Consider the following 144,179-nt stretch of genomic DNA (forward strand, 5'->3'; position numbering starts at 1 on the left):
GATGGCTTTTGCAGAGCGCAGCTGCTGGCGGTCCCCGCACCGCAGCGTGGAAGCACAGAGCCGCCCCATCAGCCCTTCGCTCTGGGGTCGTGCGGCTTTCTTGAGAAAGACCTCCCCAAACGTGACCGTGCCGAAGGGGAAGGCAGACGAACCGACGGTGCAAACGTGGCCTGACAGCCTGCGAGACCCAAGTTTCTTTCACGGAGGGAAAGCGAGTGTCGCCACGAGCACGCTTTAGGGATGCAACAGGGTGTGTGTCCCTGCCGCCCCCGCGCAGGGAGCAGCAGCCGCGGCCGCCCCTGCTCCTGCCCTTCCTGGGGCGGGTTCCCGGGAGCAGGCGGGGCGGCTCGGCCCCCGGAGGAGCCCCGGCCCCGGGCAGGCGCTGCGGGCGGTGCCCCAGGCGGGCGGATGGCGGCGGAACGGGGAGCGGGGCTGCGCATCTTCCGCGATGTGAGTACGCGGCACCCCGGCACGGAACGCGTGCTTCCGCACAGGGCACCTGCGAGCGTCCGGGGAGGGGGCGCGTGGTTTGTTATGTTTTGCCTTTTTCTCTTGTCTTTTTTTCTCTCCATCCTTCTTTTTTTTCCCCTTTTATTTCCTCTTTTCTTCTTCCTTTATTTTTTTTCTTGAGCTGTTATCTCCTCCCTCTGTGGAAGAGGCTGAAGCCCAGTGAGACTGTGGATCTTTCCCCTTTCCCCGTCCTTATCCCTTCCTTTTCCCCTTTCCCTTTTCCTTTCCCCTTCCCCTTTTGCTTCTAATGGCTGCTTGTTTGAGGGAAGCAGGTTAGTGTTTGGGGGTGGCTAGGAGAAGTTCTGGGTGAAAAGTCACCTTTCCAAATAAGTTGCTTCAAATTGTATCGTTTTAATTGGGATGGGGGAGGGGAGGCGCTTTTCACTGCAATTTCTCATCCTATAAAAGTTGTGGGGTTTTTTTTCACAAACCATGCAGGCTCTTCCGATCCCATTAGACCCTGAGGAATTTGAGGTGCCCGAGATCAATGTGCAGAGAATCCTGAGCCCCTCGGCCCTTTGAGGGTGAGCCCAGGGAGGTGCCTTGATGTGCATCTGGTCATGCAACTCCCCAGGGGTGCTGTGCTAGACTCTCACCAAGGGCTCAGCATCTTGCAGGATGCAGCTGTAAAGTTTTTTTGTCTAAACTTGCACAGCACAGAGCATTTCTTTATTCCAAGGCAAATCCTGGTAAAAGCCAAACTCCCACCCAAAGATTTTCAAAGAATCCCCTGACCTTGGTGAGACCTACAAATCTTGAGACCAGCTCTACTACCAACTCTGATCTGCTTCAGAGCAGCTCCTGTATTGGCATTATTCCACAATATCAGCTGGAAATGGTATATTCTGTGTTAAAGGACTCTTTATCTAGATGTTTTCTCTAATGTATCCACTTTAACTTCCCCAACCTTTCCCCAAATTATTTTGAGCAACCCTCATCTGCTCATCTCCTGATTGCTCTAGTTTCCATAAGAAATCATTTAAATAAGAATTTTTGTTGAATTCTATTCTATTTCAATTCAAGTGTATACTGAAAATGCAGATTTTTTTTTTTTGTCTCAGAGATACCACTTATAAGAGAAACAGGAGAATTACAGTCATAGATCACAAAAACAGAAGAGAAATCTAAGTTGCCAGGAAAGAACTAAAAAACATTAAATGGAGCCAACTCCCCAGTTTAACTCAGCACACTGGGTTAGGAAACTGCACATGGTCAGATTATCTGATAAACTGAAAATTTTTGATTTTACTAGAGTAAAAAAAAAATTCAAAATAAAATTGTTTCATTTTCAGCATTTTCTTAAACCAGCGTCAGATTCATATTTATAGGAACAAACCTGTGAATAGGAGGGAGGGAGGCTGTTTCTGTGTTTCTCCTCTTATATCTGGAGGAAAACCTTAGATTCAAACCATGTCTGCCTGCTTCAAAGCAGGGACTGCACCCTTGGGCCCTGCCTGCAGTGAGTACGTTCATCTCACAGATATTTTAGATATTTGGGGGTTGTAGGTGTGTGATTACCCCTCAGTGAAGTACCCCCACCTGTATAAAAACTTCCCTTTAAATTGCCAGACAGCAAGAGGTTTGTTGTAAGGCTGCACAGAAAGGGCAGGCACTGAGGTCCTGATCCCACTGGGGAATAGAATTTTAGAATCATAAAATGGCTTGGGTTGGACAGGACCTTAAAGATCATCTAGTTCAAACACCCTGCCATGGGCAGGGACACCTTCCACTAGAACATGTTGCTCAGAGCTTCCTCCAACCTGGCCTTGAACACTGCCATCCACAGCCTCCCTGGGCCACCTGTACCAGTGCCTCAGCACCCATACAGTAAAGATTTTTTTCCTAACATCTAATCTAAACCTACTCTCTTTCAGTTTGAAGCCATTCCCCATTGTCCTGTCACTACATGCTCTTACAAATAATCTCTCTCCAGAGAGGGAGACCTAATGAGAGTGATATATGATTGCTAAAGCAACCTCCTCCCTGGTCTTTTGTCAGAGTCCCTCTCAAGTGTCTAAAGGATTTTAATATTTCCTGGTTTGGGGAGCGGTGATGGTGTAATGAATTAAAACAAAGTAATACAAACTTTAAATAATAATTATAAAAATAATAAATACATAAAATAATTTTAAAATCAAAATTTTGAAACTACTTATGCAGAAACTTTTGCCACTCTTGACCCATATTTATGGGACATTTCAATTTGATTGAAACTCCACTGCCACAGCCCTTCAAAAATCCGATCCTTATACTGAAAATTTGGAGTATGATTTATTTAAATAGGGAGGGAAATTGTCATCTTGTTAAGTATATTTCACGCTTCATGTGCTGTAAACTTGGTCCAATGCAAAGTTCTGCTTAGACACCATCTGTGAAGTCCTGGATGTGGGTCACAACTCTGTTGGTTCCCTGCCAACCCCACCCTACAGAAAACAGTCATGAAGATGCTCCAACAGAACTTGGCACTCGGATCCATCTTATCTGGTTTCACTCCTAGGAGCAGAGCAGTTGTGGCATGTGCTGGAGAAGCTGTTTAAATGCTACTAACATTTTAATAAACCAGAGAATGTTTCCATTGCTGTCAGATCTCAAAAATGTATGTGCCCATTTCGTAACACTTTACTGGATATTCACAGCAGCAATAGAAAATGTATTTGGAAGATTTGCTTTCTTCCCTTTCCTACATTTGTTGCAGCATTGCCTGGATGACTCCCCATTGTTGAAGCAGCCTGTGACACCAAGTCTGATCCCTTCATGCCACCCAGCTCCTCTCCTGACTTACCCTTTGCTTCCTCCATCTACATAAACCATGAGTTTTTCTCACCATCTCAGATGCTCAGCACATTCTCCCAGCCATCACTCTTGCTCTGCTTCTCTAGGCCACTTCTCTCAACCCTGAATCCAGTACCATAGAAGCCATACAGTCTCAGGCTTTGGGCCTCAACATCATCCTTATAATCCATAAAAAAATCTAGAAAATAAAGCTGGTTCTTGTTATGGTCTTGGGTTTTAGTGCACACAGCAAAGGAGGAGCTCAAAAAAGCTCTGAGGGAAGGATGGAGACACATTAAGAACTTTAAAATTTTATGCAGCTTTGTGAAAATGTGATGTAAAGCTCAAACTATAAATGTGCACTATGAAGAGCATTGTTTGTTTTTAACCCATACAAGAAAAAATAAAAATTGATTATGTTCTTTCTGTCTCTCTTTTTATTTAGATATTAAGAAGAGCAGACAAGAATGGTAAGATTGCTCTCATGTCTTGTCCCCTCCCTTTGGAAAAAAGAATGCATCATTGATTCAGAATTTTAAGTCATGCTTTAAACATCCTGACAGAAAAACCAGCCATCCCTCATTTAATGTTTTTTGCAGGTTCAGTGCCATGTATTATGTTGTGCTCTGATCCTCCCTTTTTTAAGTACAGATCTTATGCTTTCAAAATTTGACATGTGTGTTTGATTTGCACTTTGGGTGCCTGTGGTTGTTTTCTTAGTGACACTGACTCAAGAAGGTTTGAAATACTTGTTAGTAGCTCCATCTTACTACTTTTAAAAAACACCTTAGACTACATCCAGAAATCAGACTTGTTTTTGTATTTGTTCAGTGTCAATGGGAATAATTAACCCTTGAATTCAACTCATATATTTATAGCACAGAAGTCATAAGTTTTTTATTAACAAGAGAAACATTGAACAGGGTCAAACACACAGATCAGACAGGTTTGACCCTGACAAGTGATTCCCAGTCCAGTAAATCCTCAGAAAATAGATATCGTGTGCATTCAATAAAGAGAAGGCAAATGGATGCCATTGAGAAAACCAGCGATAATAACTTACAAGAGAAGAACTCTTGGACAGCAAGTGGTTACTGCACAGTTTGGGGGTGTAACTGAGCACACTGAATAATTGTTTACTGTGGCTAAGAGAGAAATCTCACCTCCACAGTCCACTTCTGGTTGCTACTGCTGCCCCAGCTCACGTGCAGCAACTGGCACTTCCCACAAGACCATGGTAGGCTCCTTCTGAGAGCTCAGCAGCCACAGAATCCATCACTGTAAAAGTGTTCTGTTAATGTTTTCTTTGTTATCTCACTCAGTCAGCTTGCCAGTGGTTTGTATGGGCAGTGATGGTGCAAGCTGAATTCCAAGGTGGCATGGGGAGGAGAAGGACCTCCCCTTCAGTGGTGCATCTCTAGCTTAGTTAGCTGCCAACCACAGCCAAGCTCTGCTGGCATCCCTCTCAGAGCTTCTCATGGTGTTTGGGATAATGTGTGTATCTGCCCTGAAGACTGATGAGGGTCAGGGTGCAGGGTACCGAGAAGAACTCACCATCCCCCTGGCGTCTAAAAGGGACCCTACAGCTCTGTGTCCCTGCCCTGGACTTTGGGCTCAGGCTGTCCCTGGCCTGGTGGATCCACAGCACTTCAGTGGTTAGGAACACTTCCAGTCCTCATTTGGGTTTTCCCACAGCTCATGACTACACTGCTATGAAAATAGGGGGAACAGCTCACACAATCAGTGACAAACTTGCTTGTTCCAGAACAATCCAAAACCATATCTGCCCCAGAGACTTTGGTCACTGGTATTCTTACCTGTATATGGTTTCTTTACAACATATTATTGGCAGAAAAGTGGCTAAGTTCAGTCACTTCAGTTCTATTAATTTAAGTCCATGAACTTGAATTATTTCAGCTCTTAGGCCTTAATTGTGTTTGCTCAACCATCAATTGCCTATGGGACTTCTACTTTGCTAATCTAGCACTGCACATGCTTGTGCCACATTGATAGGGAGATTTATTTCAAGGCTGTAAAGTTAAGCACATTTTCAGAAAGGTTATTGGATATGTGAACACTTACTGAACATGTTTACACTGTTGTCAACATAGATTATTAGCTTTGGTTAATGACTGGTCTACTTACACTTTCAGTGTCAGCTTTCTGTGCTACAGGAAACCAAGTATTGGCTTTCAATAACAAATAGTACACTACTGTCCATGACATAGCCCTGTTAAATTCTCATATATACTTTTAATAGAACTTTCTCTGCTGTGTTCATTCCTTTTGTGAGATTAAAATACCTTCACAGAAAACGTCATCAAAAACTTTACCAGATTCTTGCTAGACAGCAAGGAAAAATTATATTTAAAAAAATGGATCAAGCTGATAAATAGGAGTATTGTATAAGGTAGCATTTTTACTATGAATTAGTGGACCGTGGGACTTCAGGTAAGCCTTCCACAGCAGCAGAAGACCACTATTCTTGCAAAGGCAATATAAAATGAGAGATCAAAAGAGCCAAGAAAAGCCACTGAACTGCTTGTACTAAAAGATGCTACAATAATTTATGACATCTGTGTTTAATTAAGACAGTTCTTTAGCAAACAGTCATGTGAAAGAAGTCATACAAATGGCTTCTTTCTTTGCCAGCCCAGGTATACAATTTGCCAGCCCACATACATCATTCTCTTACTGTCCTGTTTCTGGAAATATCAGCTGTGCAGAGATTCCATGAGAGGATCAGCTTCATAAACTCTGTAATTCTTATTTCATGGCTGTGCAGCTCTGCTTTTGGTGGAGTAGATCCATACTCCTCCCATAACTGAAAAGGTCATTTGATTTTTTTTAAAGGGAGAACAAGGCATAGAGAAGGATTTTTAAAAACTATATGGTTCATAATATTGAAAAAAACGAAAGAAAATCCTGAGGGGAAAAAAACAATTTCATAAAGGTGAGATGCTGCACATTGGCATTTTTGGAAAGGAGAAGTTTCATGTCTGTATGTCAAAATGAAATTTTGGTCAGGTTTATTTTATAAAACTCCATGTTCTCAAAGGAAAGCATGTGGATTTCACACAGAAGTAATTTGGAAAAGCTCCAGATAAAAAGAAAAATCTTCATTTGTTTAATTTCTGTTGCTATTTAAAACAAAATGAAATTCATTAAATTCCTCTTGAAAAGTAAAATCTTGTGCCTAGCCTGCAAGGGAGGGAGTGAAGAAAAATGGGAAACTGGAACTGCCAAATGAATTCTTTCCTAACCAAAAAAAATTGTTACTTCCCTCATCTCACAGGCAATAGTAGTTGCCTCACATATGTGCGAATGCAGCACCTGTATGTGCTTGTCTGCATGAGGTGTATCTTTTATCTCCTGATATGCCAGGAGGGACGTGGGGCACCCCATTAGCCTTGAAGTGGCCTGCAGTCAAGTGAAACGACATCAGTTGTTGGTGAATATCACCCAGGGACCTCTTCTGACCATGCAGCTGTGACATGTGCCCAGTTAGAATTGCCTCCTGCCAGAATCCCCTCCTCTTAGCACAGAAATGGAATTTCAAATACAAACTGCATTGCAGAAACCCAATCACAAAGAGTCTGACTGTCAAAATGGATGGGAAAAAAAAGTAATAATCTGAGAATGCAACTGTTGATCTTGCAAGAGTAACCGTCTTCCTTCAGCAGGGTGCCTCAACACCGATGGTTCAACACAGACAAAGACAAGGAGCACCACAATATAACTAGAGAACAGTGCCCTGCCTTTGCTGGCATTATGGTAGGGATCATTTCACTTCCCGTCCCTCTGGGGAAGACCACTGCCTTTGCCTTTTACCAGAGTCTGTCTATCATCTCCAGCTCTGGAAACATGGCATTTGAGACTCCCCTTGGCACTTTTCAGTGCGGAAACATCCATCCAGTCAGACCTGGAGGGAGTGACTCCTAGCCCTGTGCCCCAGGAGGAGGACCTCTCAGCTGTCTCTCTCCTCCACAGAATTCAAATTGGTATTTGATTATGGCCCTGTTCCAAACTTAACAGCTCCTGCCCCCAAGCTCTTGGATACCTCTAAGCCCTGAGGAGGGCAACTCTAATATGACAGGTTTAGAAAAGATGGTTTGTATATAGATGCTGTCATTGATTTGCAAATACAAGTCAGCTGTTGTGAAAAAGCACTGATTATAACATATGTCTTAAACATTCTTAAAGCTCCTAAGAGAAAGATATTTGAAAACATCATTGGTAATATCTGCTACAGAAGCAGACATTTTCAGAAAAACCTGAAAAGCCTGAACTGTAAGGAACACTGTAAACAGTATGCTGCAGGCAGTCAGGAATGACTGCAAACAAATGAGGGAAAATTTTAAAAACTGACTGAACAAAAGAAGACTAAAGCTCCATAGATTGACAAACCTGACTATCAAACAAGCAGCTGACTTGCAACAGAATCTTATTAATGTCAGAATCACTGCATTTATGTCTGGTTTAATTTTTTTTCTCTGGCATTTCAAACAAGCTCTCAGTGAAATCTCCCCCCCCCCCCCCCCCCCGCCACCTCCCCCCCATATATCTTTTTAAAAATGTATTTGAACAAGAATCTGTAAAATGAAAAATAGTCAGATGAGACTAATTTTGCATTCTGTCATATGCCTTCATGTACTACCCCTGATGTCCATGACACAGAGCAGGGACACCAGACTTTTAAATGTAGAATTCTGAAACTGTATAAAATACTGTGAAAATGCATGCAGTATGTTGATTACAATAATCTGAGGATTTCAGCCCAGCTCTAAAACCGTGCTAACATTGGCCCAACAAAAAACTGTGGGTCATAAATAAAGGATTCTTTAAAATAAGGCAAGTGCAGCAGTATCACCCTGTCCCTTTAACTGGTGTCAGTGACCAAAGGGATTGATTCACAGATCATATGCTTTTGAATGGCCCAACAAGATTTCCACAGAATAACCAAAAAAGCCACTAAACTGCACCTATATGGTCATCAGGAGGAAATCTTGCAATTCCTACTCCAGAGTCAGTTTTGCAGAGATCAGAACAGGTGTTTTCCTATTCATTATTTATTGTCAGTGCCATTGCTGGATAAACACTGACTTTGCAGGCAAGTCTTCTACCATCTGTATCAGCTCCTGTTTCTGTAGGTGAGCTCTGGAAGGTTGACAGCTGCTTCACTGCAGCAGTCCTCAGACTGTGACTTCTTAGTGGCTCTAGCTTGGATACCAGAGTGCTAGTTTGTACCATGCCAGAGGACTAAGGGAATATGCCTCTGAGATGCAGGGAAAGCACCTTGGGAAAGGGAGCTCTTGAATCTTCCCTAAAGAGAGCCATCAGAGTTGGCCTGCAGGCTCTCAAGATTGCCACGTAGTGATTAAACTTTTTTCCGTGAAAAATTCTGGAGTTGTACCAAAGCAAGGAATGCCAAGTCCCTGATTTCAGCATTTTTTATCTAGGCCAGTATCTCCTAACCTGGGGCTATAACATCCTGACATCTCATGAGGTCTTCATCTAGCCCAGAGACTGCCCCAGAAGCTCCGCTCAGTGGCAGCTGCATCAGTGCACGGGCTCTCCCCTCCATAGGGACTGGCCAGACAGGTCACAGCATGACAGGGTGACCTGGCTCTTGTGTGGCCTTCTGGAGAAAAACAGCAGTGTGCAGGAATCCCTTGGAGAAGCTCTATGCACTGTGATACCCAGGTCTGAGTGGTCCAAAGTGAGCATGTTTGAGCTGTAGATTTACTGAATGACTTTGCATAACATATTTTCTGAACAGAAGCCAGAGGACAGAAATTCTCTGAACTGTAGCATCCCTGATTTAAGCTCCCAAGTTCCTCAATAAATGGATTAGTAAGGCAAAACCCTTGCAGTGCATCCCATGAACTCTTACCACACTGCTGTTTGCTTCCTGACCATCTGGATCCACTGCAGACACCACCCTGACTCCTGTTTCAGAGCCCAGGCTCTGCCTGGGGTGGGATTCCCCATCCCACTCCCCTGGGTCCTTCAAGCACTGCAGTGCTGGACCCTGTACTCCAGATCCCCAAAAATATTTCTATAGAGATAACATAAACCCTTTCCCTGTTAGCCTTGGAATCACTTGGTTACTCGTGTGAAGCTTTTCCAGCATAACAGATGGAATAATGGCTCAAAATCCTTATTTCTGATTATATCAACATACAGTACAGATCAGAGTCAATAAAAGCTTAGTGCATTTGCCCGGACTTTAAATCTTCACCTATGTCTGTGCTTTTTCTGATGCAGCCCCTTACGACTGGGACCTAGTGGTTATTATCAGCATGCTTGCTTTGGCACACTGAAATTTGTTATTTTGGCAGATCTTTCTTGATCTGATTCCAGCCTATGTGCCATGTGCCAATAAGTCATGTGGGTTTCATCTTTTTGCATCTGGTTCAGTCCACCTATCTCTGTTGTGATGTGTCTATCCATTTTCTCCGTGTATGTGGCAGTGTCTTACAGGACTCAAGTAATCTGATCCAAACCTTTTACAGCAAGGGTGGACTGTCAGTTCCTTCCAAAGGACAAGTCCCACAGCAGGCCCCCAGGAGCTGGTGGGCTGGGAGGAGGACCCACGTTTGCACTGCCTTCCCACTGTCTTTGCCTCAGCCACGCAGGTGGCTGTGGCTCAAGTGAGGCACTTGAAGGCTTTAAGATCTTCAAAGGCAGATGGTTCTCAAAAAGCCATAAAGGGCTGTCACAACACCCATGAGAGATTTAGAAACTGAGCTCCCATCAAGAGTTGTGAGGGCCTGGATGGGTCTGTGTTTTGGCCCTTGGCTTTCCCATGGCTGTGGGCTTGGCTTTCCAAATCACATCCTTCTAAGGTGAAGCTCAGGATGAGCTTTAGCCAAGTGTGGTTTTCTCCTCTGATTGCCATAAACTCTTGCATGTGGCTCTTCCAAGTGCCCTAGGGCTGCCATATGAGCTCCATCTGCTGTGGCTCCTGCTATGAAAAGACTGCTTTTTAACTGCTAAGAATGGCTCACAATCCTAACAGGATTCCCAAAATAAGGGTCAGTGGAAGTTGTCCTCTAGCATTTGCTGGGATCTTTGTGAGACATCCTTCTTCTCTACATTGCTCTAACTTCCTTCACTGGCTGTAGTCTCACCATTTGCCATTGTCTTTGTGCATGCAGACTCCAAGTACGTCTGTGCCCTTGTCCATTATTCACTTGATACCTTTTGAAACCACCTTTCGACTCAGAGAGTGTGGGCTACTTTCCTCTGTCTGATATGCTGTTCTCTACTGAAGTAATCAGCTATCCAAAGCATGTCCTGGAGATTACTAGCGCTTCTGCAGCAGTCTGGCTGGGAGATATCACTTGGGCATTTTTTACACAGAAAAACATCTATTCAATAGACAGGTGAATTTTACTGAAATAAATGTGAGAATGCAATTGTAAACTGAAAGAAGACTCCTGTAAACCACTGTGTGAATCTATTTCTAAATTTGCAAGTGCAACGTGGGGAGATTCATTTTATTGTTTATATTTTTGTCTGCCAGCTGGGAGACAAAGGAGAGCAGTGCCTGTTTATGAAGCAACCCTTCTTTTGAAAAATGTCAGAGAAAATAGACAAAAGCAAGCAAGTCTTGCAAAACAGCTTCTTAAATAAAATTGCCAAGGCAGATACAGCTGAAGGCTGATTTCTCTGATGGATGCATAGCTTCAGAGAAGTTTGCCTTTCATGACTCATCCTTCCCCTGTCGCTTTGCCAGTGGAAGGATCTCTAATAGAGGTTTCTGCTCAGCTACTCTGTAGCACTTAAGCCAGATAGTGTTTATCTGGGCACTCCAAGGGCCTGAAAGTGTGCCCAGGGCAGTGGTGTAGAGGATACATGACACATCCTTTAAAATAAAAGCTATTCTTGACACTTGGGGAAAAAAGAAACTGGCTAGGCAAATGTGTCTTCAAGCTAACAGCACCGGGAGCACTTGTTCAATGTTGGGTCTGAGCTTCATCTGAGCACTGAGGAAGCACAAGGGTGGCCACCAGTGGCTGAGCCCTCACCAGCTGATGTGGCGAAACAGTTACACTCACACAAAATCAGATAAATGCCTTGGATAATCAGAGGTTTTCTTAGTAAAGGTAACTGTATGAAGTCTGTAAGTACCAAATGGATTCAAAAGTCCTTGTGTCTTGCCAGCAACAAGCTCAGTGATTCGTCACTCAATGTCAATAACATTCAGAATGTTACTGAGAATAAATAGCAATGAACCAAAAGGCAATGTCTTCTCTTGGATAATAAAAATTTAAAGAAAATAGCTAAAGTACCCAATCTGTTGTTGGATCAGGGATTTTCTGGATTGAGGGAAAGCCAGTAATCCTGAAGGACCGAAAAAGACTTGTTCCAGATTTTGTGTCTTATTCCAGGCTGTTCTGTGGGTAAACTCATATGTTTATCTCAGGAAAGTTGCCAAAAGTCACTAGTTTCTTTAGTATGTGTATAACTTGCATGCAAGTCACCCTTCCCAGCAAATGATAAAGCTGCAGAGGTGGTTTGATTAAGCAATTGATTGTATCTGTAAGAGGCAAAGGAAGCATAGCTGTGAGAACACACACCTCAACACACTCAGTATTTGATATCCCTTCTCTGTAACCACAGCCAAATGGCAAATGTATTTAGACCCTCAGCTAGGTAATCACTGCAGTTTTGTGCCATCTTGGTTTCTGGCTCTTGTAGATCTTGACATTTTATTTTGATTGTAATGATTATCCTCTCCAGCTACAATCTGTCTTTTCATATTAAACATTTCAAAATTGTTTTGTTGAAGCAGACATTTAATTTGTACAATTTTGAAACCTCTTCAAGATATCTGAGCCATCTATTCAAATAAAAAAAAAATATGAAATAGTAACAAATAAAAGAAGAAGGAAACTTCTCAGCTCTACTCTTCAAATCTGCCTGCTGTAGTACAGCATGTAGTCACAGGATTTAGATTCTGTGTTTATAATAGATTCTTCACCACTTTGAAATTAAGCCATAATACACTGTAGATTAGTCTGATGCTTAGGACATATTAGTCTTATCCTCTACAGTTGTTTAGTGCCCTATGAGGCATTCAGTACGTTACTGACGGAAGAGAAAGGAACATGTGAACTGAAATTAGTGCTACCCAAAAAAGAGTTATGAAGTGTTAGGCTATAAAAATATTCTTTATGCTTCATGCAAAGGCTCAATCAATTTAGATAAATTATACTTAAATGTACTTAAATATACTTAAATATACTTAAATACACTTAAATATACTTAAATACAATTTAATCTTTCAAATTTCTTCTAAATAACAGGAAAATGTGAATATTTGAATTTTTTTTCCTGATTATCACCCTTGCATTTAAAATGTAAAGTTTCTACATTTAAGCTGAAGACCTAGAGGTTTTTAATACTTTCCTCTGCTACTGCATGAAGTAAACAAGAAAAAACATGAATGACATTAAGGCAATTTCATTGTTTCAGATGATGGAAAACTGTCCTTTGATGAATTCAAAGCTTACTTTGCTGACGGAGTTCTGAGTGGAGAAGAACTGCATGACCTTTTTCACACCATTGATACACACAATACTGAGTAAGTGCCCCCTTCTAACAACTCCAGTGCCTCTCTCTGTATCTGAGAATGGAAAACAGACATCAGGCTGATTTTAGGAAACAAGTTTATGTAGGAAGCTGCTTGAGGGAAGCCAGGCTGTGTATGGCTATAAACTGTACAAGTGAAGTGTTTTGAAAGCTCATTGAAATATTTGCATGTTCCAATAAATGTGATTTGGGTACTGAGAACAAAGGGTGGAAATTGGATGCCTTCTGTATTCCCCCACCATGGAAAGAAAAGGAGCTGGGGCCTCCTTCAGGCTTAAAGATGAATTTCTCAATTCTCAATCCCACCGAGTCATACTGAGATGAATACTTGGAGCAGATGCTGAAAAAGGAAAAAAAATAAATGAAGCAACTATATATAGTAAAGAGCTGAAAAAGCCATCCTCTCTGGTGACATGGTACTTGTGCTGGGTGCTGTCCCTTGGGATATTCCTGTTATGGTCGGGTTTAACAATGCCACGGGGAAAATAAGCTGACATGATGTTCAGCAAGGAGAAGTGCAGAGTCCTGCTTCTGGGGAGGAACAACCCCAAACTTTTGTGGAAAATGGAATCAAGTTAAATATAGTTTCATAGTAGAATTCACAAGATTTTAGAGTGCCACAATAATGTCCTGAAGTAAGCAGAAGAAATGGCACTTAATCTGTTGGACTTGTGGGGAATGAAAAATATTACAGTCTTCATAAGACGATCACAGGATGGGGTGATGAAGATGGGGAGGTGGTGGAGTCACCACCCTGGAGGTATTTGGGGGATTTGGTAGTTTCGGATTAACAGTTGGACTTGATGGTTTTAGAGGTCTTTTCTAGCCCAAAAAATTGCATGATTCTATGGTTCCATGCACTAATATATCCTGGGGCCCACCCAGCTAGAAAGCAGCTTGGCAGAAAAAGATATTGGGTGAACACCAACTTGAACATGAGCTAACAGTGTGCCCCAGTCACCACGAAGGTCAATGAATGGTATGAATGACCCAGAGTAAAAAACCTCATTTCAGAGCCAGACTCTTTTGAACAGCTTTGGACTTCCTCCTATGTACCACATATCTGCATAAGTGGTTTTATTTTACCATAATTCCATTTGGTCTGCAAGCATCCTGAGAAAGGCAGAAATTCTTGATACTAAGCAAGATTTCTAAGAAAAAAGTCAGATGGTCTACATCTATTTTTCCTTTCTTTTTATTTGTAAAGCTTTTTAATTTGTAAAATATTTTGATTTTTATTATTAGTATTTGTACACCATTTTCTCTTGAACAGAGACTATATAGATCTGAAAAATATGTAGAAAAGTGAAGATAACATTATGTTTTTCCTCCTGGTAGAAAGGCACGCCTGAAGAATTGGTGTAATTGTTGAAGGCTTCTGCTATTAACTGAAAATAGGTAATTAAACTGTCCTAGCAGACATCTGAGAGATCATTCTCACTGTCCAGAAAAAGCCTGGCAAAAACCTGGGCACAAAACACGCAGAATACATACCAAAGGGTCCAGTTTTCATGTATTTCAAGGAATGGAGCAAGTGGAAAATTAAGACAAGCTACTAAATTACCTTTTTCAACTGGAAGAAAGGGTGTTGGTGGATTAGCATTTATTACAGGAGGAGGACCTAGATACAGACAAGAAAATGTATTTGAAACTTGGATTTAAAACAGCAAGAAAAAGCTTTTTGAGTGTTTTTTCATGAAGTCTTTAACTGATAAAATGCTTTAGGGTGACTTCGCAGCTGAAAAGTATTCTACAAGGCTTGATCTTTAGCAGAGGCAAATACATTTTAAAGGCTTTCCCTTAGCCCCTCTGTAAGCTTTTGAGGAACCTGTCAGCAAGATGTCATATGCCAAATATCAGATGGATATAGCAAAGAAAGACAGCTTGGACAGTATAATATGATTTCCTTGTTAGCATAGCTCTCAGAAAAAAATCACATGGAACAGATATAATGAGGCAAAACCTTTACTCACTGGCATTTCCTGAAAAGGGCAGGTTATGTAAAATGTCTCAAATTAATGAGCTAGCTAAGAAAAATAGCAAAATGTTCATTGAACCTTGGGAAGTGTTTTAATGTAAGCATTAGCAAAATCATGTACGTATCAAACAACCCCCGAACCATCTATTCTGAGATTTTTCACTTCCAAATTATCCGAGGGAATTAATGAAAATTATGCAAGTCAGAAGTAGTTTATGGCTGGTTTTTAGGAGGGGAGGGTGAAGAATTCTGGTCACTTTTGTAGCTAGTAGGAGGAGACTTGCACAGGTTGTCTCTCTTATCCAATTAAAATGTAGACACTGTCAAACTCTGGGCAAATCTTTTATCTTCTCTCTGCTTCACTATTTACAAATTGCAGACTGTAATTCCCTATCCCAGAAATATTTTTTAAGCATTGAGATTATGCAGTGATTTACATCACACGTAAATGCCTAGGACAGATGTCTAGAGAAGCATGTCATGATGCCTTAGTTCATTTCTTGGAGTATCTCAAGATTTCATAACCAGCTTGTCACAAGAGCAGACTTTGGGTTGTTTCCACCTGCATTAAATCTCTGCCAGCATTCAAAGCCTCACTGTCTGTGTGCACAAGTCTTTGTACTTTAAAGCCTGAAGATAAAAAAGGAGATGTGGCCTTGGGGTGATAGCCACGGACCACAAACTCAGGCGATTTGAATTCTTTCTCAGCTATGCTGCAGCAATCTTTCAATAAAATATTAAAAGCATGAAAGACTTACTCTGGTTTAACACTTTTGAGGGAACTAAATTAAACAGGTATTAAACTCTGCTATTACACATGCCCTAATGTCAGTCATGTTGAAGAGAGATTTAGATTATTAACTTTTAAAAGACCAATCCAAGCTAACGCAACGTGCTTGTCACAAAGCAGACAGGCTGTGGAAGGTTGCTAAAATGAGTAATTACCATTTCCAATGTGATAGCAGGGAAAATAACAGAGGGTTTCACTTCCCAGTAATTCAGGTTGTGTCTGCCTGACTACGATCTGCACCCTGGTATTTGAAGCAGTCAGGTGTTCTCTTTTTACGAAGCAAAAGAAGAGTCCATTAGTGCATAATCAGCAGGAAAAACAGATGAGTAAGAATCAGTTACTGCCACATAAAGTTTCCAAAACATAGGTTGAAGAGTTTGTTATGGCAGGATGTATTTAAATGCACAACTTGTCTAGACCCTAAAGAACATGTTATTCATTCAGGGCAGATCATTGCTTTTACTGAAAATTTGCATTGCTAAGGGTATTTCCTCAGGACATAATTTGGACATATATTTTGCAGTTTATGAAGGTACTTACATGTATACTATTTTTTCATTCTATTTTAAAAATCTATATTTCCTTTTTGTATCATTTGAAATATTTATATTAAATATTAATTTTCTCTGTTTCTGAATTTTGAGTTCTTTTACTCAGAGTTTGGATTGCAATGCAGGAGACGCCAGGCTTTTCTTTACTGATGTTTGTTATTTCTTATCTTTAGCACAGCTGCACAGGGTTTGCTTTCTAGTTGGCAGGGTGGAAAATGGCCCAAGTTCTAATGTCCAAGGCCATTTAAAGTCCAAATCAAGCAATTATGAAATACCAAGTAATACGTTTTTACTTACAATCCACTAACTAACCTTTCATGATCTGCACTGTGGGTTTTTTTGACCCAGTACAAGAACACTCAGATTTGTGAAGAAGAAGGAGAAAAGATGAAGTACAAATCCACACCCAAAATCCTCCATATTGTTACACTTATATATATAATTATATCCCAGAAACCTAAATTCTCTAAACCCAGGGTTCCAACAATTAAATAAATACCACTAAAGACACAGTGTACAAATTGATTGCCTAAATTTTTTAACTTATTTTCCCTTTTCCTTTGGGTACAGCCAGAAACAAATGCATAAGACAACCAAATTAGGTGAAGTAGTGTATCCATGCAAAAAGTAATTTATTTTTCCATCTTTTAGTAGTGTTGTGATGTTTTACCTTTCTCAAAGGTAAGCTTTGATTAGGCTATACAATGAGCATTCCTGACATGTTATTAGTATAAGGTGACTGCTTCAGGGGGGTAGCAGTTAACCATTCTTCTCTAAGTGAAGTTTCCAGTATCATCATTACTTCAGAGTGAAACTGAAAGCCAATTAGGCATTTGACTGCCACTGAGAGTCGCTTCTATTTGTGCTTTCCAGGATCTTGTGAAAAATTTGAGCAATCCTTATTCAAACACATACCATTAAATGGTATAAAGATGTAGTTGTGGGGGGCCCACACTCAGATGCCCTCACTCTGCCAGTGTAAGGAAAGGCTTTGCGTTGATGCAGCAATGATCAGGTCTGGGCTGTTAGGGCCACATCTCCAGGTTCTTGTTTCCTAGCATACATTTGCTTCTATTGCAAAGCAGTGTGTTGCATTTAAAGACTCTTAAAAAAACCCCAACCAAACAAGTGTAAGCAAGAAATCAAGAGCAGTGACTTAAGCTTCAACCTGGAGTTTGTACAGTGATTCTCCTCCCCTTATTCATAATGGTTTAAATGTTTTGCAGATAGCCCCAATGTAAACACACTATAAGCATCTGAGAAACATCTTAAGCTCTTTTTAAGTTATCAGGAGGCCAAAGTAGATGCCCACAGTTTCTTGAGTAGGAGCCAGGCCTCCAGAGTTAGTTAGACCAATGTACGTGCATGTCTGTGAGCAGGGGAGGGGCAAGGGGAAGAGCTTATCTTTGTGGGCTGATTTGACATGTGTTTGACATGACATCCATGTTATACTTCTGTACTGTCAGTTTGGACCTGGTCAGTACTTGTCCTAACACTTTAAAAACTCTCAAAGCACTCTATTTGAAATCTGAGTTAACCTTTTTGGAGGTTTGTGAGGGTGAAGGAAAGCCAGTGTGGTTCCTCACCCCTCTCTCCTCCCCCAGTCTCTGCTCCAAGCTATACAGTGCTCAGCAAAGCTCTGCAGGGCTGATGGGCACAATGGGAAGGGTGTTGGAGCAAATGCGAGTGCTGCAAAGGCACCAGAAGTCTTTCTTTGTGCTGACAAGGAGAGTCATGGAGGACATGGTCTGCAGGTTGCAGTAATTTTGGAGCTGAAGTAATTTTAGAGCTGAAGACCCACATACTCTGCTGTCTCAGAGCATTCTGTTTATTAACTGATAGCAAAACATCTCGCATGCAAAACAGTGTTGAAGCACAGTTGAGGTAGCTCTGCAGAAATACAGCTGTTTTGTTTACATGTGTTATTGCCTGAATAATTGTAATGAAAGTAGAGAAAGGTATAAGAAGCACAGCTCTTTTTATGCATGGAGAGAAATGTGCAGGAAAATTTTGAAATTAGTGGTTTAACGGGTGACGGCTGTTGCAACTCATTTCTTTGGTAAATTGTCTCCTATTTAATTTTAATGTCGACTCTGATGAGCTCGTGTTTCAGCAGAGCAAGAATCCTTGGCATGGTTAATGGTTTAGTGAATAAGTCTTAGCAAAAGTCATTGCAAATATAATAAACCTCCTTTTTACTCTTATCCTTTACCCTTCCCTCCCCCCAGTCATGACTTCCATGGAAATTGTTTTAGCATAATGGCATCCTCCGGGAAAAGGTGTCAGAAGATAATGAGAATATTTGGCAAAGTTACAACTAGGAGATATACAGAAGGTCTCAAGGGGATTTAGTCTGCAGCACTGCTGGAGAGTCTGCGATAAATGCTTCACTGATTACTGACTCACAGGAGTCTGTGGGGAATCAGACTTGTTTTTCTCACTTTACTCATTGGCAAAATGAAGTCCTCAGTCAGGACCCTTGTTACAAGGTAGGAGGGGTGCTAGAACTATTGAGGACCTGGGGCACAAGCAACCTCCCAAAGGTAGGGAGATCCCTTTCAACCTTTGTGTGTGGCATAAGTTAAACTGAGCACAAGCCAGAGATGAGCTTGGTGAGGAGCTGAGAGCCTCAGCCACCTGCAGCACTGAGCTTATGCTGGGCATTTGGGAGAGTGTGTCATGCTGCATGCACAGCAGATGTAGGGGTGGGATGTGACACTATGGAGACACATCTACACTTGCAAACGTGTGTGTCAGCAGGGTGTCTAAGGATCCCTCATGGCCAGGGAAGTCACTGGCACCTAAGACATGATACTGTTCACATGGGCTTCAGCTCAGTTGCCCAGGCATTAGGCATTTAAGATGCTCACACTTGAAAATCAGCCCAAGGTGGAAAGGAGAAGTAGTTGGGACATGGGTAGTGGAAGAAATGCTAGAGCATTTGAACCAACACTCGATGCCTGTGTTATATCAAATTCCTTCTCAGTCTCCTAGCTGGTCCATTAAACCCTCTGAGTTCCACTGAATACACTGGGACATTGCCTGGCATGGGAGGTTGGACACCCGGCACACACATGGACATCTATATTTAGGACTCACCCCAAAGCAAATGAACCTTCCTCCCACCTGCCCAGGTCTTCATTAGCAGAGCCCTAGTTCCTCCCGTGGGTCAAAAGAGAAGTGGTGAGATCATCTGCCCTAGCAGCAAATTCCAAAAGGTGACAGTTGGATGTTGAGAGTAAGAGGCTGGTTAGCAATCCTTGCAGTTGTGAGAACCCATGAGCCTGGAGCCCAGTACAGTGCACTGAATGTAAAATGAAAGGCATGTTTATATGGACCACAATGCTTCCTTCAAGGTTCTGCTTGTAAACATAATAATAAGTCCTCAGTAGTTTAAGGGTACTCTAAATGTACTAATTATCTCTGCCTTGGATGGTTTCCTTTTGTTTTAGTTGGAAGGCATATTTCAGTCTCATGTTATTGCTGATCTTTCACAGTTCAATACAAGTACACAGAAAAAACTAATTAACTTCTAAGTACAACAAGAAAAATAAAAAAATATTAAGAACAATATGAGACACAGACAGGATCTTTAGTTAGGTGAACTGCAGGTGAGTAAATTTTCTTTTTAAAAGGAATTTTTGAATGCAAAAAAGAGTAAAATAATATATTGGGGTTTGACCATTTTTAAAAAACTGGTTCTTTTAGATAAAATGAGAAGTTCAGGCACATGGTGCAGCATTGGCATCAGAAACGTGTGCTTGCTAAAATTTAAACATGCAATTGCAGCTATTGGCTTTAACTCTCAGATTTTTCAAGACCATAGCTATGGAAATCAGCGTGGAAATGAAGCACAGAGACAAAGGCAAGATACTGGTCAGAGTGAGATGATTACACATTTTAGTATTTCACAACTGATCAAAACGAATTCACAAAGAATGATTTACAAAATCCTGATGCTATCAGATCCTCTGGTCAGAGAGACAAGCTGAAAATAGAATTTTTCTTGGAAATTTTCCATATGAGTGGTTCTTTTTAATGGGAAATTCAGCTTTTTGCAGAAAAAAATGACAATCCCTCTCAGCAAAAAGATCAAACGGTAATGACTATTTTCATTTACATTTAACTTAATGGAGCTGATTTAAAGTGCTTCATTTCAGTTCTGCCGTAGATAATATCAGCTCCCCTGCAGTAAGCTTGTTGCTTAATGGTAGGTGTAGTTTGGAGGTCTAGTCACTTCCATAAGGTGAGTTTCCCAGAGAACCACAAGAGTTTTAGTACCACTCAAAAAACATCTAGAGAGGTTTTACCGTGACATCGGATAGCTCTGAGGGTTCTCAGATGAATCCCATCAGGCCCCACAGATTTGTAGGGATCCAGCTGAAGCAGCAGATCATGCACAATTTCAGGGTCGACCGGGAGTCAAATATTCTTGCAGCCATGGTCCTCCAGCTCAGGACACTGGGACCTTCTTAGTCCATCATCCATGTTGAAGACAGAGGCAAAGAATGCCTTAAAAACCTCTGCCTTGTCCAGGTCCCTGTTTGTGTAGTGCCCATCCTCATCCTGTAACAGGCTGTTGTTATTTCTGTGCTGCCTTTTGCCAATAATACATTTAAAGTACCTTTTAATTTTTCCACACATTTCTGGGCAGCTTCAACTCCAGTTAATCTTTGGCTGCGTGAGTTCTCTCCCTACGCTGGCAAGCTGCATCTCTCTATTCTTCCCATGTCCCTTGACCTTGCTAACACTAGGCATACATCTTCCTTTTCCAAAAGAAGATGCCTGCTCAGCAAAGCCAACCTTCTCCCTCATTTGCTTGATTTCTGACATTTTGGAATTGCCTGCTCCTGTGCATTTGCAAGGAGTGTAAGAAACCAAAGTAAACATTTTATTTTGTCTAAGAATAAATAATTTAATATCAGGTTTAAAAAAACCCCAACATTTTGTGACAAAACCAGAAATTGAAACATTATTGTCTCCTATGTGGTGAAAACTCTGAAATTTGCTCCCTGTGGCAGAAGAGCCACCATGATGCTGCATCTCATCGCCTCATTTGGGTTTATGTCATTCAGACTCTGCGAAAAATCATAGCTCTGCAGCCCTTGTATATTGCTCTACAAATTTTAGCGTACACAACAAGTTTTAATAGAAGTATTAAGCCTCTTTTAGAAACACAAAGGCTGTTATAGCTGGGATGATTAAAGTGACTTGTCAGCTATGTAGTCATCGCATCCCTGTGAATCACTGCTGAATGCAAAGGACTAGAGAGTTGTTTTTTCAGATGAGTTCTTAGTCAGGAAAAAAAAACCTTTTAGTCTCTCCTTCAGTCCTGCCACAGGCAGAGCAGTAAGTTATGATTCTGAAGTTATCATTTAGCCTGGAACTAACTAGATAATTATTTAGTGAAGCAAAATATGGGATATTAAAAGATCTGTAACCCCACTGCCCAAGTCAGAGCCCAGAGAGCCAAGCTGGCTGCTGCCTTTGAGAGCCTAGAGGGTGCACAGTCTAGGTGGATCTGGGATTGAAGAGCAGCAGTGTCCTTGGGGCAGCAGGAAGTTTTCCTCCCCAGGGACAGGAGCTTTGTCCCACTTCTTCTGCCTCTTCCTCCTCTCCCTGTTCTGTGACAAGAGGCCAACACCTGGGCCTCTTGCAGCACTGCATCCTAGTGGAAGAAGTTTTGCCTCCACTGGTAAGCAACCTTGAACAAACCTAAACAAAAAGGTGTTGTTTGCTGTTGCAAAGGAGCTGTGAGGCAGAAAATCCTTGAAATGGAAGTGCGCACATAGGACTCCGTTGCAAAACAGCCTCTGTACTGTTGGAGCACTTATCTTATTTCGGTGACTTACAGTGAGATGGTACACAGGCTTTCTTGTTGCAAAGAGCTTACAGCTTTTTGGCTGAGATTGTCCATGCATGCCTATTCAGTTACTCTTGCATAGTTTAAGTAACACCTAATTCCTTTTACTCACAAATTATATGCTTCTACTTAACAGTAGGCGATGTTAGCTTCAGACTTCCACCCCTAAAACCAAATTTAGCAAAAAGACATGCAAATGGGACTGAAAAGAGAGTTAGATCAAGCTTCTAAAATAAATCCTTCTCATATCTGAGAATGAAGAAAGATCTGAAGAAGAAAATGTTATCCTTGTCCAGCTGTAAGTCATGGCAATGATTTTCCTAAATTCAGTTAGTTCATAAAGTCTTTCTTATAGTATTGGATTCTTCAATAAAGTAACTGCTTTATATTCCAGATTTCATACTCTGTAAGATCTCATTTCCTCTTCTTATGGTCCAGGGAAAATACATAGACCTACTGGTTCCTTTGCCTAGAGGTGCCTTTTGTACTGTAGAACAGTATGTGCCAGTCAGTGGATGGATCCATGGATCCACAGCAGTGGATGAGTGGAATGGCTTTAACCTTCCCTCCTCCCTGGCTGGCCCCAGCCCACGGCTAACTGTAGTGGGCAGAACAAGAGCACAGCTGCTTTGTAATTCTACATTTTGGACCACTTCCAGAGGTACCACAAATAAGCACTTTTGCCACAGTTCATTCAAGTGAATGTGCTTATTTTCCTGTCACTGACCAATGCTTATGATCAACTTTTCAGTGATCAGGACTGCTCAGTGTAATAATCCTTTAAAAATAGCTCATGTTTTTAGGTAGAGAACATTTTAGACAAAGACAGGTAGAAGAACTGCATCTAGCAGTCAGAAAGCAAATTGAGAATTATCACACTGACATGATGTGAATGCATTTGCCTCACCCTATGCTTTGGTTGCTTATAGTTAGTTGAGGGCTGGTGCCTGGATGTGAGTCATCCAGCAAATATTGTTAATAACATGTTCAGTGTTGCCAGATTATGGGTCTAAGCAGAAGCATCCTGGGCATATGTACCCACTGAAATGTGAACAGGTGCCTGCTGTAAACCTGAGTACTGAGTTACGGATACAGCCCTCTGGTGTGCACCTCACTCCTGTACCAATAAATTCTTGCCAAACTTCTTTAATTATTTCTGTAGCATCTTGCAGGGAGCTCAGAAGTGTTTGTATGCAGCAAAAGAATTCCTAGGTTTATTCACAACTGTGTTTGAAGCCACATGTCATTATTTCCGGGAGAATGAAATAATCACTGACACAAAATTATAGCTTCCCTGCCTAGAACAGCATCCACTTCAAACAGGATGCCAAGAACAATGAGACCTCCAAGAGTATTTATAACAGAAGCAAATACTGAGTATGCTACACAGAAATCCATGTTCTTTATGTCTTTATGTTCTTTATGTCTTTTCTGTGTTTTTTCACAGGCTTGCTGCACAAAATGTTTCGGATAATATTTTCTGGTTATTCAGGTGTCCAATTCTAACTGAAAATGAATTCAGCAGCTGAATACTTTTCCATTTTCACTGGTAGTCCATTTTCAGCTGTGTCACTCCTGTCAATAGGACAAACAGCATGCTGAAAACAGGGATGCTGAAAGCCTCTGAGCCCCTCCCTATGTCACTAACATGGTGTTTAGGATGTTGCAAAAGAACAGGGACCAGAAGGGATTGAAATATAAAATTTGAAAAGAGAGCATGAATTTGACTGGTTAACAGTGTGAAAGGCTATTTTAAACACAGTTATCAAGCTGTGCATTAAATAATGCAGAAATGTATTTTACATTAAGTCATTAGGGCAGATGATGTGAAGGAGCAGAAAATGTAGGGACGATGAAAAAAGAGTAGGCATTATAACAGCAAACTCCTGCCATTTAACCTCATCATATTCTGTCAAGGCTCTTTGACTCAGGCAATTTTCCAGCTTTCAGGGTTTCAGATTGCATTTAAGAGATGAACATCTGGACTGTTCCAAAATTGACTGCTGAACGGCAGAAGTGTTGGTCAAACACACTTGACCATAGATGCCATAGTGATCTGTGGTAAACAGCATTAAGGAGCTGCAGACACTTTTTCCCACCACACACTTTGTTTACCTAAGAGTTAAGTTTCACAGCTTCAGCACCAGTTCATACAGACTCTGAATTCCTTTATACCTGCCACCAAAGTAATTGGAAAAGTCAGGTGCAAGTCTCATTTGCAGCCATCTAACTTGGCCTGTTTGAATGCAGGTAAGATCACCTTCAATTAATAAATGTTGTGTGAAAATCTCATTTACATTATCAATTAAAAGTGTTCAGAAGTTCTTATAGCCCTGAGTATGCAAGTCTGTGATACTCCAGGATCCTGCAATTTCTATCAGGTTCTCTCCCTTGTGAAATAAAAGCCAGATGTATGGAAGTTAGCAGTGAAGAAAGTGATTTTAAGATAGTACTGTGTCATCATTTTATTAAAAGGTCAGTTAAAAAATCCCATTAAAAAGATAAGTGAAAAAATACTCAGTGCAATCAGCCGTTCAATATTCACCCCTTAGCAAGATTCAAAGAGGACATTCATGCTTTTAAGTTTCTTTAATAATCTGTTTCTTTTCCTTCTCAGAAGAAAGGCAGTATGCTAACTTTCAGTAATGAGCTATAGGTCAAATTTTTTCCTCTTTTAAATATTAAGGCCTTGCTTATGAGAGAAAATATCACTCCAAAGTTGATCGAGATGAAATCTGCTTCCAGTGAACAGGTTTGACTGAATAGAGTACTTCCCTGCATTTATGAATTTATATAATGTTGACATGGGAATATGACAGTACATCTATACTTTTCACATCACTAATTTTGCCAAAGTTAGTAGTGGTGAAATGGTCTTACATGGCCAGAAAGTCTTAGGAATTATGTGTGCTGACAGGCTATGTCTGGTTCTATCCTCCTTCTGTGTTCTTTCCCATAGAACACTATGGCACAGCAAAGATTGCAGACAGGAGAAAGTTATTGGGTTTCTTCTTCTTTAGCAAGGAAGGTCAAGATCTCTGAGCCTTGCTGTCCAGCATGACAGCCACAGAAGAGGAATACAGGCAGAAAGGTGGAGAAAAAAACCCCAAAGCAAACATTTCTGGTGTTTAGATGGATTCCTGCCAGAACTGGGGCCAAATGTGTAAGGCCTGAGGAACAGTGACTGCATCATGATGCACAAAGGCTGAATTTCAAAGTGGGTTTGCAGTGAGCAGGAAGGTGCCAGTGGCAACATGACCAGGAAGGGAGGCTGCACCTACAGCCAGCTTTGGAAAGGCTGCAGCCTTCTGCCCTAAGGCAGCATAGCAAGGCCAGCAAGAGCCAGGCACTTGCATCTCCTGCTGCAGCCCAGGCAGGGGGGCTTCATATCCCAGTCAGTCTAATATTTGAGTTGCACTATTTACCAATGCAACAACAACAAAAAAAACATTACTAACCTCACTAACCTTCTATACTCTTATCTTTCCAGCAATCTTGACACAGAAGAGCTCTGTGGTAAGTTCTTTTTTGGGAAAGAACATAATCTATGCCTGCAGCAGCCCTGTACAAATAAACATGCCATGTGATTATTTTTTTCTGTTTAATCTTTGTAGCTCAAACAGAAAATAATTTCCACTCAGAGAACTCCTGGGAAAATGCAGATGGCTCATAATCTTTTCAGACTCTGTCATCCCCTATGTGCAGAATTTATTTCAAAAATATTTTTCCTAGTCAGTATTTCACACTCTCTGAGATTCAAGATCTGTTCTGACATAAAGATAGATAGATAGATAGATAGATAGATAGATGCTTGTATTTTATTTCCCTTTTGTGTGAGATATTTTTTCTAGTTAGTTTCTCCCTTTAACGCTTGTCATATACCCCACTAAAAGAAAATTCATTACTTTCCTCCTACTTGAGCCAGGGAGAACAGCAAGTTTGACAAGTTCTATGATCCTTTGTCACAATAAAACTCTTGCAAGGCCTAGATCTTGGCCCAATTACCTATTTCTGGACCTCATTCCAGGCTGTGAGTCATTGCCCCAACACCTTGTTTGCTCTCCAGCTTATCTTACAGCACCTGATTTAGGAGTGCTTCTTGCACCAGAAAACAATTTACAAAGAAAGGTTTCTGCAGGTTCTCACAAAAATGTCAGAAAAAAAAATCATACTTGTCAGCACCAGCCAGTTTCTGAGGGAAAGATGGTAGACTGATAAGTTTTCCAGTGGTCAACACTGCTGAAGAACTTTAAAAGCTGAAAATACCGTCAAGTTGAATACCTGCTCAATTTCTCACCCACAGGGTGACATGGCCAAGAACCCATTAAAATACAGCTCACCCTGTGGCTCATCTGAAGTGAACTGGGCTGTGACAACTTCTGCTGGTTGAGCATCTGGCCAAAATTGTATAAACCTGGCTGAGGAAGAGAGGTGGTTTTGTTCCACAAGGGATTTACTGCAGATGATGTTGCACTGGAGGCATACAGGCTTGCTGGGCTGAGGGGGGTGTCCACCTGTTTACTGACTCTGTTTACTGCCTGTTTTGATTGAATACAGGCTGTTTCAAGTGCCTTTTAAATCTTTTAAATGTTGCCACTAGGGTGTTTCTCATCTGTGAATCTGATACTGAGTCTACTCAATGTATGTTTAAGCTTGTGATTATACAGCTCTTTCTGAGTTATATCAGTTCATCTCAGAAATTAAGCTAAAAACCATCCAGGGTACTAATTCACAATACGTTTTCATTCTAAATAATTTCATTCAACCTCTCAGCAATATCAGGTCATGTTGCAGTGTTCCTGGTAACTTACATTTTCATGATTCCCCTGAGAAGCTCATGCTGACCTTTTAAAAGCCCCAAAGTGTTGGTATTCATTATTTCAAAAAGCTCCTATGTAATCTTGTTCTTCCTGTCTGCCATTTAGATGTTGATTTTCGTGCTCTTCCAGGTGATCTGATGTCTAAATGCCTTGTCTAACACAGTGTCTAAGCTTTACCATAATTTTATTTAGTTATTTTTCACACTTTTTCCTTCCTGTGCTTCCCTCTACTGTACTTCACCACATCAACCAAATGGGAACTTGGGTCATGATTTCCCAGGTTTGCTTCCTCCTCTTGCTGTAATCCCTTGGCCTTTACATCAGTTCTTTCTGTTAAAAAGTCCTCTGCTTTGAGAAGCTACACAAGGACATCCTGCAATTTGTTATCTCCACGATTTTCATTAAAATTTCATTTGCATGCATCATATTTGTTGAAAATATCACAGCGCCTGAGACTAGAAGCTTATCTGGCCAACTCATGGTCTCTTCATTTTTCAGAAACAACTGGCCTCAACCAACCCCACCTCACAACAGCCCCCACTTGCTATTATCTCCTCTAAGGGCTTTACCAGAATTATTAATTTTTGTATCAATATAATCAAATTCACCACACACATATGAAAACTTCATTTCCTGCTTATAATTGTAGACTATTAGACTGAAAATTTAGTTTACAAAGAAGATGTAGATATTTTGGAAATAAGTTTGCATCAGCTGTCAAATTGATATTTCACATTTTTTGTGAATTTGGCGGCTCATTTATTGAAAGAAAACGTTTTGAAATACTGATTTTGGTATTTTAAGTATGCCAGGAATTATTTTGTGGAGAAAGAATACAAAATTTAAAAAGAAAATTATCCTTTTCATTGTAACTCCTTTTCATTTTGTATTTAGATACCTAATAATGCTGTAACTGAGTTCAGACTTGATAAAGCTGATATTTGATGAAATATTGATTTTCAGGTCATTTGTAGGTGATGTGGGGTTTTGTCTTCTTTTAGATTATTTTTCAAAGCACCTAGGAGAATATGAAAATGTTCTAGCTGTCTTGGAAGACTTAAACATAACCATACTGAAGGCAATGGACAAAACAAAGAAAGTAAGTAAAAACTGTGAAATTTTCTTTACATTGTATATTTTGTTTGTTTGAAGTATTTCCAGTAGTTTTCTTATCTGAATTTACTAATTCATATTTAAGTTCTTCCAAATATACATGTTTGTAGCAAAATCCAGTAAGAAAAGGCTTGTCAAAATGATTGTATATGAAATCTTTAAAGACCTATCTGCAAACTATTAGTTTGGATACAGCCAAATTTGTCTTTGTGAATGGTCTGAAGAATGCTCTTTGCATTGTTGTACGAAGAGGGTTCTATGTCCCCTGCCAAGTCTGGGTAAGTATTAGCACCAACATTTGGAAATAGACCAAATCTGAAAAAATAATGTTGTGGGTTGAGTGAAACCTCCTGACCAAAGAAGAAGGTTTCGTTTGCCATTGAGGCATTTTAAACAAAAGCAGTGGTCACACAGCCTGCCAAGAGGAAGGGTTGGGGCTGTTTTCCACCAGCACAGCTAGGGGACCTTTACCTGGAGGGAAAGAAGATCAGTTTCTCCATCACATATCTGACCGGGAATGTAGCTGTGCTGCAGGACATGCTAGGCAGCCGATCCACCTGGCTCTCCATTCATTGTGGTCATAGCTGCTCCTGTGGTCAGACCACACCCCAGCTACCTGTCTGACTAAAAGCGTATCAATACATTGGGTGATTCGCTCCTCTTCCTTGGGTGAACAGTTAAATATCCCGTGCAAGGTGGAACAGCTTCAAAAGGTGAGGGAAAGCACAAACCGGGGAAATGAACCCAGATCCTCCAAACCCAGCCATAGATCCACACCAGGCTAGTCATCAAAAACAGAAATTTCAGCCAAAATTATTCTGTGAGATCCCGTGGGGTCAAAAAACCCTGGGTGTTTTTTTCAGTCGATCAATGGAGAGATCAATGTGGCGAAAGCTGTGCTTCTTTAGTGAAGCTGTTATCTTTGGTATTTGTGTGTTTGAAGGAGTAAAGCACTCATACATCTTACATAAACTGCCAAAATAAAAACTCAGAAGTGTAGCTTATTTATTTAGAGCTTGAGCCAGGAAGCTGAATGTCTCCTCATTCATGCTGTGCATCTTCCACTCCTAATGAAGTGAATGGGCACCGACTCACTGTCTTCTTTACCTGGATATTAAAAAGCAACAGATTGGTTAATTTTAGCTATGCATAATTTTAAAAAATAGCCATGTGTATAAAATACTGCTGGTAAAGGGCAGGTCATCTCATAACAACTGGAAGTAAATAAACCTCATAACAACTGGAAGTAAATAAAAGACAGCATTTAAGAATTACTTCAGAAGTTAATTACAAGGAGGAGTTCCAGCAGACTAATGAGATTATAAAATGTGTATTCTGGCCTGCCACAATTTCTTTGAATTTTGTTTTCTTAACTGAAGATTCAAGCCTAATGGGTTTTCTGTCTTTCAGGGATACTTCAGCTGACTATTTGTTAGAGATGGCAGAAATAGAGCAAGGCTAACACTGGAAAAACTCTTTTAATTCCATTTGGTAGAAACTGTGTGTGAACACAGTCAAACAAAAAAATGTGTAATCAAATATTCTAAAATAGAGCTTTCTGCCAAGGATATGCTCAACCACTACATCTTTGTATGGAAACTAAATTTTCAATTCAAGATTTGGATTATGTTCAACAGGAATTCAGTTCTCAGGAAATAGATAGGTTATGTGAACTCACTACCTGATAAATCATTGGAGTGTAAATCTTAAAATTTCTGTGTTAAATAGTTCAAGTTTACTGAAGTTCTTGTCTAAAATCTGGGCTGCAGCCATCTAAAATCAGAGCTGGAGGTGCAGCAAAAGTTAGTTAGCACATTGAGATAGCATAGATAACTGATGCTCATCGCCAGTGACACACAAGATGTGAGGCAGCTCCAAGCTCGAGTTGACTCATGCAGACAGGTGCTCAGAAACGGTTGGTCTGGTTTTAAATGGCCATTGACATGCATCCCAGGCAAGACTTGGGTTTCCTCTCCTAGTGCAGCATAAAACTTTGTCACCATTCTGCCACTGCAGCCACTGAGTCCCTTGAACAGTCACTGAGTAGTAACAGCATTTATTACTCTCTTCTAAGTGATGACCTAGTTGGAAAATTCACATATAGGAAAAAAGTCTGGAATTGAAGACCTACACTGTGAGACCCACCAGGAAATGGTGTATCTACAGTGGCTGAGTCAGTTTCCAATGACCTGGACCACATTTCCAAGGACTAAATTGTCCTATTAAAAACCAAGAGTAGACTGCTGAGATTTAATCTGAACTCCACCCTGCAAAGCATGGGACTGATTACAGTCCCAGTCCTCAGAGTTGCCATGAGATTTCCATCCCCTCTGACTTTATGGATTGAAGAAAACTTGGCACCTCTATCAGTCTCTGCTAAACCTTTCCAGAGTGTGTGCCGCTTCAGATGGAGAGATCGTTCATTCTTAAATATTTAGTGGGGAAAGGAGCAACTTGGTACTTTATTGATTTATTGACATTAGAATCAGACAAAAAAACACCACTCAGTCCTTCCTATAGAAACTTCCTATCAGTTAAGGCTGCCCATACTCAGTAGTACTTTGCTCAAAAGGCAGCTGCAGAACTGGAGCCCTAGAAAAATTCTTCAGGTCCAGTTTCCAAGGAAACCCTTGAGAAGGAAGATGTGTCAGTCTTCAATGAAAAGCATGGATTGGTATGTCTGAAAAATATAAATCCCTAATCTAATCCCAGGGTGCAATCCTTCAGGAATAGGCTACTTCAGCGTGGCTCCACTTCAGGGTCATAAGTTCTGCCAGCAAACCTGCTCCAGCATGGGCTGCTCTCTCCAGGGGGCCACAGGTCTGCCCTGTGCAGACTTCCCACAGGATCACACCATCCTTTGGGCATCCCCCTGCTCTGGTGTGAGTCTCCTCTAGGGGCTGCAGGTGAATCTCTGCTCCATTGTGGACCTCCATGGACTGCAGGGGCACAGCTGCCTCACCATGCTCTGCACCAGGGGTTTCAGGGGGATTCAGCTCCAGTGCCTGGAGCACCCTTGCCCCTCCTTCTGCACTGACCCTGGTGTCTGCATAGTTCTTTCACATATTCACACTCCTCTCTTCTCTGGCTGCAATTCACTTCTCTGCAGTAACTTTTTCCCTCTTCTTATATCTGTTATCCCAGAGGCAATACCAGCAGCCCTGATGGGCTCAGCCTTGGTCAGTGGCAGGTCCGACTTGGAACTGGCTGGCATTGTCTCTATCAATCATGGGGGAAGCTTCTGGCAGCTCCTCACAGAAAACATCCCTGTAGTCAGTCCCTTCCCCCCTCCCCAAACCTTGCCAAACAAACTGAATACAATATCCCACCAACAGCGACTGGAACTTGGCTTGGCTACGGACTCCTGGATATCAATCAAGATCAACCAAATTGTCCCCATCACTGAGAATGATTTCCATATGTAGATATTTTTCTCCAACAGATTAGCAGGAGCCTTGCCCCTGCAAGGCAATTTCAGCACGATTTCTATGTACTTCATTGCCCTCTGTAGTTTGAAAGAGCTGTCAGCACAGCTTTCTTGAATTGAGGTTTTCACCAGTCTTCCAGTCCTCTGCTATCTGAAAGTAAAACCATCATCACCTGTGGCAGAAAACGTTCCAGTGTGTTAGCAGGTTCAAGAAGCTTTGAGTTCCTTTCACTGCTCTGGGGCCAGATCCCTCCCACCAAGGCAAATTAAACAGCACCTGGGAAGAAAAACAGGAAGCCCTCAGGAGCGTAGGAACTGTTCATGCTCCATTGCTTGATGGGAGGGTGCTCAGCTAAAAATGCAGGGAAATGGATTTCTGCAGGAACATCTTTCAGCAGGGAAAAGACTGAGTTGTATTTGCAAGCAGTATATTTCAATACAAACCCCATCTAACCACAAGATGGTAGGGGAGCTACAGTCTTTCTGGTTTTGTACTGCTCCCTGTATTTTATCCTTACAGCAGGAAGGAAAAACATCTGAGGAGTTTTAGAGGGATTTGTGGCATTTGATATTTGATCATTTCTCCCCTTAGGCTGGAGAGTCTGCCTGAGTTGCTTATACTGGAGTGGTGAGGACAGATTGATCTTTGGTGCCCCTTGGTTTTCTTGTGCTTGCCAAGTTAATATTTTCTGGATCAAAGTACTATCTGGATAGTTCTTTTTATTGCATTTCTTCTTCATCTTACATACAGGAAGCATTAAAAATTAAACACTCAGCAAAACTTTACAAATGCATTCTTTAGGCCTTTTTTTCTGACATCTTTATAAAGCATATTTAGTTAAATACTTAATCTTTTTTATTACGCACGTGAACGTAACACGTTCAGCAAGCTGCATTTTTATTACATTCTCTAGCTTGCAGTCACATATAAATATAATTAAGAAATATTTTGCAACCCACAGCTCTGAAAATAAAATCTGTCACTGAGTAATAATGTAGATAGGCAAGAATAGACCATTTGTTTAATGTGCTCGACAGCTCAGTTCTATTGCCTTGTGAATATTGAAAATCAGAAATTTAGAGATTAAAGAACATGTCTTCCCTAAGTTACCAAGCTGTAAGATTGTTGTTGTTTGTCAGCTATTTGGTAAGAACAAGTTTTGCTCTATCATTTTGATTTCTGGTATTGCTATAGTTTGTTGCAAATGCAACCTTCTGCTGGCGGTGAGCTATTCTGTACTCAATAACCTCAATAACCTCTCATTTAATCACCAAAAATCTGATTTCCATATGAAATTAAAATGGCAATATAAAAGTATTCAGGGATTTAAACAGTTATCTAAAGATATTTTAGAAGATCTGGGATAGTCAAGGATGTCCGAGATGTCTCCACAGGCCTGACAAATAGCACTCAGGACTCTAGGAGACCCAGGGGCAAGATGAGACCCCCTCCTGGGGCAGCAGCTGGAAACTAGGTGGGTCTCCGTAGGACACCAACTCCAGTTTAGATACGTGAATAGCTCTGAGGTCTCTGAAGGGCTTTTTTCCCAGAGGAACTGTCTCTCTGGGGAAGAGCTAGCTGGTGATGCTTACCTTGATCCGACAGTATCTTTTATCACTCATCACACCCATTTGAAGTTCAGTTTTTCATTGGCTGAAGAGAACCCCCCTCTCTTCCTGACTCCTGCCTTCAATTTCAGTGTTGGTAAAAGTCTAACCACAGTGGGCTCGTGGCCAAGTGACTGTGCCAGGGGGATTTCAGGATGGGACACACTTCCTGCTCCATGATTTCAGTGCCTGTTGGCTTTAGCCTAACCTACTAGTCTGCTGTGGAATTGACAATGGTCTTGACATAGAGAGTATCAGCTCTTAACGTACTGGAGCAACGACTGGAATTGAGACTGTTTGCAGTGGCACAATGGCAAAGTGGTGGGGACTGGGAGTCATCGAGAGTAACTGAATGTGGTAGAGCTGCTTCCTCAGGAGAGCAGCACTAAGTGCCCTTGCACTTGTTTCTTTTCCTTGCAAGTGTAGGGTCTGTTTAGCACTCACACTCAGCCTGTGAGCTGTCTCAAAAGTTTCTTATGGGCACCACAGCTGTTGTAAATGTGATCCAGTCTCCAGCAACAAAAGGCTTCATATCTGAGCTGCTACTTAGATTATATTGGTTATACTTATTGGAGAGTGTATTCTCATTTCAAAAGGAAATAGTGCTATAGATTCTAAGAAAAGAAACCAAACAAACCTGAAACTGGTTTTTACAGTTAACAGTGCTAATAAAAGTGAAACTTTGATCCAGTAAGAGTGTAGCTTGACCTGATATAAAGTTGTATCTGAAGTGCAAATCCAGTGACTACAATGCAGCAGCAATCTCCTGGATAGACTTGGGCAGGACTTTTGAACAGCCAATGGAAAACATTTCTTTCTTCCACAGATGAAAGCCAGAAAGTGCTTTGGCTACAGCAGTTAACACACACTTTTTCAAAGTGATGACCTCTGAGTGCACACTACTCCTGTAAATACTGAGGTACAGTTCTTCTTTTGGAGACAAAAGCACTGCAGGCTTCCATGGAAAGAAATGGCAGACAATGCAGGAAAAGAGGGATGGGACACTGCAAATTTTCTCCTTTTCAGACTCCCTAGAAGTCTGATTGTTTGCTTTGGAGGGACTTCCCTCCTTTGCAGCTCTTTTATGAAAGACACCTAATGATCTATCTATGACAGCAGGGGACCAGACTCAGTGAACTAGCAAAATGCATTTGAGCAGTAGTTATCAAAACTGGTTTATTTAAGACAGGTTTCCACCCAGGATTTACATACACAAAACAGAAACATTAATTTTAGGATGACAACAAGACAATTTTTCAGTGGAGCTACTAAGTTCTTGAAAAGCCTCCAAGTATTTGGGGGGAAAAAAACCCTAACTGCTTTTTACATGTTGTTTGCAAAAACATAGAAAGGGAGGTGTGTGGTGTGCAACAGCAAGGTGCTGGATTCAGTGAACAACACAGTATGGCTAATTATCTGCCTCTGTGAAATAATTAATCTTTCTGCTTTGCTCAAAAAACCCCAAAGCTAAGCAAAGTCAGTGCAGCCTTATTATTACTTGAAAATTTCTTGAATAGTCTAAAAATAGGAGCCAGTAAAGTAAAAGAGAAGATTATAGGAGCTGAGAGAGTAACACAAGGTTTGAAATTTAGTTACTGATGGTGCATTTATGGTAATTATATAAATCACTGAACTCTTGAGGGTTGATACCTATTATAAACCAGAATACTTAGATTTTTTTTTAAATTGCGTATTTGAGTAACAGTAACAGTAGCATTTATGTAAATTATATCTCAAAACAAATTAACTGGGAAGAAAGATAGGTAAGGATATGTTGACAATAATGTTCCACAACTAACATTCTGTTTGAGCAAAAATGAAATTTCAAATTGGTTTTTTGTTTTCACAAAAACTTTGTTAAATTAGCTGGCACCCATTTTTATGTGCGGTCAGAATTTATTAACATTTTTCAAAGAATTTAGTCTTGTTCTCTATGAAATCACACTTTTTACAAGTGTACCTTTCACAGAATTAATGCAATGAATAGCTGCTGCACAAGAATAACAAGTATTTCTCAGTTTATCCTGAGTACTAATTTTCATGCACTGGCTTTGAAAATAGTTCATTTGTTCCTTTAGATTTATCGCTAATTTTTTTTTCATGTCAATCAAAAATCACAGAATCATTAAGGTTTAGAATCATTCAAATTAGAAAAAATCCTTAAATTCATCAAGTCCAACCATTAACCTCCTGACACTGCCAAATCCACTACTAAACCATGTCCCCAGGTGCCACATCTACATATCTTTTAAATACCTTCAAGGATGATGACTCCACCACTTCCCTGAGAAGCCTGTTCCAGTCAGTAACTGAATTGAGTGTCTCTCAGCTGAAGAGAGGAATGCTGGTGATAATGCTAAACATATCACCAGTTCCACCAGTTCTGCTACAAGGCAGAGAGGAACCTACAAATAAAAGCTATTTTCATCTGGGGACATTCTTAAATTATGTTTTGGAATTTTTATTTAATTTTAATTTTAAGATTGTGACTATTAGTGCAAGTCAAAACAAACTAAGATAAATTCAAAAAGCTGCAAGCAATTAATTCTGAGCAGTCATGCAAGGACTTTCCAGAGATTCACACTTTTCCTCTTCTAGCTCCTTATCAGAGTAATGAAAACTCTTGGGAACTTCTTTGATCTTTTTTTGTGGAAGATTTATACCTATTGGGTCAGGAAGAGACAATGCTTAAATTTTTGCCAGTAGCAGAGAAGATGTGTTTAGTCAGAAATAAAGATAAAACAAAATGAAAACCCCCTTAATTTAGTATTCATACCTCTAAATAGAAATTACTTCCCAGCAGAAAAATAAACATTTAACTAACCATTCTCCTCTTGATACCTATCAAAACCACCAGCAGCTTTGATGTTTTCTATGTATTGTTGCAACCTTCTCCCTGGAGCAATGGCATTACACATTTCCCTGCTACCTGCTAAAATCAAACACATCCAAAACAGTTTATTGTCTCTAAGCTTTGTGATGCACCTAATAGCAGTTAAATAGGAGTTACTTTTTATCCATGCATGGATTCTGTGCATACTATTATTGCAACACCAGTGTATTACTCCTTCAGTGGTCCCAGTACAGGAGAATGATAGACTGTTCTGACGCTATTACAAATGTGTGATGGTATTCTTTCTAATCAGCCATGGCTGCCTATTTTATTTCATTGCTGTTACATCAGCACTGCAGATGGTTAGTAGAAATTGTCACTGTTCCAATTCTCTAGGTAGAATTTAAACACATAATTTATGCTAAATGTAATACTTGGATAAAATTGTAAAACTTGTTCCATATTCGAAGTTGAATCTAATAATTGGGCACATCCTGCCTTTGATCGTTCTTAAGGGGAGGATTTTGTAAAGGTTAAATTTGTGTGGAGTCAGTACACTGAGCATGTCTCCATATGGCTTCTGGTGAAATTATGACTTTATTCTGATGCTGTTTTGATTTCTTCCTAAGGTCTAAAGAATTAGATCTTAGGGATTTCATTTTAGTGAAGTTATTCTGACTAATTTTATATCCTCAATTTAAAGTTGTAACACAGGGCATTGTCCCACTAATTTGGGATCTGAACATACAGGGCAGGAGACATTCCATGATAAAGGGAAATTTAAATCGATTATTCCTTACTGAGTTCTACTCAGTGATAAATGTTTTTCAGTTGACTTGAAGATATTTTCTGTAAAAATAAGCATAAATATTTTTATGAAATTATGTTTAATATGACATATAAATAGGAAACAGAAAATTGCTAAGTAATACATCAGTAAGAAGTGTCCCACTCCTTCTGCATCTCAAGGAGCTGCTATTCTGATAAATGGAGCAGCATGGTCAAGTCACCCAGGGAAGAGGGCTGAGGCTGGCACCAGAGACTGAGAGGATCAAGAGTTGCTGAACCTGTGGTAACCTTGTGATGGAGACTGCACTAGGAGATTCCTAAACCCTGCCTCCTCTGCCTTTATTAAAGGAGAACCTCTTCTGCACTTTTTAAGATAGCCTTTAGACACCTTTAAAGACCACAGTGACCTTTTCCACAGTGAAATCACTAATTATGTGTATTTTCAGTTGTATTAAACGAAATGCAAATCTTTGCTGCTCACAAAGGTCACAGTTGCCTCTTGATGAGGAAGATGTGGAAAATTACCCTCATTTATTCACAATCAGTAAAACTAACAAGCAGAACAATATGTTAACACAGACTTATTTCATCTGGACTGCCCAAACTGTGGTGCAGTGTAATGTGTACGCTAATGAACAGTAACTTACAGCTGATGAAATTCAAGAAATGGGCCATTTTTCTAGTTTATGTACAGACACCATCCATGGGTCCCATTACTGATTGATGGCACGATACACTGACAATACAAATGCTGGGCATGCCAGTCAAGCTGATTCTGTCATAATATAAACTTAATAAATTGATACAGAAGTGTTTTACCAGTGTGCCTTTAGTAAAATGCAAAATAAGGTACTTTTCAAAGGAAATACAGTGGTGAAACAATACCACAGCATGGCTACTAATTCCTCAGTGCTGAGAGCTGGGCTTGAGGTTTAAATTGAATTGTAATGCACAATCTTTTTCCCTCCATGACTTAGATTATAATTATTCAGATCATTTGTATATGCTGAATACCTTCTTCTGTGATCTTTGAAGAACTTTAGAAGGACAGGTAGGAGTAGTTATCTTTCACTAGGCAGGAGTTGAAGCTGCTCAACATTGCTGTGAGCTCAGATTTGCTGGACTCAGCAATTTTTTAAAGGAAAGAGTAATAATCGTAATTATTTGCTCAACTACGTGCATTAAGAGAGTTGAGTAATTCCACATAGAATAGTTGTAAGCACTAATATTTGGGTAAAATATCCATAAGGAAAGATCTCTGATAACTCTAGACTCCCACAGATTATGTTAGCATCCTGCCTACCTTTCCCATCTTTACAAAAGTAGCTCTGTATATTCTGATAATGTAACTCTAAGACATATCTAAATATCACAAGGATCTTTCCTGTAGGGAAGCCTTTAAATATAGAAGTTATGGGACAGAAATATAAAGAAAAAAAGACTAAATTCCAGTGCAATGCACAAACTTGGAGTAGTTCTAATGAAAAAATCTTTCAGATGCAGGAAAGCTTTTCTAGGTAACTTCTTTTCTGAAGGAGTTGGAAAGCAGCAGCCTCAGACAGCAGCAAGTATTACACAGCTAATGTTTATATGATCCCCCTATCTGTGAGAGCCCACCTGAAGAGTTTTCAAAATGAAACAATGTTGATGTACATTTAAGTTGTAATTCAGCATGCCTGTATCAGATTTACCATGAGTATCAGCAGGAAGCAATATGGAGATATTTGCAATATTTTCTTTCTGGATGCCCAGAATTTTAAAACACAATTCAAAAACTTACAAGAAATGGTCAGTTCTGCAATGATTTGTTTACTTATTTCCAAGAGTAATGTCAAAATCTGAAAAAAAATTTAAAATATACCATGATTTTTTACTGAAGGGTTTCATTTGCCTGTCCATGCTGCACAGATTCATACATGCTGTTCTAACATGCTAGAGAATAAAAATTTTTGGTAGTGAAATGATCTCTGTCAGGTCCACTGAAGTTTTAAATAAATTACACTGGAGACAGTTTAGAAGAAGAATAAAAAATCAGCTTTCCTATTGACAAAAAGATTAAATAATCATAAAAAGGTTGCCATAAACATTATTTATAGACTGGTGTGAGTCCCTCAGGTACACAGACAATCTCTCATGAGCATCTATTTTAAAATTGTATCAATGAAAAATTATTTGTTGGAAAGTGACTCACAGCTGATTAATGTGAAGATAGAAGAAGTAAATGTAGAAGACACGAAGCTTCTGGCTACATAAGTAACTTCTGATGATTCATGAGTGGTTTAACACCTGAAATTTCTGTAGCAGAAGTCTTCTAACAAGACTCAATAACATATATTGTGAAAAGATTGTGCTCATTTGAGAGCAAAATGCTTTTAAAGCTATTATCTGACAATCTTTCATTTTACATTCAAATTTCGAAACATCTTGTATTTGTGCTCTGATTGCAAACACATACATGGAGAAATTCTAAGAGAAGTCTAGAAATCAGAAAGGCATTTCAGCGGCAATTCACATTGGAAAGAACACGGAAGAGCTTAAAAATGCCAAAACTACTCACATGGGTTCTCAGATAGTGTAGGAGGCAATGCCATTGAAGTGACAGGTCTTTTTTAAAGCTTGGACATAGGGGACTATCATCCCTCTTCAGGTGTGGAGATTAAAGAAATCTTTCATTGAAGGCACCTTATATTTATGAAACTATTTCAGATGGAATTGTACCCAAACGTTTTCAAGATCAGCTGAGTGAGGAGCCAACAAATTCATTGTTTAAGAGATGTAAATCTGTTTTCTTTCTCTGTTCCTGATGTGACCTCAACACAGTAAGCAGAGGCTCTAGGGGTCTGCTCTATCCTCCCTATTACATTTATTAATGAGAAAACAAGAAAGAAGGTGTTTATATTATTGTAAAGGTGACCCCCTCACAAAGCATTACCTACTGCAGAACTACTGAATCACAGAATCACATAATGGGTGTGGAAGGGACCACAGTGGGTTTTTTGCAGATCTGGGCTTGCCAGAAACATCAAATTTGACTCCAGCCATGGAAATATGATTTATTTGGCCAGGGAGACAACAGGCATAAAAATGTATTCCTGAAATTATCTACACAAAAAAAGCATAAATATTTTTGGATACATACAATACATTGGGAATGTCATTATTCAAAGAACCACTACAAATTGCTAAGTATAGGTGCAAACTTTTATAATAACCAAACTTCTAGCTCAAATAACATTTAGATGCATTTCATGAAATTGTGAAATAGACAGAAATATGGTTTCAAAAATAATTAAACAAATTAAAGGAACAAAAATCAGTCAAAGACTGTTAAATTCAGAAGGCAACCTCTCTTGCACAAACATCCCTTCAGCCAACTGCGAGTGGGGTTTTTCAGGGAAGTATCCTGAGCATGTGCCCTGCTCAAAGACTATTCCCATAATCACTGTCTGAGACAGGCCAGTGGGCTTGATAGACATCTTTTCACAAGAGTGCATCTGAATTAAAACTTTAAATTCAATTCTGCAGCTGTCAATCTTATTTTGGCTTTTCCACACTTCAGAAGTAATGTGGTGCTGCCATCAACTGGACTTAAAGATGTAAAGAAAAGGGTCTTTTTGAATAGAAACTGTGTTGTGTCAGTGTGTACTTGGGAGTCGTGTCTACACCTGGAAATTCAGAGGTCTTTTTGTCCATAAACAAAGGTTGCTTGTGTGGTTTACATGTGTAAACATGGAGACATCCAACCTGCTTCCTTTTTTCATGTAATTCTTAGGACTATCAGGAAGCTTCCAATTTGGAGCAGTTTGTGACTCGCTTTCTTTTGAAGGAGACACTGAACCAGTTGCAATCCCTCCAGAGCTCCCTGGAATGTGCCATGGAAACCACAGAGGAGCAGACCCGGCAGGAGAGGTGAGCAAACCCCTCTTCAGACGCAGGGAAGGGAGTGAGGAGTGAGGTCACTGAGAACCTTCAAGACCACTTTACATTTCACCCAGAAATCTGATATAGGGAATAACAGGAGAAATAAGGGTACACTTTTTATTCCATATAGGAACCCACTAAAAGGAATTTTCCTGAAATTTAATGCATATGATCCTGTGGTGGGCTGCATGTAGGACAATCATTTTGGTACACACTAGGCTCTGCTGACTTCTTTTTAAATCCCTGGAGAGTTTAATATCAAATGTAGAAACCAGACCACTGCAATATAAAGAGCTCTGAAATTACTATAATGACTGTCTGTTTTGTTTGGTTTTTCCAGCTTTATGGTTTTGTTTTCATTCCTGGTTGCACAATGGTCTTCATGTTAAAAGAAGAAATAGCCAGGCTTTTGTTTGTCACAGCTTCTTCCTAGAATATTGGGCCACAGTCTTGGTTAACAGCTAGCCCTATAAACTCTCAGTCACCTGGGTAGCCTTTATCCATCCAAGAGGTTTAGCTGAATTTAGTACAATGATCTCAGTGATGAGGATTTGTAGATTCAAGGACCAAAATATTTTTGAAAAGTAACTTGGCTATATGTATTTTTTTCCTCAGTATGCTATTGTTAAAGATTATAGGGAAAGCAAAATACAAACTGTTGTGTTTCATGGACAAAGAAGATCTTAAGACCTTTCTGTTGGAAATGCCATTTTCTTGTTTTTCTTTTGGAAATGTCATTTTCTTGTTTGTTTTGCTGTTGGGTTTGAGATCTCTGAAGTACAGGAGTAATACCCTGTGGTTTTGTGCCAGCATCTTGACTGTAGGAATCAAGCAGGTTTTGAAAGCCTGAGGGTGCACTGACCATGCACAGTATTTTTGTACCTCTTGACAGTTCCTTTGCAGTCATGCTACGAAACTCCTGTGAATGAAGAAACTGTGAATGAAGAATGATTACTTAGGTCAGGTCACAACCATATCATGGACACTGATCTTGAGATTTGTCTCCCTAAAGGATTTACATTTTTGCCAGCTTAAGCCTCTTCTTTTTTTCTATTAACTTCTTTAGTGACCTAACCAAATGTTCTGGTTTGGTCAAATTTAGAAATATATCCTCTGAGAGAAGGCACAACCACCGCCCACCCCCCTTACCCCCCCACCAGGTTCGGGAAAAATAAATTTTCCTCGAAGGAAAGAGATAAAAACTATTTATTTAACAAACACCCGGGAAAAGGATAATAATGCTAAATAATAAAATCTCTCACTGTGGAGAAAAAGCCTGGGAAAGTGTTCGAGTCCTCCCTTTGGTCTCCTCGGAGCTGGGGCTTGTCCCAGACCCCGGCCCTCTGTGCCCGGTGGAAAGTCCACCCGATGTGCTCTGATATTGAAGCAGTCCAGTAGAAAAGGGAGAAAATCCAAAATTCCCATGAAGGAAAAAAGTTCAACTCTCAGTCTGTCTCTGGAGAAAAAGAAACTGAAAAACTGCCCAAAATCTGACTGGAAAAAAACCTGCAACCTGGGTGCTTCCTCACTCCCCTGCTGCAGCTGGAAAAAAAAGTTGCTATCTCTGTGTGACCTTGAACAAGCTGCAAACTGCTTTGAATAAGTTTTGCTCAGTTTTTCCTTCCTCCTCTCAGACTCAGTTTAAAGGCATAGAAAGGCACAAGAATTAATTTCTGGGCATAGGGCAGCGATATGGGATACACATCATAAAGTCACCCCAAGACACCAAATAAGAGTGAAAATCCAGAAAATAATCCAGTGCTCTCAATAAGTATTTCTTTTTTATTGAATTCAAAAGGGAACATAGAAGCACATTTTTTGAGAACAGAGAGATAAGAGCTCTCCTACATATTTTTCCTTAAGAGTCTCCTGTGTTTCTGTGCAGAAAAGATCCAACAAAACCAGAAGTGCTCTCAATTCAGTGGCCAGGAAAACGCTTAGCTCGAAGGCTTCAGAGGAACAACAGCCTGTCATCAAATAATCCTCATTCTAGCGCAGGTATGGTATTTCACATTTTAAAGATATTTAAAATGTGCTTACACTCATGCACACAAAAAGATGCACATATCTTACAAAAATTTAAACATCTAACATCTAACTAAATCAGATACTTTATTGGCAGAAGACAATTTCAATTTAATACAGAAGATATTAACTCAAAACTGAGGAAACTGAGGAAAATCAATGCATACCCATAGATCTGAAATTATAAAATATAAAAACATAATTGTAGGCCAAACTGTGTGTTTTGTATTGATCCAATATTTTTTAGGCAATCTTTATTGCCTGCAGATTTGAATGAAAAGGTGAAGGCTATAACTTATATACAACCCTGAGTCTCTGCCATGACTCACATCCCAGCTGAGGGGAATAAATAAGAAACAGAAAGAGAAAATACAAAACCTGAAAGAAAAGAATATTTCATTTAAGATAACACAAAAAAAGTCTGAAGCAGAATTGTGCTTTGGAAAATGATAGAAAATTATTTGCTTTGGTAAATGGGATTCTTTGGAAGCAGTGACATTAAGCACGAGGCTGCAGTGAAGACATCTCCATGCTTAGTGCTGTGTCCCAGAATCAAGGCATGAAGATGACTGAAATAACAAAACATGATGGGTCTAGCTTACTTCTTGACTAGTCACTGCTTGCAGCCACGTGCTGACCTCTTCCTTTTAAACCCTCTCCTGAGGACCTTTCTGTCACTCACATTCATGACTCACTCCCTTTCATTCACCAAATGATGCTGCTCATTGAGAGCAGTGATGCAGGATGATGGTCAGTCTCTTGTGAGTTGATGTTGTTCCTAACAAGGAAGGTCACAGAGCCTTGTAGCTGCACTCCTAATTCAGAAGGAACCCAAGCAAATGCAAGCTCTACCAAATCCATTTACTGCATTGGTGTAATCTCAAAGAGCTAACATTTACTTCCACAGCTCTACTAATAGCTGACAGCTGTCCACTTTGCTGCACAAGATTTGTGTTTGTCTTGGCACTTGGTCTTCCTGCTTACCTCCTGCTGCCCACATGCATAGTAACACTGTGGTGTGTGTATGCACTCGAGGCTCAGGCCAGCATTTCTTCAGCCTGTGTACTTGTTCAGGTATAACCACATCCTGCCTCCTCTAGAGATCACAGCTGTGGAATGTTCTCAGCATTAGGATTTCTTTGTTTGGTCAAAACACATGCAAGTGCCACAAGAACTCTCAGCTGGAAAATGAGCAGGTTAATGAATGTGCATAACGAGCATTTATTGAAAAATCTCCAGTTTCTGATAAACAACCCTTCTCTCTCCTTAGAGCCATCACTTATGTACACATTTACATGGTGGGTGATGTCAGGAACTGCTTTATTAGTGCACGTTTTTTTCCTAGAGTATTGTGCTTTTCATTTGGCAGACAATTTTCAGGAGACTTTAGCAAAGCAAAACTTTCCAGAGACTTTAGAGGGACTCACAGAATCACAGAACATCCTGAGTTGGAAGGCACTCATAAGGATCATCAAAGTCCAGCTCCTGGCCCTGTACAGCGCCGTTCCCAAGACTTACACCATGTGCCTGAGAGCATTGCCCAAATGCTTCTTGAAATCCTGGTGCTGTGACCACTTCTCTGAGGAGCCTGTTTCAGTGCCCAACCATCCTCTGGGTGAAGAATTTTTTCCTAATATCCAACTTAATCCTCCCCTGACACAGCTTGATGTCATTCCCTTGGGTCCTGTCACTCGTCACTCTCACTGGAGAGAAGAGACGGATTCCTGTCCCTCCTCTTCCCCTTGATGCCTTAAGAGGCCTCCTAGACACAGAGACTAGACAGGAGTAAGGGAATAAAAGCAGATATTTATTTGAAAGGCCTTCAAAGGTACCCCCTGGGGGCCAGAGGCTATTGCCAAAATAGATAACAGGTCAGGAATTCTTCACACTTTTATAGGTTTGGTTCATTTGCACATCAGGGTTAATTCTCCAATTAAAGCTTCAGTTTAATGGTGTAATTCCCCTCAGCTTGCCCCCCTTTAGAGGCTCTTCGGTTTATACTTTTTGGGCCTAGGATGGTCTGGGTGTCCTTGAAGAGCAGGCCCGGAGAGGCTTTGTTGTGTCTACCTATCATGAGAGAGCAGAAGTTAACAGGCTACAGGAAACTTCAGAATTACACACTAAGAAGTACAGGATTTGAAAAATATAGAAGTTAAAACCTAATGCATCACCCTCACAAGGAAGTTGCAGACTACAATGAGGTCTCCCCTCAGTTTCCTCTTCTCCACGCTGAACAAACCAAGTGACCTCAGCCACTCCTCATACGACTTCCCCTCAAGGCCCTTCACCATCTTCATAGCCCAGATGCTTGTGCCTTTCTAGTGATGTCTTATCCTTGGTCCTAAAATTAAGAGCCAGACGTGGTTAAGGGATAAAGGGTTTTTACCTTGGGATTTAATAAGAATCCTTATGGTGCAACAATTCGTCAAGATGGAATGCACACACACGGTGGATTGCGTGTACAATTGTATAGACCTTGTGAATTAGCATATCTAACAGAGATGCCCCCCCAGTGAGAGGCTTGAATGGAGTGACATCTCACTATGCTAAATTATTCCCCCCAGATGGGCCTAATTCTAGTTTACAGGATATGTTCTAGAGGGGCCTTAGTTTCTTAAGATAGCATAAGGCTTTCCAGCCTCCAACTGTGAGGCCTTTAGGATGTTTGGTCTTCTGCTCTAGAAGAATACCGGGACTATGCTAAGATGTCAGACCTAAAGAATTACAAGTATGCATGCTAAGGGTACTGAGAATACATAAAAGGTATATAAAAAGAAAAGGCAAAAAATCATCATGGCATCACTGGAACACGATCTTCTAGCTCCACCCTTGCTATATGACATCAGATCGGGTTGGATGGGGCCTGAGCAACCTGATCTAGTGGAAGGTTCCCTGCCCATGGCAGGGGAGTTGAAACTAGATAATCTTTATGGTCCCTTCCAACCCAAACCATTCTAAGATTCTATGATCAGGTCACTACACAGGCAGGAATATACCTGCAGTAGAGATGAAGATTTTTCTTCGGTTATCAGTATGATTTCAAAAGCACTGGCATTAATCTAGAATGTAGTTTTCATTCTGTATGAATTTCTATTGTATCTTAAACAGAAAGAAAATCATTCATAGAGTCAGATCATGCTTTCCTTTAGTTTCACCTAAATGAACATTGAACTAGTTGCAGCACAATCTTTGAGAAGCAAAATAAATTGCATGCTAAACCTTTTTTTAATATAAAATACAGGATTACACTATGGATGAGCAATTTAGTAACATTTTATAAATGTTTATCATTTATCTTTTCCAAAGGTTGGATTGAGGAAGATAGCCAATGGGTGATCCAGATAAACAGACTCCAGAAGCTAATTGATAGACTGGAAAAAAAGGTGTGTGGGGTTTTTCACCTGTTTCTTCTTTCACTTTCAGCAAAGCAATCCTTAAAACACAAATGTTTTCAATGCCCCAGCTGCAACAATACCTAAGAGAGCTAACACTCATTAAATTACTACATTTTTCTTCCACCTTCCTTTTTCCTATTCATGACATGGCTTTTCCATGCTTCCCTTTCCCTCTCCCATCACCACAGATTAAACTTTTCATAAAGATACGAAAAGTTGCATTGTTCTATGACTGGAGGATGTTAATGTATTTAATTATGCTTGTTCAGGGGAACATGCTACAACCTTCCCCTTTTAGCATCTGGTATTTTCCTCTTCCTCTCCAAACATTCCCGTGAAAGCTTGACAGAAAGTTTTGTTTCCTCCTTTCCCATCAGAGAATACTCATTTATAAAGATTAAACCACTTTCCTTGTCAGTACAGTTCAACCAAAATCTGATGCAAATCCTACCTGGGAGCTGGCTGTACCACCTCCCAGAACCCAGAAACCACCCGTGGTTTGCACACCAAAGCAGAGCCCTCCAGGAGTCTGACATATGACCCATCTGATGCAACAATGCCAGGGCTTCCCAGTACTTGTAAAATCCTGAGCCACATCTGTCAGTACAGAAAATATCTATTCCTCTTAATTATTCAGACCTGATTGCTACCCTGGTGTTCAAAAGTTGTCTTATAATCTGTGTGTGATGACTTCGTTTTTTTTGGAGAAGAAAGAACAGGAGGGGAAAAAGCAAGGTTATAAATTCCTGGGCTGTTCTCTGCATTAAGTTTCCCTATAGAAGGACAAACAGACAATTTCAGGTAGGCGCTCGGGGAGTGGCTGAATTCAGTGGATTTTGTGACCCAGGGTATTTCTTCCTCCTTGTCTACTAGAGGTGAGGTTTTAGGCTGAAGTGCTCTCCGACTCAGGAGCAGCTCCCATCCCAGTGCAGCTGATGTTGTTCCTCCCCACAGGTCAGTGCTCACCAGCAGCGAGACTGTACCTGTACTCCAAAGACACTGGCATGGGTCTCTTCACCAGCACTCACAGGGACATGAAACAACCTGATCCCGTTCTTTCTTTCTAGCTGATTTGGATATTCCCCCATGAATATTATCATCTAGTATTTGTGCCTGGACCCATACCCTTTACCCAGGCACTGGCTCAAACCTTGGCTCATGGCAGAAAAATGTCTTCTGTTACTCCACCACTAGTCCAACTTGAGTTCAGTAGCAAGTTACACACATAGAAAATAGTCAAGTAAGGGATTTAACAAAAAAAAAACCAAACCAATAAATGGTGGTGACTTGGCACAGGGCTCAGCAAGAGAAGCATACTGACCTTTCCCTGCTGTTGCTCCCTCCCAAATGAAAAAACTGCCCTTAATTACTTTTCCCGTTTGGTCTCAGTTTGGTATTTCTGTTATCTCAGCTTTATTACTGATTAGCTGCGTATGGTCACGTGACCCCAGCACGATTGGCTTTGCTCCAAAAGGAGCCCAGTATTCCCTTAGGTTATCCCTGCAGCCTGACAGTCTCTTGCATCACTTCTCCTTCACCAGCTGTGAAATTCAGCCATTCCTTGTGGCACTGTCCATGACTTCTGTCAGCTTCTTACTCTGTTCCTTGCCATGCTCTGCAGCTCCTCATGCTCTGCTCAGTCCAGCAAGCTCTGGCCAGGGAATACCCACGAGCCTCTATCCAGCTGCTTCCTCCCGGAGGTCATTTCTTCATGGGAAAGGCAATTACACAGCAGTTGCCACATTAATGACATTTTAGTAGCAGCTTGATTTTTTCTAAATAGATATAAATTGGATTTTGAAATGTCAAAGTCTATCACAAATGGTTAGTCTGGCTTTACTCCCCACCCTGCTTTGGAAACAGCAGCTCACTGCCCTGCCACAGTTGCCACCTGACATGGACTGATGCCAAAAGAAAACATTTAAAAGAATGTTACTTAAAAAAGAAATATACCTGGCATACAGCAATAATGCAGTGTAAATGTTACAGAAAGCAGCCAAACATTTTGTGGTAAATAAACTAACAACAAGGATGTTATAAAATGATCGAATCTTCTACACATAAACAACAGAGAACCTCAGCCTGAAAAGTGCCAAAGGGATACAGTGGCAGGGCATATACCTCCCATAATTACCTCCTTGTCAATATAAAACTTGATTAATAAACCATAGCAATTAGATAAGTCCAATTTTTCCAGTAGACAACCTATTTATATCCACCTTTGCCTAACTTTGCAGCTGCTTGATTTTGTATCTCACAGCCACATCTGACTGTGAGAGGCGTTAAATACCAGCTGCCTTTCAGCAGCTACGAACAGCCCCTCTTTCTGACTTTGCCCTGAAACAGATTAGAAAGGATTGCATAATCATGCTAAAGGGAAATTTCCAGAAGCCACCTCTTCTCAGCTGAGGTGGGGTAGGATTGCAGAGGCATTTTAAAGCCCCATCTCTGAGCTGCATAAGTTTTTATTTCCAGGCTGCACGGTACTGGGCTGGCAGGACCTCTGTTCTGCACACCAGGCTACTTCCATCAGGCTCAAAAGCCAAGCCACCCAGTGCAGGAGCCCTCTTTCCTCACAGATGGGGACCATGTGCCAGTGCTCACATGCTCCAAGGCCACACAGGCTGGCTGTGCAGACTCACCCCATCTGTGCAGGCACGCTCTGCCTAATGACATAACACAACTGAAGAACTACTAGAGATTATTTTTAACTCCTAGAGGGGGCTAGCAAGTTATGAGTCAGTGTTCCTACTGGAATACTACCTGGTGAAGGGTAGATTTAGCATTGTCTAAGTCTTCTGCTGTGTTCTGTCAAAGGGGAATTTGACCATGAATCAGTCCTGTAATTTGTCTATTTTCACTCAAATTCTAAATTTACATATACTGGCAAAGAAAAGAATTATTTTCTTGTTACCTGTAGAGAAACTTTGCAGTACAATTTGAGTCATTACTTTCCTCTCTTTTTCCATATGTTTCCCAAGAAAAAAATAGCAGGGAAAGTATAGAACTACAGGAATACACATTTTTCCCTCAGTTTTTTTATCTGAAGTGTCTGCACTGACAATAAAGCTGGCTGCCTTTCCCTTCATACATACCTTTCATGCCTTTCTATCCACATTCTGCAGAAGATGTACAACTACACAGAAGTTTCTGAATACTTCACTCCTGCCTTGCTCTGCCACCTGCTGCTGGTGGAGGTCCTCTGTTCATTTGAACTCTACCTGCACATCTCTTGCTGGCTTTTCAGCGAGTACAGCATCTGTGCTGGCAGAACAGCTGCTACCTGAGGTTAATCAATCCTTACCCATGCTGGGAGCGGAAGAAAATTTTTCTCTTTGCTACACAAGAACTGTGTTCAGTGAGAAGTGAAGCACCACTAACAAAGAGTGTGTTTTGCTTCAGCTGCTTATTGCAAATCAATCTGCTTTTCTTTTCAGGCATACGGATGTTTTTCAGAATATCATAATGACACAGGGTTAGGAGGCACTGCATGTGCCTGGAGAGTAAAGAATGATTTTTTGCGCTCTGATGGTTGGTGTTTGCGTGAATCACTGATTCCTGATATGCACATCCAGTTTGTGTACCAGGTGTACTCACAGACACATCTCTTTGCTGCTGCCCAGCCTGTCCTCACAGCAAGGGCAGCAGTTCAGAAACCTGACTTGGACCATCATGCACATCTCTTTCAGTGCTAGAAAACAGCCCCCTGCAACCATAGAGTCCCTGTAGGGGAATTTCTTCTGTGTAAAGTTTTATGATTGCACAATAGTAGCTGATAGTTCATTTCAAATTACCCTTCTTGCTCTCCACAGTCTGTGTGACAATTTGAGAGGATGTCTGTCTTTTCTTAATTAAATCCAACATACATTTGGGAACAAGCAGATTTGTTAAAATGAAAAATCACCTGCCAAGCACTATAAATAAAACTTTACAAGTCAGCCTGGGCTGGAATTAACCACTGAGGCATGCAAGATCTTGTAAGCAACATTTCTGTTTGACTTAGAACTAATAAAGAAGGGATTTAACTTCTTGAGATAGAACAGAATCTAGTTATTGGAATAGTTTGTTAAAAATGTAAGAGCAGAACACAGCTGTAGTATTGACTCCTACAATTTCTATTTTCTTTTTAATTGCCTCAAAGGATCTAAAGCTTGAGCCACTTGAAGAAGAAGTTTTGGAAGAAAATGCAAGATCTGTAAGTACTTTTCAAGATAATGATTTTGACATTGGATTTGAAACACTAGGCATTGAGACCGCACCTGGTCTCTTCTGTTAAAAAATAATTTTAAAAATCTTTATCCTCACTTTTTCCAGTGATCACAGTTAGCAGAATACACTGTGCAAAAGGCAACAGAACAAAACTTAGAATATGTGGGCAAAACTTTTATACTAATTTTTTGCATTGCTTTCAAAGGATAGAGTGAGCCAAAACTTTAACACATATAAGGAGAAAAATGTGTCATTAATAAGATTTATCCAATGTTTATGGGGTGGTGGCTTCTCTGCTCCAAATGCTGCATGCATACTTTAAACCCTTGTTGTACAGCCTCCTTCCCTCCAAAAACTGCTGTAGGAAATTTTATGAGGAAAAATGAAAGAGTATCTAGTGCTAACCAGTAATCAACATTACAACCTACAAAACCAAAACTGTGACCAGAAATAAACTTACTGTTAAACAAGTTTATGTCCCAAGATTGATACACTAGCATTCCTAAATTCACGGCTTTGAACCTAACAAAATGCAAATCAAATGCAAGTGAAAATATTATTTCATAACAGGAATTGCATTAGATTTTTTTTTAATGAGATTATGCATTATTGCCACACAGACTGCTTATAATCCATGATATAACAGTACTCATAATCAAAGCAGAAACAAGTCAAAAACCTGTATAAGACATTAAGTTGTACTCATTAAGAAGAACATAGTGTTCCTTTAAACATTCCATTAGTGAAGTTGACAAGCTTCAGTAGATGAATAAATAAATTAACTATTTGAAAGAGCTAAATGATAATTATATTAATTCAGGATAAATAGGTCTTCTGTACTACTGACTGTTTCCATGGTCCTGTTTATAAAGACTTTTCATTTTCCTGAAGAATTGTGGAGGGAAGACCCCCTCTCTATCCATCACTTAACATGGGCTATCTTAGGCCTCTCACTCAGCTGAGGGTCAGGGCTCTAAAAGGTAAAAAACTATGAAAGCACCTCAATTAAAGCAAAATGCATCCAGTGCAGATTTTGGGGATATGCTCTTATCCCAAGCCTCACACCTGCTGGCATACATTCATCCAAGGAAACTCACTGACTTTATTACTGAACATCTTAAAGATCAACCTTTGTTTTGCCCTCTTCTGAGAAGACTCTCATCCTGAGTTTGGACAGCTCTTCTTCTCTGAACTGGACACTCATGCCTAGACATAAAACCCATGCTTTCTAACAATGCATTTCTAATTCTCCACTCCAGACAGGGACTTCAAACTTCAAGGGAACTTTTGTGGGTTTTCTTTGATGATTGTGGTTTGTATTGTTTCATGATAGACTTTTCTGAGTTTAAAGTACAAGGAACTCAGAGGAAGATATGGCAGTAATAGTGTAATGGTTTTGTATCAGCACATAATGATCGTTCAGCATCAAATGTCTGTGATAGAAGAAAAAGTGGAGGAATTCCGTCTTGCCCTGAAGCAGTATGTGGAATCTGCTTCTGCTCAAGGTGGCTGCTTGCAGTAAGTACAATGTTATTGTCCCTGGGCTGAAGGAAGGAATGCAGTCTTTTTTCTTTAATAAGATAATAATAATAATTCTTGGATTATTTATGAAGAGAACCTACAACTCCTTTCTTGGTGGGTTATGTGTGTGTAAGAGCTTTTCAAAGACAGCTAGAACTAGAAAGAGATGTCAGAATGTGCAGATTTTAGGTACTATCACAAAATGACAGTACAGGCTATCCCAAAGATGCTAAACAAACTTTTCAGGCTTGTTAGCTCTGCAGGTCATCAAGTCATGACTTCTGGAAGCTCCTAGGCTGAGACTCTTTGTTGGAAAACTCATTTGCCATCCTTCATTTGTGCTCATGTGGCAATGGAGCAATTTATCAACTTGTTTGCCAGTTCTCTGCTTGGAAGCTTTCAGAATCTTCCCTTTAGGCTGTCATTGTAGCATTTTAATTCATAAGAAAGAATTGGAAAAATTAAAAAGCAAATTTGTCAATGAAACTGTGTTTCTGCTTTGCTCCTTTTAGAATTAAATAAAACATTAGAGCTGGGTTAAGAATAAATTTTAGCGGCTTACCACTGTACTTAATTTCTGAATTTAACACAGTGGAGAGATCTACTATCATACATCCTACAGACCATTATGAAAAAGATATTTTTGTAATGTGTACACAATACTGCATCTTTCTTTATATTCAAGGGCTTCAAGGACTGCCTATCACATCCCTAATTTATGAGTCTTGTTACTATGAGATTATCACATTTAGGATTTTATCAGTAGTGTTCACATAGACCAGAAAAATTAAGTTAAGCTGGAAGAAGAGTGATCTTTCTGCAGTGGTAAAGGCAGACTGATGAGGAAAATAAAATTTTCTTGTTGGCCAAGAGATGGGAAAAAAACCCCATGAGAAGCCCTCCCAGCCCCCTCCCAGAAATGAACATCCAGCAAAACACTGTAGTGACTGCAGACTTGTCAAGGAAGAGAGATTACATGACTTCAGAATGCAACTCAACAAATGGTGGCACAAAGTTCCTTTCTCGCCCAAGTTTACAGGCGTTTGCTAAGTCTGTAATGCCACCTAACGGATGGGTTTTGCTGTAGCTATAATTGACAGTGACTTGTTTATTCCAACAGCTTTTGATATTTTTGCTATTTTACTGTGCACTTTCACATACAGCAGGAGAAAACCAATAAATCATAAAACATTGCTGGCCACATTATGAAGCATAAGCTGAGACCAGTTTTCAAGCGCATCCTTAGTGAGATCAGCAATCTCACATGTGGGCACACTGACAAATCTGTATACATACTTTCTGTGCCATTTATTGAAACACCAATTTGAGTACCCAAGTGCATAAGTGCCCTACATGCTATAAAGCTTTTATGCTCAGGATCATAAGCAGGATGATTCTGTGTAGAGGATCAAAAGATATTCTGTGGGTCATTTTTCACCCTTGAGAAACTGTTCCTTGAATAACTTACGAAAAGTAACTAGTACCCAAAATATTACTTTAAAGGTGTATCTGCAGCAGATATCAGCCTATCTGGCAATGCTAACTAATAAAAATAAATACACAAGGATTTATTTTTTAAAAGCTCACATAATTTGCAGTATATGATCACTATAATAATATAACTTTGTTAAGTTTATTACTTGGGTTGTTTTTTGGGTTTGGTTTTGTTGTTTTGTTCTGTGGGTTTTTTTTTTCAAAAATCACTGCATTTATTCTTAATCAAAAGCAGTTAGGAATAAAATGTATATGTCAAATAACTTTATTGCATTTCATTAAATTAGTTCTACTGTGAAATTTTTAGTGTTTCCATACAGAAGTTTCCAACTAATTTCCGCTTCATTGTTTATGAGTTCTGGGAAAACAGCAATGCCTGGAATAGGTAAGTTTTGGTGGCATTTTCAGGGTTTTGGTGGCGGGTATTTTGGGGGGGGGGTTTTTTGGGTTTTTTTGGGTTTTTTTTTTTGTTGTTGTTTTTTTGGTTGTTTTTTTTTTTTTTTTTGGTAATACATGAAGTTTTGAAGTTTAGAAATCAATTGTGTAGAAAGACTGAGTACAAATTACTTTAAATACTGCTAACTGATCTTTTGATAAATATATCACAATTAATACTTCAGAACAATACTTCAGTTGCTAAAGACTTGAATATACTGAAACATAAATAAAAATGCCAGAAAGAAAAAGGTGATTCAAAACAGAAAAAGTCTGAAAGTGAGTACATAAAGATATAGCATCAGACAGATGTTAGTTCATCGCCGACAGAAAACCAGGAAGACAGCAATATTAACAGAGTTTCATGGTAAAGAAGAAACAAAAAGACCCAATTATTGAAACAGGAGATGTGCCACCCCACAGCACACTTCAGCATGCAAGTAGTTATGGGGAACTCTCCCAAAACTTCCCAATCCACATCACAGGAACTCATCTGACAGACTCCCAGTGTCTCTTTTTGGGTCCAAAATAGAAGTTATAGTGACTAAATATCCTACCAGATGAATTTTAGTCTCTGGCAGGCAGATGACTAAGAAATTGAGACAAAAAGATAATCTACATTTAGTTAAAAAAAACTCAGACAAACCAACCCTATGATCCTAAATCTGTAGACAGAACTCGTTCTTAGGGAGATGGAGAAGTCTCTTGAAGCTTTGTTGCTTTCCTTTCAAACCAAAGCCCAGTTTTACTGGGTTTCCTATCACAAAGACTCAAGAACACTGGTAACACACGTCAGCATCGTACTGGGTCACAACCAAGAGATGAGCATCAGAGTGACAGCGAGCTGCACAGAAAAAAACTGTGTTTAATATAACATGCAAGAACTTCATAGCTTATCTGGTCTCCTCTCCCACAATAACATAGGTTTTGAAGCACAGAATCTCTGTTACAGCATTAACTGTAATTAATTAACTTAGCAGTAACTTCTAATGCTCATTTAAAAAATTGAGCTCCTTTAAAAAACCTGTTACATTTTTATTTTTTACAATTATTTAGCCACCTTCAAATGAATTACAGCAAGGCATTCCAAAGAAGTAATGTGGATTTCTTGGAAGCTCCAGAGCTCATCACAACAATGCTAGTCCCTGGTAAATATCAACTTCTCACATTTTTTTGTTTGTTCCATATGAAAGGTTTTATTATATTAGTGTGTTCCATATGCAAGACCATTGCATAATATCACCCTTAGTCAGATCTGCTTTGGTAAAGTATAGAGGAGAAAGGGACTCAAAATGTTTTTATTTTAACTACAGAAATATAAAATGCATCAGCAAGGAGAAGACCCACAGTGCTTTATTTTACATACTGTGAAGTTACACTAACATACACTATTTGAGAAAATATCTAGAATAAACAATACTATTTGTGAATGGTAAAATAGACCCTGTTTAAGCTTTTCAAGGAAAAAAAATGCTTTCTGATTAAGACTTCAACTTATTCCTACTTACATTGACTGAAGGGAGCCTTAATTACCAATAACTGATATTTACTAACCAACTTGTAGTACATACTTCCTGCTGTGTTAAAAAAAGCAAGGTGGTAAAGATTCAGATTATTATTCCTAATACAAACCAATGAGCATGTAACATCTTTCTCCCAGAAAAAAAGAGTTAAAAGGCACAGTGCAAGATGAAGCAAAGAAAGCATCAGTCCCATATTTACAGAGAGAGGAGAGCAATTTTGGTGGTTTTTTTTTATTTTAAGGAACACAAATCTATTACAACGAAGTCCTAATTTCCTGTATGTCTGGGTACAGACTATATTTAAAATAATAAAACCCCACTTAGTAGAAAAATAAATGTAGTCCTGTACCCAGGGTTTCTCCTTAAAAGAAACTGGCCAAGACATCTTCAGACCTCATGAGCCTGATCTGGACACAAAATTACATGCCAGGGATCCCTGCAGAATCAGATTGCAGTTAATGAACCAAGAATCTCTGTAAATCTTGTATCTTACTGGGATATTGCTGGATTTAAGACAAACTTGACTGTAGCAAACAATGAAGCCTTTTCCCAAAATTCTTTGTGTCCAAGAGACTGCACATGATCCACCACTGTTCCAGGGTAGTTTTCTCAGGGGTAAAGTACAGTTAACATAAAATAAAATGTAAACGTAACTTTTAAATGCCTAAATATGGAAGCGTCTGAAATTGGATTCCAGCTACACATTAAAGCATTTACTCTGCCTGCTAAGAAAGATTTCAGTCTGCAGCACTCTATCTGGCAGACAGTTGCCATAGAAACAGCATTTCTCACTATGCACTCCTTGCTGGGGTGGGGAGACCAATGGGAATTAATGCACTCACAGCTCTTTGTACAATTTTATACATTACCTGTAATTTAGAAATCTGTGCACTGATTTGAACTCTGTTTCATGGCAATATGATTTGTATAGATCATCCCACAACTGATCTATATAAATCATCTATGTCTTTGAAAGACAGTAAATGTTCTTGAAGTATAAAATGATGGCTGCAATACACTGCAGTACACTTTACAAAAGAATTTTAGACACCGTAAAGTGACATCACTGTAAAATCAGAAGAAAAAAAACCCCAAACCTGTCTGCAATTAGAACACAAGATAGGCTCTATTTTAAGAGCAAATTTACCTTGGATGAGAAACTTTCAAACTTCCTCTACACATCTGGGTAGCTAAGAACTGAATCAATTGCAAATTGCAATCTGAATCTGATTCGATCAAAGTTTACAACCCAAAAGTCTTTAGCAATTAATTAAAATTAATAAGGATACACTTATGTGGCCAAGAATGATTCAGGAAGACAAGTTTTCAAGACTGTTTGATCCAGTATTATCCTAAAGAGAATTAATTTCCCGTCAGTTAATAAGAACCACAACCTATTACAACCACTCATACACCTGTTAACTCACCCAGTTGCTTCAGCCAATCTACCAGGGTGGCATGAATCACTCAGTCCACCTTCAGTGAATATCTCATTTTTACACAAGATCTGGACTTGAGGACTCCTGAGAACCTTTGAGCAAAGAAAACATAAGCTAAGGGGAAACCATTGAACAATTATAACACTATAACCCATGAGAAATAAATAGTTAAATTTGCATTTTTGGGGGCTGAAATTCATTAATCCACTGATGTTTCAGAGACTACTAGGCTCATAGCCTGAATTCAGGTAAGACTCTTGAGTATTTTCTCATCACATTTCTTCATGAATAACAATTTTCATTAAAATAGCATTAATGGCAGCATTTATGGATACATACACAAGAAACAAGTTCTGTAATGAATTTCTGTAGTGTGAAACCTATGGAGCCGAGAGCACCCATCTCCCATCTCTGGCATCTCAGATCCAGTCACAATTCCTTTCCTTCCTTCCCATCTCTCTCCATAAATCTTGTGGTTCCTCTCTGCATAAGGCTCCATTTCAAAAGGCCAAAGGCGAACAAACACAAATTGGTTTCACCCCAGCACTGTCTATAATCTGGTGATTACAGAACTTTTTATGGGAATGACATTTTACAAGTTCATCAATTCTCTTACTTTCGAGGACAAAATGCTATTAATTCCTAGTGTTATGTTAAAAAACCACCAGATCTGAATAATGTCACCAGGAAAGCAAGTCAATAAAGGTAACACAACCAGGGAACATAGTGCTCAGCTTAAAAACTGACACAGCATCACATGACTGAGGATTTATGTGGTTTGCACTTGGGTATCTGGGTGCTTAATTCTATGCAACCGCACCTATGACACGTTAATGCTTCTTTTGATGTTATCAAAAGGAGATATAATGCTTGTGATAAAGCCACCTTCCCACCACTTATACTCATCTCTCCCTGTATTCTGAGCATTTTTTCTCACCAGTATTAGCTGCATATATTAAACTAATCTTTCTTTATATATATTATAGGTATTTTATTTAGGATTTTTACCAGAGGTCAAAGAAGAAATGCCGTTTATGTTAACAAATAAATAAATTCTGCTCTCTTTCAGCATCGTGGTGGGTCCTCAATAACGACTAGAAGCTGTGGTTCCAAGTAATGTTAATGTACTGTCTTTTGTTACACTATCATTCATATTGCAGTGTACAGGTGCATTTATGATGTGATAATGTTCGTTATTATGGATAGGATCTTTTCCACTCGATCCATTTTAAAATCTGGAAAACTGCGTATTCATTACCTTCTCCTCTTGTGACTAGTTCAGTGAAATGAAGCATTCTAAAAACTGAAATAAGACAACATGATAAACTATTTATTTTGTATATACAGTCCAAACTGTCACAGAAAAGTATGTCTTGACTGTATGACTAAATATTTGTGAAAAGTTTTATTATTGCATTAATAAATAATCATTACTTAATGCTGCTGTGGTCTCCTTTTACAAAACTAGTATGAATCTGAACACACATTTTCATACATGTCTGCAGAGAAGCTAAGTCCTTAATGAAAAGAATAAACATAGGGACAACTCTTTGTGCTAATACAGAACTTCGTCCAGGATATTTTCTGCTCAAAACAAGACAAGGCAGTACTATCTTCTCTTAATGGACTCTAGCCTTTACCCTCACAAGAGGAAACATATCTGCCTATCTGTTGTCATTATAGATCCCCAGACTTGACATTTCACAACCTCTATGGCCTGACCACTCAGAAAATACTTTCTTTACATCTCTGGCAGGTTCCTGTAGAGAAACTGCTGTTACAGCATAAATAGCCATAAACCTTGAGCTTGTTTGGAGGTTCTAGCAGGGAAGCAGGGCTACTGTATACCCTTGACTGATGAACAACACCATCTCTGTGGGGGAGATCACCCTTTTCTACCAGTGTGCAGCTTTGGTAGGGACGTGCATGGCGCCTTGAGGGGAGACACCCACCTAGTCAGCCAGGTCACCTCAATCAATCTGGCCATTATAGGGTGACAGATGTTGTGGCCAGACTGCCCTCATGTCCAGGGGCCTGTGGGTCCTGGTCCATGGCAAGATGAATATGAGTCAGCAGTGCCCTGGCAGGCAGGAGGGCCAACCGTGTCCTGGGGTACATCAGGCACAGCATCACCAGCTGGGCAAGGGAGGGGATTGTCCTGCTCTGCTCTGCACTGGGGCGGCCTCACCTCAAGTGCTGGGGACAGTTTGGGGCACAACAATATAAAAGAGATATAAAGCTGTTAGAGAGTGTCCCAAAGGAGGGCCATGAGGATGATGAAGGGCCTACAGGGGAAGCTGTACAAGGAGCGGCTGAGGTCACTTGGTCTGTTCAGCCTGGAGGAGACTGAGGGGAGACCTCACTGCAGTCTGCAACTTCCTCATGAGGGTTAGAGGAGAGGCAGACGCTGATCTCTTCTCTCTGGTGACCAGTGACAAGACCCAAGGAAATGGCATCAAGCTGTATGAGGGGAGACTGAGGTTAGGCATTAAGAAAAGGTTCTTCACCTGGAGGGTGTTGAACACTGGAACAGGGAAATGGTCATAGCACCAGCTTGACAGAGTTCAAGCAGTGTTTGGACAATGGTCTCAGGCACACGGTGTTAGTCTTAACATATCCTGTGCAGGGCCAGGAGTTGGACATTGATGACCTTTGTGGGTCCCTTCTAACTCAGGATATCCTATGATTCTGTAGACCTGGAAGTAGCAATACTTGCTTCCCCAAAAAGTCATGATGCTCCCCCCGGCATCTGAGGTGTGTACTCCAGCCCAAGAATGGGCAAGCAACCACTGTAACCTCACACCTTCACAGCAGGTTGACAAGCTCTACATGCTACATGACCACTCTCTCCATTCACTTAGCAGTCTAAGGTTACAAACAGTACCCAAAAGTAACTTAAAAGTCATGTTCAATGAAACACCTTCTTGTAGTATTATTTCTAGTATTATGTCTTCTCAAAAAAATTACCATATGTAATTGAAAGGGGGCAGTTTAGACTACAAACAAGCAGAATTCACTGCAGTTAAGGTCCTGTATTCCAGAAATCATGACAAGATCTGAATTCAAGATTAAGAAAGGCATCACATTTATGTTCCTGCATGCAACCAAGGCAATCTGGCTCTTATTTATCAGTAGAGTTCTGAGGCAAGTTAGTTGCCTAAACAAAGGCACCTAGCACATGAGGTACTGTAGAGGACACCAACTGGTCTCCAGCTCCCAGCTGAGGATGACATGTGTTACAGGTAGTTAGTCATTTATGCCAGACCCATGCAGCATGTGGACTGGAATTCCAGATGAGCCCCGGATGAGACAGGTGCCTACCTTTAAGCAACTGAATCAAGCCCTTTGCCAATAAAGTTCATGAGGCCTCACTTCTCCACACAAATGTGGATGTCAGAGAGGGATACATGCCCATCTAAATTTATGTGCCCATGTTAGAGACAAATCTCACGTTTATATCTCTCACAGTAACTCAGTGAAAGTGAATGCTTTTAATATTGAAGTCCACGGGTTTCCTGTATTGACATGATCCAGCTACCAATCTGTCCATTTTTAAAAGGACACTGAAATTACCCTCACAAATGACATCAGTATAAGTTTAAAGGTTTCTTTTCTTTATCAGAGTAAATCTACTTATACTCCTGAACAACTGGCTGCTGTTTTTCGTATGCCAAGATGTCAGTCTAGTGTAAAGCATGAGGTTTTTTTGTCACTACTGACCTACCAACAAAGGAAATCCAGCCACATGTGACAAGATTCAGGGAAAATCCTTAAGCGAAAAATGACACACTAACTAAGGTTTGTAACACTTTTCCTTTTCACAAAAAAAACAAAAAATTCTTAAAATAACCTGCTTTAGAACTTCATGTCAGTTGGGTGCTGGAAGGGTGAAAAAAGTTGTAGCAGGTCATATGTCCTTATAAGACTTACTAATCTTTGTATATTTACCAGTTTACTGGTTTATTTATAAATGCTTTTATGAATCACACAGAAAGAAGTTTGAGAAGTTTCACGTAGGAGTTTTGAGAGCTACACACAGAAACTGTCTTGGACACATACTGGGAAAAAAGATCCATATGACCCACTCTAAGAAACTCCCACTGATTAAAACCTAACTAACGAAAAGATTTATTTGCATCATTCAGGAAAAGAAACCTAGCGCCTATCAAATGCAACTTGACAGGTGTTTGCATCACTGCAAACATGTCATTTAGCACATTCCCATTTAGCTTTCATTACCATTTGTGACAGAGGGTAAAAATTGCCCGCAGTACCCAAATTATATTATTATAGGTCTAAATACACATTTAGAAGCTAATTATATTCATACAAAATACTTATTATTGATGCCTGTCAACTGACAGATGCTTGCAGGAAATGAACATGTCTTGGTTTGAAAGACAGGTGTCTGCTAAGGAAGGCAGGAGCCTCCCTTGGAATAGCAGATGCAACCCCCTTCCCTCCGAGTTATTATAATTTTGAAATCAAAGGGCTTTTAGGCAAAGATGTGGGAAATAGGAATAACAGGTCTTTACTATTATATATCTGTATGTGTATAACCAGTCAAACAAACAGCAATAACTGTGGCAGTACCAGCAAACAATCCCAAACCCAGTGCCAGCCTTCTCGGCTGTCGGGCCCTTTCCCCTCGGGTGCAGTTCCGCTCGCAGCCGGCAGGGGCGCTGGCGGCTCCCGGTGAGCAGGGCAGGTGCGATGGTTCCCCCGCGGCTGCAGGGGGCGCTCCGGAGCGAGCTCGGGGAGCACGCGGCAATGGCGCCCTGGAATCCCGGGAAGGGATGGGACAAAGGCTTCACAAACCCCTGGGCAGCCGATCCCAGTGTCCGGCCGGACCCTCGGGAACAGCAGGCTGGAACGGCAGGGACGAGCACAAATCCCGGGTGGCAGACGAGATGTATCCACATGGGGAACCCCTGGAGTTCTGGGCAGGCAGGGTGAGCAGGGCTACAATGCAGCGAAGGCTCGAAGCAGTGGCGGGGGCAGGGCGGCCACATCCCAGCTCCCAGCGGGGCGGGGAAGGTGGGCTGGGGATCCCGGGGTTTCTCTGGCAGAAGGAAAAGCAGCCAAAGAAAGCAGCCTCCCTCTCTGTCCAAATGCCGGAGACCACTGCTCACACACCCAGGTGAAGCAAAGAGTAGCCAGCTCTTTTGTTTTTCTGAAGTACCCAGCCATTTGTCCCCCTAGCAACATGTATGGGCAAAATTCCTTTAACAAAAAAAACCCCCAGAAGAGCTCCTAAAACCCCAACAGAACCACTACTTTCCACTTCCCTATTGGATACCATACTCATTTAAGGGAAAAAGAGAATTAACTGTGCATTGGTACACCCATTTACCTGTATAAGACATATGATTGAAATCTCTCTTGTTCCTCAGTTTTTCCCCATTACTTTCACTTTTCACATTCAAGAACACAAGACAATTATTTCCAAAGAACTTTAAGGAATGCAATGCATAGGCAGGTCTCCTGTTTTGATCCATGATGAGAAAAGATTTCTCGTGTTAGTGGAACTATTACTAACAAGAGACTTCATACCTTTAAAGAAGGTATGTGTATCCACAAAACATTAAGGAATATCTTGTGTCAAGATGAAGATTTCAAATTAAGAAGAAACAAGTCAAGTTTTGACAAAAAAACCCCAAAAACTAGAGGAGTAGATACCCTAAGACATCTGTTATTTGACACAGCCAGTATTTGTTGTTCCATCTTTACTTCTAAGGAAGGGAGTTGAGAGAAAGCAAGAAGTCCCAGTCAAGTATTGTTTTAGAATTTATGGTCAGGCAAAATATATGGCTACATAACACAAACAATTCAATGACAAAAATCTGCCACACCAATATGTGAAATTTATTTATTTTCACTTCAATCATATTACCATTTCAGGCTTTACAAATGAAAGGTTTGTCTCTTAAAGCATTCAGGCAATTACAGCAAGAAACAGGCATTTTCATAGGTTTCCCAGGGTCATCCTTCCATCTGCAGGCACCCAAGTACCCAAATCTTGAAGACCTACATCAAATGTAGCTCTCTCATTGATGGATTTCTGATCTTCCAAACAACATGTCACTTCTTGCAGATGTCAATGAAAGGTTTATTCTTCACCTGTAAGAGAAACCAAACCTCAAATTACTTCAGTTATAACAGAGCACCTAAAGTTTTCATTTGGGTCTGCTTGCAACTCTTTTCTACTCCATGTACATTTCACAATTTGTTTTGGGGTTTTTTTTATGGCAAACAGTGCTATTTTCATTAATCATAGAGACTTAATCTAAAATTTTCCTAGAAGACTGTGTCAACACAGTAACTGTTCAAATGCTGAGCTATGTATTGGTAGCCCTGATCCCCACATCTAAAAAAAAACCCCAGTATCCTTCGGGACAAAAGTCCACAACAGTCCACAGTCCACCAACTGTAACAACTGCATCTGCCTTGTACAAATCCCTCTAGGAAGTTTTCTTAATCTGAAAATACAACTTTTACTCATAAATGGGCACATAGTTCAGCAGCGGCTTCAAATATTCAGAACTTGGGAAGTCTTAAGATAGGCATGAACTGTCTGAATACTCAATTCAGTGGCAAACTGTTGAAAACCACCTGCTCCAAAATACAAGCTCACTGACACTGTAGGATTGTCTGTTTGTCATTAGAAATTTATTCACAGGCCACCTTCTGCCACTTTTAAGCATCATTCATTTAATTTACATCTCATGCATCTCATCAATCCCTCTGGTTTCTGTGCAGAAAAATGGATGATGAGTCAACACATTGGAATTTTGGCTGAATTAGCCAAAATTCAGCAGGGATTTCTGCAGGGACCCTCCTTTTTCCTAGGAATGCAAACATGTGAAAGCATACAGATTATCAAAATCTGTCCCCCTTAGAAACACAGGTGGTGGGAGAGGGGGGTAAATTAGGAAATTAAAGAGCTGAAACTTCCCAATCTGAAAGCAGGTTTTCAAATAAATAAAGCTTTCATCTTGAGGACAAATAGAAAGACATAAAATGTCAGAACCAGGGAAAGCTGATTATGGTCATGTATTACTTAATTTTTGTTTTTTCGAAGGACAGAAATTCTAAAAGCTTAAAAATGCCTCCAAATGTGGCCAACACAGTAATCATGTGGACATACTTTTCCATAAGAGGAATCCTATTTCTAGCAGAACTATATCCCAATGGTCTCAAAAGCAACCTAGTATGCAGCCTAACTTGATAATGTTTACACGGAAGATTTTCCCACACTTGGGGTTTGGAATGTGATCCAGTAGATGTTTTCTCCTAGCATATGAAATATTTGAGGATTATTTCATCACAAACATTAAGGTAGTACACATGGATATCCTTCACATTCATCATTCATTTCTATTAATTTCTCCCCAAAATCAGAGATAATGATAATACAAACTGCATTGAGCTCATTAATGGCTTCGTAGTGGACACTGATGCATGGACAACTAAAACATTCGATTAAGACTTTTACCAAGATGTAAATGTATCAAGATTGTTCTCTTTAATTTTGAAAACATGGAAAGATAACTGATATTTTTCCTGAAAACAAATTAAAACCCCTTTCCCTTTAAGTGGTACTAACCAGGGTAAGATGTCAAATACCAAGTGGAGAAGTTACATACAGAAGTTGTGCTGAACTGCACAATCTGTTCTTTGAAATTTTTACCAAGTTGGCAGGCTAGTTTGAAGGAAAATGTTCCCTCTCAAATGGCTTATCAAAACCTCCATGGATGATTTTATAACTTCACTTAATACAAAAAAATTGTACTTACTGGTTTTTCAAGTACGATTGGATGATCAGGAAGAAACTCTGGCTTCTTCTGAGAGAGAGAAACATTTGAAAGCTTCAGAAGGAAATCTCTGCTGTATTGGATTCTTTCTGTGAATATACAAAATCACTAAGTTCAACATCTTGTTTAAGGGATTAAGATTGGGAATTCAGAAAAATTATTTGGTTACTAATAGAATAGTAGAAATGCTACATGTGGTATATAAAAATCAGTTTTAAAAAAAGGAGTAATTTAAGTCTTATCTTGCATCAGGAAAATTTGAAGTAAATTACAGAGCATTTCACTTTGTTTCAAACCGACACAGTAAATCAAGAGAAAAGAAGAAAAAAAGTGAATCCAACCTTATACCAGACAGACTCCCGTATCTTCTTCTAATTAACAGAAACACCACAAACTAGTCTTGAAACCCACAAGAAAATCTGTTTATAACTCACTCCAAAGTGGCATATATTTCTAGGGGAGAGATAACAAAAACCGTGTGCCTCTTTTCTTGGAGTTAATAAGTTAAATGTCTTTTAACACCTAAAAGTAATTACGAGATCTGCTGCACGTAAAATGGCAAACATACTAATAGCAGTGAAATAGTTATGAGGGGTTATGCTGAACAAACAAGAGCCAGGGCTTTTGCTTAGAACATGCAGGCTTCTCATTCAAGTTTACAGCACTATCTCTACTGTGGCATAGCTTTGGATACAGTATCTCTAGCAATGCCTGTATTTTAAAGTATTTAAAATATTGATATTCTCAAACAAGAGCAGAAACAAGAAGAAAGGAATTAGGCAAAGAAAGAACAAACTTCATCTCTGGTCCTTGATGACAAAGAAGTTTATTCCTTTAGGAATTACGGGCTTCCTGCAAGATTGTTACACTGTCACCTGATGGACAACAGTTTTTGTTTCTCAGACTGTAGGATGTTGACAAGAAAGAAGCTGATGTCAACTATGAGACTTATTTTTTCCTGCCTTTGAACACAAACAACTGCAGTAACTGGTGAACCTATGGCAGGGCTTGTGGGTAACTTTGAAAAGAACAGTTTAAAGAATATGAGCATACTTGAAAACTTAACGGCTTGTTTTTTCCTCCCCTTGATTAAAAACCTATGAAGATGATGACTTCTGTAGGGCCTTTGACACGGTCCCCCACAAAAGCCTTCTCTCCAAATTGGAGAGATGGATTAGATGTTCATTGGATGAGGAACGGGTTGGACAGTTGCATCTGATCTCATGTTGGAACAAGTCCAGAGGAGAGTCCCTAAGTTGTTCACAGGGTTGGAACACTACTCCTATGAAGACAGGCTTAGATAGTTGGGGTTGTTCAGCCTGGAGAAGAAAAGGCTCTTGGGAGACTTTTGGGTAGCCTTCCAGTACTTAGTGGTGGCCTACAAGAAGGCTAGAGAGGGATTTTTCAGAGGCATGTAGTGATAGGAAAAGGGGGAATGGCCTTAAGCTGAGGGACAGTAGGCTTAGGTTAGATATGAAGAAAAAATTCTTTACTATGAGGATGCTGAGGCACTGGAAAAAGCTGCACAGAGAAGCTATGGATGCCCCCTCCCTGGGAGTGTTCATCATCATGCTGGGTGGGGCTTTGAGTAACATGGTCTAGTGCAGGTGTCCCCATGGCAGGGGGTTAGAACGTGATGACCTTTTAATCCTCTACTACCCAAACCATCCTAAGATCCAAAGAGTAGTGGTCGTGTCTGGATGTAGATAAGTGAGTGATGAGTCGTGTCCCTCAGCATTTCACATTTGGACCAGTACTGTTGAATATCTTTATCAATGACAGACAGTAGGATCAACGGCACCCTCAGCAAATTTACAGATGACACCAACCTGAGTGGTGCAGTTGACACACCTGAAGGACAGGATGCCATCCAGAGACACCTGGAAAAGCTCAAGAAGTGGGGCCATGGGAACCCCATGCTGCACTTAAGAACTGCTGAGACAGATAACTGAAAGCACAGTATGACTGAAGAGATATCAAATAGAAATTATTATCTAGAGCTTTAAGTACAGCTGAACATAAAGAGAGTTCTAGAAGAATTTTTACCATGCAAGGAAAAAAAAGAAGAAAACAAAAGACTTATTTATAAGCAGTAGCTGAATAGAAGGACCTCTAAAGTTGTGTTACGCTGAAGGAAAAGATTACAACAATCAGCAAACCAACAAAAGCCCTTTGAAAACAAATGTGAGAAAAAGTTTGACATTGTGGAGAATTGTGGAGTAGACTCAGGGAGGCATCACAGAGAAATTAACCACTGAAAAAGATCCAAAGTGATGGCTTATACAAGAGATGAGGATCTGATGAGAAGCCATTTAAGGTCTTGTAGAAGAAAACAATCTCTACCCACCACACGCAGAAACAATAAGAAAGTATCAGAAAGCCACCACCAAACACATAGAACTTGACATGTCTGACATCTAACGAGATCCAAAGAACAGAACTCTATTATATTTATCAAGATAAAGAACAAATGAACCTGAACCTGAAAGGGAATACATAAAAGACTTATTTTCAAGTCAGTAACACATGACAGAACAGAACTACTGCTCAAGAACCTGAGAGATGGCAATCTCAGACTGACAAAAATACAAAAAACTCAATAAAACTTAATATAATTCTTTCAATTTTTGAGTACTAAGAGCAACAGAACAAAGCACATCTTCAGAGATTACTTAAGGATTGGAGATTACAGATGGATGCCACAGACAAAAGATGGAAGACACAGACAAAAGAAATTGTCTCAATAACCTGCGTCACTGATGCAGTTTCTGGGACATGTTTAAGAATGAAGAATCAGGTAGGAAGCAGGGCAGAGAAGTACCGTGAGAATTTGTTTGAAATCTGAGATTATCCCTTAATGAAAAAAAAAAAGGAGTAAAATTTGGACTTGGTTAAACTAGCAATACTCTATGAGTACAGTGGCAGTCAGTACAGAGAAAAAAGCGTAAGGAGCAAACCTTAAGGACAGTACTGACACAAAAATAAACCAGGATTAATCATAAAAAAAATTAATTCATATCTAACCACCCAAATACTGTTATTTTAGAACCACCATAGAAGAGCAGGACAAGGAAGCCAAAATGCTGAGCTCTTAACCTGATTACATTCAATAGTCTGTATGCCACAACTAAGCCCTGCAGCAGGCTAAGGGACGCAACTCAAATCTGTACTTCTACACACAAAGGCATCTATACAAACCCAGGATTTTGTGTGAAAAAATTTTTATGTTTGGGGTCTTTTTTTGGGGGGGGGTTGGTTGGGGTTTTTTGTTTGTTTTGTTGGGTTTCTTTGGGTTTTTTTAAGACAGTTACATCCCTATATGCAAGCAATTCTACCAGTGGAAATTTTCCACCTCAGTTATAGTCAACTTTTACATCTTCTCTAGAGTGTTATGTGAAAACCAGAAAAATTTCATATTGCTCTGCAAACTCAATGCACTGGCTGATAAGAAGAAATAAAATACATCCCACATCGCTTCAAAGTTCAGGTGTCCTCCATCTAGAAAGTACAAACCTGACACAGCTCCCCATGCAATATTTTACCTTTTTTTGCTCCTGATTCATGTTGTTTTGGTTGACAGAGCATCACAGTTTGAGTTAAGATCTTCACTTCTGTCATTTCAGATGACTACAACAGGAAGGAAAGTTATGAAGCTAATCACCTTTAAGTGTATTAAAAAAAGGATACATGTTTCTTAGTTAAAAATAACAGTTGTAGCACAGTTTAATTTGAACCTGTAGAATGTTACTCTTGATTACATACAGTAAAGGAATAGTTCAATAAAACAATACAGGTGAACATATTTGAGAGACATTTTTTACACAGAATTTTACAGTGCTATTGCTAGTTTTTAGAAAGAACACAGTTCTCCCCTCCTTTTCCATTATCCCACCTAGAACACAGCCATAAGCTGCTACATTCGGGAATACAAAAAGCAGGAAGGACTCTCCTTAAGACCAAAGGATGGACTTGGATTCTCCCACTTAGCGAAAACATTTGCTTCATAAGCATCAAGACCCAATATCCAGAGTATAATGCCAAGTTTTTTCCAGCTGCCAAAACCTTGAAGAGTGTTTTGGAAAGTCGGAAAGCAGTTTATCCTCATCAGTTTGTCTTAGCTCTGAAAAAGCTCTACAGGTTTAGTTGAGGTATCTTAACATCACTCTGAGTCAGATGGGAAGGGGGCAAGAACTGAAAACTGCTCATCAAGCAGGGGTGGATAGGGCACTACTCAGATGGCATTTGGGGTACCCATGAAACAGTTCATGGTCAAAAGTATTATTAAAAAGTCTTTTCCATATACTATGTTAAAGAAAAAGTTTTAAGAAATATAAAAAATACAGCTATACCTATATCAAACAAATGCAATATGCAGCTACATGTAGCTAAATACTGATGAAACTGAGTGTTACAACACTGATGACCAGAGGCTTATTTAAAAGGAAGTAGTTTGTTCTTCTGAGTAATTACTGCTCAAGAGACAAGTGTAAGTGTTAATTTCCCTATGATGGATCAAAGATAGGCTCCCAGGAACTTGAGTTGTTTTGTTTTTTTTTTAAAGTCAAAGGCATCTTGCAGAAGCTTAACACAATAAAGAAGGACTACTGGATTACTAAAACTCTTAAAAAAAAAAAAAGTAAAAATTTAGGAGCCGGCATTTGTTCTAACAAAACTTCTATCAACGCTCTGAAAAAACATTCAAATCAGAATCAACAGAAAATCAAGCTCAGGCTATGAAACATGAAGCATTCCAATTAGAAGACTTCAAACTTCATTTTCCAGCAAACAGCTACAACCAATTTCAAGTCTGAAGGACATATCCATACCATGTACAAACCCAAGCACTTCTAGCAATAAAGTTTTATGTTTGCTGTCTGAAATGAATTTGTACATGTGGTAGCAACAAAAAAATCCTGATGTTATTATTTACACATAATAAGCAAAGACAGAATAAATGCATTCTAAGTTTAAAAGAGCTGACTTAAATTCAGTGAAGACTAAAGAAATGCCACATAGACTTTCGTAAGAATCGTAAATTCCTAAGCTGCATTTTTCAGCTATTAGTGCATGCAAATACCAGGGAAAGGCATTCCTGAAACTCCCTGAAACTCATCACTCTTTTCAACAGTTCTGACACTGCTGGTTTAGAACATTCAGCGTCAAGGACACTCCTAGCTGGAAATAGTTTTAATTTGGTTACATAGCGGATCAGCTGACCTCCAATTTATAAATAATTATATATTCACTCAATACTCACCCAGTTAACCTTACTCTGTAAACATACTTCAGTGCTGCTGGGTAATTCAGTCCGAATGTTTAATGCAATGGGTGATGCTGGTGAACATAAAACATTAAGAAAAAATAATTTCAATAGACTCCACAGTATTATTTTGTGATACTTGCCCCAAGAACATTCCTTGGTGCACAGAGATTTTATAGGCATTTATTCACAACTTAAAAGCTCTACATCACCACATGACCCCTTTTCCATTTTTCCATAAATTTTATACAAAGTAAAAACTTCTGATGTCACTTAGCTTCAGTCCACATCAGCACAGCTGATGATTCTCTGGTCACCAGAAATTTCTAACTTAACCATAAGAACAACTATAATACTGCAATATCTAGGATTTTGATCAATAGGGATTTAAAATTAAAACCAAAATATTCACACCTGACATAAATACTGAATGATTTTTTTTATAAAAGTTTTTTGTGTTTTTTGTTTTGAACTTGTATGAAAGCTAGATAAGAACAATGCAGTGTAGTGTACTGTACTTGCAATAAAACCTAAATAATCTATTTGTTAAATTATGTATATTTTATGTTTTCAATAGAGTTAACTACCCCAAGAAACCCAAATTTAACAGAGAAGCCTGATCCAGCTTTCTGAAGCCAGATTTCAGATGCCAAGCTAGAAGAGCAGTACCCAAGAGTTCTGCACAAACCTAATACAGTTTAAATTCAGATTTTATCACAGAGATAATGTACTAAGTTCAACACACAGCAAGATATTTATCCACTGTAGTATAACAAAGTAACTTCAAAACAAAACAAAACAAAACAAAACAAGACACGCATCCTTGTTACTTCCCTAAAAACAACCCAAACTTTGGTAAAGTGAACTGCACCTTAGCCATGCTACTCACCTTGTTTAGAAGACAGTTGATGCACAGGTCGTGCTGGCTGAAGGGATTTACCAATAAACTTTTTTGCTTCTGTAACATTTTGAAACATCGCACTTCAAAAAAGCAGCTGAAATCATTAGCATTCAGTTTCACATATGGATGTTAAGCAGGAACAATCTACCTACTCCCTGTTAGTTGCATTTGACAAGGCAATATTATATCTGGGCAGGAAAAAGCAGAAAGGTCTGATGCATACTTTTTTTTTAGATGATTGAATATGCTGGATAAAATTTGCATGAAGACAGAATCAGACACCTCTCTCATTTTTTCCTTCCAATTGAGCTACCCTAGCTCCTTCTCAAGATTTTTTCCCTGTATGTCTATGTATATATTTGGAGAAAGGAGATGGGGATGTGATGGAAACAAGGGGGTTCCTAACATTTTGGTTCAATGGGTTTGTATTTAATTAACATCAGCATACCCCTTATCAATCTGTTGTCTGCACAGGAGTTCCTTACATATCTACATAAACTTACAGGACTGTTTTTTAATACCTACTTTAGTTAAATTTAAACATTTTTGTATCTTCCCACTCAGTTTAGCCACTATAGAAGCAACAAAAACTGCTAAGGTGGTGCTGTGATGGAAAATCTCACACTTTAAGTAAGCAATCAGTTGGAAAATGTTGATTTGTAATATTTGTATCTTAATGTATCTCCTTCCCATTCCCATCTCTTTTGTAAACTGGGAGATTTTATGATTTGAAGGAATTTCATCTTCTTTCATAGAAAAAGAATACCAGAAAGAACAACCAACACAATAAAAATTATACTGAATTTTTTTTCTCTAAGAAAGTTTACAAGAAAATAATTGTTATAGCAAAAAAATTCAAGAAATAATCATGACTGTAAGAGTTACAATTACATTGTCCATTTTCAGCATGAAACAGGAAAAGAGAAGCTAGGCTATTAGACCCAGTATCACACCCCACTTTAGTTGGCCTTTGTGTCATAGGAAGAAAACTTACAATCATCTGAGAATTTACTACACTATAATTTTTTGAACACTTGGTCAAGTAACAATTTCCCAACATACGAAGTCTGAGCCCACTCAGGTCTAGAAACCAACTGTTTAATGATCTGAATTAGAACAACTTAACTAAGCTAGGAAAAAAAAAATTCTGGTTTGATTCTTTGATTTTCCTACCCGCTTATCTTAAAAAAAGGAATACTTCAAAGCTGTAGTCAAAAGCAGCAATGAAAATTCCTGTAGCTGAATTAAGTAAGACTACAGATGTGGATGACGTATTTAATTTTACCCAGATTAGGAATGCTTGTATAAATCACACATCCTAGATACTGAATATCCACAGAAAGCGATGCAGTAATAATACATATTTGCATCAGAAGAGTGAAAAAAACCGCCAACAAACAGTCAAGTTTTCTTTCATGTCCTGACTAGAAATGATATGCATGCTTTTTAGGCTGGCTAGCTTCCAGAATGCAGCACACCTGGATTTTTTTGTAGTGTTCTGACAATAAAAACAAGTTGTGTGGTGACAGCAAAACAACACATTTTGCCCCTCTTCCCTCGCCCTCCCCCAGGAGGAAGCTAGAAAAGATCTCAACAAGTTGTCTAGCCCAACCTCCTCAATTAATAGAGTATTCTTTCTGATCAGTATCAAGGAAAGTGGAGAAAGATTAGTTTTAATACCTAAGAAATAAACTGCTTCCATGAGAGACTACTGCAGTAGGGGCAGCATCCCAAGAATTCCCCCTTACAAGGCCACACTTCTTCTTTGGGGTCATTCCCGTGGGAGACCTGCCCAGCAGAAGGGAAGCTTTCTGGCTCCAGCAAACAGGCCTAGCAGCAGTTCTGTAGATCTGCTTTAGTGTCTTAACAAGCTGGACATTGACAGCAACCATCTTACGAGAGCCCATCTGAAGTGTTTGGAAGGCTTTTTCCTAAATGTGTGAAGGGGATTTGATGCTATTTTCGTGAAAAATCCCCACGAGTAACGGGAAACTGACCGGCCTCTCGCCCGAAATAGCCCCGCACTTGGAACCCCACAACCCCCAGGAAACAAAACCTCCCTCCGCCGCCCGGCCCCTCGCCCCCTCCACAGCCTCCGTGCCCTCCTTTGGGCCGGGGGATGCCCAGCCCACCTCCAGCCGCCGGCAGCGCCCCTGCCCCGCGATCCCGCTGCCCGTGGGTCCCGGTCCGTCCCTCAGCGCCGGTCGGGCGGGGCGGTCTTCGCGCGGCGGCTCGGCCGCGGCCGCGTGCCGGGCGGGGCCGTTCAACGTCGCGCCGCGGGCCGGGCACGGCCGGGCGGCTCCGCGGGGCTGCCCCGCTGCTTCCCGCCGCTTCCCGCGGTCCCTCGGGATTCAGGGAAGCGGTGCACGCCTGAGAGGTGCCCTACGAGGCCCTGCCAAGGAGCAGGAGAGGCGAGATGAGGTGCTGCTGCTCAGCTCCCTCTCGGGTTAGACCTGAGAGGGACTGGAAACAGATGAAGATGGTGTCCTCTGTCCCACAAGGGGAGTCATGTTCTGTCAGGGCCTTACAGTGCAAACTGGGAGAAATAAGCGACTTTTGAACACAACTGTGAGGCCTCTACAGCTAACCTCATCCAGAAAGAAAAGGGCAATCCACAGGCCTTGGAAAGCTGTCAGTGAATTGGAAAACTGCCCTTGCCAATCTGCCCCATGGCACCAGGCAGGAGGGACCAGAGAACGGCCTCTGGCTTCTCAGTTACAGAAGTGATGGCATCCTTCATGGTTTGGAAATACAAATTTTTTCTCATTTTTTTTCACAACATGTAATCAACAAAAACAATGGGCATGCCCTGCTAACTCCCAGAGGAGCAGACTAAAGTTCCTTCATGTTAGTTTGCTGGACTTCACCTTACTTAAAAGTATGCAACGTTAATTAAAAGTCCTTAAGTTTTTGTTGATTTTTTTTAACATATATATTTCATATCACCTACTAAGAACTCCAGAGGTTCCGAATAGGAAGGTAACACTAAGTACATAATTACATAAATCTCAAGTACTGAATTATTAATATCCACTGTTAGGATTTATACTCCTGGCTAGATGATAAAGACTGTTTTATTTTATCCATCATGCAGCTTGGCTCTTCTTTGCTGCAGTCTATGATTTTTATTAACTTAGGTATTTAGAGAAGAATACTGTCCCAGAAATAGCAGCTATTATATAGAGATGTCACCCTCCTACAGTCTTCTCTCCTAACTCATCATGTTCCACTTGGTTTCCTGAACTGTTCACGCATGATGAGCTATCAACCTTCTCTTTGCAGGCACTGATGCAGCACATCTGCATACTCACTAACCCATTTGCTGCTGTTTAAGGTCTGATTTAAAGTAATTTCTCCCACGTGAATTAGTTTATACTCAGACATGTCCTGTTTCTTCTGACCCACCATCTATTCTCACGAGATTGTCATGTGAAACAGTTGCTCTCCTATTCTTACCAACCATTCCCTTAGCTACTTCACAACTAATTATCAATTATTAATATGTAAGTGCACATAAATACTAAATGTCTCTGGCTGTTACTCCAGAACTGTTACTGATGGGAAAGTCAATGGGGCAACTAAGATAAGGGTATGGTTTTTCATGGAGCTGTTGTGCTTTTTGAAAGAAGTGTGCCAGGTGCAAACCAGATTCACACAAGATCAACACTACCCTTCTTGACATATTTAAATGGTATCACATACAGATGTAGAAGTACATGTTCTTCCAGTATTCTTACAGATTTAAATATGCTAAGGATGAACTAAACAGTAAAACCCTCACTTGTGTTTTCACAGGTGCTGTAAACTGGGCTGCTGCTTTTAATCTGTAAGGCAAGGAGAAGGGGCAAGAACAGAAATAGGGAAAAAAAAAAAAAGAGAGTGTGCCAGGTATTTTGAAAGCTTGTTGCTTCTGGGCCTGCTGTGAAGATGGGAATATTTGGGCTGGTAATGGCTGTTTTCTGAGGCGCTGACCATCCCAGCAGGAACAGTTATCACCTCACACGCTGCTGCCCATGAGTTGGCAATGCCAGCATAGCACGAGGCCGCTGCCCAGTGCCTGGCGTAAGGAGCGCTGGACTGCAGCCATTTCACAGATCCCAGCAACCTGCTCTCCTAAGCAACTTTGCCTGTGCCTACAGAGAATTGTGCTCCTGACTGGGAAATGAAAACATAAAGCAGAAAAAACAATTCGCTTATCAATTGTCTCCCAGTTTTCTGGTGCTGGCAATTACACTGCTAGAAATTTCTACTTCATTTGGTGGGTATTGTTTATGTTCTTACATTAAATGATGATAATCTAGTGTTCTCTCAAATACCTTCTATATACAATAATTAATTTGAAGGGCCAATGACAGGTCTAGCCAAGAGAGATTTACTATATGTTGCCAAATATAAATATTAAAGGATTTTGTGGCTGTGTGAACAAAATGCTTATATGTAGGAAAAAAACATCCCAAAACCGACTGGTTTTTCTATTGGGTGAACTAATCAGGGAAATTATTTCTTTTTAACATACTGATTGTGCTCCACAAGGCTGCAGATTGCAGGAATTGACACAGTCGCACTTGCTCCCTGTACTAGATACGATTCAGGAAAGCAGAAGACATTTAATAAAGACAGTATCAACATTGCACGTGTAAAAATGAGCAATTGCACATCTAAATGAGCGTGTAATTGTAATTGCACGTGCTTTTAGTTTTGTAATGGATGGCACTTAACAGCAAAGTAATGGCTTTGTGCTAAAATGAAGGGACTCTTGGGTCAGCCTGAGGGCAGACTTGTAGCTGCAAGTTTAAAAAGCCATTTTCAGTGTAATTTTATATTCAGTTGTGCAGCCAAATGTAAGCTGTCTGTTTGCATATATAATTGTGATTTATTTAGCAGTACTTTTTTGGGAGACACTTTTTTTTTTTCTTAAAGCCACATTCAAAGTAATTTCATCACAAAGCAATTAAAAAAAAAAAAGGCATTATTTCCAATGTTGTGTCCCTTATTAAGTCAGTCAACAGAAAAAACACCATAAATGTACATGTAAATATATTGTGCACACACAGAATGTTATTGTTTTATTTTTGTGACGTGGCTACTTTCAGCTGAACTAGTAACTTGCCCTGGGGGGGCAGCCTAGGGAAAGAACATAAAAGCTCTTTCACCTGCTGACTGTTCCTGAAATTGAGCTACTTAATATATTGAGGTTCATCTTTCAGTAGAGTTAAGAATTCAGAATATTAATCATGAGTATTAATCTTGTTCTTTCTGACTACAGAAACTGTTGAATTAGAAGTGGGAAGCTATTGCTGTATTTAGTGCTTACCATCTGTAACCAGAGGAATGTTTATGATCAGCATATAATACTATATAAAATAATACATCAAATATATTTTCTACACATACAAAAATTCTTTCAAGTCTGTCAACTGTCACACTTCTCAAATTAGGATTTTGTATTTTCCTTTAAAATTAATTTTCTGGTAACATTAATTGTAACAGATTCTCAATCTTTTTCTTTAAATTTCTGATTTATTTAAATGTGGAGAAAAAAATCTCAACAACATGGATCAAAAGCACTGGGTAAGTATGAAAAAATCCCTAAATGACAGATAAAATTATTTTATAAATAAAATGTATATCAAAACTAAACATTCATTATTTTGGGGGAGGTCTGCCTTGTTCATCTCTATCGCTGAGGGATGGCAGTACTGAATTGCAGAGGTTAATTACTGCACCTGAACTGAAGGTGCATTCAGGAGGCACTGAATATTCTCAGTAAGTGCAGACACTGAACATCAGCATTTCAAGTGACCTTATTTTGCAGGCTCTGAAACAACAGCTGCATATCCTGCTTCTTGACAGGGATCCCAGAAGCCACAGGCAGGAGGATTAAAAGGCAGAAAGGCCTATGAAACCTGTGGGCTCTGCTGTGTAGCGTACAGAGTAGCTGGGCAGCAGGGTGTGTGCTTACTGCCTGGTCCAGCACTGGCACTGCACATTTCTCAGTGTTGCTCTTTTGTTTTGATACACAAACTGATGTCTCTGTTGAAGAATTAGCCTGTGGGGAGCACAGCTCAGATGCAGAGCTTGAGTTTGCTACATGATTCATTGGATACTGGAAGAAGATGCCATGGGACAGTTGATGCCTAGAGACTGAAAACTGATAGACTGCAGCTAATAGCTGATGAACTAACTTTGTATCTAAAGGAGGGTATCAGAAAGTATAAAGGTATCTGCTGTTTGCTTTTTTTTTTTTTTTACATTAAAAAAAGCATAAGGTAAAGAAGTTAGGAAAAATTTGTGGTTCTGCTTAGAATCAATCAATAAAAATTCATCTATCATTATTTGTGACAAACTCATAATCTGTACACACACACTTAGTAGTAGATAGATTAAACAACAAAACAAAAGACAAACCCCCCCCACACACATACAGTTCTCTTGTGTGGTTTTAGATATTCACAGGGAAAGAGACTCACACATTTAATAAGTAATAACAGTCCCGTAAGAGTTCATTTTGCTTTGGGAGAACTGAAATTCTGAAATCAAGGCTTAATAGATTTAATGACAGTTTGCACTTCTTTTTTTCTGGGCCAGAATTTCACCTGTTATTTGTATAGATTCCTTTACTCTGAATTCTTACGTCTGATGCATTTATCATAGCTGAATTACAAGACCTTTATATATGCTGGAGTTAGTTTCTGAATCTGAAAAAAAAGCTTCAAGAGAAATCAGTTCATGCTTCAATGCAATGAAGAATTCTGCCTTCCAGTATTTCAGTCATGAGAGTTGGGTTTAGTTCTTAGGCTGATTAAGATTGTTGTCATAGCTTTTAATACCATGAGTATATATAGAGTTGTATTACTAAGACACTGCTACCTTTAGACTCAGACTCAATCAGCATGATCCAGCAAATGGCACCAAAACCTGAACTGATAAATAAAGATGCAGTAGCATGTGGACAGAATAGTCAGGACCAAGAGCATTAACAGCCATAAAAAAGAGATCAAAGTTTGGAATGTGAGATAAGAAAACATGTATCAACTGTGCAAAAGAGTAGTGATTATAAAAAATACACACATTAAAACTATGCATTCATGCTTCTTTGGATTGAGATAATTGTTTGTGTCATAGCTGTGACACAGTCATCCAAATTGTTGACAATTTTAGTTTACATGCCAAATAGGAAATATAATTTTAAGCTAATACAGCTGTAGTATGTTCAGATGTATATATATGCATGAGATTAAGAATGACCTAATTGAAAATCAATCCTTCGTAAATTAATCCATTTTTATGCACCCTGGGAAATAAGATTTGCTTTTCACCTTGAAATATATTGTAAAATTACTAAATGCATATTGCTAACTATTGGAATGGAATAATTATGACCTTATTTAGCTTTTGCTAGATGTGAGGTATGGCTGATTTATAAGGAATCAGAATAAAGTTCCTTACTTATATTGCTATTTAAATTTTTATTTATTTACATGAGAGAGAATAATATTTCTATAGCTTTTAAGTTAGTACCTGTCTTACATCAATTCACTGTTCTTCTAGGTAGTGAATACCTAGTAGCTTGCAAAGATGAACTAAGAAGATAGCAGTCAGTGCAACTTTAGTGCCTATTTGATCTTTCTGCATTACAAAATACATCATCTCCATTTCAGAAGAGGCAGGGGATAAGCCTTAGTCTTGTCCTAAAACAGAGTTTGGAGCATACACCTACCCCCTGTACAGAGATAATCTGGCTGCTGTGTGTGCTGTTGAAGACAGTGAGAATGCAAGAATGAACAAAATTCTGTGCTTCACTGTGTGGAACTGATCTCTTGCCATGTGAACTAGCATGAGAGAACCAAGATAGTGCATTGAAGCAATCTGAGAAATAGCAGTTCAGAGGAGTGCAGAACAAAGGTAGCAAGTTTTGTCTGTCTGCTTAGCAGCTGCTTTTTCTCTGCCAGAAACAGCAGTTTCATAGACTTAGGGAAGTAACTCCTGCCTGTGCAGGGACTCCTTGTGATAGAAACTAATTGCCAGAAGCAGGAGAGCTGTGGCAAGAGAACACTTGCACTGGGGTGCACTGAGGGAAAATGAATGCATTGTATGTCTTGGCTTGGTATTGCCTACTGCAGATCATCCTGCTAAAAGAAGCCAGAAACTGTACAGTTCATGCTCCAATTCACCCATTGTTTACTTACTCTCAGCTATCTAAGCTTGCCACTTCATTGTGGCAGTGGACCCATCAAATTTTGGCTGGTTTGTATCTCAGGTTGTTCTGGCCAGGAAGGCTTTTTCTCACCCAAATGCTCTTGATCAGTTACTGTGTGTCTCATAAAGGCAGGGAAAAAGCAAAGGTCATCAAACAGCAAATGAAAAGAAGTAACAGCAGCAAGTCAGAAACAAAAGAATTGTTGCTGTCATTAATCAAACATAGGAATAATTAAAAAACCCCAAGCACCCAAACAAAAATACACACAAAAAAGCAAAAATAATACCTAAAAATTCTATTTTGGAACTGAACCCCTATAACTACACCAGGAATAAACATTAATTTGATTTTCTGAATATGCAAAAGTTTTTTTTTCCTGTAAGAATTGAGAAAAGTAATTCAACGGCTTGTAAAATGAACAGTTGAAGTGTTTGATGTTTGTGAGAATAAGTACACATCATGGCCCCCTAAATGCTAAAAAACTAAAGGATTTTAACTTCATCTTACTAAAAATAAAAAAGAAACATCAAAAAATCAGATCGAGTTCTCATTTCCGTGTAGGAAATACTGTTTGTTGGTTTGTCTCTGAGCATAAGGCTGCAGAGACATTTCGCCCCATAAGGCAGGTACAGGTGTTCCTTTGTTTTAATTAATAAATCTTACTTTCTGGGGCTTTAGAAATATTACATTAATAATATGTCTTGGTCTGGATTAAATTTATACCAGTACATCATATTTATCTATTTTTTATACCACAGCTTATAGTAGAAGTTTTTTTAAAATGTATTTTTATGGAGCTTTAATCTGGATTTAGTGTTTATCATATGAGTGTAGTGAAAAAAATGTGCAAAAAAATTGTCTGTTTATATAAACTGTGTAATAAAAAGACATTTTCCCTCAAAGTTTGTAAATATAAAAAAATATTTTTAAACAAGTATTTAACTTTTCATGCTTTTAACTGCCACTGCCAATCAAACCCAGCATTTATGAAAAAACTGTACTTTTCTGGAGTAATCTTTTAAATAACATATTAATTGCAGTTTAATCAACAAATTTAACCCATTTTGAGATTTATTTAGTTTTCAATCCAAAGGTTTTAATTAAGCACAAGAGCATTGAGGAAGTTGAGATTTTGAGGGAGTCTTCTCAGTCATTCTTCAGACAAGTCTATCACTAGGATACCAGTTTCAATGAGGAATCATCATGTGAGCTGCTGTGACCCTCTCCACCTGTCCCACCTTCTCCAGCCAGGAAAGTTAAACAGGGCTGTCAGTATCCCACTGAACACTAGGCATGTGCTGCCCTGGATCAGGAATTTGTTCACTCTTACCTCACCCCTGGAAAGTGACTTCAGGGACTCCACAGTGGTATCCATCACTTTATCAGCAATACCATTTTTAGCAGGAGACGTAATCTGAACTTGATGTCCTGAATCCAAGCAAGGTTAGCATTGTTGAAACTACATTATATAGTTGTACTAAACAGAAAATGTTCTATCACTCTAGTCAGTGTCAGAAAAAGAAATTGTTATATTCATTGAAGCATATATTCCTCATCAATTTAGAAAATATTGTGAACTTAAAGAATGACAGAGATTCCATAAATAATAATGGAATAGGAAACTTAGGGTTCAGTCAGCTCACATAAATATCTCATTAAATCAACTCATGCCAAGGGTTTCCTTCAAGCCAAGACTAGGATCTCCTGTTACTTGAAAATTCCATTCAAGTTTTCCAGCTCAGCCAGCCTGTGTGCTTACAAGTATGAGACCAAAAGCAGTTAATCCTAGTAGGGAAGTAAATTAAATTTCACAAATAAAAACATAGGAATTGTAAAATTTCTCATTATCTTCTTTCTCTGCCTACTCTCAGAAATCAAATCAGTATTACCAACACTTAATGCTGTATTAAAATACATGAGCTGCCGTGGGCATAACAACATTCTGCATTGTGTGATGGTACTGCTGTCCTGCTCCTGTCACTGTAGTAAGGGCTGGCTGCTGTGACAGCCAGGCTGCCTCTCTCCAGTAGGGAAGGGCAGTGTCCCACCCCAGCAGTGCCTCGCCGCCTGTGTGTGACAAACACTGCTGTCCCCATGTGCAGCCACGCATCACAGTGAGCTCTCCACACTCTTGCCCTTCTCTGTCTTCTTAATGCTAAAGCATGGGAAAAATCAATAGTTTTCAAGCTTTCACTTTGGATTTCGAAAAAATAAATAATTTTTTTTTTCAATTCAATTGCACTATTTTTTTTAGTTTTAAACTAAATTGAAACAGAAGGGCTGCAGAGTGGTTGTGTTCTGTATTAATGACAGTTTAAAATCACTATGTTTAACAGATTTCATTTTCTGCTTTCTACTTTAAAAGAAAGATGAAGAAGAAAGGTTTATTCTCACTAATTATTACTTTGTTAAACTGGAAAAAAGCATTCTTGTTAAGCTTTCTGCTACAGATTTAATATCAGATCTAGATAGTATCTTATTGATACTATCTAGAAGGCTGATATGATACTATCTAGAAATGGCCATTTCTGCCTTTGTAAAATAAATTATGTTTGTACATCAGGGGTCTTATTATCAATAATAGCTGCTACATTATGTTTTCCAGATTTTGAAAGAAAAACACATATTTAAGGTTGTGTCTTCTTTTCACTGTTAACACAAACAAAAGGTCTTATTTGCTGCAAGCCTCCCAGTCCATGGAGTCCATTCCCTCTGATATTGGTGACAGGGCATTTTAAACAAAACTGGATGAGGACTAGAAATGCGGATTTGAATGATTTTTCAGGAAACCTACAGCCTCTGTCCAGTTCAGCAATATGCAAATGAGACTACTTTAGTGTTTTTCTAATCAGCATAAAATCTGTGAATTTGGGGTCAATTTGGTTTTCCTGTTAAAACTGTATAAGACAGTAGATGCTTACAGTGACAAGTGTCCCATCACCTTTTTGGGGATTGTAAAGAAAGCTGACTGCAAACCAGCTTAGAAAGAGATTAATGCATAACAATGATGAGAAACTTTTGTGTGTGTGCATCTGTATGAGAGCTGGATCTCTGAGGAAAAACTAAGCCATTTCATAGCAGGCTCTGATTTGGTTTTCTGAGGTTTTTTTTTATACTGTGCATGCATTTTTAACCATTCCTCTTAGCTCCTTTAGCTCCCTAGTGTCCAGTTTAGACAATCTAAATTTAGCATTAAATACAGCAGCTTTGTGACATTTACTCATTTATAATTTAAAAACCTACAAAAAATAAGATCGCCCTTGTAGTTCTTGTTTTAGTCCACATGGGGTGATTTAACCCACATATGATTTATGTGGGCTCCCACTTTTCCTGGAACACAGAGGCTCTCTCTGGATGCTGTCAAGCTCATGACATTTCTGCCAGAGTCCCTCAGTCACACAGGACAGTGCTGATGGAGGGAACTTGTGGGGAAGTGTGCTCTTAACCACAAAGAGGAATAATGTCTTAATCACAAAAAGGAATGCTTTGCTCTACAGGTCTTCCAGCTTCCATGATCTGATACAAGGTAGGCTGAAGCAGACAGCATTGGTGTCAAAGAGGAAGACCAGAAGACCAGCTCATAACCCAGGTTCTCTCCATCCTCATCCTATTGCTGCCAAGTCAGGTGGATAATGGTCCATTAGACAAGGGAGTACTGAAAGCATCTTCACAAGGGTGCTGCAATCCTTCATGGACTAGATACTGTGCCAAAAGGCATACCATGCCACACATGCACAAACAAATGTAGCAGTCTGCATAAAGGTTGGTTTAAGCAGAATTTAGTGTCATTAATAAATTATTAGGTGTTTCCTAATAGTGTTTTCCTCTGTGTGATTCCATAGTGTGATTTCCTCTGTTTCGATTCCTTGGTTTGATTCTCATGGATTGTGTTTCTTGCTTCAGTTTTGTTACCACTCACTATTCCCCTCTATGCTCCTTCTTCATCCTGACACTCCCTGTTACTTTATTTTCCTCCTTCATGTTGCCCAATTGCCAACAAAATAGCCTGCAATACTGGGGGAGGTGGTCCTTTCTTCTTTCAGATATGATAGAAGGAGGAATTACAGGAAAGTCATGTGTATTTCCTGTACCTCCAGAATAAAGGCACCAATTTAACCAGTTCAGAGGAAACAGATATACAGTACAAAACAGATATTCTGAAGTTTTTAGCTGACTACTTCTAACAAATGTCTACTGAGAGCACACATTTTTCCTAAGTCTTGTAACTCAGCCATATTTCAGATCACTTTGCAGGGGAGTTAAAAACAGCAGCTTGATCCTACCAAACTGCTCCAAAGCAGAGTGCAGGGATAGCTGAAATTGTATAGAGCTATATGGTTTTATATAAGCATAAACAGTTTTTCTCTGTTCTCATTCCTGGCAAAACAGTACTATTTGAACTGGAACTGCACAGAAAATACACGAGATTTTTGGGATGGAAAATTTTGATCTAAAAGATTAATATCTAACATTATAAGCATCAAAGCAAAATAAGAGACAACTAAAGCTCAGAGAATGGAAATATTAGGCAAGTTAAATATTTTTTAAAGCATGCTTTCTAGTTCATTGACCTGTCCATCAAAATAACAATAGTGTGCATTTATGTTGAAAGGAATGCAAAGTATTGTTTTCTTACTCCTAAATAAGAAAGGTGCACAAACTACAAACAGCACTAGACTTTTTTAGCCCTTTTCCACACTGATTAGAGACAAGTATTTTTGATTGGGGGGAAAAAACCCAAAACCCAGCGAATGCCAGTTTGTCAGACGCAGATTTCTGAAGGAAGACTCCTTGGGTGACTGCATTTTCACTGAAGAACTGAAGCCAGAGAACTCTTGTGAAAATTTCTTGTGTCTGCTGGTTCATCTGGCTGGTGGCTGTTTGGGGTTCCTTGCCATACAACCTGCTCAGGGCATAGGCTCCAAGCTTGTAGAGCTTCTTGGGAGATGTGTTACACCTTTTAAATTACTGGTGAACAGAAATTCTGTATTAAAGATTCATATCTTCAAGACACTCTATGTTTTATCTCTCTGATATAGTTAGAAATTATGTTCAGCATGTTGTAAAAGCATTCCTTAAATAGGCAAGGATTTGGTATACTTCATAAGTTTAACTTGAGAAACTGGCAGATACAACACACAGTGGTATCAGTTACAGATATAAAATTTAAAAATATGCAAAGAAAAATATGAAAATCACATTACAAAATTAAAGAAGACCCAATATACTTCAATAACGCTACATAGACAAGCCATATTAAAATAAAATTCTCTACCTATTTCCTATCTAGGCAACTTTGCTAATTTTTTAACAAATTGAAAGCAAGACAAGAAGGATATTATACATGCGTAAGAGACTTCATTAATGGACAATGAAGTTTTAAAGATTGCTTTGGAAATACTAAAAATTTACTCTGATCCTTCTATGAGGGTAATGTGCTGTATGTTATTCAGCCTGTCAGCAAATCCTCACACAATTTAACTCAAATCAGTCCTGAAATTCTGTCAGCCAAATCATTTTCCCGAGGAAATATTGCAAAAAAAAATAAGCAGCATGCCCTCAGAGGTGTTTTCTAACCTCAGTCTCTTATTCCCTTCCAATTGTTTGGGGTGGTTTTAGACATTAAGTAATGCACATAAATCTAAGTAAGCTGGACCTGTAACCATGTCATTACAAGTTCATATAAATTCATGCCAAAGAGCTACTTGTTCATTATTTACTTTGAAATTGTTGTTTCTCCATTACACGATATGCTGTAATTGGATGAAATGCTAATATGCAACTGTCCATATGACCCTATGCATCTCATCGAGCTTTATTGTTTAGCCAAGTGTTCCTTGACCCACTCGATAATCATTTTACTAAGTCATTGCAATGACATACATCTTGTCATCTGGATTAATTTCCAGTCCATAGTCCTCTTGTTACTTTTGTCCACAAGATTTAGCTGAACACACTTCTTTCAAATGAACTCTTAAGAAGAACCATAAACCCCAGGTTTTAAACAGGTTATACAGGTCCAGATCCAAAGTCTGTTACAGTCACGTCCTTTTTTTTTTTTTTTCCCCAAAACCAGACAACATTAATGCCTACAACTGAATATAAAAGCAGAGAAAGTGGTACAAGGATACCTTCCTGGTAGACTCCCCCAGATTCCAGTGAAGTGTAACATGATGAGTTGCTAGCTAATCAGGCTAACAAGTAGCTTTAGTGTTCTAAAATAGAAGCCCTTTTGTGATTAAAGCTGTAGTAAACTGAGCCTAGATATTCTTTTCTTGTTGGCTTAAATATCCATAACAAAAATCTTGCAAATAACTTAAATCGGATTAAGTTCCTCTCTCCCCTCTCCTTCATAACCTCCATCCAGCCTTTTGCTCCTTCACATTCATGCAATCTGCTGCAGGTCGCCAGTACCCATAAAATCACGGAAAGAAATCTGAATTAAGGAGGCACTTTCAAAATTATTTTCAAGCAGGGTATTGCCCTGCAGTGATGTGTGTACAGTGCAGTTGCTCACACTCCTTCAGTGTAACTCTGCTGCTGAGTCCTGGGATAGGTACAGTTGGAAGGTTGAGGAAGGGGGACAATTTAATCTGGCTACTGAGACAAACATGGTTTGTAACGCCCCTGTAAAGCAACTAATTTTTAGTATGAAGGGGGATTTAATATAGTAAGAGGCCAGCTTTCAAATACTACACATTATACTAAATATTACACATAGAATTTTCTATTCCAAGTAATTTAGTGATACTCATTTCTCCAACACTGATCTATTTTTCCACAACAGATTTTTTGAAAGGTAAAGCTCAGTCCCTGGTACTGTTAATCCAAATGACACATAAAGAATTAAGTAGGAAAACAGGATGAATCAAATTAATGCAGTCACCCAACTTGCTTTCAGTTTTTAACAGCTGGAATTATAATAGATAAACAGCATACTAACTTGACAAACTAAGTATTTCCAAAAAGGTGGTATGCATGGCTTGGCACATCTTCCCAGTTTGATAATCAGTATATTTGAGTAATTTTACTGATGTGTTTCTCAAGCGTGCTTAGAAGGACATTTCAAAGATATTTTTGGAGTGCATACTTCATTCAGTATGGAATTTTTGCTGTTGGAAAAGGCAGTGGGATAGATCGAACATGGCAAATAGTCTTGCTGCTTCTCACCTATTTATTATTCAAGTCCTTAAAGTTAGTTACAAAGATTTTCTAGCACTTCATCTGAAGCTGCTGCTCCAGCATTCCCTCTGTTTATAAAAGCATACACTGAAAGACAACATCCATTTCTCAGCAATAACCACTAATGACTCTACAGCTGCTCCAGCATCTTCTCCAAGCACTTCATGCTGAATTTCTTATCAGGCTGATTTGAAAGATCTAGCTTCTTTCAACATGCTGCTTGTGACTAAGATCTTCTGATAACCTAATATTCAGAAACACTACCCTCTTGGCCCCATAAGACAACATATCAACAAATAAAATCAGTAAATGACTTCTTCATCAGTAGGTTTATACTTATAAAATTAAACACAGTTTAAGGTCTGAAGTGTTTCCTAGTCAAGGACACACAGTTTGCATAAAAGCTCTTTGGTGGAATGGAGTGGAAGGAGAGCAGGGAAGGGGGGAACTAAAACCTCAAAGTGCAAAGGTCCTCAATCGTGAATTTGAATAACTCCTTCCCATACCGAACACAAAAATAATACCTTAAGGAAAAAGGGCCATGAAAGTCACCAAAAACAATGGGTGATTATAAAACCTGAAAGTTGTTCTTGTGGTCCATATGCACAGGACAGGATTTTTTTTTTTTAAATTTAAAGTTCAGAGAAGTTTATTGGATTGATATGGAGTTCAGAAGAGAGTATGTCGACTGTCTGCAAACAAGCCTGCTTCATAAATGGCCCCATCCATTTGAGTCTCTTGTAAAGACCCATCAGATTCTACCATTCAATTTCTTCGCTGGGGAAAAGATCACAATTCTATGTACCCAGCAATGGTTGAAATGTAATAATATTTTACAGAAATAACTACCGTGTTTTACTTTGCAAAAGGAAGTAGTAGCAAACATTGTGCTAGTACTCTGTTCCAGAAAAAATAAGTTACTTTGTCCATGTAGCATCCTTTCTGCTGGACACGATTGAGATGAAAAAGGAGAAACACAAGACAGGAAATAAAGTACAGTTTAATGCAGGGGAGAAAAGTACTAATTCCTCTGATTCATTAAAATAACATTATACCCAGCCCCCTCCCACTGACACCCTCACTAAAGTTACAAAAGCAGTGGATGATTTTCTGTACAGCCCCAGCCTACTTCATTTCACAATGTGGAGCGCAGGCAATACTTTGAAACACAAAGTAGCAGGAAAGAGTATTCATAGGTTCAAATGAAAAGTGAGTACAGCAAATTCCAACAGTGAAGGAATGTAAAAAGCACTAGGAAAAGAAGGGAGTATATTAATTAATCAATAAGCCATTGACTAAAGAATATATAATCCCAACAGTGATTTCATCCCTTATTTACTTCCTCATTCTTCCTGAAACATCAAGCTAATAGCAACTTATTATTGCCCTCTTACATTCCTGAGGCTGCCATTTGGTAGAAATGCAGAGCTCACCTTTGGTGTACAATACCTTTGTGTTTGCTGTATCATACTAGGAAATTCATTCACTTATGCTTTTTTTTTTACATATAAGTAACAAAATATATTTAAGTTTGAATAATAATCTTTATTTCTTTATTAGTTTATTTGTAAAAGGTACATTGTAATCCTGAGCTACTGCTTTTATACATTTAGCATCATACAAAGACAGATCATTTACAGTTTGATCATTTACATTTATTGTGCTCCAAAATCCTTATCCGAATATCATTTTGACTTAGCAGGAACATAGATAATTTAAATTACATGTATCCCTGAAACATCCATATTAATTTACCCATCTGACCCCAATATCTAAATTACTACAGTTGTCTAAATCACTCAGGACATTCCTTCTGAATTTAGCAAAAACTTGTTTAAAATTATAAAGATGGGCAGTGCAAGAACTGGTCCCTCAATCCTTTGTGAATACATCATTAGAAAAAACTTTCTGTTTCCGTATTCTCTTGGCAAGTCAGTGCTAAATTGACAAGATGTACTTTGATGGAATGGTCCAAGTAATAGTTTACTCATTTCCTTATTACAGCAGTTAATGAGAATTTACAGTGTCTCCCTTTGCAGTGACCAGTGTCATAACTCTCCCAAGCAGGGAAAATCTGATGCCATCAGAGGAAAGTAAGAGGCAACCCATCACCATCTTATTGTCATCTACATGACACTGAAGTATTACAAACCAAGTCATATGAAATGCTTCCCTTAGACCCTGTAAAGGAACTTGTACGAATAACCAGAGTTAAGTTCCATAATCCGAGCATGGCTTTTAGGATTTGCCAGTTTTAAAAAAAAAAAAAAAAAACGAAACAACAAAAAAACAGAACAAACCAAAACCTCAGTCCCAGGATCCTTGAGGAGAAAGCATTTATCCTAACTGAAATCCAATCCTGGATAAATGGAAATTTAACTATACTATCAAAATAGCATCTCTCTACTTGAAAATCTCCAAGCATACAGTGTTTACAAATGTCTCTCTAGCAACAGTGTCAGTCTTTTAAACACGCACGACTTTCATTTCCTGAATAAGGTCACTATGATCTTAGGCAAAAGATGCAGTAAAGCAGTTCAAGCAAAATGCTTATTGCTTAGGTTTTAAAGCAAGCCACTTGAATATAGTTTTAGTTAAAATGTTAAGTACAAATGTGAAGCTACTGTAGAAACACTTATAAACACTCTTGCTTTTGAATTCTTACGATCATCTAGAAAAATGGCAGACAGATTTTAACATAACAAAAGAAATGTAAAACTTAATACTGTCTGTTGAAATAAAATTCAACGCCTATAAAGACAGAGTTATGAACATGTAAACACAGCTTTAGTATTCAGAGCTAGGGAATCTAGCAGCAAAACAAACTATTTGCATATTATGTAGTGCAATGAACATTTGTTCTTAGAGACCCCCAGTCTTTAAACTACTTTGAACAGAATGGAATCCTTACAGGAAAGGTTTAAAAGTGTCCAAGATGTAATATCCAGAACTACTAGATGTTCATCTACAACCTAACAATTTCTCTATGCAAAACTGTGCTCTGGATAGCTGACTTTAATGGCTCCCCAGTAGCAGGCTCGAATGAGGCAGATTAAACCTAAGAGATAAGCAACAGCCCAAGAAACATATGTTGCGTGAAATCGCCTGGCGAAATCTTGTGTACCGACCTAAAAAGAGAAAAGAGTAGTGTCAAACATACAGCACTATCTGTTTTTCAGGGAAGAACAAGTTATATTAAGGAGAAGCATTTCAGCACCTTTTCAACTCTGATAAGGGTAAACTGGGTATTTTATTGGCTTAATTTTACATAACCACAGGATAATTGAGCTTGAAAGGGAGATCAGGAGACCTTCTAGTGCCAACTCCCCAGTCAAAGCAGGGTCAACTCTAGGGTGGATTTTAACCCAGTTAGACCCCAAGTAACTCCAAGGATGGAGGCTACACAAGCCTCTGGACAAACCTCATGGAGAAATGTTTTCAAATCATTTTCAAATTCAGTAAGGTCATTAAAAAAAGGAAAATAAATCTGTCTCTCACTGTTTTTATTTCTGGCTGGTTTTTTTCTATTAGAGAACCTGGAAAATCCTTCATAACTCATTTAGGCTCACACATAAACAATTATTCAAGTTAAAATGCAAGTTAGAGGCATAATGAGAATTACACCTATGAATTCACTGGACGTATTTCCTTGCATGAACTTTTCTGGGATTCCCAGGCAGAAAGTTGGCTCTAGTAACCCATATGAGATACTGGTAAACCAGATAGCTTTCCACATAACAGAGTAACTACAAGGTGAGCCTTTTAATTTGTAAATAGCTTATTAACTGGTTTTACTCCTTACAGCTTGTACAAATTACAAAGACACACATATTTTAGCACTTGGAATCCCATTCACTGCAGTGGAACTTATATTTCTGGCTATACAGCAACATGTATTTCTGGAAACCTGGAAGTTTTGAGAGCTCTAGCAAGAGCAAGATGTTCCAGTATTTCTACAGTGAAGTGAACCATTTTTCATAAAACTGCAGTTTTTAGAGATGAAGAGTCAAATTTAACATCAGAAAGAAGAGATTCTCGAAGTGTCAGAATACCTTTTTTTTACAAAAAAAATTACATTTTTCTGGCTAACTCAGATGATTAAGTCCACAGTTTTAATAGATATGACAAAAACCACATCAATTTAGGAAGTTTTACGCAAATGCTGGGGAAAGAATAGCTGGTCAACTAAGAGAGCTCCTTTGAACATGGACACCCCTGCACACAGTTGCAAGTTTATCATGGGACATCACTCACAGTTAATCCAACACCAATGAAGATGCATATCATTCCAATTGTGATATATGCACAGCAGCGCCTCCGTGGCAGCGCACTTCCAACAGAAGAACTGTTAGAAAATAAATGGTATTGTAAATTAAAAACAAACAAAAAATCCCAAACCAAACAGATAACAAACACCACAAAAACCACCCCTACCATCAACAGTAGCTATTTTAAAGGGGAACTATCAGTGATTATCTAGTACCTAAAAATCTAGGTGCTTACAAGAAAGAGAATGGTGCCACACCCACAGTTTGAGTGCCTACCTTCTGTACCCACAGTGCGCCCCAGTAATTGTCTTGGATAGCCTTTGGATGGCAAAGCTCAAGTTTGCTTTTCAGCTTCCATGTTGGTTGAAAAACAAGCTTTTGACTTTTAGTACATCAGCATATGGCTTCAATACTTCACCGCATCTAAGAAACTGAAAATAACTTCTACCACCCCTACATGTCATTAATAACAACTTTCACTATCCATTTCCTGGATATTCAGTACTGTTCAGTGGCTAAACTGCTCTGAAGATAAATACAAATCATTTTAGTCACAGACATGTAATTTTTTTCCATGTTCAACATCTCCAAATACTGAAATTCTTCATGCCGTTAAGTCAGTATTAGCAACTTGAAGAACATGACAAGTTCTTCTTACTTTCCAATTTTTTTCTGAGTTCTACCACAATTTACATGAGCTGCACAAATCACTTCTGACAACCAAGGTAAATAAATCCCCTGGAAGTTCTGTCACTCATCATCTAGGCTTTGAACTCCAGGACAGACAGCTCTGTCTCTACCTGCTGCATCAAGCTATTACAATGCTTCACTCAAACAGAATATAAAATGCAAATAAAACATTACATTATTTACTACAGGTTAGGAAAATTATTCCAGAAGCTCAGCATTGTTTAGCAAATACATCTTCAGTCACACATTTGCAATCACATACAGCTTACTAATGAAGGAAATAGGAACATGATTTAAGTCCACTGAAACACAGTTAAAAGGACTAGAGAGGCAGAAGTGCTTTTATAAACCATGTATTACCTATCTTAGAGGTGCTTTGAAGCATTCTATCATTAGTTAAGTACTTCATCCCTTTCTGGGAGATCAACACACCTTTGGAAATAGTGTAATGCTTTTACTCTGTGTTTAAGGATGCAAGAGAAAGTTGTTTTCATCTCAAGATAGTTCAACATATTCAAGATAAATGCATAATAGAAGAAAGTATGGCTAAATTATTGAAGTAGTACATGTGTCATATGACTGACCAAATTTCTGGCTCCAGTTAATTAACCACATAGCAAGGCCTCATATGCTTAGCATGTGACTAAAATTTTTTAAGCATTTGTCTTAGAAAGCCTTCAAATAGATTGCTTTAAGCAGCTTTACTTCAACATTATTTCTTTACAAGGAATTTCTAAAATGTTCCAAGAAAAAAAAAAAAAAACAACAAACAAACACCACCACAGTCCTCAAGCTAACACACAGAGCTTCATCTTTCAAGGCAAGAGTTGAATAAAGTGACTACTCACAAGCCATTTTCAGAGGAGCTGGAAAAGTCCCCAAAACAGTACTGCTCATTAGCTTCCACGGGGAAATGACTTCCTTAGCAAAACCTCACAATACACAGTGAAATGGGACACTAGAGGGTGCTTGGGGTATGATTAGGGTAAGAGAATTCCCACTTGGGCAAATAATGGTATCTTACCCTCTCACACCTCCACACACTCCCTCAAAAGCCACTCTACAGCCATTCCAGAAAAGGGATATGTTGTTCAATTCCAAGTTACAGGAGTTAAAAATAATAGTTTTATAAAAGGGGAAAAGGGAAGAGACTGAGCTTGCCAGAGTGACCTTAGGTTACTCCTCTGCAGGATTTCGTGGCTATGTACTCAAAGTTAATTCTATTACAGAGCTGGATACCCATAAGATAAGCTGGTAAAAGTGTCGTGTTCAATACACCTAAAACATACATGATATTTACTGTGCTGTGTATTGCACGCAGAGACAAAACTCATTCTGGGAAAGAGACTTTCAGTTTCAGATCTGACTTACAGTTTTGTTTTTGTAATCATGACATTGCAGGTGATATGTGTATTTTCAATCCATATTTCTCTCAAGCTGTGTCTCCTCCTAGCCAGTAAAAAAAGGCTGGGGGAGAAACCATCCACTCAAATACCACAAAATGGAAATGTTAAGAATGTCTCAATTTAGCTGCCTTTCTCTTTCCACAGAAAACAATGATTAAATAAAGATATTAAAGTTTATACAGTCACATAACAGACCTAGGAGTTCCAATAAATCATAATTCATTTTTCCATCACCTCCCAACAGTGATACTAGCCACTGGCCCACTCTAGATAGTGAAGCTTCCCTCTACCCACCCCAAATTACAAATAAAAACCCCAAACTAACTTAGAATAAAGAAAGCTGAAACTCTACCCCAAAAACCTACCAACTGTGACAACTTTGACAAGCACATCTGGCAATATTAAAAATGGGATCAAAAGAACTTTTTCATATCACAGAAGCAACCAATTAGTTCCATTGTGGGAATATGAGGGAACTCTCTACAGAGCTATCTAGAAAGCAGCAGTTCCTTCTTCCTGAGCTGCTGCTGAGGAAGCAAAGGCACCTGCCAGACCTTTGGGCAGCAGCAGATATAAAAGATGCCACATCCAATAAAGCATTGGATAGTAATTAGAAGAGGGGAAGATCGCCACATGGGACAAAGGCTACAAAAGAAGTAGCACAGGAAGGAATGCTGGGTCTCTTGTGCTCCAAATAATAGGAATTATGACCAGGATTTCAGACATGCTTTTAAGAAGGTTTTTAAGAGGAAAATTAAAATGCTAATATTTTGAAGCTGAATGGCACTGTTGAAATTAGCCTCCACAGTATTGATGGGGTTCCAACATCTCTCTCTTTCCTAAAAGTCCTTTATGGGGGCAAAGGTGTTATAAATTCATTCAGGTTAATAGTTTTAGAAGACCTTAAAAAGTAAAAGAGATAGGTTCTAAAAGAAAAAAATATGTATTTTTGACATTCTGAAATAATAACTTGTACCATTCAATTCTCTTTCTAGTAACTGAATTCATGATCCTGAATTTTCTAGATGATTTAATATACATCTTGAGAAAGAGAACAGCAAACAAAAAAACACTTCCTGCTTCTTCTCCACCATTAAATGAGAAAAATACCGGAAGCTTTCTCTAAATCTCTCACTCTTGGAAAACAAGCTGATAAACATCTGGTATTTCAAAATACAGAAGAACACTAAATCAGCAAAAAGAAACAGTTTCTCCCCCATTCCCAGGTGTCACTATAAAATAAAACTGTATCATGACAATTTCCTCATTAGCTACATTTGGTTTCCCAATGCAGTGGTTAACATGCAAGGAAGGGCCTGTGTCAGGCAGAGCCACTATGCATCAGTCAGGCTTCTACAAACAATTTACCTATACAGACATGACAGGTTTATAGACCACTTCCAAAGAGATTTGGCCATTTACCAAATAAGGACTTAATTCTCTACATCTCTACATCTACAATTAATTTCCTACATTTCCCAAGTTATTTTGCAAGACAAAACAAGTGTGTCACAAAACAAAGTTGTATCAAAATGGTAGCACATAGATGGGATTAAAAACAAACAAGATCCTATTTCCCCCTACATTCAGATATGAGAGGTTTAAGTACTATGAGGCATGATGGCTTTATTTCTCCCTGAACACCGTTCCATTATTAACCTTTTCATGTAAAAACTTCTGATCTCTCCTGCAGTTTTAGAAGGCATTTTTAATATAAAGATCTAGTACCCATCAACCAAACGGAAGGTCGTAAACAATCTGCAGAGATTCACTGCACTTTTAAAAACATTTGAAACAAAATTATGAAAAATACTTGAGAATCTACAAGTCTCCGCCGATGTCTCCTTGAAAAGCTTGCTGTTGCAGTGATTCAAGGTGCCCTTTGCCTTAATCTACACTATCCTTTTTTCAGTGACAATCATCAACTGAACCAACAGAAGGAATGAACAGTTCTACATTTGGCTACTCAGCTACTCATGAAAGAAGTTTTGCATTAATAAGACAAAACCCTACATTCCCTTCTAACTACTTGGCTATGATGACCTCTGACAAAGTCCTGATAGAAAGCAGGTCACCGCAGTTATTTATTCCATCATCATAACTCAAAGTTCTGTCTCACCTATGCTGTGCCCTAAATCCATGTATTAGAAATGTCTATGCTGCTGGAAGTGCAGAACTCCCAGCCATCACATATCAAGTGTGGGAAAGCACCAAGCAACTCATTCAAAGCTAAATTACAATATTCCACAGTTTGCATCCTCAGCCCAAGGACAGACTTGCCCACTTGTTAAAATTTGTTTTGCCTTCTGCAATACAGCTGCCATGCAAGCTGTAATTATCACAAATTGCACTGCAGAGAGGCTCCCGCTTTCCTACATACAGATAGCATGCTTTGCACTCTATGGAAGAAAATACCATGAAAACCTTTAAGTTTGGCTGGAATTTAAATCAGAAGCAACATTAATCAACAGCAGACACACCAAAAGATCACATGCTGTGACTTTTGACTGTTGCTTGGAGCATGGTTTATTTTGCTGCTGCTATTGTTGGGGTTGATTTCTTTTGTTTGGTTTTTACTGTTTGTTTTGGTGTTTAAGGTTAAACAACAAATAATACTGACCTAAGGAGAGTCAAGAGAAAAGCCAAGGTCAGCCAACAAGGCTGACATAAAATGTAAAACACAGTTGCAATTAGCTTTAAACCAAACAGCAAAACTCCAACCCCTCCCCAAGGACTGAACCGACTTAATGTGCCAGTACAAACACCCCTGCAAAGCAGCATCTCCTCAAGACTGAGTTTATTTACCCTAAGCAAATTAGAACATATCCACAACTCCACACCGGGTTGGTTACACCCCTGAGGTTAAACACGGCACTAGACTGACTTCTCTATCAAATACTCCAACAAAAAGACTTCAACCAGTGTTGAAGGCCAGGCCATGCCCACACCTACAGTACATTTATCCTAAGCCTTCTGCTTCCTAAGGGACCTACTAGTTTTCCTACAACATGCAACGCAGCTGAGGTTCTCCATTCCCAGTGGAAAACACATTTGCGCCTTTAACTGGAAGTCACACTTGACTGTCAAAGGAAGACAAATATTTAAATAAATCAGCAGGACATGAAAGTCTCTGAAGTAGTATTTATGTCTTATTTCACATCCTGTGGCTGAGATTCCATACAAATTTAAAGTATGTTAGTAGTGCAACAATTCAAATTAAGAATTCCTGAGCTCAGATAAGAGAGGTCAAACAAATACGCAAAAGGAGAAAAAAAAACAACCAAAACCAAAAAAACTCTTATAGATCTTGTATTCTAATTTTTCTTGTTCTTGTTGAAGTAATAACAAATGAATAGACCAGTTATTCCACAGTAATTCATAAACATTAAACAAGCTAATGCATTAAGATGTTCAATACAAGTTAGTTGTTGAGTTTATAGTATCAGTAAACCCTCTTTCAAATTAAGACAAGATTACTTCCTTTCCTCCTTTTACAATAAAACAATTCAAGTTCTACCTTTAAAGATGACATCTGGTTACTGCTGTATGAAGAGGTAAAATTTCAAGGACATAAAATGTTAATTTTAGCAACCCATTCTTGTCTATAGTTAGCTACTTATATTTGCTGCTGTCAATTCAATCAGAGCATTTTCATAAATGCAGGTTGGATTTGTCAGAGTTATTGATTTCTACACAAAGAATGGAGAATTCACGTGCACACAAGATCTGCTTTAGCCTTGAACTTCAGATAAACATGAAAAAACAATCAGCACAGCCAATGCATTTTACTCCAAAGACCTTTACAGAAGAAACACTGGCTGCTTCACAGTAATTTGTATAACCTTGCCTTCAGAGAACTTACATTTTTTTGCAGTGTGGGCATTTTGCTAGTGTGTTAAACCTCAGTTCCATCCACTGTAAAAAGAAAAAAAGAAAAAGGTTGAAAAAACTGACGTGAGAAAACGGTTGTGCACTTAATGTCAAATGTCACTATGAAAATATTTTGCTTCTCAGACTTTCTTTGACTTGTTTCTTGTTTTATTCTATAAATAGGATGCCCTTTCATCAGTGGCAACATCAGATTGGTATTCCCATGTGAACATTTCCCATGACTTGCCTTAGTATTATAGAATTTTCTTGATGTAATGTGGTTGCATCCACAGGCATAGTATGGGCAACATTATAATATTAATAGGTTTTCTTATCTTATTTAAAGACTATGAATATACCCTGAATCAAAATAAGTGTGTTTTCTTTGGCACAATTACAGGCAGAAGTATTTTCCAATCTTTTCCCAACCCTTGCATCATTTATGAAAACTAAGTTATGGGTGCACAGAAAGATTAGTTAAAGAATATTTTAGAAAGCAGGTATCACGTATTATATCAAGGAAATAGCACTATTGGCTACTTTACACAACTGCTCAAAAGGTGATATGTAAAATTGTCCATGGTCACCACCTTCCATGCTCAGACTAAAACCTATGTGGGAAACAGCCTTAGTGAAAGCAATGCCTGGAACTAAACCAGAGGATACACAGTGATATACTCACTTAAAAACAACAGGTTCTGTTAAATTTCATTCTGTGATAACCTTCGTATTAAACAAGCATTTTAAACACGCTTGTCTTGATCAAATGAATAAGGTTCTTTTTCTTCTCCTTGTAAGCAGTTATTTTGTAACTGCAGCTCTCTTCTGTTGCCTTTCTCAACTGGAGGTTAGTTGGAAGTTTTTTTGGTGAACTACAGTTTTTGTCTCCTCTCCCTTCTGGATTTATGCAGAAGTCACACTGCAAGTTAATAGCAGGGGAAGAAGCCACAGTGCAGATCACCAATGCCTCCATTAGGACCTGTCTTATCTCCGTGAGAAATCTAAAAGCTGGCCTGCTGAAGTGAACAGTGTTATAACTGCTACAACCACAAATCAAAATCAGAGCCCATCCTTGCATGGAAGGAAAGCAGCACCAACCTACAGCAAGCACCACTTAGAAGCTGAGAAGAAAGTTATGATTTTATGAGTAAAGAAAGATGTGTCTTCTCATGCCTTGTCAGTATGAAGAGATTTTGCTGTGAGCAAGGTTTCAAACCGTGGTATTCATAGAGCATTTTCCTACCTCTTGAACATCTCCCTCAGTTTTATTTACTTGGGGATAAATCTCCACTAAAAAGAAATCCATCTTTTTTTTCCTTGTTCTGAAATATCCATTTACACATTTACAGAACAGCTATGTAACTGGTATTATTTGCTTACAAAACTTGACCAAACTGATTTAGCAGAGTTTTATTTTATTCCTTAATAAAACTTCTGTAATACTCCCCATCCAAGCAAAGCATTTTAAGAGCATTAATTCTACTTCCACATTCCTGGCAGAGGAGCAAGTTAAGTATTTTTCTGCATCCCTTTCAAAAACCTACTCAATTTCCCTTAGTTCTACACAGTGAAAGTGGGATAAGATGCAGTTGTCAGTACTGGGGATGGAGAGAGGCCTCGCCAGAGCAGTTATTTCAGCTTTTTAAACTGCAGTTCCAGAAATAAAAGGGAGTCTAATTCCAGGATCTACATTTTATCTATTTGTAATTCAACTTCACTTCCATACACCAGTTTCACTTCTATATCACAGTGTAGGCAACTGCATTTCTTTAGTTACTCATTAACAATCTTTCCAGGGTTTTAAAATTTCTAATAATTAGACTAAATTATTAATGGCTACTCAAAGGTATTTGGGCTGTAAATACTGATGGAAAAAAGAGGCAGCAATAGTCTGTTTTCATTGAGAGTTACATGGAAATAACAGAAGCAGTAACTGTTATGATGCCTTTTACACAGACCAGATGTGTAGAAAAAGAGCAAAATTGTGACAAGACATTCAAACTACACTAATTCAAATCATATTAGCACGGTGAGGAAAGGTTATGTGCATGTACACTCTAAATCATGCTTAAGCTGGCATTTTTTACCCATATTCCAAAGTGCTTTAAAGTACCCAGTATTGACTCATGTTGTTAAGAAGTTACAGTTACATGAAATTTAGCTCTCTGCTGAGAATACAATGATTTTTTAAATTGAAGCAATAATACAGCCCAAATTCCTGGTTAGATATACTGAAACACAGGTGAACAGATGAGGAATCCAGAGCTCTTCAGTGTTTCAACTGTGGACAAAAGTAGACATCCATCAAAGGAATTACTAGAAGAACAGTCAAATATTTTCCTTCTGAGACTAAAATAGTTCTCAGTGCATTCAACACAAGACAGTGAAAAAAAAACCAACCAAAAAAAAGACATATGCACATAAATACATACACAGTCCCACATACAGCTGCTTCTGCAAAACAAGCTTCCCCTCCACTCCCCTCTGGTCTTTTGGGAAAGCAAAATACTTCTGCAAACTAAAACATGTCTAAGTTTTCTGAAAAAAATGGGTTTTCTATTCAATTATTTCATAAGAAATAATTTTCGTATTTGATTAGTTAAAAAAAAAAAACAACCAACAAAATTGACAAAGCACAAGTGACAAGGCACAGTGCTCAGCCTACAGCCTGTGGCTTTCATAGCTTGCTCCTAGCTTCTAGTCCTTGAGGTCCCTCTGAAAACAGGAGAGTAGCAAAAAGATGGCAGAGAGGGGGAGGACACAGGGACAGCCCTTCCTTGTCCCCCATTTCCAAAGGCAACTCAGCCTCTGACAGCCACAGACCACTGCAGGCAGAGGCCCCTCAGGGAGGGACAGCAGGGAATGACCTGCTGCTGGCAGAAACAGTAACTTCACAGCCCAAGTCCAGAAGCTCTCAAAACAGCCCAAACCAGATCAAACTCATATTTAGCAACACAGTTAAACCCTCCTCCTGCCCTCCTTTTCTATTCTACCCCTTTTTCCACTTGTCAAGTATAAATCTGCCAGAAACAGTAGAAACCTTAACACAGAAAGAACTTCTAGCAGGTTACCAAGGGACAAAAAAAATCTGATTAAAAAGATGTGAAGTACTGATAGTTTGGCTACAATTTCACATCAGTACTAAGCCATTCTTCCAGCTAAGACAGAGAAACTTTAAGGCACTCCATAGCAAGGAGTATGCTTTTCATAATTTGTGAAAAACATCCCCCCACATGCAGAGGCAAGCAAAGCACAGCCCCCACAGTTACGTTTTCAAATGGAAAAAAAAAACCAAACCAAAACAAACCCAACTTGGAAAGGTGGTGAACAAGCTGATACTCTTAAAAGAACACAGAACATGACAATTTGACTTTTCCATCCCAGGGATTCTAGCTTTGCTTATTTTTTTTATTTTTTTAACTGCTGAGTAAAGTAAAAGGGATAGCCTACTGAGTTGCTGAGAGATGCATCCAGCACTACGTATTTTCTTCACACAAGGAGATATCGAAAGGCAGAAATACTTACTCAGAAACTGAGTTTCCAGGCTGGCTAAAATGCTTTTTTGTTGCTTCTCTGCTCATTCTCAAATCCAAGCAATTTCCTGATTTTTCTTAACTAAAAATTTTATTTTCAGAATCTCAGACCTAATTACAGAAAAAGTGGAAGCAAAAGATTGGTGGGAAAGCTGTGTAACATGAGGAAAAAAGAGTTTGTTTCTTGATAACTCAGCATAAAAAAATAGCAAGCTTCCAATTTCTAATGGTTCAGAGAGTTTCTTATGAAGGGACAAATTGGTCTTATCCTGGCAGATAGGACTACAAAGTTCTAAATGTTGCAGTTCCCTAAAGCAACCAGAAGATATGAAGTCACATGCACAAATCCCAAACTAGAAAACTTAGCCTTTTAAGGCATAATCTAGTAGTTATGGGCAAAATCAGCTTTTATGAATTTGGTTTTACTCCCTTATGTTCACCTGAAGTAGTTCATAGCTTAAACTACAAAGTTAATTTGGACTGTACTTATACAAATAAATAGAGGATAAAGACAAGTAAAACTCCCATGCTTGTGAAAGTCCCTAAAGATCAGCCAAAAAAAAGGCAAACAGAAAACCCGCTTCAGCTATCATCAGTTTCAGACTACTGTTCTTCAGCAAGGGTTTTAAGAAATAATGTATTTTTTAATATATAAGCAGAATTAGTAGATAGAATGTTTCTTGAGCATCTCTCTAACTGCTTTCCTGTTAGCACACTACTTGTAAATTCACCATCATAGTTTCTCTTCGGAAAAAATAAAGAAGAAAGAAGCGTAAGGGCCATCTCCTGCTCCCTGCACTCATCACCTACTACAACAGTTAAGACATCACAGCACACCTGTCCTGGATTCAGCTGGGAGTACTAATTTTCTTCTTAATATCTGGTACAGTGCTCTGTTTTGGATTCAGTAACAATGTTGGTAACAAGCTAAAGTTTTAGTTGTTGCTAAGTAGTGTTTACCCTGAGTCAAGGACTTTTCAGTTTCCCATGCTCTGCCAGCAAAGAGCTGCACAAGAAGCTGAGAGAGAGCACTGCCAAGACAGCTCAGCTGAGCTGGCCAAAGGGATATTCTATACCATACCAGAGAACATTATGTTTGGTACACAAACTGGGGGGAGTTGGCTGGGAGATGCTGATTGCCAGCTGGGCCAGCAGGTAGTGAGCAACTGTACTGAGCACCACTTCTTTCCCATGGGTTTTATTTCTCTCTCTCTGTTTTCATTACTATTATTATTGTTATTAGCACCATTAGCAGTATTTTTCTTTTTGTTTCAGTCACTAAATTGTTTTTATCTCAATGCAGAAGTTGTACCTTTTTTCCAGTTCTCCCCACTGCCGGGGCAGGGGGACTGGGTGGTGTTTGCAGTGAGCAAGCAGCTGCGTGGTACTGAGGTGCTGGCTGGGGTTAAGCCATGGAAGCACCTCACTGATCCATAAACCTGAAGACTTGAAGGCACAAGCCTATTTCATTGTAGAGCCTATCACAAGCGAACCCTTCTCTCTCTGCTGGTAGAAGCCAACATGGAGTGGCATCCCCTAAGCTTCCTTTTTCCTTGCACAACATGCACTTGAGTATTCTCTGATCTTTATGAGTCTTATAACCCTTTGTTTCAGGAATGTGCCACCTCTCTTGTGACTGTTACCTTTAACTGTACCCCTTACCTAGCCATTTCCTGCAACTCACAAACCTGACAGATTCAAGCACAGCTGGATGATGAAGCCAAAGCTAGCTTACTTGTGTACTGCAATCAAAATTCAAGTGTGGCAGCACCTTGCCCATTTAGAAGGCTACAGTGAGTTCAACAGCAGAAGAGTATTCGTGCATCCTTCCACTTCAAAAATGGGATAAACTGTCACTCTCGCATTTAAACCAAAATCCCCAGTTCTCCAACAACCTACAGATATGCCAATGGCAAGTGCCATAACCAACAGCTTTCAGGGGCTCATACAGCAATGACAGAACTGCTCTCTCGGCCCCTGCAGAACACAGCCACCACTACAAGCTGCAACAGAACCTGCAAGCCCAGCTTCCTTTTCCAGCACTGTCCACTCTCACATCACTAACCAGTAAGACAGACTTTGGGCTTTATCTATCCATGCACAGAAAGACTGTTAAAGGTTTTCTTGAAACATATAAAGATAACGAAATGCAGCCATACACCCATAACAATGAGTACAGAAGAAGTTTTGGTTCCTCAATAATGCCAGACAGTGAGGCAATATACTCTTAAAACTGCTTACAACAAACAGCTTGAGGGATAGCACGGTGAGGCAAGAAGGAGAATCTGATGCTTTACTTACAAGGAATGTATTTCCACAGTGCCCACACACCACTCTAGTTCCATCTGGTTGAACTGGCAAGGCAGGTTGAGCTGGCTGCTCTTCTGGAATCAGCATTACTGGACCAAGAGTAATGATGCGTCTACTGTGTTGAGAACATTAGATACACATGTAATTAAGCTACCAAAAGAGAAGGACGATGCGTTTAAGCAATTAGCTCAGTCACTACCAAATATTCTTACACTTTTAAACTATAATCTACTTGTTGAACAGCTGATGCACCCCATTTTGGTCTCTCTCCAAAGTGTTTTCAGTTTTAAAAATACCCTTTCCCTCTAAGATCAGCCATACAAGCCTAAACCCTACAGAGATCAAAGACTTGCAAGCATGTGACAGACAAATGAAAACTTAATACCCAGGCTGAGCAAGCCCGAGAACTGAAATGTACACACCCATGTGAAACATGTAGAAAGAGTAAGGATCTTCCATAACCTAGTTCTCCTTCCCACACTACTAACAACCACGTCAATATAGGAGGCATATCCACATTTTGCACAGTAAAAATTCCTTTCAAATTGAGTAAACTAAAAAAGAAAACCACCCTAGGCTGACTAAATGCAATCAATTTACTTTAAAAGTTTCTAAGTATTTGCTTTTATGTTCAATGGGTTTCCAATTTAATGATACAATTTGTGAGTCCAAAATGACAGTACCCAAATTAACCAACTAGAAACAGAATGAGGATGAGACTTCTTAGAACGAAAAAAGTGAAGGGGAAAATTAAAGCAACATTTAATTTTTAATCTCTCTCCACCTACAACCAAAATTTTATTCAGAATGGCTTTCCTTCGATCCAGAGTCTTCCATTTAGGGCATGCTCCCAACTCTCTCCTTCAAAGTACACCAATTTTGTTCAGTTTCTAGCAAGACAAATACATAGACTATCTTAGGGAAACAGCTTGGATGTATGCTTTTGAGATTATTTTAATAAAATTAAGGAGCTTCTGATTTAGTTTAGTTACCAGCCATGTAATACTATAACTGAACTATCCCATGAACATTTTTTCACTCTGAGAAAATGTTTTGAACGTTTTGAAGTCCTCCCCAACAGAGCATTAGTGAAAAAGAGTAATTGCCACAAGTCTCAAACTATGTTGCAAAACCAGAGCAGCCAACAGACTGGTGATTTGGGTACTTGGTGGGGTAGAGCTCCCACTCACACATCTGCAGGCTCAGCCTTCCTCTCCACTTCTCTTAGAGCTGCACCACTTACAATCAAACTCCTCCTACCTCTGGAGTCTATAACACCTTAAGCCCAATGGTAAGAACAACCACTATGGCAATCACAATTGCTTCTTTTATAAGCAGTGTGTACATTAAAGTTGAGAGGAGAATGAAAACAGCATAACTAAGAAGGAGACCAGGACTGAAGACAACCTACTGCTCCGTTTCCCATTTTGCTCTGAATCCCTACTCTGAACTTAGCAAAGTGAGTATCCTGTGTGTTTACAATAACTAAATCTCCAAGAAATTATGAATGTTAAGTCCCAGAAACAAGAAGTGGATTTTCTTCTGTTGTTCTTTACATTAGTTTTGACTTACAAAGTAGCTAAAATGGGACACACACATCTGAGACTAAAAGAAGAAACTTTTTTCCTCTTTAAAGTTAATCTTAAAAAAAAAATATTCAAAATGGACATTGGCACTACCTGTTTCTGTAGCAGTTCAGTAATACTCTGTAAGAGTCCATGTAAAGAGACCAAGGCTTGAACTTCTTTTAGTTTTCTTTAAAGCAACTGTTGTCTTTGTGTTGAGTATTTAAAACTATCTCAAGGCACTGAGAGTATTTTATTCTTACCAGTTTGGTCTTGGACAGCCTATTTTCCGAGATGTATCCTTACAGATAAGGAGACAGTTACATTGACATCTAACATACTTCTTCCCTGAAGGAGGGTTTTTGATTGGCTAAACAAAAGAAAAAACAAAGAACCACAACCACCAGATAACACACATCAGAAGTCATAGCAATTCACTTTTTTCCACATAACAGGATGACAAAGCAGAACAACTTCAGTGAAAAGTTCCTGCTAACAGAGAAATACACTTCCTCTTACAGAGGAAACTTCAGAGTCAACAGAAAAAACTTCTAGTTTTGTTTCTTAAGAAGTGAAAATTTCCTTATTAAAACAATCAAATTCTGCAAACTCACAGAAAAAAAACATTTGTATTTTAGCAATGACAATTCAAGGCTTCAGTTCAGTTATTTTTTTAAATGTGAGCTTAAATAGTGATATATTTAAAAAAAAAATTAAAAAAAAAAAACCCAAACCACAACCACCCAAAACCAGTCAAAACACCAAACAACCTCTCTTGCCTGGTACAATGGCTTTATTCAACAGTGAAAGGATCACAGTCTGTTTCTTGGTCACTAAGAGAATACGTAGGCATCACTGAACTACAATCTTATTTTAAACTGTACTGAAATTATCTTTCTCCAATCTGGGAGTCAAATTTCAATGTCCCTTTCATACAGCAAATCAAAAGGTGCACAATGCTTTGTTTGGCTTGAAACATTATATATGGGACAGGAAAGTGACTATCACTGGCAGGTTCTCTACTCTCACTTTTAAGTGGAAAAAAAATTTCCTGCAGTTTTAAGGTTTCTTGTTTTCTGGACATTATTTACAGTTCTTTTCATATAATAAATATATAATAAATCCATATAATAAAACTAATCCAGTGTTTTTCATACAAATGCTTGCAGTAGCTGTGGAGCACTGCAGTATCACATCCCAAAACTAAAACTGACAGGAGGAAAAAAAAAAAAAATAGAAGCAGGAGGCCAAAGAGTGAAGACTTCCATTAAGAGGAAAACAAACAAATAGGTCTGTGTTCACTGGAAAAGAACCTAGGACTTAAACATTTCAAAGTTGTTTTATTGTGGTCTGTTACAAGCTAACCAAGTGACTGAATAGTAGTTCAGGAGAAAGGCATTCATCCAGGCAGAGGTGCAGGTTAGTTACTTTGCTTCTCCCACTCTCAGAATAACTCAATTCTGCATTTCTCTTCATCCCATCAAAACCAATTTCATCCTTCTTTACAGAAGAGTAATTACTGAAATGACATCTTTGCTTTTGGTCCTCCTTGGAAGGAGACATCCTGCACAGCCAGCTCGACTGCGTGAACATTTATTCTAACTGCTTATGACCATCCTTGTGCCAATATGCCTCGAGCTTGCATGCCAGCCACACTGGCAGTCAGCTGGGCTGACTGTTCTTTTCCCTAGGGATGGCAGGAAGGGACCCGCCCTGTCCAGCTGAGGACATGCATTCTACCCCCACAAAAAGAAAAATGCTAAAAATCCATTTTACCGTAGCTTCATTGCAGACCGTGCACTTAACCACATGTTGGTGCAGCTTGCCATCCAAATTGATCAGTGACTGGCACACACGGCAGTTTATCACAGGTACACCGCTGGCATCTGGGCTTGCAATGGCAGTGTACGGAGGAGGAAGCTCTGCTGCAAGAGACAAGGAAATCTCAGCTGAAAAACCAGAGGATCCTAAAACACTTCCAGCAAATATCGTCTCTAGCAGTCACAGCCTCAAAAAAGGAAAAACCCACACACCCCAAAATTGAGTGTTTATACTAAACACAGAACAAACCTAAGTTTGCTTGCCCCTTCTCCACAACTTCTGTGTAGCCAAGCACCATCCACAGCTGTAGGTAAAGCAAACCAGCAACATAAACACACAGTAAATCACCCCAGAAATGTGGATCCAACAACACTTATCTGTGTAGCTTTATTTTCACATCAACTTTTTGCAGTCTTTAGAGAATACACAGAGAAAAAACACTAAAAACCCCCAAACCTACTACCGATTAGTAGCAACCAGAGACTGGCTTTTGAAGAAAAAGACCCCAGAAAATAAAACAAGACACAGGTAGGCAGAGTCATGAACAGTGTTCACAAATATCTAAAAAGACTGAAATACAAACAAGTGTTTATTGTATCTTAGCAAATACAACAGGTAAAAACACAGAAAAGTTCTGTTAAGAAAACAGGTGTTGGATAGGAAGTGGCATGAAATGCTTCCTTTTTGAGTACAACAACAGCAAATTTATGCTGCCTTGAGAAAAAAACCCAAAGTCTCCAAGTTTCTGCTTTTAAGGGTTTCAGATATCAGGAGCCAAAGTACCAATGCACAAGAAGGTCTTTAGTTACTTTGGAGAGGCTAACACAAGGAATGCTTTAGTGGCCTCAGGCCTCCATGGAAGAGCAGACTTCAGGCTCCAGCTTTGTCAGTCTTGAGCCCACAAAAAAACAGGGAGCAAACACTGAAGGTCCTCTGAGGCTTAAGAAGCCATGGAATGAAAAATCAACACAGTGATATCTCACAAGCTTATCACCACAATTCTTTGGCATATAATAGCACTGACTTTTATTTCATCAAGAAGTTCAGGGCTTTTCAGGTAAGCGAATAAAGAACAGGCATATTCAGTAGTTCATATTTACCCTTTTAAATACTAGTAGTTTGAAATGCTCTGCAGCCTTGGGCTTCAATAAGTTTTTTAAAAATTACATCCAAGCAGCTAACAAATTCTTCAGAGAAGCAGTGAGAGATCAGCCTACTCCCCGTTTACCAACAGCATTGAGCAGAGCAGTATCTGCTGGAGGGTGGTGAGGGAAATCACAGGCTGTTATCAAAGCTGACAAGCCCGAGTATTAAATTTAAGCCTGTAAGAAAGCACTCATCCACTCCTTCACTCTGTCTGGAAGTGAATGTCATAAGCTGGAGGGATACAAGAAACCCTGTCTGCCCTTCAGATCCAAAAGTCATCACACACCTTTGAAGCAGCATTGCTGTCCAGCGTGCTCTATCTCTCTTTGCTACTTGGTCTACCTATGACCCAGACCTGTGCTTGATTTTAACTCATAGAGGCAGCAGGAAAAAGATGGATACCTTGAGAGTCTCAGAATCACATCCAATATACTTGAATTATTTCAGATCAGAAACAAAATTAACTTATATGCAGCAATGCAGTTCTGAATTCATGACACAAACTGATGCTCCATTTCTTGAGCAAGTCAACTTCACACGTCAGCTCTGATACACTGGTTACAGTTTCAAAGCAAATTATCAGGTAGCAGTACTGTTATTTCTTCTGAGGAAATACATTCTGAAAAAATGCAGCATCCAGAAAAAAAAAAATTAAGTAACAGTATTTTGCAGTACTGTGATACCCTATTTTAAGTAAGGCTGCCACATGCAGGACATGGGACATTACAAGACATTAAAAAACAAATGCACACAAGACAAAATCCCAACCCACACATTTTGGTAGAAACAAGCTCAAGCCTACTAGAGCACTCCAGAAACCAGGTTAGAGACTTGGATGATGGGGACGTCTTAACCACAATGGCAAAGTCAAGGCTGCTGCAAGGGGGTTTTGGCAGTCAGCAGGCTGCTTAACTGCTCCTGCAGTGAGCAGCTGACGCTCTCTGGCTAGGGGAACAGGCAGCCAGAAAACAAAAGGCATGTTCAAAAGGCTAAATACCAAACTCTCTGTCAAGACACCTCTACAGTTCGCTCCCAGCTTGAAGGTTGCTTTTCTGAAAAGCAACAATTGTTTTACAAAAGTTCTTGACTTTGTCCTCTCCATATAAAGTGTGACTTCCTCAATTCTGTGAGCTGGGAACAGGGTAGCTGTACTAAGGCAAACAGTATTTTTAAGGGTACCAGAAAGTGAAGAAACACACAGCCGCCAGCATTTCAGCTTTCCATGATCCTGGAACACTTCAAAAATTGACAACCATACCTTCTAGACATTTGTAATTTTCTATACCCTATTTCCGAGTGATAACTCCTAGGAGTTTGAAAGCTGGTGCGTGAGCCCCTACACACAGTGCCAGCCACTTCTCCAGCCTCATACTGGAGCTGCTTGGCTTCCAGGTAAGCAGCCTCGCTGTTCCTGTCCTGCTGGCTCAGCAAATATCAGATAGCAAGCGAATAATGGCTGCTTTTCAGAGCCGTGCTGCAGCAAATAACATTTGCTATGGAGCAGAAAAGCATGAGGTATCTTGGCACTGCAACCTTCATGCTTAAAGAAAACATGCATTTTGAAGAGCTCCAAAAAACAAACCAGCAAAAGCCACCAAAATTAAATGTAAAGAAGAGTATATTGGGGGAGGGTGAGGGGTGGGGGATGGCGAAAAGGAAAATAAAGACATTGTGTCAGAGTTAGCTGGTCATTACCCCTTAATAAAAAGGTTTCAAAGCACATTAGCATACCTTGTTTTTAGTGTGACCTTTTTTTTTTTTTTTTTTGGACAGCTTGAATTTCAGGCTAACTATAATATCTAAAACCAGTTCACAAAGGTCTGTCATGCTGGACATGACTGGGTGGTAGGCAAGCTTCACATACACACCAGGAGACATTTAATGAGATACTGAATTCCCATCTGCTGACACACCAGTGTACAGCTGTATTGTCAATTTTTCTTAAAAAAACAACAACAAAAAAATCCAAACAAAAAAAACCCCACAAAAACAACAATGGGAAAAAACCCAACAAAACAACAACAAAAAAAACAAACCAAAAAAACCTAACAGCAATTAGTTCAGCAAGATTAGCAAAGTGCCCTACCATGCAGTACATCTGACTTCCTCCTCACCCCCACAGGATAGCGATGCAAAGGCAGATATCCCATTTGCAACCTGAGAAATTCCTTGTGGTGCTTGTGCACTTTCCTCCCTTGGTAGTTGAAGGGTGGAAACCACAGAGAACCACTTGCAGCCTGCCTGGGTCAAACAGAAATGAGTTTGTTTTATTTGATTAAAAAAAAATTTCTTTATCATTACCTGGGAGGGGGTGGGTAAGGGAAAACGTTAAATGATTGATGTCAGAGATAAGTTGTTAAGAACTAAGAATGCCCGGATAAAGCCAAAAAAAATCTAAAACAAACAAAAAAAGCACTGACTAATCACCTTACTACAGGGAACAGAACTGATAGTCCCACCCTTTGTGTTCTGAAAAGTTTCTTACATACTGTGGCCTGCATCTACACTGAAAACATTTTTTCTTGCTTGCTTCCATCATTAAGAACAAACACTGAGCCATTACCAGGATTCAACCATCCACCAGTTAACACAGGAAAGGACCAGCTGGGTCTCAGCTGCAGCTCAAGGCAAGAGAAGGCTACCTTCAAACCATGGTCTCTCTAACTTAAAGTTCAGGGTGACATATTGGGCACAGTAGATAATTACAGGGATAAACCTATTAATGTACATTCAGGTGGTAGTTTTGACACAAAGAGCTTCCTCCTTCCTCTGCCACTCCACACTATCCTGGTGATGTTAATCAAGGAAGCTCTGCAGAAGGAGTTTGCTTTGGAAACAAACCCAATTTTTCCACAAGAATGCTTCTTCCCTCAAAGTCTAGCCTTGTGCTAGGGAGAGAGATAAAGACTGCCAGTTAGCTAAAAAGGACGTTTAGCTTCCACAGATCCTTTCACTAAGGAAAGCTGACAGAGCAAGGGAAGTAGAGATACTGGGCCTATGTCACAGCTCTGCAAAATTCTGATCAGAGTAGTTCTGAAGTGCTACCTAGTATGTTTGCTCATGGACCCATCAAACAAGAGATATTCAACATTTAAGAAAGCTCTGTTTTGGTTCCTCCTCACTTTTGAGAACAAGCCATTTATCTCAAGCACCACACCCCATCTAAGTGCCCAACCAGTTATCACAAGTAACAGATGCCCATTGAAGACACAGGAGGACAATGAGCTACCAACTGAAATGAGCATTTAGAGTCCAGCTTGTTTCCAGGTCATGAGTTTTATCCTGGGTTCAAACAAGAGTCACTAATCTAATGCATTTTCATTATTTTTAAATGTATAAAGGCTTAAAAAAAATACAAGAAAGAAACAGATTGAAATGCATGCAAAAGTAATGGTTACAGTATAAGGATCACTAAGAATAAAAACATCAAACACCAGAATGTAAGCTAAGGTGGGTATATGGATTTATTTTTTTTCACTTAGGGGATGATGCCAATACTATACAAATTGATTGCAAATAAGCCCCAAATAAAAACTAAAGCCTCCAACCTCTGCTATTTTTTAGGCCAATATTCCTTTGTCCAGTTCAAATCAAAGTAAACAACCAACACAAACTACAGGCCTAACCGAAATACATTTTCACATCAAGACAAAAAGGACTAGCTTTCCACGAGTTCAAACATTATTCAGAACAGACAGATGCTCACTCATTCGAGTTACATGCATGTCATGAATCTATACAGTTAATAGAAATTATTAAGAAAGGACCAACACACTGGAGCTATTGAGATAAGAACTGTAATCTGACATTTTAAAGGGTACTGCTGGCAAAGCTACTCTAATCTTATTTAGTCTTCATTCCTTCAGCTTTCTCCACACCTCAGTTTCTCCTCTAAAACAGTTAACTGAAAAAAAACCAAGGGAAAAAAACCCTACTAATGTACTTTGATAACATCCTAATTTATATTTTCTAAGCAATTTTTTTTCACCTACTTATTAAATCAGTGAGTATTGATCAACAAGATGATTTTTCCTAAATCTGTGCAAGAAAGATAACACCATATAATTATGCCAAGACTACAGATCTGTAACCGCAGTATCGGACTTGCTTTAAAAATAAAGCCAAAACCAGCTATGGCCTTGAAACGCGTTTGCAAGGACATCCTGGTGGTTTTGGACTTCAGCTACCACATTGCACTGAGTCCCTTCGTTATTTCAATGCGACTGCCAGGACAGGCGCTGACCACACCTGGGCACCTCTGGGCAGTGACGCTGCGATGGCCACCGGCGATGGCGACCTGCGCGCTGGGCTCCGCTGAGCTCCTGCGCTGTGCCCCTCCCGCAGCTGCCTGTGCCCATCTGAGCTGCTCTCCGCTCCGGATCTTCCACTTAATCCTGCTCCTAATTAATGGGGAAACCCAAGTCCAACAATTACCATGCAAGCTGCGGCATGCGAGCGAGTTATAATAAGCAGACTGGTTCGGGCTTGTTCTGCCCCTGCAAACAATTATTTTAATTTCTTCTATTTTTCCTCCTGAGCCGCTCAGGCCGGAGCGCGGCGGGGAGCAGGCCTGCACCCGGCACGGAGCGGCGTTACCTGTTGTTCCCCACCGGCGCCGGGCGGGGCGGGGGCTCCCCCGCCGGCGGCCCCCGGCCCGGCCCCGCCGCCCCCGGCCGAGGCGGGGGGAGCCGCGCATCGCCGCCCCCGGGCGGAGGCGCCGCGTCCCCCGCCAGCCACAGCCACAGCGCCAGGGCCACCCCCCCCGCCCCGCCGGCCGCCTGCCCGGCACGGCGCAGGGGGGCCGGCAGCCGCCTTACCTCGGGGGCTGCTGTCCGGCAGGTAGGGCGGCGCGGTCGGGGTGACACTGCCGGAGCCGGGCGCGGAGAGCAGCGGGGAGCGCTCGTCCACCCCCTCGGCGGCCATGGCTGCGGCGCGGAGGGCCCTGCCCGCTGCCGGGCGCGGGGCTGGGAGGCGGCCGGGCCGGCGGCGCCGGGGAAGGGGAAGGAGCGCAGAGGAAGGGGCTGGGAATGAATGAGAGCGGGGCGGGAAGGAGGGACGGCGGGGCGGGCACTGGGCCGGCCGGCCCCCGGCACGGGGTAATGAGCGGGGCAGGCCGGGGGCGGTGTCTGGAAGAGAAACGTACCAACCTCCTTCTGTAAATAAATTTTTCCAAAATAAAAAAAAGTGCATTTGTTGAGTTGTGTGGTTTTTTTTTTCTGGTTTTATTTGTTTGTTTGTTTTGGTAAGGTTTTTTTAAGCTCTGTGTTTGGATATTGACATCAGTACCGGGGAAGTGCTATAGTCGATTTAGCTGGAACCAGGCCCCTTTTGAAGAACTCTGGGGATGCAGACGGACTGAGGCGGCACTCACCGAGGTGTGATAGCGGTGGGAACCTTCAAGGGCGCTCTAAAGGTGAGGAGATAAATCTACTCGTTATCAAATCTGCTGCTCAACGGGGAAGTCTGTCCCTGGTGCCACCGAGCTCTCTCAGGACGGAAGGACTAAATTTCCTTTTGCTAGACAGCCCACTCAGGCACCATCTGGAAGCCTCTGGCAAAGAGCGAAAATAGCCTTCCCTAATTAATTTATCAGACCATATTGAGATAAAACTGATGTTTGTCCCCCCTGTCTCGTGTCCTTCTGCTGTCCGTCGGTCAGACTGCCAGGCTGCAGTAATAGCAGAAGCGCTTCGTACACAAGTGGACACGACTGCCCGGCGGCACCAGCACCCATACGATGCGATTAACCAGAACCAAGCCACTCCCTGAAACGACTTGCATGGAAGGCAGATGTTGTTGTAAGAACTGGGTAAAGGTGAGATCATGGCCTGAGAGTTCACACGCTGGTCATATCCCTTCTCTAATAATATAATTTATAAAATGAAACAGGATTTCTTGCATCGTTCTGAAAATATTCTGCAGGACCTTTTTTCATATCTGAATCTAGGAAATCAAACTGTTCTACAGAAACAGATTATTGTATTTGAGAGCCTGTGAGAAACAATCAAAACATTAAATTAAATGAAGGCTGATGTGGTTTATTTTTTTGAAGATTTCAAAAATTATTACTTTAATAACTGTAATATGGAATTAATCAACTACTCATTTGGTGCAAAATTGTGTTTTTGAACATTATTATCCTGCAGAAATAAACTCTGAATATGAGTGAGCTCTGATATAAGGGATAGCGTGCTACAAGGCAGTTGGTAGTGTTGTGCCAGCTGTCTTCATCATGCAAGAAATGCAGTAATACTATAGCAAACTTCTATTGGAAAATGTGGTAACTAACCTGCAAGATGTCTTTTTAGTATAAATTATATTGAGCTTTCAGTGTTCAGTCAGCTTCAAAATACTTAACAGGTTTTTATTTTTGTGAGGATTTCTAAGGCTCAAGGTGTTTTGTGCCCCAAACTCCTTCTTGATAAGGTACTGTGAGGCCAACCTTGGCAGGTCAAAAGTAGCTTCTAAATACTACCAGTAAGGTTGTATCTTCAGCACATGATTTTGCTATCACATGCCCAGTTTTTAACAAGTACAGAGATATAGGCTTTCTTTTGAAGTCCTATTGTAGGAACTGGCAGCTGCAACCAGATTTCTTTACTATTTTTCTTGTCTGGGAAAAGACAGAAAAGATTTCATACATTGGTAAAGCTGCCAACTAGGCAGCACTGAGTTCCACCAATGCCTGGTCCATCCTGCTGCAGCTACAGCAACGCATCTGTGTGGGACCTCCTTCTCCACTGAACTGCTCTTCTGTGCCTCTGAAGAAGACTTCTAAACCTCAGTTTCACTCCCAGGGACCTGCAGGGAAAGCTATGTCACAACTCAGTCTGACTGCTCAAGCCTGCACATACAGCTGAGAATTATTGTTATTAAGCATCCCAGCATGCTGACCTATTCTTGGAAATATGACTGTCATCTAAATAAGTACCTATTTGGGATAAAAAAATAAGCATTTCTCTAGCTCCTTGACTTGACTTTTCAGAGTTCTTTAAACCCTAGTCACTTGAGCTGCTATAGTCTAAATAGCAGCAATTAGGGAATAGTTCAGTCATCTGCCTCTGTTTTTCAGTACTTCACACCCATGTGTTTAAAGGTAGCCGAAGGTCTACACGACTTTCCAACCCAAACATTGCAGCCTGACGTGTAGATCTGCTAGCATTGTCTGCAGTATCCATGGGAAGCTGGATGGTACCTAAATGTGTACCAAGAAACTAGGGGATGCACTCAGCTGGTAACAAGCCTTCCTTGGATGTTACCTGAGCTCTAAAGGAAAAAGTCAAACATCAGATAATGCCAGGCTGCAGACAGTTTAGGCAGTAAGAACTTACTGCTTTCTTCCTGCTCCTCTTCCTCTAGACACTACTGCCTTATAAGAGATGTTTAATTCAACTGCTGTGCAGTTTGGTGGGTAGGATGCTCTGCTCTGAGCAGCCCTGCTTGTGCCTGAGCTACCCAGAAGACACGTCACGACTTGAGTTCAGTGTTGTAGCACAAGTTCAGGTGCTTTTCTGCGCATGTTGCCCCTGGGCTCCTTCAATTGGCAAGTCACAGCACACCCTGTGCACGCCTCAGCCTTCGCTGTGGTACTTGGTTGTGCTGCCAAGGCATCTCAGGGGTTCCCAGCACTGAAGGCTGAATGATACAGACTATGAATCCAAGCACGTGCCTCCATGGGAAATGCCTCCTACTGAAAACATGCTACTATGCAGCTTTGAAAGTGACACGGGCAAATGAACTGTACCTCTGAGAACAACCTTACAGAAGGTTCTCAAGGGGTCTTCACCTGTGTCACAGAACGGAATCACACATTCTCCTCTCTGTCCTGCCTCAGTCCTGTTGTTTTGTATAAACTTCTGTATAATGAATAATAAATGAGGGCTGAGCAAGGCCCTCATAACACTGGTTATTGACAAGGCTTACATTTAGCAGAGAGATAAAATGAACAGGGTACAACATATTTTCTTCCTCTATTTTTATTAATGTTCCATGCTTAGAGTGACCTTTTGAAGATCTTGGTAATGCTCTTGTTTAATTTTTCTTCATTCTAAAATTATCACTCTCATTGGTTTGTTTTTTTTATTTTCCCTAGATAAAAGAATCTTAACTTTTGCATGAGACCAACCAGTGAAAATGTTGAAGCTCATTGTCAAGTGCAAAAGTATTTGTGTATCAATATTATAAACAACTACAACTCTTTGTTAATCTTACCTGTTTAATAAGTAGTAAGTGTAAAAAAAAAATCTCAGGGAGTCTGTTTGTATTGTGCAGATTTTTTCAAGTACCACTGTAATTGTCTGTGTGACATTTGAGAACAAATAACCTCCAATAAGAATTTTTTATCTGTCTATTATTTTTAGTTTCACAATAATGCTTAGAGTCTGCAAGCCTAAACCTACTGTGGTATGACAGGGAAATACACTGATCACTTAAAAGACAAAAAAGATACAAACAAAAATTCAGCCATCATATGGGTTATGCAAATTCTCATAGCTTCTCACTCACAGTGTAAGAATTGGAATATGGTCAAGGAACTGTTTGCTAAACCGATTTTCTTCCTCATGGCAAGTATATTGAATAAAAATAGAAGGAAAAGAGCTTATTCTTACATTTTCCCAGATTCATTACACTAGAAGAGGCAAAGTAAGCTAATACAAGACCTCACCTATGTTTTAAAACTGTTATATAGAGAGGTGCAGATGAACAGCATACACAATGCACACACACAAATTCTTTCAAGATTTTCACTTGCAAAGCTATCCTGTGCTTCAAGATCAAGTCTATGACAAGATAAAATTTCATACTGTAGATAGTCTGAGAAATGTAATTACATTACTGGGTATAGCATGAGATGCAGGATATAATAATCCTGTACCACTTATGAAAATAAGTCACTATAGATTGGAATATGTGGTTTCAGGTAATGCAACACAAACTAATATAAGAATATAATACAGCATCCAGAATAGTATTTGAGAGCATATTTTGAAAGATAGGCAAGGCTTTTGAAAACACTTCTCAGTTCTGTCCTTTGTACCATGCCACAACCTAGCACAGACTTCCAGCTCCAGGTAGGCTTGGGACTTGGCACTGATATGCACAACCATGTGATAAGCTCTGGAACAGTTAGTATGGTGAAATGTTTAACTTTCTTTTCTTTTTTTTCTTTTAATGAATGTGTCTGTAATTTATTCACATTCAAAAGTATACAAGCACCATGAAAATGGGAACACAGCATACAATTCCATACACATTTTTAACTGGGAAAGGGATTTTTTCTCTGCAGAAATTAGACAGTAGATCTACAGAGCACAGGAATTAAATATGAACCTGTTATCTGCAGAAGAATTTTACCTTTAGTTCCATCAACACTGCTCATCCCATTACAGTTGTGTGATAAGTCACCCTCCCACTGGCAAAACACAGACAAGGAACATTATGTTATTCAGTGATGACTTAGGAGGCTGACAGCACCTAATGCTGCAGAAAGTGGTTGTTCCTCCAACCCACTCCTTCCCACCTGCAGGGCTACAGAGGCAGGAGAACAGCACACCAGAGCTGCCAAGGGTCATGCTCGCTGCACTGACAGTCTCTCCTGTCGACACCCTCTGTTCCCAAAAGCAACGGGTAGCATTTGGCCAGTGACTAGACAAGTCTATTTTCAGTAACTTTTTATGCCATATATTCTATTCCTGTCACTACAGAACACTCATGCAAATGTATGTAGGGCTGCTGCTGTTACAAAGCTGCAATTTCCTGGGCTGCATTAATTTTACTACAGTAGATTATGACAGACAGAAATTATAATGGTAAAGAAGTCTTCATTTACAGAAAGGGAGACGTCTTCTGTTATTTCTAAGTAGAATTGCCATTCTTGTAAAATGTATTCATGTTATCTTTTCTTGATTGCACATCTGTCACTTATTTTACAGTATTGGTGCTATTTCCAGTTAACCTTAATTTTAGAATAATGGAGGAATTTTCAGTCTCAATTAAGAAGCAGTTCACACTGGAAAACATAATCCTTATTGGCAGGAAAATGGTTTACGGGTTTTAAATTCCTTCACAGTCCAGCTCCATCTCTCTGTGTTGCCATAACCGTTAAGCACTTTCTTGGTCATCTTGAAGACACCAGCTGCTTTCAAAAACCTTTATTTAATATATTAATCTTCTCTTAATCACATTACGTATACTCAAGATTCCTTCCTTTGTTATTTGTCAGAGGTTGCTACCCCATAAGTATTATATTATTATTAAATATCTATATCACATCTAAATATCTAGATCCCTTTCTTCTGTAAAATCATTTAATTTGTTTACTAATGTCAGTCAAATGGTATTTGAAGAAACTTTTAATTCCTTTTTTCTACTTTCTTTTCTAGTATTGAATGGATTAATATTACAGAGATAATTAGGTAGTTTTAAATTTCTTAGACACTTCTAAATGTTGGCATCATATACAATTTAATTTGATCTCTAATTTTTAGTTCTGAGGGGCAGTTTGAGGGGAACAAGGAAAATATTGTCCTACACTTTCATTTGAGCACTTTTTTCAGTTTCAAGTGCAGTTAATTTTTAGCCAGAAACACCTCTGAGTCTTTGGTCATGAAACCAAACAATATCAGTGTCATTCCATACCTGGGTAAGATACTCTGAAGAAAAGCAGGTAAAGATCTAAAGTAACTTTTGATTTGAGGAAGAACAGAGCTGCTGTACCCTCCTGGCACCCGGTGGACACTAAGTATAAAGAAGGAAGCTTCAATTTGAAGTCAAGGTTACAGCAGCTTTTGATCATGAGCTATCCCGTGACACATATCACAAGAACTGCAGCATCTTGGTCAAACTCCAGTTTGGATAATTAAGCATCTGACTTGAATTCCCTTTGCCATTTCAGTCTCAATGAGCAGCCTTCTTCAATTTCAACCAGAACTTATTTCATGCAACATGTTCATTAAAGTGTAGCTCCATTTCAGGAATGGATGAAGTGATTAACATACAGTTCATGATTTTTCCAGGACAATAAGAAAGAGTAACAAAGCCTGTCACTCTAGTTATTTTATGGGAGTACCAATCTCTATTTCAGATAAGCAGCATCCTTGATGATAATGCTTAGTAGATTTATGACAACACTGTAAATGATCCTGCAAAGACTGTTCCACACAGATATGGATGGTGTGGATTGAAGTGGCACAGTGGTCCTTTTTAAACTTAGCTGCATTTGTTAACATAGTACAATAGAGTGTTCAGAGGAGGGACACAAAGATAGTGAGGGGGCAAGAGGGGAAGCTGTATGAGGAGAAGCTGAGGTCACTTGGTCTGTTCAGCCTGGAGAAGAGGAGGCTGTGGGAAGACCTCGTTGCAGTCTGCAACTTCCTCATGAGGGGAAGAGGAGGGACAGACACTAATCTCTTCTCTCTGGTGACCAGTGACAGGACCCAAGGGAACAGCATCAACATGTGTCATGGAAGATTTAGGTTATTATTACCGCAGGCCTACGCCCTAGCGTATATCACCGTGTCCTGCAGCCGTAGGGAGGAGGAGGAGAGAAGATCCAGCAGGCAGGAATTGTGCAGCAAGATTGATTTATTTAATTGTTTTACAAACTCTTTTATACTTTTTTCTTCATAGTCTAATTGGACAAAGGATCAGCCACCCCTTGGGGTGATTGGCTAAAATCCTAAAACATCCATTGTCAAAATATTTTTCTACTATACCATAAACAAGACTTTTCAAGGTTGCAGGTGGTTTGGTTGTTTACGTAACTGCTACCTCTTCTGTGAGAGAGAAAAGTCTCTCACGGACTTGGAAAACAGCAAGAAAATCCTTGCTAGCAGCATTTTTGTATCTACAGGTTATATATTAGGAAACAATTCTTCACCCAGAGGGTGGTTGGGCACTGGAACAGACTCCCCATGGAAGTGGTCACAGCACCAAGCCTGACAGAGTTCAAGAAGCATTTAGACAATGCTCTAAGGCATATGGTGTGACTCTTGGTGCTGTCCTGTGCAGGTCCAGGAGCTGGATTTCAGTGATCCCTGTGGGTCCCTTCTAACTCAGCATATCCTGTGATTCTATGATTCTATTAAATGTAATCAAGAGCAGCCATACTGAACCAATGATCCTTTGAATCACCAGCACTTTGGAAGTAAACATTTGAAATCAGACTGGGGGAGTGAAAATCCTGGTGATGGCCTGTCTCCAAGGTAAGGTTTTCTGCTGGGAGCTGCCAAGAAAGACGTTGCTGCAGAAAGAATGTGCAGCCTTTATGGTCCTCTGCAGAAAGGACAACAAACATGACACAAGGAGTAAAATGACAAAGATGACAATCACAATCAAACATCCAATTTTCAGGAGGTCTTTGACCCATTTAGCAAGTCGCTAATCACCAAACAGAGCATTGAACCAATCGGACTCACTCTCTTCTCTTAACTTTGAAACACTTATTTGTAGTTCTTTGATATTAGCAAACACCGATTTAGAGTGGTCAGAAATATTCACACAGCACATGCTATCAAATTCTTCAGAACCATGTCCATGTGCCAACAGCAAAAAGTCAATGGCTGCTCAATTTTGCAGGGTGGTGTGTGTAATAGAATCGACATCAGTTAACAATCCTGACAAAGCAAGCAAAGTGGTATTAGTCTGTTTAGCAAGCTAGCAACATAGCTTGTTTAACAATCCTAATGCTTTTCCAGCAGCTATTCCTGGGACAAAACCACATTTTTCTAAATTCCAGAAATCAAGAGTGTCATGGCAGTCTCTTGCAAAAGAATGCAAGGACCGTTTGTCATGAGTTGCATGCGTGTGCTTTACAAGCATAGTTAAATTTGGGGCAAGCATAGTCAGGTGGCCAATAGTACATGGTCCACCAACAGCGTGTGAGGGCATTGCAGGCCACGCATGATCTCCACAAATTAAGAACACTCCTTGAGGTAATTTTCATGGAGTGTGGTCTGAAGCAGCTTGGTAGTATGTAACACCATTTTGATTTAAAACTGTCCAATCACACAAAGCTGAAGCATTTCGAAATACAGGATTTGTGGGTGACACGTCTTGAGTACTTGGACAACATGGGTTCTCCCAGCACCAAGCTCATGTGTAATTAAAAAAGACACACGCTGGCACCCTTATTGACCGCATAATATCTATTTGTTGTGGCTCAAGGGTGACAGGGAATGCATCATCCCATGCGTCAATGTCCTGAAGACACTTTTTCATGGTACTACAACAAGCAGTTTTGGGAGCACGGCTACTGGCCTCCTGAACTATCACAGAAGGTTCAACCAGTACTCCAACCAAACGTGGAGTTGCAATTGCGGTGTTGCAAGAGACATACACAAAGACAATAGGTTCAGGGCGTTGGCAAGGATTACCCACACATTATCCTTTGGCATTGAGGGTAACATGGTAAGTCCTTGCTCTATCTCAACCTGAAGCAGGATCATCCAACAAATGGTCCACACCGTCATAATCTTTTGAAGGTTGCCCGTTGGTTTCATGACGCCTTTGATGTCACAGATCAGGGCAAACACACCTTGCAGGTCTCCAGTGTGCACCAGTATCTGTGGAAACACAAGGATACCTGCACCTCCAAGTGATAAGGTCCTATGGGCCTTCCCACTTGTTAGTAATTAAATCTTGTAGCCATACTTTCGCTCGGGGTAGGTGCATTTTGCCGGTAGACTGCAACGAGAAAAAATGATTCAAAAGAACAGGATTATTAGAATTTGGTGGCACTGTAAGATGGTTGATTGTGTATAAAGTTTTTGCCAATCAGCTCTGTGGGGTTTCTCCACTCATTCCTCCTTTCTGTTTTTCCAAAATACATTTCAAAAGACCATGAGCACGCTCGATAATAGCTTGACCAGTGGGAGAATGGGGAATACCAAATTTATGTGTCACACCCCACATTTGTAAAAACTGTTGTGTCTTCTCAGAGACATAGGCAGGGCCAGTGTCAGTTTTCACAGAGGAAGGTATGCCCAAAACAGTAAAAGCCAGCCACCAATGTGCGACATTATCACGACTCTTTTCTCCTGAATGTGCAGATGCCCACATGGCTGAGATGAAATTATCAACAGAAGCATGCACGTACTTGAGGTGACTAAACTCAGCAATATGAGTGATGTCTGTCTGCCAAATTTGCAATGCCTGCAGGCCTCGGGGGTTGACACCTGCTGATAAAGGTGCGGCGAACCCCTGACAGACAGGACAGGAATTAACAATGTCATGAGCCTGAGTAGGCATTAGCAGAAACTGCTTTTGCAAAGTACGTGCACTCGGATGGAAAAAGTTGTGTGATTCTTTGGCTTGTGCTATTTTATCAGGTTGAGGTGCCATCAATGCAGGGTTAGCTAACTTATCAGCTCAGGCATTACCCTCCACTATAAATCCTGGCAAAGTGGTGTGACTTCTTATGTGTAAAATGTAGTAGGGATGGATTCGGTTCTGAATCACACACAAGGTTTTCAGTAACAAAAAAAGAGCAGCATTATTAACTTCCTTTAAAAATGAGCAATCAAGGTGCTATGTAATGTCTGCAACATAAGCAGAATCAGTAACAAGGTTCAATGGTACATGAGAAAAATGCTGGAATGCCATGGTCACGGCTCTTAATCCAACAAGCTGGACAGAGCCTGACTCATGGCCTTCCAGCATCTGCCACCCAGACCTGTCCTTCCAGGTAACAATGGCCTTTCCCATTTTGCCTGATCCATCAGTAAATACAGTAAGTCCTTGCAATGGCACATGACTGTTCTTTGGCCATAATGACAAACTAGCTGATATTGCCAATTGCAGCAATTTGTGACTGGGCAGATGGTAAGCAGTCTGCCCTAAAAAGTTTTGCAATGCACTCTGTAAAGGAGCACTGTTTGCAAAACACCATTCAAAATACTCTTGTTGAACGGGAATATGATTTTTGCAGGGTGTTTGGCCATCAATGCAGGCATCTTTGCCGGCATTTGATAATCAGCTGGGCAATTAGTTCAAACAGCGTAGGTGCCATTTTCGTAGGCTGGTGAGGAAAAAAGACCCATTCCAAAAGGTGCAAGGGATCAGGCCATTGTTTGTTCCACTGTCCAATGATACCCGTAGGATGGAGATCTGGAATGACAATAAAAACAACGACATCAATGGAAGGATCCACTCGATATACTTGATGGGTGGAAACAGCATGTTGAACCTCGTCTAATGCTTGTCGCGCTTCAGTAGTAAAGGTTCGTGGAAAATTTAAATCTGGGTCTCCTTTCAATGTATCAAACAATGGAGACGGTTGTGCTGTGGTCAGCCCTAAATAAGGGCGTAACCAATTGATGGTACCTAACAATTTCTGAGCATCATTCAGAGTCTTAATTGAATTTTGTAATTGCATATCTTGGTGTTGTATGGTTCGTTCAAGAATCTTGACTCCTAAATATTTCCAAGGAGATGTCGCTGCACCTTCTCTGGGGCCACTTGCAACCCGTATGACTGCAATCAAGTAAGCAATTGAGGTTGTATCCTCAGCAGTTCCTCCTTGGCCAACGTTGCTACCAATATATCATCTATACAGGGATAGCAGTATGCACCAGGAAACTGTTCACGAACAATAGACAAGGCTTGTACCACATACCACTGACAAATGGTCAGGCTCTTTTTCATACCTTGAGGCAACACCTTCCACTGATATCGTTTCACAGGTTCAGCATTATTATTTGAGGGCACTGTGAAAGCAAACTTCGGTACATCTCTAGGATGTAAAGGAATGGTGAAAAAAACAGTCCTTCAAATCAATTATCAAAATGTGCTACCCTGTAGGTATCATTGTGGGCGAAGGCATCCCAGGTTGCAACGCACCCATACTCTCCATTACAACATTAATTCGACGGAGGTCATGGAGCAATCTCCATCTCTGTGATCTCTTTTTGATTGCAAAGACAGGTGTATCCCAGGGACTTGTAAATGTTCAATGTATCCCTGCTGTAATTGTTCTTGAACCAATTAGTGAAGGGCAACTGGTTTTCCCAGATAAGCCATTCTGTGAGACACTGCAAAGGCAGCATAGGGTACTGTACGCCCTTCCGCAGAGTGGCCCCCATCAAAAATCCGTGCCAATTCTCACCCCCCAGGCTGCCAATGCATCCCTTCCCCAGAGATTCAAAGGTGCTGCCGTAACATAAGGTCTAATTGTGGCTATTTGCCCTTCCTTTTTTTGGTCAACACAGGTTGCTTACTTAAATAACTTTGAGCTGTTCCCCCCAACCCTGCAATGGCTGACCCTACAGATGTTAAAGGCCACGTAGGAGGCCACACAGAGAAGGAAATGATAGACACATCAGCACCAGTATCAATCAAACCTTGGAGCCGATATGTGATGGCCTGGCTTCAGGCAGAGTCAAGGTACAGGTCATGTGTGGCCTTCCTCCAGAAATACCTTTGGCCCAAAAGACCTGTGGCACCCCAGTGGATCCAAAATCTCCGACTCCATGAATCCATTGATCTGTTCTGGGAACACATGACTTAAAAGGTACAAGTTGAGCAATGCTAATCTTTTCTGGAATAGTAACAGGGGGGGTAGGAGTGGAAACCATAGCACAAATTTGGCCTGTATAATCGGCATCAATAATTCCAGGGTGCACAAATATTCCCTGTAAAGTGGCACTAGATCTCCCCACAAGCAATGCACTCAGTCCCTGGCCCAAAGGCCCACATGTGTCCAAGGGAACTTTGTACACTCAGTAAGAGTCCAAAGTTATTGTTGTTGTGATGGAAACATCCATGCCGGCTGCTCCCTTGGTGCTCCCACTAAGTTGGTTGAATAAGCCTGTGTCGGTAACATTCCCTGGGGAAGTGCTTGTGTCTGCGCACCCTTCCCCTTGGCACTCCTTTTCCCCTTTCCCAACTCTTTCAGAGGCTGACCATTGGCATGATACTTAGATCTGCACTGTTTTGCATAATGACCAGGCTTTCCACATCGGTTACATGAAAAAACCCCAGTACTTCCAACTCCTTTTGCTTTTGTCCTGCCTGTCTCTGTTTGCAATCAGCCTTTAAGTGTCCCTGCTGCCCACATGTAAAACATTTCTGGGGTGGCCACAAAATGGCGGCCAAAATGGACATTTTGTGTTCCACTGATCCAACTTTAGAACATGCTGTGACCATATCAGCTACGGCAGGATCCCCCATAGCAGTTCAATAATTTTCCTACAATCTTCATTTGCATTGTCTTTGGCCAGCTGTTTGCAGAGTTGTTGTAAATTTTCATCCTCCACTTGTTTCTCAAGTGCTGCAGCAACCTTTTCCACAAATTGCAAAAAAAGGTTCCTTCACTCCTTGCCATATTGTAACATATCGTGGTTCTGGGGGCAACAGCTCCACTGTTTTTATCAGTGCTGTCATGACAATTTGCTGACACTGCTCCAACACAAGAGGATCCCACTGAGCCTGCATCCGAGGGTTAGCAAACATCTGAGAGCCCATTAAAGCATACACTCCTACAGCATGTCGTGGATCTTGCTGGGGAAGTCACATATTTTCCAATGCAGCCCTCTCAGCAAGCTGCCTCCAGGTGTTTTGAAAAACATTAAACTGCACCAGTTGAAATATCACTTGGGCCAAGAGAGAAACATTATAAGGTGCAAGGAGATTAGTATTAATAACCCAAATCACTTGCATTACCTCTGAAGAATTGATTCCATACTTAGCCACCTTCGCTTGTAAATCTTGCACAACCTTCCATGGAATGACATGGTGGTCATCATTCTGGCCTGAATTCAGGGCTGCCTTGAAAACCAGGTACACCATCTGTTCACCCATCCCTCCGGCTGCCCCTCCAACAGTTAATTCATCACCAGATCTAGGCATTCCTATTTTCTCAATCAAATCCCAGTCCCCAACCTCCACAGCCTTTTGTCTCACATGATCCCAAAACTGAAGAGGCTGTCTGGGTTGTACAGTCACCTGACAAGGGGGTAATGTCCAAGGTTGTCCTGGTTTCGATCTATTCAAGGGGCAGCAGCTACAATGTGTCCGTCCCTGCTGACACTCATCTGTTGCAACCACAACAGATTTCTCTGCATCACTCTTGCTCTCAGTGCTACAAGGCAACAGGGGGTAAAGTCCCTTTCCCAGCAGCTCATGATCGTCACCCATGTCCAGAGGAGACGCGGGTGGCAGAGCAGAGGGCACCACCAGAGGCTCACCCTTGCTATCTTTCAGCGAAAGCTCAGCCAGCTGCTCAGCTGGGATGGGGTACATGGGTTTAACACAGTCTCTCGGAGACAGGTACAAGGAGGACCTACCGGGATTCTTTTTTACTACTGCTTTAACAATGTTGGGCGTACGGATCAGCCCACCAGAGCAGCCACCCAGGGTCTCCCCCACCTCCACTTCACCCATTGGCATGTCCCCCTCTGTGTCAGCCACCAGCTCAGCAACTTCTGCCAACTCCCACTCCTGTTGGTCCTGTTCGTTTTTCCACTCCTTCAAAGTTTCATGCAGCAGCCGCCAGGTGGGAGCCAAGCCCGTGGCATTTGTATCTCCTTTGGAGATCACATCCCAAAGTTTCTCCCCACTGCCTTCCATGCAGTCACACTGAATGCTACACTGGCATCCACAGGGAAGTCCTGAGATCATGTCCACAGCAATACTCTTTGAAGGGCAAAGTCTGTGGTTTTAACACCCTTCCACTTTAGAAGCAACTTCCAAGTTGACGCTACAGTCTTTTCCTCATTCGATAAATTATTTCCCATCTTAAATAGTTCTCAGTGGCTCACCTCAACACGGTGCCTAAATCAGGTCCAGACCAATAGCAGAACTCCTCTGCTCTCTTGCTACACTGGGCTCCGTCTCCGCGGCATGTTGCCCTGCCATCTCCCATGGTAATATCATGTCGGGGTCACCAGATTTCGTCGTTGAGACAGACACGACACACACGAACAACTCCAGGCAAAAAAGCTGTTTATTCCAAATAGCCAGTGTCATTTATACAGTTTTGTATGTTTATCATTCATGTTACTTTTCCATTGGTTGCTTAACTACTACAATAGATTGACTGGGTATTATTTAACTATAACGTACTATTATTGGTTACCTATAGCATAAGCATTCTAGGCATTCAGAAAAACACCAGGTGCAGCCTTGTTGCTGTTCTCTCTTTCTGTTGTTTAGGTTTCTTGCTTCTGTTGACACTAAGTTTCTCACAGGTACAAATAGATTGTGCTAAGTTAGATGTTGGAATCAGACAGGCTTGCTGACCTTCTATTAATTCCCACACATGGAGTTGAAAAAGGTGCAATGAAATGAGTGTATTTCATGCCATTGCAGTATCTTTATAAGTAGGTCTCCTAATGAAGAGCAAACAAATATGGAGTCTGCACATTGTTAGCACATAACGCTTGAATTAGGATTCCTTGTTCTTTTTAGCTGGGGAAAAGAAATGAGACTTAGTTGCTCCACTGTATCTCTGCAAATTCTGTTTTGATGTGCATCAGCTCTGTGAGCCAATGACAATTTTTTTTGTGATCTTGCTATCAGGTTACTCACTTAAGTTATACTATTTTACTCTCTCCTTGTAGAGCTGGAAGATCTTGCACTGTGCTCCTATTTAATGTGCATATAGCAGTTTGCATAGATTCCACTTCCCTTATTTCCTGCAGGCAGCTGTTACAATTCCAGCTCTGCCTTCCTTCCACAACCCCTGCCAGATGACCTGCTGTACCATTTGAGGTCCCTAGTATGCTATCTATTATAGATCACAAATAGCTTCTGTAAGAAATGTATCACATCTATGTTCTTTGATACATCCTCATCATTTAACAGTGATCTAAATCCCTGGGTACATTACTGTAACAGGTGACAGAGCAAGAATTAATACAATTCTCCAACATATTTGGAGGTTATTGGAAATTGAAGAGTTGGGAGTACAAAGGCACTGGTTTAGGATTTCCAAGGAAATGGAAAATTCAGTTCTACCACAGATTCAAGCTCTAAAAGCAGCTTTCTTTCCTCCTTAAAAAAACCCCAGCCAAACCAAAAAACAACCTAAACCAAACAACAACCAAAGAAATTGACTCAGAAGGAATAATACCATTTGTTTCTGTAAGCATCACTTGCTTGTAAGTATAGAAAATTATTTTTGTGAAATGCTTAATAAGATGAATGGAATTACACATCAGCTTTGCGGTTTTGTTGCTTTGGATTTGGAGAAACTTGGATTTTCTCTTTTCTCCTAAATGATACACTGCAAAGGTATAGAAAGCCCTGTCTGGTTGCTTACTAATATGTTCTATCAATCTGGAGATAAAAATTCATCAAGCAGTTTGAGAGAAGGATAGAATGATGGCTGATGTTAAGTACCACCACTGGTTTGAAACATTAGAAGTAGTGCTTTTGTACCTACAGCCCTGTAGCTATAATATACTGTTCATCTTTCTCCATTTACCAAGGGTTGTATCCTTTACATGTTCTGCACCTTTTCAAATAATTCAATTTTCTCATTTCAAATCAATTGTTGTCTTACTCCATCTCATCCCTCTCCACAATTCAATTGTAAATCACTCCCTGTGAGGAAAGTCTGTTGTCAAACTCAACTACTTAATCAGCTCTTTGTTTGTAAATGCTGGAGTTAGTGTGACAGTTTTCTTTGGAGTGTATGCAGCAATATCTCTGCATGTCAATCAGAATATTTGTGGTGCCCACTCACTTTGGGATTACACTGCAGAATTCTGGAGTTTGTCCATCTGTTTTGTTAATCACTTTTAACCATTTCATTGCTCCAGTACTCATATTTACAACTCCAAGTCCTTACCCTGCTTTACCTCTTGCTTTGTCCTCCTCTCTGGTTTGTTGCTCAGCTTATCCCAATTTTCTCTTTCAGCATTACTTCTTGCAAAAGATACCTCCTAACTCCACCTATCTATGATAGGGATCAATGATCCTTTGCCTCCTTCTCTGACTACTCCTAATCCCATTTTTCATCCCCCTATTTCAGAATTCATAGGATCATAGAATAGTTTGGATTGGAAAGGATGTTTAGAAGTCATATAGTCCAACCCCCTGCAATGAGAAGGGACACAGTCCACTAGATCGGGTTTCTCAGAACCTTGTCCAACCTGACCTTGAATGTTTCCAGGGATGGGCCATCTACCACCTCTCTTGCAACTTGTTTCAGTGTTTTACCACCCTCAAATTCCTGTCCCTTTGTCAAACAGGACTTCTCCAATTACCTCTTCCATTCTCTCTATTGGGTCCAGACATTCCTTCCTCTTGTCAAAGCCATGATATCTCTCTCCAACCATCACTTCTATAGTTCCTTTCAGAGCTCTCTCCTTTCAGAGTCTTCCCTTTCCTTTCCCTGTGCCAGGAGTACGAGACTGCTGTTCTGAATCTTCTGGCTGTCTTTTCTTTGTCCTTAGGGCACTCAGGCAGATTCCTTTTTCCCCCCCAACCCCCCACCCCGGGAACCCAGCAGATGAGAGCACCAGAGGTGTACTCCAGTACCCAGCCCTATGGAGAGTACTGGCAGCCCAGGGTTGGGATCAGAGGATGGGCCTAGATTGGTACTTCATCCCTGGCCAGAAGTTTGTCTGACACAGACAAATAGTTTTGGTTGAGTTCTGACAGTGATGGAAAGAATTATGTATGCTAGAAATGATGGAGAGAATTCTGTATGCTGCAAAGTTATACAAAGATATAACTATTTTATTGATATAAGAATTCATAGTGCACAAATCACAGTGCAAATACTTAGTCATATAATTGTCTTTATGTACAAGTAAAATGCAATTTTAGCTGGAATGCTTACTATTGAATGCTACTTTGAGAGTCTCAGAAATTGTAGTAACTGTAATGTCCCATTACACATTTTAGCAGTTTAAGGAGTACCTAGGGTTCCTCTAGTCTTTTTTTCATTACCATGAGATGTGGGAAGATTACCTGGCAAAAAAAAAAAGTCTGCATAACATGTAACACTCTCTTTCCTTGTTTTACAACAATAAGATGAGCTATAGTTGGCAACTCCACAGTGTAGAAAGTAAATAAAGAGCATAGTGGAAAAAAAAAAAAGAGCATAGTGAAAATGACAGCAGCTTCAAGGGGTTTAGCAGAGCCTGGATTATTGGCCAAAATTCTTTCCAGGACTACACCAGCAAAATGTGATGACATCCAGTGCTAACCCTGTGAAACCTGACTGACAGTGTCTGCTGAATGCATTAAGGAATTGTACTTACATACTGAAAATCCCAAATGTCCAATTTTAAATATTTTTTCCTTCTGAAAAGCAGTGTGAAGAGCTGCAGCTGGGCTTTTTCTTTCTGCTTATTGTTTCTGAGCATCTAGAATGCATTCAAGTCACCTCTTGTCAAACAAAGATCACGTATAAGTCATATAGCCAAGAAAACTGCTTAAAATTCAGACTTGTGGGTTTTTATGAAATCTCACCATTCTAGCTTGATAAAAATTTAAGAAAGCAAAACACTGCAAAGCTCACAATACATCTGCTGAGGTTGGCGAAAATGTGCTAGCACTAACAGACATTTCTCAATAGCAATCTTCACAGAAACCAAGGACATCTCCAGCTAACAGCCACAGTTTCTCTGTATCCCAGCATTAGTAAGCCAACTGTGAGTGACCCTGAATCTATTTGCATTAACAGAAACCTAAGATTTTTTTATACCTTCTGATTTTACAAATAGAAAAGATAAATATAAGTCTTTGTAAGCTCAAAAGTATCAAACCCAGAAATAAGCCCCACTATTTTAACTGATAAATTACTCATTGCAGATTTTGCTAAGTTACTTTATATGCATCGGGTCCTGACTCTTGTCAGATTTGTCTTGAAAAATTACTGGAAAACTTTCACAGATGAGGGATCTCAGCTGCAGATGTTCTGCTGTGAAAATCTGATAGCACTGTTTCCAGCAAACATAAACAAACAATAGGAAAATCTCAGCTAGTTAATTTACTGATATAAGTGAACTTTCAAACAGTATGTAGTGCATATACTATGCTAGGAGGTTTTAGGAGCCTAACAGCACTTGCCATATTGAGCTTTATGTTCTGTGGAGGCTTCACTGAAAGGCCATGTATACTCCTTCATTCATGTAGAATAATTGCAAATCTTACTGCCAGCCAATTTTAGGGCCTAAAGAAAAGGAGAGTTTAACTACTTTTGCTTCAGTGTCTGGGCTCAAGTGGCCCAGATTCACTGATTATATAGCACGTAAATCAGAAAACTCTCAACAAAACCTTAGTGGAACAACAGAGCCATTTCAACAGAGTTTCATGTATAGCTATAACCAGCCTATAATTCACTTTAATGCTCTTCAGGAAACATGTTGTAGATAATAGAGGGGAATGAGATACACACTGTCATAAAAGCAGTAAGATAGCTTCTTTGCTTGACCAATGTTCTATAACATTTAGCTGAGTAAGATTTTGATAGTCTTTACTGCTGTCATGAAAACTGACTGCCAAATAGCTTATTGCCTTTGCAATTGAAGAAATAAAATCAAGATTTTTGGAGAGTGTGGTGATGGGATGTTCTTAATGTGTTTTTATATATTCTTTATACCCCAATGGTTCATCCCTACCTTCCCTACTTCCATTCCCAGTTGGTTTGTCCCAGATCCAAGCCGCTCCCCCGGTGTTCTGTATGTGGTTGTTCTCTGCCCCTTGTTCTAGTCGGTTCCCCATCAATCACCCAAACCCCTCCCATTATTCCTAAAAGTTCAGTGTCTATCACCTAAGCCCTCCCTGTTTATCCTTATATGGTCCTTGTCAATCCCCTGAGATCCTGCCCCTTCTGACACCTCCCCTCTGGAAATCCCCTAGACCTCCACGCCCCATTGGGGCATGTGATCCCTTTCCCTCCACCCCTCAAGGCTATTGGCCTATGTGAATCTCTATCCGTGTCCATATCCCTCCCCTAAAGATCCCTATTGGTCCCCTGTTAAGCCATCCCCATTGTAAGGCCTCCCCTTACAAGGTGTTGCCCAAAACTGCTCTGGGTTTGTCCTCTGTGGATACCCTCCAATAAGGTTGGATTACCTCCCGTGGCAAGCCTCCTCGCTACTTTTCATCTCTCCCTTTCTCGAGGGCTGCTGACTGCCACAGTGCCTGGAGCCTGTGCCCCCCTAGGTAGGGCAGAGGCTTCAGAGGAGCGGCTTTAAAGCTCCGTGCCTCCGGCTGCTCCCCACTCCTGCCGCACACTGCTGGAGATAGCTTGGGCAGTGGACACTGCGACAGGAGAGTGACAGAAGTACCAGGGGTCCTACCTCAGCTTACTTATCAATGAACAAACTATCTTCCTGATGTTCAGATGTTACTAAATACTGTGACACCACTGGGAGAACGTTACTAGAAAGGATGTCAAAGTGCAGTACTTTAAATAGCCATGCATGCTTTCCTCCCCAGAAGAGAAACGAAAGAAAGCGGACACAGCAGCTGGTTAATTCACTGTCCAAGTCAGCTGATATCACAGGTGTGAAGTTACTGACTTCAGTGACTAACTTGACAATATTCAGTAGCATTGCAGAAGTACCCCTTAATTCTGAAAGTTTCAATTTTGTCAGTGTGCAAGACAGACAGTGCTTAGTACAGAGCATCTTACAGCTATCACTGATTTCAATGGGAGGCTTGAGTTCCTACAGAACAGATTAATGAAGTAATAAATTTTAATACCAGAAAGGGCCATTATGGTAATCCAGTCAGACTGCTTTGAATTCTGAAAGTCAGTAAATGCTGCTTGCATGAAGCCTATAACTTAGGTCTGAGCTAACACATATCCATAGGAAGTATTTCAGTCTTGATTTAAAGACTTGTGTGACAGCAAACCTATCAGATCCTAGATAAAGTGCTTCACAGTTGGTTACCTCATATTTCAGTTCTCTGGTTTTTTTCCTTTCAATTTCTAACTATTATGTTTCAATATGACCTTATCTGTTAAGCCACCCTTTCTACTCGGGAACTAGACAACCTGAGCTTACATGCAGGAAGGCTCAAGCTAGGTGCTGTAAGACTATCAAAGAGGAAAACCAGAATTTTGGGGGGGGGGGGGGGGGGGGAAATGCTGATAAGCTGGCAGGTCAAGAGGCCCCTGAGCAACCAGGGATCCTGGTGCAAGCAGGCAGGGAGCAGGCAGGGAACAGGGGCCCTGGAGCAGGGGCAGGAACAGGCAGGGAGAGAAGGTGGCACACATGCTGCCCTGGCAGTCCCACAGAGACATCTTGACTGCAGGTCCCTATGATGGCAGTTTCCCCAAATTCAGAATTTTTTTCCTTTTATAAGAGGATTTCTGATCAGCCAGTAGCCTTTGGTCTCCACTCCCTAGGCCATACTCACACTTGGCAATACCAGAGAGTGTAATTTTCTCAAGTCTCAGCAAATGCCTCCTCTTGCTGCTTGGTTGATCCTCTCTAGCTCAGCTATTGCTTCCCTTTGATAGGTTCAAAGCAGTCATCTTCATAACTTGTGATGTGTTTTTTTCAAGCAGTAATTTGATATCAGTTACTTTATAATGTTGGGTTGTCTGTTTTCAGTATTTTCAAGGCCTTTGTTGTTGTCCTACATTAAACTCCAGTTCATAACAGCCGTCTTGGCACAAAGCTCCAGTTCCCAGGACAGGCTCTCACCACAGGCTGATAACAAGCGCCACAGCCCAGAACTGGGGCATTGAGCCTGTGGCCTGCTGCTAACAATGGAAGTGCTCTTCTTAATAGCTTTCATTTATTCCAGGTTTCATGGCAGCAGAGGAAACTCATCGTTAGCTGGCTGGGCAGCATGACCTGCCCAGCATTCATGGCACCGCTGTTCTCAAACATGTACTCCCTCATACTTGGTGTGCACTAAAATCTCCACTCCTGTGTAAATTTGAGTTCAGCTATACCAAGTGTTGTTCAAATGAGGCTAGCTTTAATCAACCTACCTTCATCAATTCAGCACTTCCCATTTGGTGACTTGAGGTACTTATTTGGTTGTTGGTATTTATTCTATATTCTTTTGGATTCCTGCTAAAGATATAGCAGAAGCCTGGACTAAAAACAGTCCAGGAACTTCACTGGATCCCTTTGACTGGGGATAGTTCTGCTGGAGGAAAGGAACATCTGCTACTTTTTTTCCTGAAAGATTTAAGGCTGTAGTCCCCTAAAACACTGGAGAGCTCAGCCTGCTTGAAGGACAGTGTGTCATATGTCTGAACATCTAATTCCAGTGTCTCGTATGGTAAAAAGAGGATTTTTTTTACTTTGCTGTAATTTCTAATGCTCTGAAAAAAATCCCAGAAATGTAGAAGGTTATATGTTAAGGAAACTCTCCCATCTGACCATTCTGATGGCAATCTGGGAGTCCCACTTGCACCACTCCTGGTTTTGACTGCTGGGACAGAAGCCCCTTTGCAGCAAGTAACTCCAGCGACCTCACAGGTGCCCTGTTTGACTCCCTGCACACCCCAGACTCAGACCTAAGTTTCCCTCATCAGCTTGGCCCGAGGTTTCCCACAGCAGAGTCCCAGATGTCCTCTTCCTTTAAGTAATTTAAGCATGGTGCAGCGACTTACAGAACTGGGTGCCTCTGGGGAAGGACTCCCAACAAAGAAATCCCCAGGGGTTTATACCCTCACAGTCTGTGCACCCATGCTTCAAGCACCTCTTGGTCCAATGGTGGGTTTTGGTCTGGGGTCTTCTCATTGTTCACTGGGACCTGCAGAGTCTCTGGGTGACTGACCATCCCTGCCTGCCTGGTGTTGCAGGTCCACATGCCCTCTGTCAGGGAAAAGGTCAGTGCTCCTTCATGGCTCGTTGCTTGTGGTTCCAGCCATCCAGGGCACAGTGAGCATGTCCCACACCAAGCAATCTGAACTGGGTGTACTCCTCAACAGTCCTCCTACTAATGTACTGAAAGAAAAAAGACTAAACTGTCAAGGCATTTAACCACTGCCTTTACATACAACATTATTACAAGTAACAAACATAACAAAATGAAAAGCTAACAAGATTGCCACAGGGCAGAGTACAAGTTCATAGATTCCTGTGCACAAATACTCAAATGAGTACAAATACAAAATCACCTAGGATTCCCAGAAGTCTTTTACTTTTCAACTGATTGATCACCCACTCTTCATTTGATGTGAGAATAGTGCATCCAGTCCTCCTTACCTAAAACTTAAACAGCAAAACTTTAAACAGCAAAATAAGGACACAATAGGAAACTCATTTTGGTGCTTATTGGAGCCCTGAGTTCTGAGGTTTTCAGCCTTTCAGTGCTGACAGGCAGTGATCCTCAGAAGTACACCACATTTGACCTGAAGCCTTGGGAAAGGCTTCCTAAATTGTGTGATAACACTGAGGTTGTTGCTGTGTAATTAAAAGTTATATCACTGGGTGGATGTACTAGTTTGAAAACAAACTAGTGCGAGACACCAAGTCAGAATAACAATTTAATAGGGAAAAAAATAAGGAAGAAAAAAAAAAAGCCCAAAAATAAAGGCAGAAAATACTGGGTTAAACTGACAGAGTCAGGATACAACCAGACACCCTGTTAGTCAGGGTGGTGGTAGCAGTCTGGTAGAATGGCGGCTGCAGTCCTCTGAAGCAGTGATCCTGTAGAAAAGAGGGTCTGCTCTTCCTCAGAAGGTCCAGTGGTGGCTGTGTAGCTCCTGTCCTTTGGAAATCCAATGGAAAGGGTTCTCTCTGGTGCTCAGAATCTCAGATTATATCCACGATGGGATGCTTGGTTCCTCCCTCTGGGTGGAGCATCTCACAATGGGGTAATGAGTCATGAGGCCAAGTGTTGATTGGGCTCATTAACAGAAGATAGTCCAGAGGGAGTTATCTATGAGTCATGCGGCAGGACAATGATGGGCCATTAACAGCAAGATAGTCTGGGGGGAGGAGGCAAGGAAACACTGCCCCACCTGATTTCAACAGCTCATGAGGATGGTAATAGAATACACTGCAACCCAGGACAGTGGAATATGTAGAGATGTAGAAAAATTAGGTTTATGGGATATATGTAACAATATGGAGAATTTTGGGTGTGGGTTAGTTCTTCTTCCTTTATCCTTCTTCCTCACAAATCTAGGGGTTCTGTTATTGGTCAAAAAGACCAGCAGTGCAGCTCATAAATGGTTAGTTATTGGATTATAAATAAAAACAAGTTACTTGGTTGGGTAATTTAGACTTTAAAAAGCCTTGGAAGTTAGAACTCATGGACATTTTCTACCTTGTTAACTTGGAGGCACACTCTGTGCAGCTGTGCTATAGGTAAGTTATAATAAAACCTAAGTCCAAAAACAACTCTCGGTCTCCTGCATTTTAATTCAAACTCTGGGTAAAAGAACTCACGAAACAGAAGCAAAGAAGAAAAGAAAAGGTAAAAAGAGAAAATCAAAAAATGGGAAATTAATAGGTGCTAACTTGGATTTTCTAGAGAATACCTTAATTAAAACTTAATCTCCAGGCTATATATTGTATACCTGTATTTCAGATGGCATGTGCTGATACCATTGAGCATACTCTTTTCTGCTCTTATATGTTCTTTTTACATCTCTAAAACATACTGTGTCAACAGTACAGTTTGAAGGCAAACAAAGGTTGACTTCCTTCATCTGTTGGGATGCTGAAAAAGCCAGCTGTTAAATTATTTACAATAAAATATCCATCTTTAAGTGGTATTTGCAAAAGTATAGTCAAGGGGCCTGGCACCACTGGGTGAGGGGTCAGTGCATGTTGGTTAATTGTCCACAGATCCTGCACAAGTACTCAGGGTCTTCATCTAACCTATTCTGGTTTACAGGCAATATATGCAGACACATGTACTTTAAAATTCCTTTGTCTAAGTATTGGTCTATCTGGTTTTGGATACTTTTTCCCAGCTTCCAGGGGAATAGGGTACTGTCTTACAGAGGGTAGCACGTCTGCCTTGGTTTTAATGCATACAGGCTGTGCTGAAACCAACAGTCCCCCACCTGTAGTGGTCTTACCCCAGAACTCTGGTAATACAGCTTTCAATATTTCTAGTATCTTCTGTTCACTTTTGAAGCTCTCAGTAATCACCCTTAGTGCCATTATTAAATCCATTCCTTCTGGCGACAAATGCAATTCTGCATCTAAGGCCTGTAGAAGGTCTCTCCCTAACAAGCACACTGGGGAGTCTTCTACTAATACAAATAAATCTTCCCTGTACACTCTTATTTCCTATCATTGCTAATACAGGCTTACTCACATTTTTCCCTGCCCAGTGCCTCAATGTATGAATACTTTGTGGTTACTAACCCTCTTGGGGCAAAGTTTAAGTGGGATAATGTGGCTCCTGTATCTACCAGAAATCCAACAATGAGACCCACTCCCCACATACTATATGTCTCTGTTGACCAGGTGTTCTCCACAAATTGTATGTTTCTACTTGTATTGTTCCTTCAAATTCAGTAGAATTGCTGGCCTCTAGTCATTGTGACTATCTATTCTTGCACAATTACTCCCCCACTTGGTTGGAAAGGCCATTCCCTTTGCCTGTGTCCTAAATTTCCACAATAATAACACTACATTTCCACATTCCTTCTCTGTCTCTTTCTGCTTTCTGGTTTAGGTCTGCTAAGTGTTATTTGGTCTTCCTCTCTTTCATTTTCTTCCCTGGACATTTCCTGTCAAGGCAACAGCCATCAGATTTCTCCAATTTCCCTTTTCTCCTCTACTTGCTCTGCCCTCTGGGTTTTTTTTCGCCCATCGTACACAAATAATGCATACATAGATACAGGGTGTGGACACATACATGCCATAGACAAACTGATACAAAGCACATATATGTTAGTCAAACCAAATCCAACATGGATTTGTCCCTACTCTGGATTTGCAGAATACTTACAAGGCCACCCTAGTACTTTCCAGCGCTACGCTATTTTTCTAGCTAAAAGCCAATTGTCCCTCTTCTCTTTTCCTAGCTGGTCTGTGATGTCTTTTATTCTAACAAGATGGAAATAGCATGTGGAAGTAAATGAAAATTACATTTTCAGGCATGGACATATGAATCTGAAAATTATTTACATTTCAACATAATTTTAAAGGGGATCCAAAAAAATAGTGGTTTTATACAGCAAGAGAGTTTGATATATCATGTTATGATTCTGTTTTAAACTCGTGTCCTTTCTTTACATTTGAGACTGTACTTCATAGAATCTCAGAATCATCTAGGTTGGGACGGATGTTTATGATGTCCAACTGTTAACCCAGCAGTGCCAAGTCCATCACGAAATCATGTCTCTCAGAAACATCTTTACTGTTTTTTAAATACCTCCGGGGATGTATTCTTGTAGACATTCTGTTCATAAAAATGTAAAACTAATAACAGCAATGACCTTAACTGTTAAGGACAAACGCACTGTTCCATTACCACTTTTTGCTCAGTTCAAGTAATTTTATGCCCCATTAAAATATTAACTTTTATAGGTTATATTTTGCACGTATCAACTGAATGTTCCACAAAATAGCATTGGTGCCTGCACTGAACAGAAAAGTATCTCACTACACAATTTGTAGTTCACATTTTGAGGTGCTGATTTGACCCCAAACACGAAGCCTGGCTTTTTACTGTAATAAAAATATTTCACCTTCTGAGGAGTAAGCACCGCAACTTTAAAAATCGTGAGCCTTTCTGGTGTTTCTGAGCTTCATGAGAAAAACTGGCACACGCAGCACACTGTATTTTGCACAGAAATGAACAGGTTAAATAATTCTTTTTTTCTTAATGTGATAAATTGCGTAAAACCCCTAACCGTTTCCTTTATCACCTCCCTGCTTAACAGGATCTTCCTCGAGCTAAACGTATGGCTTTTTCCTAGTGCAGACTTGTCCACAGAAGTCCTTTTACCAGGACATTACGGCAGGAGCGAGTAGCCCCGCAGACATCAGCGAACAGAAGCGCCCACAGGCCCTGAACAAACCAAGCCCTTCCTTTCCGTACCACGGCCCTAGCCCAGGGTCCCGGGACCTGCCAGGGGAACCGAGCCGCTCCTGCCCCTCACGCCGCGGCTGAGGCGGTGCCAGGCGGGGCGGCGCTGGCGGAAGCGCGGCGAGCTCCCGCCTCCCGCCGGGGTCGGGGGTTAGCCGCGCCCGCCGGCTCCGGGCGCCCATGGAGGGCTTGGGGGACGAAGAGTCGGGGTCCGAGGGGCCTCTGCAGCACCTGGTGAAGCGGCAGCGCAAGGAGAAGCGGGAGCTCCAGGGTGAGGGGCGCCACGGCCCGGCGCAGGGCGGGAGGGGAGAAGGCTGGGGAGCGGCGGCGGCGACACGCGGGGCCGGCTGGACTCGGCGTCCCCTCTCCGCCTTCCCTCGCAGGAAGCCCCGCTCGGCAGCGCGAGTAGCTCGGAGGGGCGGGAGGGCCGGCGGCGGCTGTGAGAAGGAGGGAGCAGCCCTGGCAGTGCCCTCGCAGGGGGACGAGGACGGCGGTAGCGAAATGGTGCGTGCGGGCAGCGGTGCGGCAGCCGGGCTGTGCTGCCGGGAGCAGTGCCCGTCGTGCGGGCGGCCTGCGGAGCTCGCCTTGCCGTGGCCTTGGGAGCCGCGCGATGCGCGGGAGCTGTGATTTAATGCTGGGCCATTGGCGTGATGTTCGCGTTTTATTACTTTGGTTTTAAGTTAAAAGGTGTGTTTTTAAAAGGCATTTTAGATTGAAAAGCCTGCATTGGGGCTCTTGCTGCCCAGCCCGTTATGTTTCTTTATTCAAAATGCAGTTGACCTGAACCGAATTTTCATGTCCTGTCCAGCTATAATAAAGTATCTGTAGTAAAAGACCTGTGTGGTCTTAAAGTGCTTAATAGGAGCTTAAAACACTTTACGCTATTTGACCTACCCTATTATATATTAATATAATGAAGTAGGTCTGATAGATGGACTCTGTTGAGTTTCATAGTTACTATAACATTTTTGTTAAGCTTTTATCATTGCTAGTATATTGATACGGCCTTTTCCTTGTTTGACTTTTTTGGCATGTAATGAAATAGGCCCATCTGCAACTTTTTATCAGAGGGTTAAAGAAGAAAGGAGTCAGGTTGCATACTGTCATTAAATCTATAGGAACTTACTGTTTTGAGATGCCTTTTCCCCAGTCAGATTTGGTTGAAATTGAAGAGGGATGGGAATCAATCATTGTCTAGGTGGCTGGGGCACATGACTCCATACACACCCCCCTTTCCACCACCCATACTCTCTGCTGTGTATTTGTATGTGCCTTTTATGTTCTGGATTCCCTTCTCCTCTATTATGTTAATTTTAATGAACAAAGCTGCTTTTCTGTCATACTCAGCTTATTCATCTGTGTGGCTGAATGCTTAACATAAATCTTTCAGTATGAGCATTCTTCTTGCCTCCCTTTGAAAAGTTTCATTATCATTGCCATCATCTTCAGCTCAATTGTGTCAGTCAAGGGTGAAGGACAGGAAAACAGCACAGGTGATGAATAGCAAGCAGCGTGTTAAATAATTGCTGCTGTAACTCCAAAACAGTGAGTACAGAAGTGACAGAGGTAGCGGGAGTGTTCCTTTAAGAACACAAGAGAAGAAGACTCTGGGGGAATCTGGTTGTAGTTTCCACTGTGTAATGGATGGAGCCAGACTCATCAAAGGACACAGAATGGACTGGAGTGTAACAAGAAAAATCCTTATGGGAAGAGTAAGGGAAAATATTTTCATAGCAAGAATCATTAAATACTGGTAAAAAAGTTTCCCAGAAAGGTTGCAGAATGCCCATCCCTGGAGACTGCACAGTCATCTGAATAAATTTCATCTGAATTAACATAACCTGGTACAGCTTTGAATTCAGCCACACTTTGAGCAGGAGGTAGAACTAAGTAACCTCTGGACACTGTTTCTAACCAAACTATTCTGTGATTTTAGAAATGAAGCATTGACTTACAGCCTAGAAATACTTACGAACTTTAATCAAGTTACGATTTTTTGGTTTATTTGGTTTTGAATACCCATTTTGCTTTTAGAAACTTTGTCTTAAGGATGGGTAAACTCAGTTTTTAATTTTAATCTGCTGCTTTTCTGATTAAAATATTGCACATCTTTCCTGTGAGATTTGAGATTCTGATGCTCACATAATCTTTTCAAAGGCAACAGGCCAAGGTCTGCTGCATTGATGAAGTTCATATGTATTTTTATTAGTAACCTGACATAAGTTTTTCTCTTTTTCAGAGAAAGAAAGAAAAGAAAAGTCAGTTTGCATCTTCTAAGGAAAAATATAGCCACTTCAAAATGTGAGGATTAGAACTGGCAGTCTCATAGCTGTTATACTGATTTGTTGATGTTTGTAAATTAGTTTTTCTGTGTGACTTCTAGTCATCTTCTGCAATGACCATAGAGTATCTATATTTTAAAATAACGTTTTATTACACTGCTTGTCTAACAGCAAAAATTCAAGGCATGAAAAATGCTGTTCCCAAGAATGATAAGAAGAGACGAAAACAGCTGGCAGATGAAGTTGCCAAACTAGAGGCAGAACTTGAACAGAAGCACAAGGAAGAATTAAAGCAGCTGAAGGAAGCTTCACCTGAACAGAATAAGGTACGTGCCCTAACTTCAGCTGAAGTTGTACAGGTACAGTTTGTGTTAGGGCTTTTTTAACTTTAAAAAATTATAATGAAATAACACTTCAAAGTAGTTATCCTTTTCTTCACAATATTAGTAACTCTTTTCAACTTAGGAAAGCTTTAGCTGTTACAGTAAATGGGCAGTGCTAGAAGGCTCATGTAGCAGTGGGGCATTTTTGCTGTTGAGCACAGTTGAGAGAGCTTAAAGAATTGCTGTAAAAGGTGTTTCAAAAGCAGGTTTAATAAAAATTTGCAAAAGCATGACAAAATTTGATGGCAAGACTTACTTTGTTACTGAATCCATGGATGAGGCATACAAGCAAAATCGTTACACAAATGCCAAGCTGTAACAGAAATTAAATGTAGAGTAGGGGGAAAGGTGTAACACCCCAAGTAGTATTTGGTGTTGCCTTTAAGGCTACATGAGTAACTCAGTTATGTTAGAGAATTATTTGTTTAAGTTACTGTTACATTGTCACTCTGGTTATCTTATATAGACTATTGAAGTATTCATGACCTTCAGCAGGTGTTTGACTCATCCAGTTTGTTTTGTCTTGTGATTTTGTCAATGTAAGTGATTTTTTTGTATAGCTCGTATGGTTACCGGGTTAGGTTTGTAATTTTTCTTGAGAAGTTTCAACTCTCTCTCTTTTTCAACTGGTGGTTATGCTTTGATATAGAGGGTGGACCCTTCTGCTTTAATTTCACAGAATTTGATAATGGCTGTTTGGATACCTCAGTGGCTGGCATGGTGGGGAAAGCTTTTCCTTTCAGTCAGTAAGCAGTGTTCACACTCCAGTGTGTAAGAGAACGTAGAGCTTAAATTTGAGATGCACAGTTCATAACTCTGTTGGGAGTACAGAAAAGTAATGAAATTCAAGGCAGTAGTTTGGGATGGGAAGTGCTTTGATGGGTTCTGTGCTGTACATGGATCATTGTGGTTAAACTTCATAAAATATCCTGGAAGAGAACTTTAAATTGTTTCAGAAGGTGCATGTCTTAGTTATTGTTTATACTAATAAGAACATTTAACTTTTTTTTTTTCCTTTTTAGACAGATTCCATAGCTGATGGGGTTGCAAATTTAGAGCTTGAAGGAGTAGAGCAGCAGATTCAGCATCCTCGAATATCAAAAGCACAGAAGAGGCGGGTATGACTTCACATTAAACATTTTACAAATAACTGAATGACGTTATTACTTAACTGTAATAGCCAAAGCTAAACAATTTTACAGGGCACATTACCTGTCTAATTCTGTATTGATGCTGTACCTACTGCGTGCCTTGAAAATCTGTTAAACTGCTGCCTAGAAATATATAAGGATTTTATAAATAGTTGTACTTATCTATCCTCAGCCATGAACTGGGGATCAGAATAGGTCAGGAAATGGGAGCCATAAAAAAAGAAATTATGTAAAGCAAATGATTTTTGAAAGACTTTCACTAGAAATACTATTAAAGAAGTAAAGTAATTGAATTAAAATACTATGTGGAAAATACGCAACTAGTAGAACTTTACACATTTAACAAAAGAACATCAATACTGAAGAAATTAATTTAAAATATTGAGTTGTTAAGAAACGCTACCTAGTGTCCTGTCTGTTAGGTTTAGATCTGGTTAAACATCAGATGTTGTGATGGATTAACATTATCGTTGTACCTTCATGAATATTGGCTCAGGGCCAGAGGAACTCTGCTTTACTGCCTATTTCATCCCCTGTTACATGGTCACTACAAACATGTTAAAAGGATGTTCATAATTCATGGCATCATGTCTAGGCAAACCAGGAACTCTGGTCTAGTTTTCCTATGTTCTGATTGCCTAAACCAGTCTGGTCTTGATTTGTGATGAATTTTAAGTATGAAAGTGGAAAGATCATTCTCTGTACTGCTTCCTTTTTTACTTGCTTATTTACTTTGGCTTTTGCTCCCTTGTTAACTTCAGCATGAACTTACGAAACATTCTGTGAAAGTAATTTTTTTTGTGTTATTACATCCCTTCTAATATTCTCTACATGCATTCTTGTCCATCCTTTAGGTTAGGAGCAGTCTTTTATGATGTAGAACACATACCCTGAGGGAGTTTCAGTTTCATGGCATGAACTCCATTATGCAATCATGTGCTTAAGTGGTAGATCCCACACTTCTTACAAAAGAGCAGTATTTTCTGATGTTTAATTAGAATTGCCATACTTGAGTGTTGAAATAGATGATCCTGGAGAAAGGACAGTGATTAATAGCCTTTGTGTGAGTGTTGTAAAGTGTTATTTTGCATGTTGATATAATTAAGATTTCTCTTGCGGTAGTTTTGGGTGTGGTGTCAGAGGCAGTTAGGATATACTGGTCACTTAGCATTTGCTAAAGTTTGGGTTTAGGAGGACTCTAATTGGTATTTATTCAGGCAAATATTTCATAGGTAAGAATGTATTGAGAAAACACTAAAAGAGAAGCAAGCACTAAGCCAAGAACTGTACAGGCATATTCTAAATTTAACATTTGATGTAATTTTTGTGTGTTTTTAATCTAAGGAGAAAAAGGCTGCTTTGGAGAAAGAAAGAGAAGAAAGAATAGCTGAAGCTGAGATACAAAATTTAACAGGTGCTAGACATCTTGAAAGTCAGAAACTTGCCTCCCTATTGGCAGCAAGGCACTTGGAGATTAAACAAATCCCTTCAGATGGCCATTGCATGTACAGAGCTATTGAAGACCAGCTCAAGGATCACCAAAATTCCTGGACTGTTGCAACTCTGAGGAACCAAACAGCAAAGTATATGCAAAGTCACTTTGATGACTTCCTGCCTTTTCTGACAAACCCTAATACTGGAGACATGTATAGCAGAGGTAAGACTTGTAGCATATGAGATTTTAAGAACTATTTTAAGTGTTCCTGATAAATCACTGATAAGTCTCAGTTACATCTGAATTGGGACTTTTAAGGTGTTTGTAACATTGTTACTTTATTGGTCTGCTATGAAACTTGGTACACTTAGATCTCTGTAATTAATATATTTTTTTTTAAATTAATCTAGGAAACATTATTCCACCATTTTAAAAAAACAGAACTTGCTGGTTACTAGATGATGTGTACTCATTCTGGGGATATGATTTGTTATTATAAACAGCTTGTCTACCAGGCTGGGGTGATTTTTTTGTCAAGTCTTATATTGGTGTTTTCAGTGTACACAGGAAAGCTGTTAAAAATGGGTGTGAAACAAGCAAATCTATTTTATAATAGTTTGAATAGATGCATTTTCTTATTCTACCTTGTTTTTTCAGTGCAAGGTATTTTGGAACAGTTTTTTACAAATAGACTAAACTAAAAAATATAAAGAGTTTTAGTGTGGAGCAACAGTGTAGGTTGAGTAAATGTAGTTAAACAGAGTTTATGTACCTCTTGCTTAAGCAATACTTGATTAATTCATTACGTCTGGAACACCACAAAAATGAGAGCATAGATTTCCTTAACTTAGTGCTACATTTGTTTAATAGGCATTGCTGTGGATTTCATGTGGTCACCGGGTGCTGTCGTTCCCATGCTGACAGATTGTTATCACAGGATAAATGTGTCCCAGGAGAATACTCAATGAAATTCTGCACAGCAGCAGGGAATTGCAGTTTTCAGTTATAAGGGAAATGTATGAAAGGTCATTCTGAGCAGCGTTCAGAAAATCTGGGTTCTTCTTTCTCAAAATTTGTTTGTAAGGTTCAAAAGCTTGAGGGTTTGTAATGTACAAATTTTAAACTTGGGTTCTGTAGAACATGATGTGAAAAGATTTTATTTAGTTATTTACAAAGAAACTATTGGTAATAAATACTTTAGGATGCTAAAAACAAGGCAGCTAATTCGGAAATTTAAAGAAAACCCAGCCAACTGTTCAACCACATTCAACTGCAAGATTTTTAAAACATACCTGACACCTGGCTAATATAAGAACTAGATATAATACTCACTGTCACATTCTTTACTGAAGTTTCTGAACATCCTCTGAACAGGAAGAAAACTGTATGCAATTTTGTGTTTGTTGTTACCTGCTGTTCTCTGAA

The 144,179-nt window shown here is 40.0% G+C and overlaps 4 protein-coding genes and 1 long non-coding RNA gene across 6 annotated transcripts in view; 3 read left to right on the plus strand and 2 right to left on the minus strand.

Annotated features, from left to right (window-relative positions):
• Window positions 1-408: 408 nt before the first annotated feature.
• Window positions 409-57,714, plus strand: NECAB1 (N-terminal EF-hand calcium binding protein 1; the record flags this gene model as incomplete). The annotated part of the gene is made up of 13 exons (XM_082286832.1): window positions 409-450; window positions 3,728-3,752; window positions 12,766-12,874; window positions 25,555-25,580; window positions 27,886-27,983; window positions 40,427-40,563; window positions 42,461-42,573; window positions 45,907-45,983; window positions 50,137-50,190; window positions 51,610-51,722; window positions 53,527-53,604; window positions 54,711-54,802; window positions 57,686-57,714. 13 exons carry the CDS (start codon window positions 409-411, stop codon window positions 57,712-57,714), a joined length of 993 nt encoding a protein of 330 aa, XP_082142958.1.
• Window positions 57,715-62,697: 4,983 nt separating this feature from the next.
• LOC309578813 (uncharacterized protein C8orf88) lies at window positions 62,698-70,667 on the minus strand (the record flags this gene model as incomplete). Its single annotated transcript, XM_082291713.1, has 5 exons — window positions 62,698-62,736; window positions 64,413-64,519; window positions 67,973-68,057; window positions 69,688-69,764; window positions 70,580-70,667. The coding sequence occupies 5 exons, from the start codon at window positions 70,665-70,667 to the stop codon at window positions 62,698-62,700; spliced, it is 396 nt and encodes a 131-aa protein (XP_082147839.1).
• Window positions 70,668-87,209: 16,542 nt separating this feature from the next.
• On the minus strand, window positions 87,210-111,561 carry PIP4P2 (phosphatidylinositol-4,5-bisphosphate 4-phosphatase 2). The gene is made up of 7 exons (XM_082285815.1): window positions 111,400-111,561; window positions 105,392-105,540; window positions 103,879-103,985; window positions 102,042-102,165; window positions 96,200-96,252; window positions 90,228-90,318; window positions 87,210-89,101 (listed from the first exon to the last, which is right to left on the minus strand). The coding sequence occupies exons 1-7, from the start codon at window positions 111,503-111,505 to the stop codon at window positions 88,958-88,960; spliced, it is 774 nt and encodes a 257-aa protein (XP_082141941.1). The 5' UTR covers window positions 111,506-111,561; the 3' UTR covers window positions 87,210-88,957.
• A 219-nt stretch (window positions 111,562-111,780) lies between these two features.
• On the plus strand, window positions 111,781-114,790 carry LOC309575409. The gene is made up of 3 exons (XR_014226601.1): window positions 111,781-111,995; window positions 112,242-112,397; window positions 114,675-114,790. It is a non-coding gene; the product is annotated as an uncharacterized lncRNA (long non-coding RNA).
• A 22,864-nt stretch (window positions 114,791-137,654) lies between these two features.
• OTUD6B (OTU deubiquitinase 6B) overlaps window positions 137,655-144,179 on the plus strand; it is a 10,183-nt gene continuing 3,658 nt past the window's right edge. The window contains exons 1-4 of one of the 2 annotated variants that reach the window (XM_082296909.1): window positions 137,655-137,774; window positions 139,957-140,111; window positions 141,191-141,286; window positions 142,664-142,976. In XM_082296909.1, coding sequence (XP_082153035.1) covers window positions 137,684-137,774; window positions 139,957-140,111; window positions 141,191-141,286; window positions 142,664-142,976 — 655 coding nt within the window. In that variant the 5' untranslated portion in view covers window positions 137,655-137,683. Of the gene's footprint in view, window positions 137,775-137,816; window positions 138,008-139,956; window positions 140,112-141,190; window positions 141,287-142,663; window positions 142,977-144,179 lie in introns of those variants that run through there. The other variant, XM_082296910.1, reaches the window with a different exon arrangement.

This window comes from Coloeus monedula, assembly GCF_965178545.1.
Source record: "Coloeus monedula genome assembly, chromosome: 1".
Lineage (NCBI taxonomy): Eukaryota > Metazoa > Chordata > Aves > Passeriformes > Corvidae > Coloeus > Coloeus monedula.

What these genes read in the sequence shown, in the direction of transcription:
- PIP4P2 (XM_082285815.1), bottom strand. Translation starts at nt 111,505, where the DNA reads ATGGCCGCCGAGGGGGTGGACGAGCGCTCCCCGCTGCTCTCCGCGCCC. An exon ending in GCCGGACAGCAGCCCCCGAG is followed by an intron (nt 105,541 to 111,399) that starts GTAAGGCGGCTG and finishes TGTCTCTTGCAG; the next exon opens with CAGAGCTTCCTCCTCCGTAC. An exon ending in GGCTGTCCAAGACCAAACTG is followed by an intron (nt 102,166 to 103,878) that starts GTAAGAATAAAA and finishes TTCTCAACACAG; the next exon opens with TAGACGCATCATTACTCTTG.